This window comes from Mirounga angustirostris, unplaced genomic scaffold (assembly GCF_029215605.1).
Source record: "Mirounga angustirostris isolate CCGP_5_RB_7025 unplaced genomic scaffold, mMirAng1.0.hap1 SCAF_12, whole genome shotgun sequence".
Taxonomy (NCBI): Eukaryota; Metazoa; Chordata; class Mammalia; order Carnivora; family Phocidae; genus Mirounga; species Mirounga angustirostris.
The window spans coordinates 105,627,862-105,766,371 of record NW_026991720.1 but is presented as its reverse complement, the minus strand read 5'-3'; the positions used below and the strand labels follow the sequence as shown (position 1 = coordinate 105,766,371).

At 53.6% G+C, this 138,510-nt stretch overlaps 6 protein-coding genes and 1 long non-coding RNA gene across 19 annotated transcripts in view; 3 read left to right on the top strand and 4 right to left on the bottom strand.

Moving 5' to 3' along the window:
* The window catches only part of URGCP (upregulator of cell proliferation), a 66,297-nt gene extending 27,946 nt beyond the window's left edge, over positions 1 to 38,351 (bottom strand). For 2 of the 10 annotated variants that reach the window (XM_064575557.1, XM_064575560.1), the window contains exon 1: positions 37,168 to 38,171. Coding sequence is in view for 7 of the 10 variants with exons in the window: in XM_064575553.1 (XP_064431623.1) it covers positions 31,038 to 31,069 (32 nt within the window). In the remaining 3 variants the exon portion in view is untranslated. Of the gene's footprint in view, positions 1 to 30,708; positions 35,027 to 37,167; positions 38,173 to 38,195 lie in introns of those variants that run through there. The other 8 variants (XM_064575553.1, XM_064575552.1, XM_064575550.1 and 5 more) reach the window with 8 other exon arrangements.
* Positions 38,352 to 54,482: 16,131 nt separating this feature from the next.
* On the top strand, positions 54,483 to 66,132 carry DBNL (drebrin like). Of its 2 annotated transcripts, XM_045865012.3 has the most exons (13): positions 54,483 to 54,639; positions 58,816 to 58,871; positions 59,801 to 59,913; positions 60,470 to 60,544; positions 61,651 to 61,797; positions 62,440 to 62,517; positions 62,817 to 62,971; positions 63,059 to 63,104; positions 63,324 to 63,414; positions 63,987 to 64,082; positions 64,203 to 64,285; positions 64,595 to 64,691; positions 65,086 to 66,132. In XM_045865012.3, exons 1-13 carry the CDS (start codon positions 54,557 to 54,559, stop codon positions 65,223 to 65,225), a joined length of 1,260 nt encoding a protein of 419 aa, XP_045720968.2. In that variant the 5' UTR covers positions 54,483 to 54,556; the 3' UTR covers positions 65,226 to 66,132. The 2 variants fall into 2 exon arrangements, with proteins under 2 accessions (XP_045720968.2, XP_045720969.2); XM_045865013.3 differs by lacking the exons at positions 59,801 to 59,913; positions 60,470 to 60,544.
* A 732-nt stretch (positions 66,133 to 66,864) lies between these two features.
* PGAM2 (phosphoglycerate mutase 2) lies at positions 66,865 to 69,294 on the bottom strand. Its single transcript, XM_045865014.2, has 3 exons — positions 68,801 to 69,294; positions 68,505 to 68,685; positions 66,865 to 67,070 (listed from the first exon to the last, which is right to left on the bottom strand). Exons 1-3 carry the CDS (start codon positions 69,212 to 69,214, stop codon positions 66,904 to 66,906), a joined length of 762 nt encoding a protein of 253 aa, XP_045720970.1. The 5' UTR covers positions 69,215 to 69,294; the 3' UTR covers positions 66,865 to 66,903.
* Positions 69,295 to 76,540: 7,246 nt separating this feature from the next.
* Positions 76,541 to 90,091, bottom strand: POLM (DNA polymerase mu). Of its 2 annotated transcripts, XM_045865010.3 has the most exons (11): positions 89,670 to 90,086; positions 87,863 to 88,049; positions 87,086 to 87,184; positions 86,762 to 86,932; positions 85,564 to 85,635; positions 83,995 to 84,115; positions 82,762 to 82,894; positions 82,541 to 82,643; positions 82,188 to 82,418; positions 82,027 to 82,110; positions 76,541 to 81,892 (listed from the first exon to the last, which is right to left on the bottom strand). In XM_045865010.3, exons 1-11 carry the CDS (start codon positions 89,846 to 89,848, stop codon positions 81,806 to 81,808), a joined length of 1,467 nt encoding a protein of 488 aa, XP_045720966.2. In that variant the 5' UTR covers positions 89,849 to 90,086; the 3' UTR covers positions 76,541 to 81,805. The 2 variants fall into 2 exon arrangements, with proteins under 2 accessions (XP_045720966.2, XP_064431639.1); XM_064575569.1 differs by having other exon boundaries at positions 76,541 to 82,110; positions 89,670 to 90,091.
* A 13,752-nt stretch (positions 90,092 to 103,843) lies between these two features.
* On the top strand, positions 103,844 to 106,783 carry LOC123835775 (uncharacterized). Its single transcript, XR_010406644.1, has 3 exons — positions 103,844 to 103,979; positions 105,689 to 105,889; positions 106,410 to 106,783. It is a non-coding gene; the product is annotated as an uncharacterized LOC123835775 (long non-coding RNA).
* Positions 106,784 to 107,964: 1,181 nt separating this feature from the next.
* AEBP1 (AE binding protein 1) lies at positions 107,965 to 118,760 on the top strand. The gene is made up of 21 exons (XM_045865009.3): positions 107,965 to 108,657; positions 110,251 to 110,580; positions 111,107 to 111,169; positions 111,283 to 111,354; positions 111,503 to 111,637; positions 111,717 to 111,794; positions 112,500 to 112,577; positions 112,704 to 112,784; positions 112,894 to 112,947; positions 113,832 to 113,941; positions 114,021 to 114,160; positions 114,403 to 114,487; positions 114,588 to 114,732; positions 115,542 to 115,627; positions 115,950 to 116,073; positions 116,299 to 116,495; positions 116,606 to 116,785; positions 116,998 to 117,349; positions 117,426 to 117,565; positions 117,668 to 117,767; positions 117,931 to 118,760. Exons 1-21 carry the CDS (start codon positions 108,405 to 108,407, stop codon positions 118,563 to 118,565), a joined length of 3,438 nt encoding a protein of 1,145 aa, XP_045720965.2. The 5' UTR covers positions 107,965 to 108,404; the 3' UTR covers positions 118,566 to 118,760.
* A 128-nt stretch (positions 118,761 to 118,888) lies between these two features.
* On the bottom strand, positions 118,889 to 126,323 carry POLD2 (DNA polymerase delta 2, accessory subunit). Of its 2 annotated transcripts, none has more exons than XM_045865006.3 (11): positions 125,993 to 126,323; positions 124,971 to 125,241; positions 122,229 to 122,350; positions 121,925 to 122,048; positions 121,581 to 121,695; positions 121,221 to 121,419; positions 120,869 to 120,949; positions 120,568 to 120,725; positions 120,213 to 120,340; positions 119,689 to 119,790; positions 118,889 to 119,312 (listed from the first exon to the last, which is right to left on the bottom strand). In XM_045865006.3, exons 2-11 carry the CDS (start codon positions 125,188 to 125,190, stop codon positions 119,152 to 119,154), a joined length of 1,410 nt encoding a protein of 469 aa, XP_045720962.1. In that variant the 5' UTR covers positions 125,191 to 125,241; positions 125,993 to 126,323; the 3' UTR covers positions 118,889 to 119,151. The 2 variants fall into 2 exon arrangements, with proteins under 2 accessions (XP_045720962.1, XP_064431640.1); XM_064575570.1 differs by having other exon boundaries at positions 124,971 to 125,135; positions 125,993 to 126,322.
* Between the last annotated feature and the right edge of the window lie 12,187 nt (positions 126,324 to 138,510).

Genomic DNA, 138,510 nt, shown 5'->3' with positions numbered 1-138,510 from the left:
GTGGCTCAGTTGGTTAAGCGACTGCCTTCGGCTCGGGTCATGATCCTGGAGTCCCGGGATCGAGTCCCGCATCGGGCTCCCTGCTCGGCGGGGAGTCTGCTTCTCCCTCTGACCCTCCTCCCTCTCGTGCTCTCTGTCTCTCATTCTCTCTGTCTCAAATAAATAAATAAAAATCTTAAAATAAATAAATAAATGAGCTCTTGTAAGTGAAAACGCTTAACAAAAAGCTTTGGAAAATGTAAACCACTGTTGATCACATTTCTGTGTTATATTAGACATTACTGATAATTATTCTGTTTTTACCGCTAATAAGAGTAAGAGCAGGGCACCTGGGTGGCTCAGTTGGTTAAGCGACTGCCTTCGGCTCAGGTCGTGATCCTGGAGTCCCAGGATCGAGCCCCACATCGGGCTCCCTGCTCAGCGGGGGGTCTGCTTCCCCCTCTGCCCTCATCCCTCTCGTGCTCTCTCTCTCTCATTCTCTCTCTCAAGTAAATAAATAAAATCTTAAAAAAAAAAAAAAAAAAAGAGTAAGAGCAAAGCCAAGACAGGAGCCAGAAGACCTGGGTTGAACTCTGGGCTCCACCCATCAGGAACTCTGGATCTCGGCAAGAGAGAACCTTGTCAGGGCTGTCCTCTCCTCACCGGAAAAATGGGGTAAATAGGTCCCTTCCTCTGTCTGGGTGTTGAACGAGTTAATATTTGTAAAGTGAGTGATACATTGGCTGGTGCATGGTCTCTTCCTTCCTGAGAATCCATCCAATGTTTTGAGCATCTTTGTTCCCTTGGGTAAAATGCAAGGTCAAGAAATTCCTGCCTTAAGTTCAGAAGGTAATTAATGCTCTGTAAAGTTAGCTAAGTAAAGCCACAGGGGCTGTGAGACCCAGATTGGGAATAAATCCAAGAAGACCAGGGTTAGGAAGAGTTTGGGGAGGGGGTAACTGCTAAATGGCCTGGTTCAAGGCAGTAATGATTGCTACTGGAGTGAGGGAGGGCAGATAATTTTTTTAAAAATCAACTTAGTTGACTTTAAAATATATTTTAAAATAATAACTAAATATAAGTTCACTGAAATATTCTTCCTCAACATGAATTTTAGTGGGTATGTGCCATTTCACTGCCTAGTGGATGATCATGTTTTAACCAACCCCTACTGTTGGACATAAATACTGCTGCCAGTATTCATTATTATAAGAAATATGAACAACAAATATCCCCATCCATGATTATTTCATCCAGTACTCATCCATGATTCTTTCTTTTTTTTTTAAAGATTTCATTTATTTATTTGACAGAGAGAGACACAGTGAGAGAGGGAACACAAGCAGGGGGAGTGGGAGAGGGAGAAGCAGGCTTCCCGCTGAGCAGGGAGCCCAATGCGGGGCTCGATCCCAGGACCCTGGGATCATGACCTGAGCCGAAGGCAGACACCCAACGACTGAGCCACCCAGGCGCCCCCCATGATTATTTCCTTAAGCCAAGTTTCTAGGAGTTGAATTTCTAGGTCAGATGATATCAGCATTTTAAGTCTTTTCAGATACATATATAACACACACACACACATATACATACACTTACATATGCTATACATACATATAGACTCACACACACAGATTACTCTCCCAGCACACTTACAAACACCAACGATAGTGCCAGTTTCCCAAAACTTGTTCTATAAATTTAACAATTTCTTTTGTTGCCAATTTGGTAGGTTAAAAACCAGTATTTTGGCAAAATGGCAGACTAGGAAGTTCCAAGCTCTCATTTCCTCACAGAAAAGTAAACAAAACAACCTGAAACTGCCTGAACTAATTTTGTAGGGGCTCTAAACACCAAAGACTTACAGCAACCAAGCAAACACTCAAGCAAGAAAAACACATATTTAAAATTGCAGTAAGTTTTCTGGAGTTTTTACTTGCGTTGCCCCACCCCTTCTCCAGGGTAGCAGTGGTCTTGGCCTTGAGCAGGTAAGATCCTGCTTCCCAGTCCCCACATACTTACTGTCTTGGACAGGCCTTATTTGCATACAACCTTAGAAGAAATGGTAAAGGGAGTCCATCAGATTGAAACAACAGAATGCTAGACCAGAACTCACAGCAGGATGAAATTGTAAAGATCATAAAGATAAATATATGGGCAAATACAAAAACCAAAATTTTAATTTTGGTAGTAACTCCACTTTTTATTTTCAATAGGACTTAAAAGACAAATGCATACAAATAATTATGTTATAAATATATATTACTGGGGGGCACCTGGGTGGCTCAGTCAGTTGAGCATCTGCCTTTGGCTCAGGTCATGATCTAGGGGTCTTGGAATCGAGTCCCGGGTTGGGCTCCCTGCTCAGCGGGGAGTCTGCTTCTCCCTCTCCCCCTGCTGTGCACTCTCTCTCTGACAAATAAAATCTTTAAAAAAAATGTTACTGGGCACAGGGTATAAAAATGTGATTTGTGATATTAATAACTTGAAGGAGAAATGACTGTAAAGTGTAGAGTTTTTGTATGCAGCTGAGGTGTTCAAATCATTAAAATTAGACTTTTGTAACTTTAGGATATTATATGTAATCCCATGGTATCCACAAAGAAAATCTCTATAGAATATATAGAAGAATATATATTTGAAGGGAATCAAAACGTGTCATTACAAGAATTCAGCTGACCAGAAATAAGGCAGTAATAGAAGAGAGACAAAGCTCTAAGGCAATAATAATAATAATAATTTTTTAAAAAGGCAAAGTGGCAGTAGTAAATTCCTCCTTATCAGTAATTATTTCAAATGTGAATGGATGAAATTATCCAATCAAAAGGCAGAAACTGGCAGAATGGGTTTTAAAAAATAATCCAAATATATACTGTTTACAAGAGACTGACCTTGAGTCTAAAGACAGAAAAAGATTGGAAGTGAAAGGATGGTAAAAGATGTTCCGTGCAAACAGTAACCAAAAAAGCAGGGTAAGCTACTTAGATAAAATAGATTTTAGGTTAGAACTGTTATAAGAGATAAAGAAAGACATTATGTATTTTTAAAAATAGTCAATTCACCAAGACATAGCAATTATAAACATATATGCACCAAATAAAAAGCCCCAAAATATATGAAGCAAATATTCACAGAATTGAAGGGAAAACTAGTTCTATAATACTTGGATACTTCAATAGTCATTTTCTACAGTAGATAGAAAAACCAGGATGAAGATCAAGAAGGAAACAGAGAACCTGAACCATACTACAAATTGGTTGTGTCCAACAGACACATACAGGACACTGCACTTAATAGCAGCATAACACACATTCTTCTCAAGGGCACATGGACCATCCTCCAGAAGGGACCACATGTCAAGCCACAAAACAAGTCTTAATAAATTAAAAAAAGATTTCAATCATTAAAAATATCTTTTATTGGGCGCCTGGGTGGCTCAGTTGGTTAAGCCCCTGCCTTCGGCTCAGGTCATGATCCCAGGGTCCTGGGATCGAGTCCCTCATCGGACTCCCTGCTCAGCGGGAGCCTGCTTCTCCCTCTGACCCTCCCCCTTCTCGTGCTCTCTCTATCTCATTCTCTCTCTCAAATAAATAAATAAAATCTTTAAAAATATATATATCTTTTATTATCACAATAGAATGAAACTAGACATCAAAAATATAAAACAGGAAAATTGACAAATATGTGGAAATTAAGCAGCACACCATAAACAACTGATAAAGAATAAATCACAAGGAAAACTGGGAAATACCTCAACAACAATAAAAACATAGCAAAACATGTGATATAGCAAAAACAGTGCTAAGAGGGAATTGTACATATATAAATATCTGTTATAAAAGAAGAAAAATCTCAAATCAATAACCTAGCTCTATGCCTCAAGGGGAAAAAAAATGAAGAGCACACCAACCCAAAGCTAGCTACTAATAATTACTTATTAATAAGTAATAAAGACTAGAAAAGAGAAAAATAAAGAATAGAAAAATAGAGAAAAATCAATGAAATAAAAAGCTGACTCTTTGAAAAGATCAAAATTAACAAACTTTTAGCTAAACTCACAAAAAAAGGACAGAAGACATAAATCACCAAAACCAGAAATCTAAGTAAGGACATTACTACTGGTTTTACAGAAAAGAAAAAAAAAAAAGAATTAGAATACTACAAATGATTGTATACCAACAAATTGCATCACCTAAATGAAAAAAAACTGATTTCCTGGAAACACAATAGACTGAATAATGAAGAAATAGAAAATCTGAACAGATCTATAACTAGATATTGAAGTAGTAATCAAAAAACCTCCCAACAAGGAAAAGCATGGCTTCAATGGTGAATTCTACAAAACATTTAAATAGTAACAATCCTCTAACTCTTTGAAAAAATTAAAGAGCATGAGATCAACATTACTACCTGATACTAAAGCCAAGGACCCGACAAGAAAGCTACAGACCAATTTCCCTTATGAATATTGATACAAAAATCCTTGACAAAATACTAGCAAACATAATCTAGAAAAAAAACTATATACAATGACCAAGTGGGATTTATTCCTGGAATGCAAGGATGGTGCCACATAGGAAAATTGATCAGTGTAATATATTACATTAATACAAGGAAGAAAGAAAAAGTACATGATTATCTCAATGTATGCAGAAAAAGCATTTGACAAAATTCAACAACTTTCTTGACAAAAACACTCAAACCAGGAGTGGATGGAAACCTCTTCAACACAATGAAGGCCACATATAAAACCCCAGAGTTAACACCATACTCAATGGTGAAAGCCTACAAGTTTTCCCTAAAATTAGAAACAAGAAAAGGATGCTCACTTTTGCCACTTCTATTCAACACAGTACCGGAAGTCCTAGTCAAATCAATTAGGCAAGGAAAAGAAACAAAAGGCATCCAAACTGGAAGAGAAAAAGTAAAATTTTGTCTGTAGATGACATGATCATATATGTACAAAGTCCCAAAAATTCCACACCAAAAAAAAAAAGAAAAAATCAACAATAAAAACCCTGTAATACCTAATAGGTGAATTCAGCAAAGTTGCAAGTAAAAAATCAACATGCAAAAATCAGCTGTGATGATGGCAGCAGGCCATGCACCTGCAGACACCTGCAGCAGGCCTGCCCAAAGACCTCAGCAGCCATAGACCCATCAGCCAGCATACCCAGAATCTCTGACCACACTCTTTGGAGAGGTCTTTCCCTACTGAAACCAGCCAGTAAGAATTAGAAGAGGTAACTGCTTCTTCAAATGTACAGATACCAACACTAGGCTAGAAAAATCATGAATAATGACATCACAAAGAAACCTAATAAAGCTTAAGAAACAGAAACCCATGAACTACTTGACAAAGAACTCAAAATAATTTTCTTAAATAAGTTAAATGAGAGAAAAAAATAATTATCCCTGATGAACATAGATGATAAATCCTCAAAAAAATTCTAGCAAGCTGGATTAAACAGCACATTAAAAGTACCCCATGACTGGGGCGCCTGGGTGGCTCAGTTGGTTAAGCAACTGCCTTCGGCTCAGGTCCTGATCCCGGAGTTCCGGGATCGAGTCCCGCATCGGGCTTCCTGCTCCGCGGGGAGTCTGCTTCTCCTCCTGGCCCTCCCCCCTCTCATGCTCTCTCTCTCTATCTCATTCTCTCTCTCAAATAAATGAATAAAATCTTTAAAAAAAAAAAAAAGTACCCCATGACTGGGTAGAATTTATCCCTGGGGTGCAAGGATGGCTCAAATTATGCAAATCAATCACTGTGATACACCACATTAGCAGAATGAAGGATAAAAATCACATTATCATTGAAATAGATTCAGAAAAGCAGTTTACAAAACTCGAACACCCTTTCATGATAAAAACTCTCAACAAAATAGGTACACTAGGAATTTACCTTAATACAATAGAGGCTGTTTACAAGAAGCCCATAGTTAACATTATACTCAATGATGAAAAGCTAAAAGTTTACCCTCTAAAGTATGAAACAAGGCAAGAATGCCCACTCTTCTCCTATCCAACATTGTACTATAAGTCCTAGACAGGATAATTAAATAAGAAATAAATAAATAAATAAATAAAAGACATCCAAATCAGAAAGAAAGAAGTAAAATTATGTTTACAGAAGACATGATCTTCTATGTAGAAAGACTAAAGACTCCACACACACCTGTTAAAATAAATGGATTCAGTAAAGTTGCAGGATACAAAAATCCATATACAAAAATCAGTTGCATTTCTATACACAAACAATACATCCAAAGAGGAAATTAAGAAAACAGTCTCATTTACAATATCATCAAAAACAATAAAAGGGGCGCCTGGGTGGCTCAGTCATTAAGTATCTGCCTTCGGCTCAGGTCATGATCCCAGGGTCCTGGGATCAAGCCCCACATTGGGCTCCCTGCTCAGCGGGAAGCCTGCTTCTCCCTCTCCCACTCCCCCTGCTTGTGTTCCTGCTCTCACTATCTCTCTCTGTCAAATAAATAAATAAAATCTTAAAAAAAAAAAAAACGATAAAATACTTAGGAAATAACTAAGGAGTTAAGAGACCTGTACATAGAAATCTATAAAACAGTGATGAAAGAGATTAAAGAAGACACAAATGGAAGGACATTTCATGTTCATTGACTGAAAGAATTAATATTGTTAAAATTAATCATTCAAAGTGATCTACATTTTCAATACAATCCCCCCAAAATACTAATGGCATTCTTATGGAAGTAGAAAAAAATAATCCTAGAATTCATTTGGAACCACCACAGACCTTGAATGGCCAAAGCAATTTTGAGCAAGAACAGAGCTGGAAGCATCACACTTCCTAATTTCAAAATATATTAGACAGCTCCAGTAATCAGAACTGCATGATACTGGCATAAAAACAAATATACAGGGCACCTGGGTGGCTCAGTCGGTTAAGCGTCTGCCTTCGGTTCAGGTCATGATCTCAGGGACCTGGGATTGAGCAGCCAGTCTGCTTCTCCCTCTCCTCTGCCCCCACTCATGCTCTCTCTCCTATTTCTCTCTCAAATAAATAAACCTTTAAAAGCAAAAAACAAGGGGCACCTGGGTGGCTCAGTCAGTGAAGCGTCTGCCTTCAGCTCAGGTCATGATCTCAGGGTCCTGGGATAGAGTCCCGCATCGAGCTCCCTGATCAGCGGGAGCCTGCTTCTCCCTCTCCCCCCTGCTTGGGCTCTCTCTCTCACGATCTCTGTCACTATCTGTCTCTCTCTCGCAAATAAATAAATCAAATCTTTAAAAAAATAAAAACAAAAACAAATATACCGTAGTCCCCCCCCTTAGCCACGGTTTCAGTTACTTATGGTCAACTGCAGTCCGAAACCAGATGATCCTCCTTCTGACAATCAGAAGGTCAATAGTAGCCTAACGCTACATGTAATGCCTACACCATTCACCTCACTTCCTCTCACTTCACCTCATCACATGGGCATTTTATCACCTCACATCATCACGAGAGGAAGGGTGAGGGCAGTACAAGAAGATATTTTGAGGGCACCTGGGTGGCTCAGTTGGTTAAGCGACTGCCTTCAGCTCAGATCATGATCCTGGAGTCCCAGGATCGAGTCCTGCATCGGGCTCCCTGCTCGGCAGGGAGTCTGCTTCTCCCTCTGACCCTCCCCCCTCTCATGCTCTCTCTCTCTATCTCATTCTCTCTCTCAAATAAATAAATAAAATCTTTTAAAAAAAAGATATTTTGAGCAAAAGAAAGACCACAGTCACATCATTTTTATTATAGTATATTGTCATAATTTTTCTATTTTATTATTGGTTACTGATGTTAGTCTTTTATTGTGCCTAATTTAAAAATTAAACTTTATCATAGGAATGCACATAGAGGAAGCAAGAGAGTATGTATAGGGTTCAGTATTATTCCCATTTCAGGCATCCACTGGGGGTCTTGGAACATATCCCCCACTGACAAGGGGGGACTACCAATGGAACAGAATGGAGAGCCCAGGAGTAAGTCCATGCCTCTACAGTCAACCGATCTTAGAGAAGCATGCCAAGAACACTAAATGGGGAAAGGACAGTCTCTTCAAGCAATGTTGACGGGAAAACTGGATATCCACATGCAGAAGCATGAAATTAGATACTTATCTCACATCACACACAAACATCAACTCAAAATGGATAAAAGACATAATGCTAAAATCTGAGACTATAAAATTCTTAGAAGAAAACAGGGGAAAAGCTAAATGTTGCACTCTGCAATGAATTCTTGGGTAAGACACCAAAAGCAGAGGCAACAAAAGCAAAAAATAGACAAGTGGGTTATATCAAACTGAAAAACTACTGTCTAGCAAAGGAAACAATCAACTAAATGAAAAGACAACCTATGGAATGGAAGACATTATTGGCAAACCATAAATCTGATAAGAGATTAATACTTAAAATATAGAAGGAACTCCTTCAACTCAATAATAATTTCTTTTAAGAAAAACTGATTTAAAAATGGGCAAAGGACCTCAAGAGACATTTCTCAAAAGAAGACATAAAAATGGCCAACGGGTTGGGCGCCTGGGTGGCTCAGTTAGTTGAGCAACTGCCTTCGGCTCAGGTCGTGATCCTGGAGTCCCTGGATCGAGTCCCTCATTGGGCTCCCTGCTCAGCAGGGAGTCTGCTTCTCCCTCTGACCCTCCCCCCTCTCATGTGCTCTCTCTCATTCTCTCTCAAATAAATAAATAAAATCTTAAAAAAAAAAAGGCCAATGGGTATATGAAAAGGTGCTCAACATAACTAATCATCAGGGAAATGTGAATGAAAACCACAATCAGATATCACCTCACACCTGCCAGAATGGCCATTATCAGAAAGACAAGATACGTGTTGGTGAGGATGTTGAGAAACAGAATGCCTTGTACACTGATGGTGGGAATGCAAACTGGTGCAGCCACTGTGGAAAACAGTATGGCAGATCCTCAAAAAGCTAATCATAGAAATACCATGTGATCCAAAATCACACATCTGAGTATATACCCAAAAGTATTGCAGTCGGGATCTCAAAGAGATATCTGTACTCTGCTGTTCATTGCAGCATTATTCACGATAATCAAGATAGGGAAACAACCTAATTGTCCATCAAGGAATGAATGGATAGAGAAAAATGTGGTGTATAAATACAATAGAATATTGGTTAGCCTGTAAAAAGCAGAAAATCCTGACATTTGCAACAACATGGATGTACCTAGAGACCCTTATGCTAAGTGACATTAACCAGACAAAGGACAAATTCTGCATGATCCCACTTTTAGGAGAAATCTAAAATAGTAAAATTCAGAACCACAGCATGGAATAATGGTTACCAGGGGCTGGGAGGAGGGAAAAACAGAGAGGTGTTGGTTAGTCAAAGGGTACAAAGCTCTAGTTATGCAAAATGAGTAAGTTCTGGAGATCTAATGTACAACATAGGGCCTATAGTTAACAACACTGTATGGTATACTTAAAAATATGCTAAGAAGGTAGATCTTATGTTAAGTGGTCTTAAACACAAAAGAAAAAATACATATAATATGCAAATAAACAAAAATAATAATACATAAAGGGAGTGAGAAGAAACTTTTGGAGGTGATAGATGGGTTTATGGCCTTCATTGTGGTGATGTCTTCACAGGGATATTCTGATCTTCAAGCTCATCAAACTGTATACATTAGATATGTGGAGCTTTTTGAATTTCAGCCATACTCAATAAAGAGAATAAGAAAAGTCACTTGCATTTCCATTCACTAACAATAAGCAATATTAAAAAGAAATTAAGGAACCAATTCTACTTACATTAGCATCAAAAAGAAAAATATTTAGAAATAATGGGCATCTGGGTGGCTCAGTCAGTAAAGCAGCCAGCTCTTGATTCCAGCTCAGGTCGTGATCTCAGGGTGGTGAGACTGAGCCCCACAATCGGGCTCCACACTCAATGGGGAGTCTGCTTGAGATCCTCTCCATCTCCTTCTGCCCCTCCCCCTGCTCATGTGATCTCTCTCTAAAATGAGTAAATTTTTTTTAAATTTATATAAACTTACAGAAGATGTGACACTGAAAACTACAAAATAATGTTGAAAGAAATTAATGAAGATATAAATAAGTGGAAAGATATTCCATATTCACAGATTGGAAATCGTAATATTGTTAAGATGTCAATGCAACCCAAAGCAATTTACAGTTTCAATGGAATCACGATCAAAATCTCAAGATATTTTTTTACAGAATAGAAGTCATCCTAAAATTCATATGGAATCTCAAGAACACTGAATAACCAAAATACTCTTAAAAATAAAGAACAAAGTTGGATGACTCATACCTCCCAATTTCAAAACTAACTATAAAACTATAGTAATCAGGGCACCTGAGTGGCTCAGTCATTAAGCGTCTGCCTACGGCTCGGGTCATGATCCCAGGGTCCTGGGATTGAGTCCTGCATCAGGCTCTCTGCTCAGCGGGGAGCCTGCTTCTCCCTCTCCCACCCTCCCTGCTTGTATTCCCTCTCTCCCTGTCTCTCTCTCTCTCTGTCAAATAAATAAATAAAATCTTAAAAAAAAAAACTATAGTAATCAAAATAGTGTAGTACATAAAGACAGACATATAGACCAATGGAATAGAATATTGAGCCCAGAAATAAATTCTCACATACATGGTCCAACATATTTTTGACTCAATTGCTAAGACCAGTCTATGTGGAAAGGACAGTCTTTTCAAAAAATGGTGCTGAGAAAACTGCATATCCACGTACAGAAGACTGAAGTTGGACTCATACCTTACATCGTATACAAAAATTACTTGGGGGATGCCTTGGTGGCTCAGTTGGTTAAGTGTCTGACTTTGGCTCAGGTCATGATCCCAGGGTCCTGGAATTGAGCCCCGCATCAGGTTCTCTGTTCAGTGGGGAGCCGGCTTCTCCCTCTCCCTCTGCCTGCCGCTCTGCCTACTTGTGCTCTATCTCTGTCAAATAAATAAGGTCTTCAAAAAAAAATTACTCGGGGTGCCTGGATGGCACAGTCAGTTAAGTGTTTGACTCTCGGTTTCAGCTCAGGTTATAATCTCAGGGTGGCGGGATCAAGACCCGCCTCAGGCTTTGTACTCAGCATGGAGTATGCTTGAGACTCTCTTGTCCTCTCCCTCTGCCCCTCTCCCCTGCATGTGCGCTTTCTCTGTCTAAAATAAATAAATAAATCTTTTTAAAAAATTACTCAAAATTGGTCAAAGACCTAAGCATTAAAACAATAAAACTCTTGGGGGGAAAAAAAAAACACAGGGGAAAAGCTTCATGACATTGTATTTGGCAATGATTCTTTTGGATACGATACCAAAAGCACAGGCAACAAAAGAAAAAATTTGATCAATTGGACTGCATCAAAATTTAAAATGTCTTTTCTATCAAAGGACGTTATCAAAAGAATGAAAAGACAACCCACAGAATGGGAGAAGATATTTACAATTCATATACCTGATAAAGGGATTAATATCCAAAATACATAAGGAACCCCTACAACTCAGCCACAAAAATATCCAAACAACCCAATTCAAAAATGGGCAAAGGGCTTGAATAGACATTTCTCCAAGGAAGATATACTTATGCCAATGAAAATGTGCTCAACATCATTAGTCATTAAAGAAATGCAAATAAAAAACCACAGTGAGATACCACTTCCCACATACTAAAATGTCAATCACCAAACAGAAAATATCAAGTGTTGATGATGATGTGGAGAAATTGGGATCCTAGTACATTGTTGGTGGGAATGTAAGATGGTTCAACCACTGGGGAAAACAGTTTCACAGTTGCTAAAGATGCTAAACATAGAAATACCATGTGATCCAGCAATTCTGCTTCTGGGTATATATCCCAAAGAAGTGAAAGCAGGAACTCAAACAGATACTTGTACACCAAGGTTCACAGTAGTAGGTATTCACAATGGTGAAAAGGTGGAAACAATCCGAATGCCCATCAACAACTGAATGGATAAACAAAATATGGTATAGGGACGCCTGGGTGGCTCAGATAGTTAAGCATCTGCCTTCGGCTCAGGTCATGATCCCAGGGTCCTGGGATCGAGCCCCACATCAGGCTCTGTGCTCAGAGGGAAGCCTGCTTCTCCCTCTCCCTCTGCCTGCCTATCTGCCTACTTGTGATCTCTCTCTGTCAAATAAATACATAAAATCTTTAAAAAAAAAATATGGTATAAACATAAAATGGAACATTATTCATAAGAAGTGGAATTCTGACACACTACAACAAGATAAGCCTAGAAAACATGCTATGTGAAATAAGCCAGACACAAAAGAATATTCTGGGACTCCACTTATATGAGGAACCTAGAGGAGACAAACTAAGAAACAGATACAGAAAGTGAATTAGGGGTTACCAAGGGCTGGAGATGGGGCAATGGGGAGTTACTGCTTAGTAGTTAGAGTCTCTGGAACGATAAAGTTTTAGAAATAGTGATGTCATGGTTGGACAACATGGGAATGTAATGAATGCCACAGATTTGTACACTTAAAATGATTACCATGGTAAGTTTTATGTGTATATATTTTGCCAAGACAAAAAAAAAAATTGAAGAGAATCTATTTAGAAATCTCAGAAATTTTAAAAATATATTGTTGAAATAAAAGATCTGAAAGAGTGGATTTTAATTATCAGAAAATGCAGGCTATACACCTAGTTGGACCTTAATCCTAAAAACAATTAAAAACTCTGGATAATTATTTTAAAATTAAAATTATCTAATCAATTAGTAAGGAAACTGGGGATCCTCTGGTCAGGTCATAGAAGCAAAGAGGTGAGCCTAGAGAGCGATGACCGCTTCCCTCTCTTGGGGGCCTTCTTCAGACTAGACAACGTGCATTTGGGATTTCACAGCTGCAGGTGTTTGAGGAACAGAAAACAACCCTCAGGACCCATCCAAGGCAGGGGCTGTAAAAGAGCAGCCTCCATCCCTCGGGCTGGGACTCCAGAGGGTCATACCCATGGTTTTGACAGTGAAATAGAAATAACTGGCCTCCGCCCCAGAGAAGAGCTGAGTGTCTCCAATTTGGTTCACGAGAGGATTACCTCTGAGAATATGGAAACCACGAGTGGCCCTTACATAGCTGTGCAACCTGAATTAACACCACCTGGGTAATCTGAAAACCGAGAAGCAACTTTAGAGTGATCCTGGGTTGGGAGTGCTTCCAGAGCCTGGCAGACACAAACACAAATTTCCTCTGGAAGAATCTACATTTATCCTGGGTATCAGAGAATTTATGAAATAAAATACCAAGAAAAATGAAATGCCAAAGAAAAATTCCAAATAAATTTTGAGAGTCAAAAATAACACAAACAAGGCACCATGAATGAGAAAAAAAAAAAAATTGGAACAGACCTTAAAGAATTTCAGATAAATGGAATTATTAGACACAGACTTTACAGTAACTACGTTTAATACTTTAAAACAGATAAAAAATAACCTTGAAATATATACAAAAGAGGATGAGATTTGAAAAACAATCAAAATTTAAATAAAATAGAATTGAAATTATAAGTGTAATGGATGGGTTTAATAGCAAATTAGACACACTGAAACTAGTGAAATGGAAAATAGAACTGAAAAGATTCAGTAATGGGGGGGTGCCTGGGTGGCTCAGTTGGTTAAGCGACTGCCTTCGGCTCAGGTCATGATCCTGGAGTCCCGGGATTGAGTCCCGCATCGGGCTCCCTGCTCGGCAGGGAGTCTGCTTCTCCCTCTGACCCTCCTCCCTCTCATGCTCTCTGTCTCTCATTCTCTCTCTCTCAAATAAATAAATAAAATCTTAAAAAAAAAAAAAGATTCAGTAATGGAGCAAAAAGTCAAAGAGAAGGAAAATATGAAGAAGGGTTAAGAAACAGCAGATAAAGTCAGAAGGTCTAACATATATATAATTATGGACCCAGATGGGAAAAGAGGGAAAACGGAGAAGCAATATCTGAAAAGACAGTTACTAAGAATTTTCTAAAACTGGTGAAAGATACCACCTTACAGCTTCAAAGGGCTAAACAAATTAGCCCTAAACAAATTAGTTATGTAACACCTGGTTACATTAAAAGTGAAATGCATAAAACTAAGAGGATGTACTTTAGGCAAGAGGAAATTGGCAGATGGAAGATCTGGGCTGCATGAAGTAATAAAGAGCATAGAAAATAGAAATTTAAACAAAAATTGGCTTTAGAAACAATAATAGTGTATTGTGGGTTAAATTTTTAAAAAATTTATAGCAAGAGTTGTAGGAAAAGTAATGGTCTCCCAAAGATGCCCACATCCTAAGCCCCATCGCCTATGAATATGTCATGTCACATGGCAAAACAGCACAAATTCATCATCTTCCAGTTCTGTAGGTTAGAAGGTGTTGGCAAGGCTGTGCTTCTTGCCAAAGGCCCCTGGGGAAAATTCTGTTCCCTTACCTTTCCCAGTTTCTAGAGGTGGCCTGTTGATCTCATCTCATGGCCCCCTCCTCATTCTTCAAATCCAGCAACGTTGCATCTCCTGATCTTTTCCTCTGCCTCCTGTCTACCTTCATGGACCCTGGTAATGACATCGCCCCTTCCCCTAATCCAGATAACTGTTTCATATTAAAGTCAGCTGATTACCAACCTTAATTCCATCTGCAACCTTAATTTTTCTTTGCCATCATCCAGTACTTGAGAAACATACACACAAAAACCCATAAGCATAAAGAATAAATGAAAAAAAAAGAACTTGACCTAACATATACATATATAGAGAATATTACACTCAATATCTATAGAATATACATTCTTTCAAGTGCTCATGTAACACCCATCCCCCACCCCTTCCCCTCTGGGAACCATCAGGTTGTTCTCTATATAAAAGTCTATTTCCTTCAGAAAGAACTCAAATACATGGAGGCTAAAGAGTACCTTCTAAAGAATGAATGGGTCAACCAGGAAATTAAAGAAGAATTTAAAAAAATTCATGGAAACATATGAAAATGAAAACACAACTGTTCAAAATCTTTGGGATGCAGCAAAAGCAGTCATAAGAGGAAAGTATATAGCAATAGAAGCCTTTCTCAAGAAATAAGAAAGGTCTCAAATACACAACCTAACCCTACACCTAAAGGAGCTGGAGAAAGAACAGCAAATAAAGCCTAAACCCAGCAGAATAAGAGAAATAATAAAGATCAGAGCAGAAATCAATGAAATAGAAACCAAAAGAACAGTAGAACAGATCAACAAAACTAGGAGCTGGTTCTTTGAAAGAATTAACAAGACTGATAAATCCCTGGCCAGACTTACCAAAAAGAAAAGAGAAATGACCCAAATCAACAAAATCATGAATGAAAGAGGAGAGATCACAACCAACACCAAAGAAATACAAACAATTATAAGAACATATTATGAGCAACTCTATGCCAGGAAATTAGATAATCTGGAAGAAATGGATGCATTCCTAGAGATGTATCAACTACCAAAACTGACCCAGGAAGAAATAGAAAACCTGAACAGACCTATAACCACTAAGGAAATTGAAGCAGTCATCAAAAATCTCCCAACAAACAAAAGCCCAGGGCCAGATGGCTTCCCAGAGGAATTCTACCAAACATTTCAAGAAGAATTAATACCTATTCTTCTGAAACCATTCCAAAAAATAGAAATAGATGGAAAACTTCCAAACTCATTTTATGAGGCCACCATTACCTTGATCCTAAAACCAGACAAAGACCCCATCAAAAAGAATTACAGACCAATATCCTTGATGAACATGGATGCAAAAATTCTCGCCAAAATACTAGACAATAGGATCCAACAGTACATAAAAAGGATTATTCACCACGACCAAGTGGGATTTATCCCTGGGCTGCAAGGTTGGTTCAACATCCACAAATCAATCAATGTGATACAATACATTGATAAAAGAAAGAACAAGAACCATATGATCCTCTCAATCGATGCAGAAAAAGCATTTGACAAAGTACAGCATCCTTTCTTGATCAAAACTCTTCAGATTATAGAGATAGAGGGTACATACCTCAATATCATAAAAGCCATCTATGAAAAACCCACAACAAATATCATTCTCAATGGGGAAAAACTGAGAGCTTTCCCCCTAAGGTCAGGAACACAGCAGGGATGTCCACTATCACCACTGCTATTCAACATAGTACTAGAAGTCCTAGCCTCAGCAATCAGGCAACAAAAAGAAATAAAAGGCATCCAAATTGGCAAAGAAGAAGTCAAACTCTCACTCTTTGCAGATGGTATGATACTTTATGTGGAAAACCCAAAAGACTCCACCCCAAAACTGCTAAAACTCATACAGGAATTCAGTAAAGTGGCAGGATGTAAAATCAATGCACAGAAGTCAGTGGCATTCCTATACACCAACAAGACAGAAGAAAGAGAAATTAAGGAGTCGATCCCATTTACAATTGCACCCAAAACCGTAAGATACCTAGGAATAAATCTAACCAAAGAGGCAAAGAATCTGTACTCAGAAAACTATAAAATACTCATGAAAGAAATTGAGGAAGACACAAAGAAATGGAAAAACGCTCCATGCTCATGGATTGGAAGAACAAATATTGTGAAGATGTCAATGTTACCTAGAGCAATCTACACACTCAATGCAATCCCCATCAAAATACCATAAACTTTTTTCAAAGAAATGGAACAAATAATCCTAAAATTTGTATGGAACCAGAAAAGACCCCGAATAGCCAGAGGAATGTTGAAAAAGAAAAGCAAAGCTGGCAGCATCACAATTCCGGACTTCAAGCTCTATTACAAAGCTGTCATCATCCAGACAGTATGGTACTGGCACAAAAACAGACACATACATCAATGGAACAGAATAGAGAGCCCAGAAATGGGCCCTCAACTCTATGGTCAACTAATCTTTGACAAAGCAGGAAAGAATGTCCAATGGAAAAAAAAACAGTCTCTTCAACAAATGGTGTTGGGAAAATTGGACAGCCACATGCAGAAGAATGAAACTGGACCATTTCCTTACACCACACACAAATATAGACTCCAAATGGTTGAAAGACCTAAATGTGAGACAGGAATCCATCAAAATCCTAAAGGAGAACACAGGCCGCAACCTCTTCAACCTCAGCCGCAGCAACTTCTTCCTAGAAACATCGCCAAAGGCAAGGGAAGCAAGGGCAAAAATGAACTATTGGGACTTCATCAAGATAAAAAGCTGAGAGGGGGGAAAGATGGCGGAGGAGTAGGGGACCCTATTTCAACTGGTCCCCGGAACTGAGCTGGATATCTACCAGACCACTCTGAGCACCCACGAAACCAGCCTGAGATGTAAGAAGAGCTGGATCTCTACAAACAGAATATTGCAGGCGGTTGGTTGTTTGCTTGTTTGGTTTTTTTTAAAGATTTTATTTATTTGTCAGAGAGATAGCACAATCAGGGGGAGTGGCAGACAGAGGGAGAGGGAGAAGCAGGCTCCCCACTGAGCAGCGAGCCTGATGCGGGACTCGATCCCAGGACCCTGGGATCATGACCCGAGCCAAAGGCAGTCGCTTAACCAACTGAGCCACCCAGGCGCTCCGTAGGTGGTTGGTTTTGAGGTACGAAGCAGGGAGCCGTGATTCCGCAGGCAGGTATCTGAGGATAAATGGCAGCGGAGGGTGCCTGGCCGTGGGGATCCTACACCGCCGGTGAGTGACAGCCTCGCGTGCTGGGGACGGGGCACAGATTCGCAGACCAGTAGCGGTGGGGGAAGGACTTTAGGGCAGCCCCCGGGGGGGAAACCCGGAGTGGCGGGGTCACCTGCACAAATTGGGAGCGGCTGGCGGTTTTAGAAGCACAAAGGGCAGAGACGTGCCCTGGAGGCAGGACTGGGGGCGCTGCGGAGGGGCGCACAACCCAGGCCACTGCAGTTTATAGCAGCACGGACAGAAACGGAGACGGTGTGGCCTGGAGAGCTCACTGAAGAGCAGATTGCGATCTCTCTGCTCTGAGGCAGAGGGTCAGAAGTGGTCCCTTCTGCTCTGACTCGTAGAAGAGACGCGGAAAGCTGCCAGGGAAAGCTGCCAGAGAACAAAAGCCCCAAAAACTGATTCCCGCTGAGCCCATCCCCCCCACAGGGGGGAAGGGCAACTCCGCCCAAACAGGGTTGCCTGAGTAACAGCGTGGCAAGCCCCTCCCGCAGAAGACAGGCTGGGAAAACAAGAGGCCAGCAACCCTAAGGTCCCAAGAAAACAGGTGCATCTTGCTTGGGTTCTGGTCAATAATTTGGACTCTGTACGTTCCCTCAAACACCCATCAACAGAATGACTAGGAGGAGGAGCCCCCAAAATAGAAAAGACTCAGAGATTATGACTTATGCTGCAGATTTACAAATGGATGCAGATATAACCAAAATGTCAGAGATGGAATTCAGGCTAGCAATTGTGAAGACAATGGCTAGAATGGAGAAATCAATTAATGGCAACATAGAGTCTCTAAGGGCAGAAATGAAAGGTGAATTGGCAGAACTTAAAAATGCTATCAATGAGATCCAATCCAATCTAGATAATCTAACAGCTAGGGTAACTGAGGCAGAAGAACGAATAAGCGACCTGGAAGACAATATAATAGATAAAAAGGGAAAAGAGGAGGCCAGGGAAAAACAACTCAGAATCCATGAAAATAGAATCAGAGAAATAAGTGACACCATGAAGCATTCCAATGTCAGAATAATTGGAATCCTGGAGGGAGTGGAGAGAGACAGAAGACTAGAAGATGTATTTGAGCAAATCGTAGCTGAGAACTTCCCTAATCTGTGGAATGAAACAAACATTCGTGTCCTAGAGACAGAGAGGACCCCTCCCAAGATCAAGGAAAACAGGCCAACACCCCGGCATCTAACAGTAAAACTTGCAAATCTTAGAACCAAGGAAACCATCTTAAGGGCAGTTAGGGGGAAGAGATTCCTTACGTACAGAGGAAGGAACATCAGAATAATGTCAGACCTGGGGCGCCTGGGTGGCTCAGTCATTAAGTGTCTGCCTTCGGCTCAGGTCATGATCCCAGGGTCCTGGGATCAAGCCCTACATCGGGCTCCCTACTCCGCGGGAAGCCTGCTTCTCCCTCTCCCACTCCCCTGCTTGTGTTCCCTCTCTCGCTGTGTCTCTCTCTGTCAAATAAATAAATAAAATCTTAAAAAAAAAAAAAAAAGAAGAAGAAGAACGTCAGACCTATCCACAGAAACCTGGCAAGCCAGAAAGGCCTGGCAAGACATATTCAGAGTACTAAATGAGAAGAACATGCAGCCAAGAATACTTTATCTGGCAAGGCTTTCATTTAGAATGGATGGAGAGATGCAGAGCTTCCACGACCAGCAGAAACTGAAAGAGTCTGTGACCACTAAGCCGGACCTGCAAGAAATATTAAGGGGGGTTCTATAAAAGGAGAAAGACCCCAAGAGTGATATACAACAGAAATTTACAGGGACAATCTATAAAAACAAGGTCTTCACAGGCAACATGATGGCAATTAATTCATATTTTTCAATAATCACTCTCAACATGAATGGCCGAAATGCTCCCATAAAATGGCACAGGGTTGCAGATTGGATAAAAAGACAGGGCCCAACCATATGCCGCCTACAAGAGACTCATTTTGAACCTAAAGATACATCCAGACTGAAAGTGAAGGGATGGAGATCCATCTTCCATGCCAGCAGACATCAAAAGAAAGCTGGGGTAGCAATTCTTATATCAGACAAATTAGATTTTAAACAAAAGTCTGTAATTAGAGACACAGAAGGACACTATATCATTCTTAAAGGGTCTATCCAACAAGATCTAACAATTGCAAATATCTAGGCCCCCAACATGGGAGCAGCCATCTACATAAGCCAATTGTTAACCAAAATAAAGAGTCATATTGATAACAATACATTAATTGTAGGAGACCTCAATATTCCACTCTCAGCAATGGACAGATCATCTAAGCAGGAAATCAACAAGGAAACAAGAGCTTTGAATGATACATTGGACCAGATGGACCTCATAGATATTTACAGAACATTTCACCTTAAAACAACAGAATACTCATTCTTCTCGAGCACACATGGAACTTTCTCCAGAATAGACCACATACTGGGTCACAAATCAGGTCTCAACTGATACCAAAAGATTGAGATTATTCCCTGCATATTCTTAGACCACAATGCTTTAAAACTGGAACTCCATCACAAGAAAAAATTTGGCAGAAATTCAAACACTTGGAAGCTAAAGACCACTCTGCTCAAGAATGTTTGGGTCAACCAGGAAATCAAAGAAGAAATTAAACAATTCATGGAAATCAATGAGAACGAAAACACATCAGTCCAAAACCTATGGGATACTGCAAAGGCGGTCCTAAGGGGGAAATACATAGCCATCCAAGCCTCACTCAAAAAAATAGAAAAATCCCGAATTCACCAACTAACTCTACACCTTAAAGAACTAGAAAAAAAGCAACAAATGACGCCTAAGCCATGCATTAGAAGAGAAATAATTAAAATTAGAGCAGAAATCAATGAATTAGAAACCAGAAACACAGTAGTCAGATCAACGAAACTAGAAGTTGGTTCTTTGAAAGAATTAATAAGATCGATAAACCACTGGCCAGACTTATCCAAAAGAAAAGAGAAAGGACCCAAATTAATAAAATTATGAATGAAAGGGGAGAGATCACGACTAACACCAAGGAAATAGAAACAATTATTAGAAATTATTATCAACAACTATATGTCAATAAACTGAGCAATCTGGATGAAATGGAGGCCTTCCTGGAAACCTATATGCCAAGACTGAAACAGGAAGAAATTGACAACCTGAATAGGCCAATAACCAGTAACGAGATTGAAGCAGTGATCAAAAACCTCCCAAAAAACAAGAGTCCAGGGCCTGATGGATTCCCTGGGGAATTCTACCAAACATTCAAGGAAGAAATAATACCTATTCTACTGAAGCTGTTTCAAAAAATAGAAACAGAAGGAAAACTTCCAAACTCATTCTATGAGGCCAGCATTACCTTAATCCCCAAACCAGGCAAAGACCCCATCAAAAAGGAGAATTTCAGACTAATATCCCCGATGAACATGGATTCCAAAATCCTCAACAAAATCCTAGCTAATAGGATCCAACAATACATTAAAAGGATCATCCACCACGACCAAGTGGAATTTATCCTCGGGACGCAAGGGTGGTTCAACATTCGTAGATCCATCAGTGTGACAGAACACATTAATAGGAGGGAGAAGAACCATATGGTCCTCTCAATTGATGCAGAAAAAGCATTTGACAAAAGACAACATCCTTTCCTGATTAAAACTCTTCAGACTACAGGGATAGAGGGAACATTCCTCAAGTTCATAAAATCCATCTATGAAAAACCCACAGCGAATATCATCCTCAATGGGGAAAAGCTGAGAGCCTTTCCCTTAAGATCAGGAACACGTCAAGGATGCCCACTCTCGCCACTATTGTTCAACATAGTACTAGAAGTCCTAGCCACAACAGTCAGACAACAAAAAGAAATAAAAGGTATTCAAATTGGCAAAGATGAAGTCAAACTCTCTCTTTTTGCAGATGACATGATACTTTATGTGGAAAACCCAAAAGACTCCACCCCCAAATTACTAGAACTCATCCAGCAATTCAGTAAAGTGGCAGGATACAAAATCAATGCACAGAAATCAGTTGCTTTCTTATACACTAACAACGCAATGGTAGAAAGAGAAATTAGAGAAACGATTCCATTTACAATAGCACCAAAAACCATAAGATACCTCGGAATAAACCTAACCAAACAGGTAAAGGATCTATACTCTAGGAACTACAAAACACTCATGAAAGAAATTGAAGAAGACACAAAAAGATGGAAAAATATTCCATGCTCATGGATTGGAAGAATAAACATTGTTAAATGTCTCTGCTACCCAATGCCATCCCAATCAAAATTCCAATGACATTTTTCAAAGTGCTGGAACAAACAATCCTAAAATTTGTATGGAATCAGAAAAGACCCCGAATCGCCAAGGAAATGTCGAAAAAGAAAAACAAACCTGCGGCCATCACGTTCCCGATTTCAAGCTATATTACAAAGCTGTGATCACCAAGACAGCATGGTACTGGCACAAAAACAGACATATAGACCAATGGAACAGAATAGAGAACCCAGATATGGACCCTCAACTCTATGGTCAAATAATCTTTGACAAAGCAGGAAAAAATACGCAATGGAAAAAAGACAGTCTCTTCAATAAATGGTGCTGGGAAAATTGGACAGCCACATGCAGAAGAATGAAACTCGACCATTCTCTAACACCATTCACGAAGATAAACTCAAAGTGGATGAAAGACCTCAATGGGAGACAGAGGAGTCCATCAAAATCCTAGAGGAGAACATAGGCAGTAACCTCTTTGACATCACCCACAGCAACTTCTTTCAAGATACATCTCCAAAAGCTAGTGAAACAAAAGCAAAAATGAACTTTTGGGACTTCACCAAGATAAAAATCTTCTGCACAGCAAAGGAAACAGTCAACAAAACAAAGAGGCAACCCACAGAATGGGAGAAGATATTTGCAAATGACACTATAGATAAAGGGCTGGTATCCAAGATCTATAAAGAACTGCTCAAACTCAACACCCAAAAAACAAATAATCAAGTCAAAAAGTGGGCAGAAGATATGAAAAGACACTTCTCTGAAGAAGACATACAAATGGCTAACAGACACATGAAAAAATGTTCATCATCATTAGCCATCAGGGAAATCCAAATCAAAACCACATTGAGATACCACCTTACACCAGTCACAATGGCTAAAATTAACAAGTCAGAATGGCAAAAATGGACAGGGAAAGAAACAACAAATGTTGGAGAGGTTGTGGAGAAAGGGGAAACCTCTTACACTGTTGGTGGGAATGCAAGTTGGTACAGCCACTTTGGAAAACAGTGTGGAGGTGCCTCAAAAATTTAAAAATAGAGCTACCCTATGACCCAGCAATTGCACTCCTGGGTATTTACCCCAAAGATACAGATGTAGTGAAAAGAAGGGCCATATGCACCCCAATATTCATAGCAGCAATGTCCACAATAGCCAAACTGTGGAAAGAGCCGAGATGCCCTTCAACAGATGAATGGATAAAGAAGATGTGGTCCATATATACAATGGAATATTACTCAGCCATCAGAAAGGATAAATACCCAACTTTTACATCAATGTGGATGGGACTGGAGGAGATTATGCTAAGTGAAATAAGTCAAGCAGAGAAAGTCAATTATCATATGGTTTCACTTATTTGTGGTATATAAGGAATAGCATGGAGGACACTAGGAGAAGGAAGGGAAAATGGGTGGGAGGGGATTGGAGGGAGAGATGAACCATGAGAGACTATGGACTCTGAGAAACAAACAGGGTTTTAGAGGGGAGGGGGGAGGGGGGATTGGTTAGCCCGGTGATGGGTATTAAGGAGGGCACATACTGCATGGAGCACTGGGTGTTGTACGAAAAAAATGGATCATGGATCACCACATCAAAAACTAATGATGTATTGTATGGTGACTAACATAATAAAATTAAAAAAAAAAATTCGAAGTAAAAAAAAAAAAGATAAAAAGCTTTTGCACAGCAAAAGAAACAGTCAACAAAACCAAAAGCCAACGGACAGAATGGGAGAAGATATTTGCAAATGACATATCAGATAAAGGGCTAGTATCCAAAATCTATAAAGAACTTATTAAACTCAACACCCAAAGAACAAATGATCCAATCAAGAAATGGGCAGAAGACATGAACAGACATTTTTCCAAAGACATCCAAATGGCCAACAGACACATGAAAAAGTACTCAACATCGCTCGGCATCAGGGAAATCCAAATCAAAACCTCAATGAGATACCACCTCACACCAGTCAGAATGGCTAAAATTAACAAGTCAGGAAACGACAGATGTTGGTGGGGATGCGGAGAAAGGGGAACCCTCCTACACTGTTGGTGGGAACGCAAGCTGGTGCAGCCACTCTGGAAAACAGTATGGAGGTTCCTCAAAAAGTTGAAAATAGAGCTACCATACGATCCAGCAATTGCACTACTAAGTATTTACCCCAAAGATACAAATGTAGGGATCTGAAGGGGTATGTGCACCCGATGTTTATAGCAGCAATGTCCACAATAGCCAAACTGTGGAAAGAGCCAAGATGTCCACTGACAGATGAATGGATAAAGAAGATGTGGTATACACACACACACACACACACACACACACACTGGAATATTATGCAGCCATCAAAAGGAATGAAATCTTGCCATTTGCAACGACATGGATAGAACTGGAGGGTATTATGCTGAGCAAAATAAGTCAATCAGAGAAAGACATGTATCATATGACCTCACCTATATGAGGAATTCTTAATCTCAGGAAACAAACTGAGGGTTGTTGGAGTGGTGGGAGGTGGGAGGGATGGGGTGGCTGGGTGATAGACATTGGGGAGGGTGTGTGCTATGGTGAGTGCTGTGAATTGTTTAAGACTGTTGAATCACAGACCTGTACCTCTGAAACAAATAATACATTATATGTTGAAGAAAGGAAGAAGAAGAAAGGAAGAAAAAGGAAGAAGAAGAAAGATGAAAGAAGAAGAAAGAAGAAAGAAGAAAGAAGGAAGAAGAAGAAGAAGAAGAAGAAGAAGAAGAAGAAGAAGAAGAAGAAGAAGAAGAAGAAGAAAGCAGGAGGGGAAGAAGAAAGCAGGAGGGGAAGAATAAAGGGGGGGTTATCAGAGGGGGAGACGAACCGTGAGAGACTATGGACTCTTGAGAAACAAATCGCGGGTTCTAGAGGGGAGGAGGGTGGGGGGATGGGTTGGGCTGGTGATGGGTATTGAGGAGGGCGCATACTGCATGGAGCACTGGGTGTTATACACAAACAATGAATCATGGAACACTATATCAAAAACAAATGATGTAATGTATGGTGATTAACATAATAATAAAAAAGTCTTTCTTGATTTTTTTCTTATTTTTTTGTTTCTTAAATTCCACATATGAGTGAAATCATATGGCATTTGTCTTTCTCTGACTTATTTCAATAAAGGGTGAGTATCCAAAATATACAAAGAACTTACACAACTCAACACCCAAAAAACAAATAATCCAATTTTTAAAATGGGCAGAAGACACAAACAGACATTTCTTCAAAGAAAATAGACCAATGGCCAACAGACACACGAAATGATGCTCATCATCACTTATCATCAAAGATGTACAGGTTTATTTCTGAGCTATTCTATTCCATTGGTCTATACATCTATCATATACCAACACCACACCATTTTGACTACTGTAGCTTTGTAGTAGGTTTTGAAATCAGGAACTATGAGTCCTCCAGGTTTGATCTTTTTCAAGATTGCCTCAGCTATTCACTATCCCTTGAGATTCCATATCAATTTTAGAATGGACTGAAAAATAAAAGTCACCGGGATTTTGATAGGGAGTGCACTGAATATGTAGATCACTTTGGGTAATACATCTTAACGATAGTGTCCTCCAGTCCACAAACATGGGATAGGTTTTCATTTATTTATGTCTTCATTTCTTTCAGCAATGTTCTGAAATTTTCATTGTATAAGTCTTTCATCTCCTTGGTTAATTCTTAAATATTTCATTCTTTTATTATACTATTATAAATAGAATTGCTTTTATTTATTTATGTATTATTTATTTATTTATAGAGAGACAGTGCACAAGTGGAGGGACAGAGGGAGAGGGAGAGAAAGAATCCCAAGCAGGCTCCATGCCCAGTACAGAGCCCGACACAGGGCTCCATCTCATGACCCCTGAGATCATGACCTGAACCCAAATCAAGAGATGGATGCTCAACTGACTGAGCCACCGGGCACCCCAAGAATTGCTTTCATAATTTCCTTTTCAGTTTGCTCATTGTTAGTGTATGGAATTGCAACTGGTTTCTGTATTAACTGTATTCTGTATTAACATAGTATCCTGCTACTAAGCTGAATTCATTTATTAAATAGTTTGGTAGCATCTTCAGAATCTTCATATAAGATCATATCATCTGCAAACAGAGATTTTACTTTTTCCTTTCCACTTCGGATGCCTTTTATTTCTTTTTCTTGCCTAGCTGCTCTAGCTAGAACTTCTATTACTATGTTGTATAGAAGTAGTGAAAGTGAGCATCCTTGCCTTATTCCTGATCTTAAAGTTTTCAGTCTTTCACCATTGAGTGTTGTTTGCTGTGTTTTTCATGTACATTGGTCTGTCGTTTTCTTTTCTTGTAGTTTTTGTCTGGCGTAAGCCAGACTCATAGAATGAGTTACAAAGTGTACTCTTCAATTTTTTGAAAATGTTTGAAAAGGTATTCTTCTTTAGATATTTGGTAGAATTCACTAGTGAAATCAGCAGGACCAGCACTTTTCTTTGTTGGGAGATTTTTGTTATTGCTGACTCAATCTCCTTATTAATAAGAAGTCTATTCAGGGGCGCCTGGGTGGCTCAGTTGGTTAAGAAGTCTATTCAGATTGTCTATTTCTTCATGATTTAGTCTTGGTAGGTTTTGTGCTTCTAGAAATTTGTCCATTTCATCTAGATTATTCAATTTTTCACATACAATTGTTCATGTACTCTCATTTTTTATTTCTGTAGAATCAATAGTAATGTCCCCACTTTCATTTCTGATTTTAGTAATTTGAGACTTCCTTTTCTCTTAGTCCATTCAGCTAAAGATTTGTCAATTATGTTATTTCAAAGAACTAACTTTTGGTTTCATTGATTTTCTCTGCCATTTTTCTACACTCTAGTTCATTATCTCTGCTCTAATCTTTATTCTTTCCTTTTGCTAGCTGTGGCTTTAGCATATTCTTTCTCTAGTTCCTCAAGTTGTAAAGCTTTGTTGCTGTTTTGAGATCTTTCTTGTTTCTAATGTAGACATTTATAGCTATAAATTTCCCCCTTAGCACCACTTTCAATGTAACCCATGAGTTTTGTATGTTGTTTTTGTTTTCATTTGTCTAAGTATTTTCAAATTTCCCTTGTGATTTCCTCTTCAATCTGTTGGTTGTTTAAAAGTGTGGGGTTTTTTTCTTGTTGTTTTTAAGATTTTATTTGAGAGAAAGCGAGAGAGCACAAACAGGGGGAGTGGCAGGCAGAGGGAGAAGCAGGCTCCCCACTGGCACGGAGCTGGATGTGGGACTCAATCCCAGGACCCCAGGATCATGACCTGAGCTGAAGGCAGGCGCTCAACGGACTGAGCCACCCAGGCGTCCCTAAAAGTGTGTTTTATATTGCCCTTCCCCACCCCGTTCATCCCTTCATTTTTTGCTGTGTGTGTGTGTGTGTGTGTGGTGGGGAACCAGGCATTAAAGATTAAGGTATTCAAAAACACCTGCATATACAGGGAAAATTAGAAAATGATTGTGCATGCCCAAGGAAAAAAGACAAGAAGATTTAAGATTTAAATCTACACCTTGGGCTGATCCTGGGCACAGAATGAGTATAACAATAAAAAATAAACAAAAATAACAAAAAACAGCAAACCCTGGGGAAGGGAAAGAATCTGATTTTCAGAGTTATCACATTATTAGATTCAAATGTCCAGTGTTCGACAAAATATCACAAGGCAAAGAGACAGGAAAAGTATTACTCATCTGCAGATAATCCCTGATGATCACTTGTTTGTGACAATTGTCTTCTCTCTTGCTGCTTCCAAGGTTTGCCCTTTTTCTTTGGCTTTTGAAAGTCTGATTATAATGTATCTTAGAGTGGGTCTTTTTGAGTTCATCTTAGTTGGAGTTTGTTGAGCTTCTTGGATGCTTATATTCATGTTTTTCTTCAAATCTGGGAAGCTTTCATCCATCATTTCATTAAATATTCTCTCTACCTCTTTCTTCTTCTTTGAGAGTCCCACAGTGCAAATATTGGTGCTTTTGGAGGTTTCCCATAGACATCCAGATTGTGTTTGCTATTTTTCATCTTTCTCTATTCCTGAACCTCAATAATTTCCATTGTCTTTTCTTAAAGTACTGCTTTATGTTCTGCCAGCTCAAATCTGCTTTTGATTCCTTGTGATTTTTTTAAAAAGATTTTATTTATTTATTTGACAGAAAGAGACACAATGAGAGAGGAACCACAAGCAGAGGGAGTGGGAGAGGGAGAAGCAGGCTTCCCGCTGAGCAGGGAGCCTGATGTGGGACTCGATCCCAGGACCCTGGGATCATGACTTGAGCCAAAGGCAGACGCTTAACGACTGAGCCACCCAGGCGCCCCCTTGTGATTTTTTTTATTTCAGTTGTACGTTTCAGCTCCAGAATTTCATTTTCGTTTCTTTTTAGATTTTCCATCTCTTAATTGATACTTGCATTTTGTTCACATTGTTTCCTTGACTTTCTCTACATCTTCCTTTAGTTCTTTTAGCATCTTTAAGAACATTATTTTAAGGTCTTTGCCTAATTTATCTGCCAATAAGTCATTTTCAGGAATAAATTCTGTTGTATTTTTTTTTCCTTTGAATGAGTAAGTATCCTGTAAGACACTTGAGCCAGATTGGGAAGGTGCAATAATGGCTCTCTGCCTCTTTGCACCTCTATGTTCAGAAGCAGCAATCAGTGATCAGATGAAAGATCCCTGATATTTGGAGGGCAGAATCCTTCTTGATTGCTTGGCTCCCACAAGCTGTGTGCAAGTTGGTCCAGGAACGGCTGCCTGCCAAGTGGCTGGGGGTTGGCAATGGGTAGCTATTACCATCCTAGAACTGAAACCAAGTAAAATTTCCTATCCAAACCTTCCCCTGAAAGTTGCAAGCCTTCAACAGATTCCAGAGTTCCAAAATAGTTACATCAGATGATTCTGCCAGTACAATTGTTGTCCAGGCAGAGAAACAGATTCCTGACGCTTTTGACTCCACCATCTTCCTAGAATCCTCTTTAGTCTTTTGGTGGTGGTGGTGGTGGTGGTGGTGTTTTCAAGAAACAATTTCAAAAACTTGCTTTTCTATTCTATATTTTGTTCATCTCTGATCTTTACTATTTCTCTCCTTCTGCTAGCTTTGGGTTTAATTTCTCCACTTCTGAAGGACAGTTTTGGTGGATATAGGATTTTTGACTTACAAGTTTTTGTTGTTGTTGTTGTTTTTCCTTTCACCACTTTGAATATGCTAACCCACTGACTTCTGGCCTCCAAAGTTTCAGGTGAGGAATCTGGTGATAGTCTTATTGAACATCCTTTTTATGTAATGAGTCACTTCTCTCTTGCTGCTTTCAAGATTCTGTTTTTGTTTTCAACAATTTATGTTTGTCAATATTATCTATTTTTTTCAAAGAACTATCTTATTTTCTCCACTGTTTTTATCTTTTCAATTTCATTGATTCTCTTGTCTCCTTCCTTTTGCACCTCCAGGTTATCTTGCTCTTCCTTTTATAGGATCTTAAGTTGAAAGGTTAGATTATTTTCCTGAGACTTTCCCTCTTTCTAATGTAAGAATTTGGAGCTATAAAATTTCCTGTTAGTACTACATTCACTACATCCCACGTATTTTGGTATATTTTGCTTTCATTTTCATTCAGTCCAATATGCTTTTTTTTATTATCCTTTAAAACTTCTTTAACTCATAAATTATTTAGCAAATTGTTCTTTATTTTCTAACTGTTCCAAGATTTTCCTGTTATCTTTCTGTTACTGATTTCTAGTTGATTCCATTGTGGTTGAGAACACACACAGTATGATTTCAATTATTTTAAATATGTTGAAGCTTGTTTTATGGTCCTATTGTGATAAATGGTCTATCTTGGTAAACTGTCCATGAAGACTTGAAACGAATGCCTATTTTGCTATTGCTGTATTGTGTGTGTTGGACCCTGTTGATTGACAGTACCATTGAGTTGTTATGTATCGTTGCTGATTTTCTGGGTACTTCAATATATTGTTGGAAGAGGGGTAGTGATGTCTCCAATATAATCATGGATTTGTCTATTTCTCCTCCCAGTTCTATATTTGCTTTACATATTTTGCAGCTCCATTGTTTAGTGCATACAAATTTAGGATTGCTATGTCTTGATAGCCTGACCCTTTTTATCATTATGAAATGCTCCTCTCTGTCCCTGTAATTTTCTTTGCTCTGGAATCTACCTGGCAATACTACTGCTCCCTTTTGATTACTGTCTGCATTGCATATCTTTTTCCATCTTTTTATTTGCAGCCTACCTATACCATTACTTTTGAACTGAGTTTTCTTGTGGGGACTATATATTTTTATCCACTCTGTCCCTCTCTTGTAATAGGCATATTCTGATATTTACATTTAATGTAATTATTGATATACTAGGACTTCAGTGGGGTTTTTGTTTCATTTTGTTTCTTTCCTCTGTTCATCAGTCTGTTTTCTTTTTCTGCCTTCCTTGTACCTTTTGTCAGAATTCCATTTTTTCTATCAATAGTGCTTTTGAATTTATCTCTTTGAATAGACATTTAGCAATTGCTCTCTAGGTTTTTTATTACACATACATAACTTTTCACAGCACTCTGGTGTCAACATTTTACCAGTTCAAGTGAAATGTAAAAACATTACAATCCTTTAAGATCTTTTATCCTGTGTCATTTATAATACAGTTGTCCTAAAGATTCCCCCTGCATGCTTTGAGATCCATATCAGACAATGTTACAATTTTTGCCTCAACCATTAAATTTAATTTAGAAAACTCAACAAGAGAAAAAAAAAAAATCTCATCGTGTTAACTTACATATTTACTCTTTCTACTGTTCTATATCCCTTCCTGATGTTTCAAGATTCCTTCTTTTATCATTTCCTTTCAAACTGAAGAAACTCCTTTAGCTTTTTTTTCTTTTTCTTTTCTTTTTTTTTTTTTTTGAATGGGCAGATCTTCTGGTGACAAATCCTCTTAGTTTTCCTTCATCAGAGAATGTCTTGATTTCCATTTTATTCCAGAAGAATATTTTCACTGTATAGAGAATTCTGAGTTACATTTGTAAACAACAGAGATTTATTTCTCACAGTTCCAGGTTGTTGGCCTCCTCTGACATCACACAAGCACAAGAAGGAAGACCCCACCTTATTACAGCTAAGTGAAGATGAAAGTCCATCACCCTGGCTGCAAGAATGTGATGGTTAATTTTTATGTCAACTTGACTGGGCCACAAAATGCCCAGGTAGCTGGTTAAAGATTATTTCTGAATGCATCTGTAAGGGTGTTTCCAGAAGAGATTAGCCTTTGAATTGATGGGACTGAATAAAACAGATGATCCTCCCCAATGTGGATGGTAATATCCAATCTGTTGAGGGCCTAAACAGAACAAAAAAAGTGGAGGAAAGTTAAATTGGCTCTCTGCCTAAATGCTTGAACTAAGACATCAATCTTCCGCACTCAGTGCTCCTGGTTCTCAGGCCTTCAGACACAGACTGGAATCCACAGCATTAGTTCTCCAGTACTCAGCCTTCAAACCACACCACCAGCTCTCCTGGGTCTCCAGTTTGTACAGAGCCAATCATGGGATTTCTCAGCCCCCATAATCCCATAAGCCAGTATCTTATAATAAATATATCTCCCTTTTCCCACCCCAACCCCTAGTTTCTCTAGAGAACACCAATACAGAGGGTAAGGAATACCTTGTAACTGCTCCCCATGTGGCCTTCACTGTGAGCGAGAAAAGGTATCATCACTGTGGGGGGGCACGACAATCCCATCTCCTCTGGGCCTTCTCTGACATCACCCCAGCAAGGATGGAGGATTGCCTCTTTACAACATGGCTATCATAAAAGTCTAGGCTCCCCACTTAACCTTTGCTAATGCGGATGGGGCCCCATTTTGTTCCATGGTGTTTGAATATAGTAAAGCAGTTACTGCTTATAATTTTTCTGTCTTGCTAAGTTGCCCCATTCCTGGTCCTTGGGTGAAAGAGAACAGGCTTCTGTTGGGGCTCCTCCCCTTCCCAACTCCCGTTGGTATTTCCAGGTTGTTGGCTTCTCCAGCACCAAATCCAGGATATATTAAGCAAAAAGAGAACTCACTGTCATGTCATTTTCAGATCCCAAGATTCCTTCCCAAGTCTCCCATCTTCTCTCCACACTTCAGAGTTTCCTCATGGTTTGATAAAGCCCAATAGATGGATTTTTTTCTTGTATAGCTCATGCCTAAGTTATAGTTAAAATATCTTTGTTAAACCCACGGTTACAAAGATTTTGTTTTTTTTCTAGAAGTTTTATAGTTCTAATTTAATTTAACAATTAGGTCTATGATCCATTTTTATGTGAGGCAAGGTTGAGGTTATTTTTTCTGCATCTATCTAATTGTTCCAGAGCCATTCTCCATAGAATTGCTCTGGCGTCCATCTTAGTCCATTCCGGTTGCTATAACAGAATACCATAGACTGGGGAGCTTACAAACAACAAAGAGGCTGGGAAGACCCAGATCAAGGCACAAGCAGATTTAGTATCTGGTAGGGCCCACTTCCTAATTTATAGATGACTGTGTTTTTTTTCCTGTGTCCTCACATGACAGAAGGGACAAAGGAACTCCCTAGGGTTTCTTTTTTATAAGGACACTAATCCCATTCATTAGGGCTCTGCTCTCATTACCTAATTAATTGAAAAGTACCCCACCTCCTAATACCATCACCTTAGAGATTAGGATTTAACATATGACATTTAGGTGGACACATTCAGTTTATGGCAGCACCTTTTTGAAAATCAACATGTGGGTTTATTTCTGTACTGTCTTCTTTTTTCATTTTCATATTTCATTTTTTCTATTCTTTCATTATTTCAGGATAACTTGGCTATCTTTATGCCAACATATCTTCTTCATTGTATAGCTTCATAATATATCTTATAATCATATAGCTTGAGTCCTCCCACTTTGTTTTTCTTCAAAGTTGGTCTGCCCATTCTGAGTCCTCAGTGTGTCCACATAAATGTTAGAATCAATTTGCAAACTTCTACCAAAAAAGCCTGCTGGGATTTTTAAAAGATTTTATTTACTTGAGAGAGAGCATGAGCAGGAGGAGGAGGAGGGGAAGAAGCAGACTCCCCACTGAGCAGGGAGCCTGACGTGGGGCTCTATCCCAGGACTCTGAGATCATGACTGAGCCACCCAGGAGCCCCAGCTGGGATTTTTATTTTGATTACATTGAAAATACTAATTCAGGAAGAACAGATATCTTTTTTTTTTTTTAAGATTTTTATTTATTTATTTGACAGAGAGAGAGATAGCAAGAGCAGGAACACAAGCAGGGGGAGTGGGAGAGGGGGAAGCAGGCTTCCCGCGGAGCAGTGAGCCCGATGCGGGGCTCGATCCCAGGATCCCGGGATTATGACCTGAGCTGAAGGCAGACGCTTAACGACTGAGCCACCCAGGCGCCCAGGAAGAACAGATATCTTAACAACATTGAGTCTTCCAATCCATGAACACAGCCTCTCTTGCCATTACTTTGATCTTTAATTTCTCTGAGCAATGTTTGGTAGTTTTCAGTGTAAAGGTGTTCCGTATCTTTTCTCAAGTTCATTCAGAAGCATTTAATATTTTTCATAGTACCGTATATGGCATTAAAATGTTTTTTCAATTTCTGATTGTTGCTAGCACACAGAAATATAATTAATGTCTGTAGATGACTTTGCATCTGTAACAGCTGAAGTGTTAATAGTTCCAGAAGCTTTTTGTAATCTCCCTCAGATTTTGTGTACAGACAAGCATGTCGTCTGTGAATAAAAACATTTTTACTTCTTTCCACCGTCTGCATTTTATTTCTTTTCCTTGCTTTATAGATATGGCTAGAACATCCAGTACAACATTGGATAGTAGTGAGCTTATAAGATGATCTTGGGGAGTACTGGACTGAGGGCCTTAGTTTTTCACTAGCTGTTGCCAAAAGGCCTCTCTCAGTTCCTTGGCACAGGGGCCGGTCCATAGGACAGCTCACAATATGGTAGCTGGCTTCCATCAGAGCAAGGAAGTGAGGGAGCAAGGAAGCAAGAGAAGGAGACAGCAAGAGAGATTGCCCAAGATGGAAGCCAGTCTTTTTCTTACCCGAATCTCAGAAATGACATCCCATCACCTTTTCTATTCATTAGAAACATCACTAAATCCAGCCCACACTCAAGGAGAGGAGATTACACAAGGGGGCCTGAATACCAGGAGGTAGGAATTACACAAGGGGGCCATCTTAGAGGCTCCCTACAACAAGCTCTCAATGGCCAAATCGGGGACAATTTGAGCCACATAATAAATGATGACACTAATGGATTAAAACCAATAGAATAAAAATCCATGAGCCCATACTGATATAAACAAAACAACTGAAAAAATAAATTAAAAACTGGGGAGAGGAGGGGTGCCTGGTTGGCTGTCAGTGGAGCATACGACTCTGGATCTCAGGGTGGTGAGTTTGAGCCCCATGCTGGGTGTAGAGATTACTTAAAAAAGTAAAACATAAAAATAATAATAAACAAACAAATAAATAATAAAATGGGGAGAAAAGACAGCTCTTCCTTACAGCAGAATTCCATTTAATAAATGTAGAAAGAGGGGCGCCTGGGTGGCTCAGTCAGTTGAGCATCTGCCTTTGGCTCAGGTCATGATCCTGGAGTCCTGGGATCAAGCCCCACATCAGGCTCCCTGCTTCTCCCTCTGCCCCTCACTCCACTTGTGCTCTCTTGCGCACACTCTCTCTCTCTCTCAAATAAATAAAATCTAAAAATATATATATAATAAAAATAAATGTATAAAGAGAACTAGAAATAAAAGCATAGGTAAACACCACAGTAATAATTGCTGTAGGCAAGACTGTAACCTAAAACTAGTGGGTGAGAGTGTGGTAAATAAACTTCCACATAGTCTCAGCATTTCTCCCCACAAGCTATCTGTTAATTTAAAAAGAAAAAAAAAAATTAACTTTACAATTAAAATATCAACCTAACAAACTGATCAGACTTAATTAGTAATAAAACTTATCAATGTCATGTACCCTCTGATATGATGCACTGAGGACACGGCGTCACTTCTGTAATAGTCTTGCCAAAAACGCATAACCTGAATCTCATCAATCAGAAAATCCAAATTGAGGGGCGCCTGGGTAGCTCAGTTGGTTAAGCGTCTGCCTTCGGCTCAGGTCATGATCCCAGGGTCCTGGGATCGAGCCCCGCATCGGGTTCCCTGCTCAGTGGGGAAGCCTGCTTCTCCCTCTCCCACTCCCCCTGCTTGTGTTCCCTCTCTCACTGTGTCTCTCTCTGTCAAATAAATAAATAAAATCTTTTTTAAAAAAGTCCAAATTGAAGGACATTCTACAAAATAACTTTCCCATACTTTCCAAAAATGACAAGGTCATCAAAGGCAAAAAGAGACTAGAATTTCTGCAGAAGGCTAAGAGGATAAACAAATGCAACATGGCATTTTTTTATCCTATCACACAATAATTGGACAATTGATGAAATGTGAATGAAGTCTGTAAATTAGCTAATAGTTTTGTATAGATGTTAGTTTTCTGGATTAGCTAATTGTATTAGTTACGTAATATGCTGACATTAGGGTAAGCTGGGTGAGTAAACAAGAACTATGTATTGTTGTTGTTATTATATTTTAAACAGCTTTACAGGCATACAATTCATCACCCACATACATATAATTTACACACATTTTAGCAATCACTCTCTATCCCCCCCCCCCAGCCCTAGGCAACCACTAATCCACTTTCTGTCTCTACAGAGCTGCCTATTCTGGACAATTGATATGTGGCATCATACAGTATGCATGCAGCCTCTTGTGAATGGTCTCTCATTTACCATATTTCCAAGCTTCATCCATTGTTGTGTCTTGAATTGTGTCCCCCCCAAAAGATGAAGTCCTAACCCCCAGTCTCTCTGAATGTGACTTATTTGAAAATTGGGTGTCTGCAGATGGCAAGGTATGATGAGGTCATTAGGGTGGGCCCCAAACTCACGGACTCCTTATAAAAAGGAGAAATTTGGACACACAGACACAGAGAGGTACGACAATGTCAAGACACAGGGAGAACACCATCTGCAGGCCAAGAACGCCTGAGGTTACCAGAAGCTAGATGAGAGGCACAGCCCTCGCAGCCCTAAGAAGGAACCAACCCTGCCGATACCTTGATTTTGGACTTCTAGCCTCCAAAACTGTGAACCAAAAAGTTCTGTTCAGCTGCCCAGTTTGTGGTGCTTAGTCACAGCAACCCCAGCACCTAATATATCCACGTTGCAGCATATATCAGTACTTCATTCCTTTTTACTGCCCGAAGTATTCCACTGAGTGGATACATCACATTTTGTTTACCCCTTCTGGCTAGTATGAATAATGCTACTATAAACATTTGTGTACAAGTTTCTGTGCGGGCATTAATTATTTCCTTCAATTCCTCCTGGGTATACACCTAAGAACGGAACTGCTAGGCCATATAATTCTATGTTTAACTCCTTAAGGAACTGACAAACTGTCTTCCAAAGCAATAGCACCGGCTGACATTCCTGCCAGGATTATATGAGGGTTCCAACTTCTCCACGTCCTCTCCAACATTTGTTACTGTCTGTCCTTCTGACTGGAGCCATCCTAGAGGGTGTGAGGCGCCATCTCATTGTGGCTGCAGTTCTGCATTTCTCTCACAGCTAAGGACACCGAGCTTTTCTGCTGTATGTGCTTACTGGCCATTTCTTTATCTTCTTTGAGGAAATGTGTATTCAAATCAGTTTTTAATTAGTCTGCCTTTTTTATTGAGTTGTAAGAGCTCTTATGTATTCTGAATACCAGACCCTTTTCAAACATACGATTTGCAAGTATTTTCTCATTCTGCGGGTTGTCTTTTTGCTTCCTGATGGTGCTAGTTGCAACCCCAAAGTTTTAAATTTTTATGAAGTCCAATTTATCAAATTTTAAATCTTTTCCTATATTTGCAGCACTTCTGTACATCGAAAATCATACGGAAGACTGGGTACCAAATAAACAAAGATCAAAATAAAGAGATGATGTACAAAATAGACAGCGGTCAAGATAAAAAACTATGTACAAATTTTTGTGAAGAAGTCTAAACTACTACGCACTAAATTACCAACAGGAAGTAGAAATGGATTGTTTCCATTTGCTGTTCAACACAAGTCTTTCTTTTTTCCAATTGTACAACTGATGCAAGGCCTCTCTGGCAGTTTCGGAATCGAGCGAGCTCACCAGCAAACTCACCATCCAGAGAGCCATCGTTGTCATGGAGGGTTCCGTTCTTACACAAATGTATGGCTGTTTATAAACCCTTGGGGTCGTTTGTTCCACAGGAGGAGAGCCGCGTAACAGCTTAGGGACTAAGAACTCTGTACGCAGGGGCAGCAAGGAGAGGCGCTCGGGCAGGGCTGCTCCGTGGCTTCGGAAGTGCAGTGATGGCTCCGCTTCAGGGCAGGGAGGGCTCTCCGGGCCGAAGGCGGCCTGGAGTACGGAAGGGCATGGGGCGGGCACGGGGCGGGCACGGGCGCAGGGACGGAAAGCCTCGACCGTCAGCCGGGCGGGACCACGAGGAACCTCGGATGACAATGACGCACTGCTCGCGGGCCGCGGCGCGTCCCCGCAGGGCGCTGGGCAAGGGCGCATCTTGGTGATTTACACGTTATTGGGGAGGCGGCTCAGGAACGCAAGAACTGCGGGCCGCGGATACGCCAGCAACACTCTGTACTCTGGGGACGCACACGCGGGTGACCCCGTGTCCTGCTGGACTGGGTGACGCCTTCGTGCCGGGGCCAGGACACCGCCCGTCCCCTCGCTCAAAACCAGGCTTAGGGCGCCCGGCGGCGCGGCCGCAGAGCGCGCGACTCTCGAGCCCGGCGGGGCGTGCGAGCCCACCCGCGTGCGGACAGGACGTAAAGCAGGCGAGTCCCAGGAACACACCCAAACCGCCCGGAGCGAGGCGGGAAGGACTCTCCCCGCCCGCGCGCACACCAGGGCCCGCACATTCCCGCCTCCGCGCCCGAGGCCTGGCCCTCCGCGCCCTCTCGTGCCTCAGACGTGGGCCGCAGCCCTCGCACCGCGCCCGCCGCGCCGGGGCTCCGGGCGCCGACCGCGCTCCCGCGGGACTCGGGCCGGGAAGGAGGGCGAAGCCCGGGGCCGCCGGGTTCAGGCCGCGGCTGCGAGCGCGGGCGGAGCAGCCACGTCCCCCGAGGCGCACGGCCGCGGCGCGCGCGCACCTTCGCCCGCACGGGACACGCGCGGGCGGCGGTACTTACAGAACCACGGCCGCCTCGGGAGCGAGCCCAGCGGGCGGACACAGGCCACGGCCGCTCCGCGCCGGCCCCACAGTGCCCCGCGGCGCGCACGCGCAGAAGCCGCTCCGCAGGCGGCGTGCAAGGCGGCGACTGACAACGGCGAGGAACCCAGGCGGAACAACGGCCGCGCGGCCTTAAAAGGGCACCGCGAGGCACCGGCGTCACGTGGGGCTTGCGTCGCGCGGGGCGGGGCCTGAGGGCGGGGTCCGATGCGCGGAGGGGCGGGGCCAGATGGGGCTGGGCGGGGCCAGATGGGCGGCGGGGCGGGTCCTGATGGACAGGGTCGGAGCGTGTCCTGGTGGGCGGGGTCCGACGAGCGGAGGGGCGGGGTCAGACGGGAGGGGCGGGGTCAGATGGGCGGCGGGGCGGGTCCTGATGGACAGGTTCGGAGCGTGTCCTGGTGGGCGGGGTCCGACGAGCGGAGGGGCGGGGTCAGACGGGAGGGGCGGGGTCAGATGGGCGGCGGGCGGGTCCTGATGGACAGGGTCGGAGCGTGTCCTGGTGGGCGGGGTCCGACGAGCGGAGGGGCGGGGTCCGACGGGGAGGGGCGGGTCCTGATGGACAGGGTCGGAGCGTGTCCTGGTGGGCGGGGTCCGACGAGCGGAGGGGCGGGGTCCGACGGGGAGGGGCGGGTCCTGATGGACAGGTTCGGAGCGTGTCCTGGTGGGCGGGGTCCGACGAGCGGAGGGGCGGGGTCAGATGGGCGGCGGGCGGGTCCTGATGGACAGGGTCGGAGCGTGTCCTGGTGGGCGGGGTCCGACGAGCGGAGGGGCGGGGTCCGACGGGGAGGGGCGGGGTCAGATGGGCGGTGGGGCGGGTCCTGATGGACAGGGTCGGAGCGTGTCCTGGTGGGCGGGGTCCGACGAGCGGAGGGGCGGGGTCAGACGGGGAGGGGCGGGGTCAGATGGGCGGCGGGGCGGGTCCTGATGGACAGGTTCAGAGCGTGTCCTGGTAGGCGGCGGGAGCGCGTTCTGTGAGCGGGGGGGCGGAGCCCAGGGAAGGGGCGGGTCCTGGTGGGCGGGGTCGGAGGGCAATGGGGCGGGACCTCTCTGGCTGCTGGCTTGCGGAGCCTGCCTGCGTTTCTGCCCGGGATCCCGGACCGCGACACGGCGGGAGTCCCTGGGCAAGGAGCGCTTGCCCTGGTCGGGGTGTCTGCAGGGCTGGCGGAGGAGTCGAGATTGGAGCTGGGGCCTAAGAAGTGGGAATTCTGCCGGTGGAGGAAGGGACACGGACGCTCTCGGCCACAGGGAGCCCGCGTGGCTGGGCGTGGGGCGGGGAGAGTTCGGGAGTGGGGTGAGGCTAGCGGGTGGCCGTGGCCGGGATGGCCGTGGGTTGCCAGCACTGGCCTTCGGGGCCATGGTGGGATCGCAGTCTTATCCCGCAGGTAACCGGGAGTCCCCGCGGATTGGCTAGAATCGGGAGGTGTACAACAGGAGAATTCCCAGTTCCGCCGCCTCATCATTGGTTGTCTAGCGTATCCGCTACCAGTCCTTCCTCTACTTTAAAAAATAATAATTGTACTGTATTTTGTATCCTACTTTTTCTCACCGCATTAAACGTGGCCATTCTCGATATTGTGAAATAGTATTCATAACTAAGGTTTAATGTTAACATTGCATAAATGACCATTACCTGTAGTAACTAAAGGAGGCCTTCATCACGTCGCATCCCCACAAGGCCAGCTCGGGTGGCTCCCTTTAGTGATTCCTCTCAGGCAAGTTCTCGCCCGCCCTATGACTTCAGTTCCCTGTATCTGTGGTTCCCACCTCATCCTCCCGGTCCAGATTGGTTCCTCCCAGTTCCCCCTTTACAGATCTCATCAGCCTTCATGTTCCAAACTGTAGGACACTGCTTATCTGCCTGACCCTGTTCCCTGCCCTCCAAACTTCTGTTTCCACACTTAGGCAATGACACTGCCATCCACCCAGGTGCCCACCTGGAGCCCCTGCCTCACTTACTTTCACCCCACGCCCTTCCTCAAGTCCTGTCCATCCTGTCCTGTCCTCCAAGTCCTGCTCCTGCCTTGGTGTCTGTCCCACAGTCACTAACTTGAGCCAAGTCTTTGCTGGATGTTCACAGCACCTTCCATGCCCCCTCCCACTCCCACCACATTGTGGCCACAGGTGTCTTTTCGTAATAGATCGCAGCATGTGATTCACCTGCTTCCAAGTCCTAGGATGACAGAAGACCCCTTTTAGAGAATACTTGGCCAAAGGCATTCCTTTTTGGAGAACTATTTATAAAACATGAGTCATACCCTTAGAGCCCTGTAATTCCATCTATGGTAATCAGACCTAGGCTCACTGCACAACGATGCGACACTCATTAAGGCATTATTTACTTTAGGAGGAATTTAGAATATCAGTGGCAGCTAACGCATAGTGAGTGCTTGGTATATGCCAGGTACTTGCTAAACATGTATCATCTCATTTAACTTTCTATACAAACGTGTGGGACACGAAGGCTGGGAATGGTTAGGGCCTTGACTGAAGTCCCACTGTAAGTGACGTGCTCTGTCCCAGGTCCCCGGGACACCCACACCCATGTGTTTAGTCACTATAGGTAAGGGGCCCTCGTGATGAAGGGTCCTGCCCCTGGTTTAACGGTGTGCTGTCATTACCTTGAAATTCTTAATAATGGCAAGAGACCTTACATTTTCATTCAGCAAGTTATGTAGCAAGTCCTAGAAGAAACGACACAACTGTAGAAAATGCTAACCTGAAAAGCATGTTAAGAAGGTACCTCTGGGACAAGGCAGGAAGCCGGAATGACTAGTGACAGAGACCCCACTGCCCTTGCTCACAGAAGTGGAGGCCACAGGACTTTGGGGGCGACTCTGGGCTCCTGCTCTGCTTCTGGGAGATTCTCTGGACTGTCCAGCTCTGGGCCCCATGGCCCACCGGAGACACAGTGGCTTCCAGAAATTCTCAGAAAGCCCAGCAAATATATTTTTTCCTTCACCTCCTTGTTATAATTCAGTCACCTGCTCACTCTTGAACCAGTGACTAGCAAGGGGTCTGGCTACTCTTAGACCTGTTGCTGAGGGTGAATTTGCCTCTCGTGAGGGACCAAACTGAACAGGAGTTCTGCGGGAAGGAGGAAGGGGAGTGGGTACCAGCAGCAGCGTGAGGCCAGAGTCAAGAGAGTAACCTCCAGTAGCTGCCCCCTCCCATCCCAACCCACAGCCCTTGCCAACCAACTTTGTAAAAACTTTTTCCAAAAAGTTAAATATTTGTAGATGAACTTTCACATCATTGATAAAATGTCACTTCCATTAAAAAAGAATGCACAGGGGCGCCTGGGTGGCTCAGTCGGTTAAGCATCTGCCTTCGGCTCAGGTCATGGTCCCAGGGTCCTGGGATCGAGCCCCACATCGGGCTACCTGCTCAGCAGGATGCCTGCTTCTCCCTCTCCCACTCCCCCTGCTTGTGTTCCCTCTCTCGCTGTCTCTCTCTCTGTCAAATAAATAAATAAAATCTTAAAAAAATAAAAATAAAAAAAATAAACAAGAATGCACATTTAAAAAAAAATCTGAATACGTGTCAATGTAACATTTCTAAATGTCTTTAATAGGGACAGAGATTTATGTGGCAGCATTAGGTTAATGTTTATATGATAATTATTGATAATGAATGACAATTTTTTTTTCCTTTTAGGCAATTCATGTCCTTGAGAGAAAATTTGGAAAATTCCTGAACATGCAATTTAATTTTAATTTTTTTTAATTTTATTCATTTATTTGACGGAGAGAGTGAGCAAGCACAGCAGGGGGAGCAGCACGCAGAGGGAGCAGCAGGCTTCCCGCTGAGCAGGGAGCCCGATACAGAGCTCGATCCCAGGACCCTGGGATCATGACCTGAGCCGAAGGCAGACACTTCACTGACTGAGTCACCCAGGAGCCCCTGAAAATGCAATTGAAAAAACTTCATCGATAGTGCCACAAGGTAACTGTGGCTAACACTTCAACAGACTCCTTTCCGGTCTCTGCCATGCATGTGTGTTTCTGACTGTTGTAGTCACATGGTACACCAAACTTCATATTCTGCCTTTTCCACTCGTTTTTCCTTAATGTCATGACATTTTCTCCTGTGATTCTGTAGTCTTTAGAAACTATAATTTTGGGGGGCACCTGGATGGCACAGTCCGTTAAGTGTCTAACTCTTGGCTTCCACTCCAGTCGTGATCTCATGGTTTCGGGACTGATCCCCAACTGGGGCTGTGCTCTCAGCACAGAGTCATCTTAAGACTCTCCTTCCCCCTTCTGCCCTTACTCCTCACCCCGCGCATGCGTGCGCTCGCTCTCTCTCTCTCAAATACGTAAATCTTTTAAAAAAGAAACTATACTTTCTTTTTTTATTTTAGGTTTTATTTATTTAAGTAACCTTTACCCCCAACATGGGATTTGAACTCATGACCCCAAGATCAAGAGCCACACACTCCTCCCACTGAGCCAGCCAGGTACCCCTAGAAACTATAATTTTCAATGACTGCATAATACTTGATTCATCTTTTCAAAATCTTTAGTCAACTTTTTTCCAATCTTTAGAGAACTTGGAAGTCCAAGGAAGTATATCTCTGGGATGCTTCTTAAAATCATCGTCAGCCAGGCAACAGTTGTGACTCAGTTGTCACCATCTGTATGCATGAGCCAGTCACGACAGCGACTATTGAGTTAAGTTCATAGTTGGTGCATTGAGTTTAATTGCTTTAAAAAAGTCTTCAGAAAGATACTGTGGTTTAGCACTAAGAAGAAAAGCTTGTGAGGACACAGACATAGAAACAGAACTGCAGGGAATACATTTTATGTTAGTGGAGAGAATATTTGTTGTTGGAGGAAGGACTGCAATCCCCTGTCTCCATGCCACCAAACGCTCCGTGGACCCCAGAAAGAAAGGTACCACCGACCCCTCAAATCAGTGAGGCTGGGTCCCCTGTACTTGCTGAGGTTTGTGCAGAGAGATTGCATATTGCAGGGATTTGCAGAATGGGCATCCATGGTGGAAATAATAGTGAAGGACTCTAAGAATCTGCACATCACATTGCCCGGGAGGCATAGACCATGACTGACAAGACATCGGTGACCCTGGGTGAGCTCTGCACTCTAAACAGTTAGAGCCAATGTATTTATTTCACAACTTGTTCCTTTTTTTCCTTTTTTTTTTTTTTTTGCATGCGTGAGTAATACTTGATTTTAAAAATAATATAAACAGCCTATGCCCAAGAGCTTAAAAGTGTTCTTTCAATAAATAATTTTAGGAGCGCCTGGGTGGCTCAGTTGGTTAAACATCTGCCTTCGGCTCAGGTCATGATCTCAGAGTCCTGGGATCGAGTCCCGCATCGAGCACCCTGCTCAGCAGGGAGTCTGCTTGTCTCTACCCCTACCCCACTCTTCTCACTCTCTCTCAAATAAATAGAATCTAAAAAAAGAATAATTTTTTAAATTTTTTTTAAAGATTTTATTTATTTATTTGACAGAGAGAGACACAGCGAGAGAGGGAACACAAGCAGGGGGAGTGGGAGAGGGAGAAGCAGGTTTCCCACTGAGCAGGGAGCCCGATGCGGGGCTCGATCCCAGGACCCCGGGATCATGACCAGAGCCGAAGGCAGACGCTTAACGACTGAGCTACCCAGGCACCCCCCAAAATAATAATTTTTTAAAGATTTATTTATTTATTTATTTGACAGAGAGAGACACAGCGAGAGAGGGAACACAAGCAGAGGGAGAGGGAGAAGCAGGCCGTCCACAGAGCAGGGAGCCCGATGCGGGGCTCAATCCCAGGACCCTGAGATCACGACCCGAGCCAAAGGCAGACGCCCAGTGACCGAGCCACCCAGGCACCCGTAAAAAAATAATAATTTTAAAATAAAATTAAAAGTCTCATGCGTAAAGAAAGCATTCGGTCTTAATTTAATTGCCAGTATGTCTTCTTTCTTAGTTGCACATAAGATGAAATTATATGTTACGTGGGATGGCATCTTGGACCCAATGAAACACACACTCAAGGATTGAGTGTGTCGGATGGTTTGCTTCACTGTTTCCCTTGGGTGATACTCTGTGCTTTAGCCCTTCCCTGTTTGGGGGCTTGTTTTTATCTTTGTTATGTATAACAATAATTACGACACAATTTCACCCTGTATGGTCCTTTACAATTAATCAAATAGTCTATATATGTATATATATATATGTATGTGTTTGTATGTATCTGTACATATATGTGTTTGTATGTACATGTATATTGAGTAGGTAATACATTCCCACGGGTTCAAAATTCAGAAAGTACCAAGGGGTCTCCAGGGAGAGTCGCATCCACGCCTGTGCCCCATGTGGCGGGCGACCCACATTAGCGGCGTCCTCCGCAGTCCTGCATACCTTCTCCACACTCCCCAGCCCTCCCTTTACAGCCCTGATGACAGCATCCTTGATTCCACACTTGTGTACGTCATCCAAAGCCCAGAATGCACAGCCACACGACAGTGCTGGCCAGGTGGCAGGCAAGTGTTGTCCTTAACGACGCATCAGATAATTATGCGGAGGCCCAGAGCCATCATGGTGATGTTCCCAGTCGTAGAGCTGGGGCTCAGACCTGGGTCTTCCAACCAACCGCCTTCGATAAGCTCAGAAATGCGATACACGAGCAGACCAGTTTCCTTGAAATGCCTTCGAAACTCCTTGGTGTTGGTTGGAGTGTCCCAGCGGAGACCACTTCTGGCCTTTCGGGGAATGTTCCGTCTTAGTGTCCATTCACCACCCCACTGAAGAGGGACGTGTGTTCTCGGGGCAGGGAACGGCCGGTGCCGTGGAGAAAACTAGTGGGCCGGGGGCATCAGGGAATCAGCGGGTACAGCCAGCTTCTCCCGCCCCCATGGCTGCCACGGCCTCTCCAGGACTTGTCCTAACGGACCTTGCATCAGGGAGCTCACTCGTTCACGCAGCATTGCCGAGGACACAAGCAAGCCCCTGGGAGCCCCAGTGAGAAGGAAAGAAACTGCCCTGCGGAAGTGTCTGGAGCCACACTGCCCCTCTGAGTGTGTCCTCCGGTGCCCTCACATGACCTTAGTTCCCCAAGTTCACCACTACCATGACGACTGTGCCACTTCCTGAGTGCTGGCCGCGAGTAAGCCATCTAGACCCACAGGATACTGAGAACTGACCAGTGGAGTCGTGGTGGGTGCTTGAAAACCAGCCTCTGGGGTGAGGCGTGGCCCTGACTCTCGTGCTTGCCGGCTTCTGTGGTGCGAATATTCACCACAGCCAACTATACCTGGGGGGGAGGCGTGGGAGAAGCCCAGGACGGCCAGAAAGGCTGGGGTTACTCGCATGGTCAGCACACCCAGAGACATGAGGCGGGATCAGGAGGGTCTTTGTGGGTGAGCTCAGTTTCAGGCTGAATTCAGGCAAGGAAGAATGGAATCAGCCAGGCTCGTGCATGAGGCCCACACCCTGGGGTCTACCGTCCCCCCAGAAGACTGACTCAGATGTCCTCAGTCCCCCCCTCCGAGCTCCGGGACGTGCCGCACACCGCACGGTGGGGAGGGCACCAGGGGAGGAAGAGACTGACAGACACACGGCAGCCCTGTCCTTAGGCGAGCACTCTGTGACCTTGGACAAGTTACTGTCCTTCTTAGCGAGAGGGGGGTCCCCTGGAACCGGGCAGCAGAGGTGCTGGAATGTGGGGGAAGACAGTGGCTTCCAGCAGAGCAGAGAACGAGGCCCTAGAGCCACCTGTCTGGCGCTGGGACATCAAGCAGGACAATTCAGATGGGTGTTGAAGGGGAGACTGGCTCTGTCAGTGGGGGGCTCCCCAGACCCAGGCCAACCTGGCGGTCTCCCGGCTGCAGCCGACCCACCTAGTCTTTTCTCCCCAGCGCACGTATCCTCAGCTGCCTGCTCTGTGACCTCAGCCCCAACGGTCCTCTCCTGCCAGAGACAGCAGGCAGAGAAAAGTGGCTGTCCTGTCTGGGTTGCCCCTGGGACCCCACCCCCAGCTGCTGCCTCTGGATGAACCAGGTTCCTGCAGAGCGTGCCCTCTCGGCAGGGACTCCCGTCCCTCTCAGCAACGTATCCTCTGACTCTGAGGAGGGAGAAGGTGGTAGAAGCTGGCCACCCTCCTGGGCAGCTCATCAGCCGCGGCAACTAAACCCAAAACTATGACTGCCCAGCGTGCCTGGAGGCCAGCAGTCAATGGTCAACCAAGAATGAACTCAGGAGAATGACAGCAAGACAATCCTGGATGAAATTCTCAGGATTCTAGTGTAAGACAAGGCAGTGTTTGCTCAGATGCACAAGGGTGAGGCCAAGGCCAGTCGAGGCAGGAAACACCGCTGTGGTCAGTTTGCGGACGGAGGCTCAGAACTCAGCTGGGTGCTGTTGCTTTGCCGACAGACCCTTCCTGCCAACACTCTGTTTAAACACCAATCACCAGACCCAGGATTGAAGAATTACAGCCCATCTGGCCAGGGACAACACCGTGCGCGGTACCATGGGGACACGTTTGTGGCTGGTGATGCAGGTGCAGGGAGGGACCCACCTCCACCGTGTGGTCACTTCTAGCGTGGACAGCACAGCAAGGGCGCAGGCACCAGGGGCAGGGGCCCTGGGAGCCAAGGGGCATCTCAGCGGATGGGGCCTGGGACCAGGGGGGATCACTGGGTCTTTCAAAGAACATCTCCAGGGAGTCTCTTGGTTTATAACTTCTCTTCTGTCTGGAGAGCTTAAAATGCAATGTGGTTTTTCCAGCTTACGTTTTTCTTGAAAACTTTATAGATCTGATTATTTCCCTCACTGAGCTTTCCTGAATGACAGTGATTTTAATGGACTAGATCTTAAACTGTATGTATTTATTCAACACTGATTATGAGATTTTAGACCTACCAAAAATGATTTTCTTCACTGCCTCCTCTGACTACACATATCTCTTACTTACACCCTCGCGGCACCAGATCTTGTTCCAATCAGGAGGGTAAATGTCCACGCTCGCTGGCCCTGCCCTGGGTGGCGTGGACACTCCATCCACCAGGCTCCAAAGCCTGTGCCCTGGAATCTGCATGCCGGACAGCCTGGACCTGGCCGAGTAGTCTCGGCCTCTCTCCCCGACCCCATGCACCCATGCTGAAAGCAGGAGAAGGGAAGGGAGAAGGTCAGTCACAGAATCACCTCCCAGGGCAGCGAGTCACAGGGAATGACCAGGAATCCCAGGTCCTGGAGTCACCTGAACTGTGACCTGCTGTCCTTTATTTCCCTTGCTCGTCTGCCCCAGGTGTTCGACAAGAAGCAGCAGCATCTCCTCTGCATTGGGTACATTCTCCACTCTGCACGGGAAGGACGTGAACATTTTAAGTGAGGGCGTCACCCCCTCTGCCTTTTCCTTTTGGGTACAATGGACTAATGGGAGCACGGGTACACGCTATGTACTTGCCTCCGAGGTTTTACCAGGATGTTGTTCAAGAGGAGCTGGCCACCGGGGTGCCTGGCTGGCTCAGTCAGTAGAGCATGTGACTCTTGATCTCAGGGTCATGAGTTCAAGCCCCACGTTGGCCATGAAGCCTGTTTAAAAAGAGAGACAGAGACGCTGGCCATCAGAGGCCATGCCGTGTGATGCTGAGCCACTCTCAGCCACTTTGCCTTGGACAGTATCGCTTCCTGATGCCAAATCAGCAGACGCAGTATGATCTGCAGCCTTCCTGGCTTTGCAGGAATCAGTTCCTCCACCTGACCCCCCACCCATCTCCTGGGGGGGTGGGGACAGTGCCTTGTGCGTCCCCTTTCCAGTCTCGCTCAGGGTGGCATCCCTTACCACTGTGCCACACAGGAGCATTAGCCTAGCCCCCCCCCCTTTTTTAAGATTATTTATTTATTTGAGAGCAGAGTGTGTGAGAACACGAGTGGGGGTGGAGGGCAGAGGCAGAGGGAGAAGCAGGCTCCCCGCTGAGCTGGGAGTCCGATACAGGACTCGATCCCAGGACCCCGAGATCGTGACCTGAGCCGAAGGCAGACACTTCACCGACTTTTAGAACTCAGCGCTATCTGGGTGTCCAGGGCAGACTAGGCAGGCTCGCCTCCCAGCCCATCTGCTGCAAACCTTGTCCTGAGAAGGCTCAGCTCAGCCTGTGAGCCCCCTGGGAATTGGGAACAGTAAAAGTCTGCAACCAAAGGCCAGATGGGGCCTTTACAGGCCTGCAGAGGTTGGAAGGAAGCCTCCAGACCTTGGACCTGGGGATCAGCAAAAAGTGACCACAGGAGGTTGGTTTGCTCCAGAAACTCCCAAATTATAGCACAAGTTCATTGCTGAAGTTTCCGGTGAGATTACTGGGGTCAGTCACGCCACCACTTCCTTAGCAAAACAGGCAGCAGTCTGCGCCTGGTCTGATCCCTTCGTGGGGGTCCCCACTGAGGATCCTCCATTACCATAAGGCTACTGTTTGGATTCCAGGGGCCCCATTCCCTGCCTCACCGTGGTGAGGACTGCCGTTGACATTTCTGTCTTTTTGCTATCCCTTTGGTCTTTGCCTAAACAAGATGATACATCCTAACAGATGGGGAGAATGCCATCATCACCAGATCCCCTGGGAAGTTTATTAGCAGGCGGCTCTGCCCCTCCCGATGGTGGCCACCTCGGACCTTGCAGCCAAACATCACAAAGGCCAGGAAGGTGGGGCAGATTCATATTTCAGAGACAAATCAGAGGCTCAGAAAGGTAAAATCTAGGCCCAAGTTGGTATTGAGACCGTGGGTGCCATGCTGAGCCTTTTAAGCATTACAGCTTATGACCCCCTTTCTGAGTCCAGGGAAAATTTCCGCAAGCCTGTGCTCTGTGCTGGAGAGATGGAGCAGAGAGTGAAGCCAGCCCTTAGGGCCCACACTGTGCATTATCACTCACGCTGTGCAAGCCCAAGGTCTGCTCTGTACCTGCCAGACCCCTCAGACAGGTCCCCGTGGTGCTGCTCTGCAGGCCTGTCTCTGCACGTCCCCTGGACTCTCTCCCCCAGGAACTCACCTGCTGGCTGTGCCTTCCAGGGCTCAGATCAGCCCCAAGAACACCGTGGTGCCATCCACTCCTGTATCAATCATGTTCAGATGCCATGTTTCCAAGACAAGTCCCAGGTCAGCAAGGGGAGAGCAGATCCAAAAACCTAACTGTGAGGGGTGATGTGTTATTCTTCTCTGTGGACCGGAGAGCTCGGGAAGATGCATGATCTTAAGCAACTGATCCACCACGGACAGATGACTATTAACTCTGGCCAGAGGTGGCTGGGTTTGCTGGATGGTGCTGAGATCTTGGTCCTTTGTCAGGCTCTGGGAAGACCCAGGAGTTCCAAGAATATGGCACAGGGTCAAAATCCTCTGACAAGGGATTAAAATGCTGGGACACAGATGTCCAGCAGTCCGAGCAGCTCACTGCCGAGCGTTATGTCCCTGCTGTGGGATTCCACACCACCTCACTGAAAATGTGCAAGGACGGGCAGGTTTCTGTCTCTGCAATTCAAGAGCAAGCCTCTTTAGGGGCCAGGGAGCTGCTTGGGGGACTTGTCTGCAGATCTCTCAGCCTGAGGTCTGTCCCTGGTACCCAGAGGGAAGTGGTGCTGAGAAGGAGCCTCAAGGTCACCATGGGCCCTCACCCCCACCCCTTCCTGTGCCTCTGCTTCTTCGCTGGCCCTTCTCACTGTGACACACGCTTCCTCCCCCAGCAGTGCTGGTCCTCTGAGCCATGGAGGCTGTGGCTGCCATTCCCCACGACAGCAGTCTGGTGCCCTGTCATTGCTGTCTGCTGGTAAGGGAGGAAGTAGCTAATGCTCTCCCTGGCCGCCCTGCTGGCCTCATCATGCCCATCACACCAGTTTCTCCCTGCTGACAGATTTTATTAGTAACAAAAATCAAACAGCTGGGGCGCCTGGGTGTCTCAGTCGTTAAGCGTCTACCTTCTGCCTCAGATCCCAGGGTCCTGGGATGGAGCCCTGCATCAGGCTCCCTGCTCAGCGAGAAGCCTGCTTCTCCCTCTCCCACTCCCTCTGCTGTGTTCCCTCTCTGTTGTGTCTCTGTCAAATAAATACAATCTTTAAAAAAAAAAATCAAACAGCTATAGAGAATCTGTAAAAACCCTATCAGACCAGAGAGCAACTTCTCGAGTTCCCTGAAAAATGTCTCCTTCCTTCCCTGCCCTCCACACTGCTCCCAGATCCCCACTCAACACCCTTCAGAGAGGCCCACCGGCTACCCGCCACAGAGCTGTTTCCAGACTCGGGGGCTGGGCCGGGCTCCGCTCTGGGAGGTGATGATAGGGTTGCCCCGTCAGAACCTGCCTCTCACCCCTGCTGCACTCCCCTGCCTCCCCCCACCCCATGACAACAGCACCTGGGGCTGCTCACGGGGGAAGGTTGTTACTGCTGGCTAGCCATCCTAATCACTTTCTAACAATATTGGGAGGCTTTATCCGAGCATTGAGTGAACACTTAGAGTGTGCAAATTGTGGAAGGGAGGGAAAGGGAATTAGAAACAGAAAGCATGAAGTGGCTGTCTTCTGATAGCCCACCAGGGAGACCACCCACAGGGTGGAGAAACCCTCGGAAGGGTATTAGTGCCCTTATGAGCGAGACCCCACAAGCTCCATCACCCCTTTCTCCAGGTGAGGACACAGCAAAAGACAGGCATCTATCAGCTTGAGAGCAGACTCTCCCCAGACACCGAATCTACTGGCCCCTTCATCCTGGACTTCCAGCCTCCAGAACCCTGAAAAATACATTTCCATTGTTTATCAGCCTCCCAGTCTGTGGTGGTCTCTTCGAGAAGCGTACATGGACAGAAACACTGTCTTGGGGTGCCTGGGTGGCTCAGTTGTTAAGGTGACCTACCTTCGGCTCAGGTCATGATCCCGGGGTCCTGGGATCGAGCCCCGCATCGGGCTCCCTGCTCTGTGGGAGGCCTGCTTCTCCCTCTCTCACTCCCCCTGCTTGTGTTCCCTCTCTCGCTGTGTCTCTCTCTGTCAAATAAATAAAATCTTAAAAAAAAAAAAGAAAAAAGAAACACTGTCTTGCTGGGCTTGTCAGGTCCTTCCTTTTCTTTGTTTTTAATTCAATATATTGTTTCTCTTAAAATCGTGTCTACACGGTGTTACTATATGTCTTACAAGGAGATAATGTGTATTTTTGGACTGAAGTGACCTACAGTGTGATACTCTCTTTAGGCGCACAACAGAGGGATTGGACAATGCATGACTCAGTGCTCACCGCACTAAGTGCAGTGACCACCCGTCACCGCGCAAGGTGACTATAGACAACACTGTTGGCTGTACTTTTCATCAACTTTCCCTCTGCTGTACTTTTCATCCCTGTGACTTATTTTATGACTGGAAATCTGTGCCCAGTAATCCCCTTCACCTATTTCGCCCACCCCTCCACCCCCTTCCCTCTGGCAACCACCAGTTTGTTCTCTGTTTTGTTGGTTGATTCATACTGTATTCTAGATTCCACATATGAACAAAATCATACGGTATTTGTCTTTGTCTGACTCACTGCACCCTCTAGGTCTATCCATCTGGTTGCAAATGGCAGGATTTCCTTCTTTTTTACGACAGAGTAGTAGTGGTCTTTTTCTCAATGCTGTTAGTTCTTCCTACGTGGTAGTGCCTGAGGGAGTCAGCTGACAAGATCCTCCCTCCATACTTGGGTCCGGATGCCTTTAGCACATGGTCAACCACCCTCAGAATGTGGAAGACACTGGCTCTGGGTCTGGTTTTGCACCCTAGATCTATCATCTGAACCCACCAGGAGTCAGGCAGCTCTGTGTTTACCCTCGCGCAAGAAGACCACAGAGGGAAGTCAGTTAAGGGGAAGACAGCGGAGTCCTAGGGTCACCTCTGAGGACATCTCACGCTCTCAGACTGAGGAGCAGCTGACCAAAAAGGGTGATGGCTTTGAGGAAACAGGAACGCAGACAAGCTGCAGTTGGAGGGACAGGCATGGAAGCGTCTAGACAGCAACCAGAGGGACCTCTTTAAAATATCACCAGATCACACTGCTCTGTTTTTTGCCTCAGATTTTGTTACACCTAGAACAAAGTGAAAAGTCCTTCCCTGACCCACAGGGTCCTCCAGGACCCAGCTTCCCTCCCTCCCCTTTTCCCTGTGCTCCATCATCAGCCCATCATTAGGCTGCCTCCCACTTCAGAGCCCCAACACATCTTGTTCCCTCTGCCCAGAGCATGTCTTCCCAGATATCTCCCACAGCTGTGCTCCCCACCCCATATCCAGTCTCTGCTCCAGTGTTACCTCTCCAGAGAGGCCTTTCCTAGCCTGTCAAGTGGAAATAGACTCCACACCCTAGAGCAGAAAGCAGAATCCTGCCACCCCCACCTTCCCACACCAGGGACCCCTACTTAAGAGCCTTCTCTAAATGGAACCCGGGTCTCTCTGCTTTCCCCTCATCCATGCGGATGCACCTGGTTACCACACTGAGCTGATCTATTCCCAGAACAAAGAGACCTGCCTCTTTGGCACAGCCTGATTCAGGCAAGGTGGGTTCTCCCCAAGTTGACTGAAATGTTGAAAAGTGCTCCCAGACCTCTTAGGGGTCCAGGGACCTGAGGCTGGGGCCTGGCAGCCAGGTGAACAAAGACACCGGTAACCAGGAGGTGTTTAAATAGAAAACATTCCCAGAGAAAGAAGAAAAAACAAAGATGCCCTGTGACAAGAAGGCTGAAGAACAGTAAGACTGAGGGCTGAACCTCTCTGAATATGGAGAAGAAAGTCGCCTGAGGGGGTCTGAGGGAGAAACAAGGACAGAGAAGTTACTGAAGAAAAAAAAGACATGATGGGCACTAAGGAGGGCACCTGATGTGATGAGCCCTGAGTGTTATACGCGACTGATGAATCATTGAACGCCACATCTGAAACTGGTGATGTACTATGTCGGCTAATTGAATTCAAATCAAAAAGGAAAAAGGAAAAAAAAGATAAGAAATTGCGAGAGCTGGGAGGCCTCCAGTTGCTGGACCTCACTTTTCTGATGCAAACACAGCAGCGAAGTCAGAGTGGAGAACGGGAAACCTGCACCTTGCATAAGGGAAGACGCAGGAAGGACGGGGAGGGGGCTGTGTGCAGGCAGAAGCTGCTGAAGGGAAGCAGGGTTTGCTCAGGCCCTAAGACTTCCGCGGGTTGGGAGAAGGTAGCTGCCCTGCCATCAGAGGATGTCGGGGCTTCTGCTGAGACCAACATCAACGACGTCCAGAAGTGCAAGTGGACATAACCTGTGAACAATGTTTGCGCCCAAATGGAGTCGACAAGCCTTTATCTGCACAATCAGACCCCAACAGCTAAGATTATGGTAGCTCATTTGGCAGCAAGCAAGTCCTGAGCGAACTGCCACGAGGCCATGTAGTCTTTTTTTTAAGATTTTATTTTATTTGATAGAGAGACAGCGAGAGAGGGAACACAGGCAGCAGGAGTGGGAGAGGGAGAAGCAGGCTTCCCGCTGAGCAGGGAGCCCAATGCGGGGCTCGATCGCAGGACCACAGGATCATGACCTGAGCTGAAGGCAGGCGCTTAATGACTGAGCCCCCAGGCGCCCCGAAATTTTTCTTTTTTTTTTTTAAGATTTTCTTTATTTATTTGACAGCGAGAGAGTGAGCACAAGCAGGGGGAGCGGGAGAGGGAGAAGCAGGCTCCTGGCCGAGCAGGGAGCCCGACGCGGGGCTCGATCCCAGGACCCCGGGATCGTGACCCGAGCCGAAGCCAGACGCTCAACGACTGAGCCACCCAGGCGCCCCGCCATGTAGTCTTTCCATAACCCGCTTCGGGGACTTTTCGGTGACGTCGCTGCAGAAACGTGAGCGCAGGCTCCCCGGAGCGCACAGGATCAGCTCGGGGCCGCGCTTCTGAAATCCCAGAGACTCGCGCGCCTGTGCTGGGGCCGTGTGTGTGCAGGGCGGGGAGCGGGGCCCCCCGCGCCGCCCCGTCCTCCACGAACCGAGGGGCAACGCCGGCGAGGCCCAGGAGGCTCGGCACAGCTCCGGGCGGGCTGGGGCTGCTGCGGCCCGCACGTAGCGTTCCTTTCGCTCGTGCACGCCTCAGTCACACATCGGGCGCACGTCGGAAGGCCCCGCAGAGGCCGTCACGAGCCCAGGAGTCTCAGAGCAGCGCGCTGACTGCGACAGGAGAGGAGACAAACGCACGCGGCTACCAGGGACCCCGCCCTCCCCTCCGGCCCGCCCGCCCTCGCTTCCGCTTCCGGCCGCGGGTGGGCGGGGCTTTTCCGGCCGCGGGTGGGCGGGGCTTCCGGCCGCGGGTGGGCGGGGCCGGAAGCGGCGGCGGCGGCGGTCTCAGGGGCCGGTCATGGCTGCGAACCTGAGTCGGAACGGGCCGGCGCTGCAGGAAGCCTACGTGCGGGTGGTCGCCGAGAAGTCCCCGACTGACTGGTGGGCGCCGCGCCGGGCGGGCCGGGGGGCGGGCCGGGGCGGGAGGGGGCTCCCGGGGCGCCCGCGAGCCGCCGTCCCCGGCGCCGTCCCCAGCCGCCCCGCCGAGCGCGAGGGGCCCGCCCCCCCGCCGGCCTCCATGTTGGATTGTGCGGCGCGCTGGGCGGGCGCCTCGCCAGGTTCTCGTTCCCTGCCGGCGCTGGCCCGCAGCAGGCGGCTCCCCGCAGCCGTCCCTGACCGCGCGGAGGCCGTGCGCGGGGTCTTCCCGGCGCTGCGTTCGGGGAGGGGCCTCTGAGCGCCCCGGGCCCGCCTGCGAACGGGGCCCTGCCCCCCGGGCGGCGGAGCAGGAGGTCGGGTCGGGGGTTTGGTGTCTGGGTTCCCGGGAGTGTGGGCTTCAGAGCCTCCGTCTCTCCGAGAGTAGCCCTCCCTGCGGGAGGCGAGTGACGCCGCGATGCCGGCCGCCTAGTTGGACAGAGGCCCCGACACCCTCCCCTGGGCCGTCAGCGTGGGTTCCCCTCGCGCCCTCGGCGGGGCTCTCGGGCTCCGGGAGCCAGGTCTCGAGCCTCCGGGATGGCCCGGGCAGCCCGCGCAGCCCGCGCGCAGGCCCGGCCCTGCGCTTGCTTCGGCTGTCCGCACTGGCCAGCTCTGCGCGCTGCAGGCCTAAGAAGGATGCCGAGTACGGCGAGCCCGGGTGACCGGCTGTGGGGAGCCTCTTCCCGAGGCCCGGGCCGGCCCCCCGCCGGGTGACTGCCGCTGTGCCTGGCCGGTCTCCGCGCGCCGGCTCCCTGCGGCCTTCGTGCCGTGTCCGGTTGCGCCCTGAGGATGTGCGCCGGGCCTTTTGGCGAAGAGCTTCGGAGCCCTGCTGCCTGGGTGCGCAGACCCCTCTCGGGCCTGGGACACGTTGACCCAGACGGGACTTGTTGCGGGGGAACCCAGCAGCTCCTCTGTTGGGAACCCAGCCGAGTACTTGGGAAGGGGGTCTGCCAACCAGCGGAATTTCCCTACCTTCTCTTTCTCATAGTGCTTTGGGAAGTTCACTCACGCCTCAGGCACTTCTTTTTCTGAGCGTTTCTAGATGTCAGCTCCCCACCCCGCCTCCCTCCTGTTCCCAGGGGGCCGTGACACCTCTTCTGTTACTCCAGAGCCACGCTGAGCGCCCCGTTTCACATCCACCGCGGCCACCTGCCTTTGAGCTGGCAGCGTCTCCGCCCCTTTCCAGTCCTGCTCAGTTGGGCTGTTGCTGTTTTATGCGCTCTCGAGTATCTGGTGTGGCCCTTTCCGATGTACCTGCGAGACTGCTGGGCCTCCTGCCTTCCTTCAGGTCTCTTCACTCTCAGGGACCATGTCCCACAGCCCAGCTGGCAGCTCAGGCCTCCCGTGCTCCTAGCTTTGCCTCGGGCTTCTTCTCAGAGCTATGCTCCCACCCTGGTCTGAAACTTACCCGGCCCAGCTTCCCTCTGTCCCTCGTGAGGGTGCTGAGCCTCGAGCCCACCCGTCTGGCAGCACTCCAGATCACACCGCCCAGTGGCATGACCCCCGCTTTCTGCTCTCCCTGTCACAGCCATTAGGCGTCTCAACAGATAATGTGTGGCGGGTCCCCACTCCTTAGCGGAACAAGTATCTAGACCATGTCACTCCTGTGCTTACACTTCAGCGGCTTCCTGTTTCACATTAAAGCCCAGACATCTCACCTCTGCTGCAAGGCCCTGTGTGGCTGGCTCCGGACCCCCTCCCGCCACCCCTCCCACTTGCCACACTGTTTGCCACCACGGTGGCCTTCTTTCTCTTCCTCAAACTGGCGAGCTGCTTCCTCCTCAGAGCCCTTGCTCTTGCTGCTTCCCCATTCTAGAGCACCTTCCACATCGTCCCAGGGGGCTCCCCAAACTTCTCAGCTCGGACACTGCATTCTTGGAGAAGCCTTCCTCGACTCCTGGCTCCTTGTGTGACTTTCCCCAGACACGTGCCAGACACCTTCACTGGTTTTCCTGGCACCGTTCTCTGCACCAGAGGGCTGGGCCCTGCCTCTGTCCCCAGAACAGTCAGCAGTCAGCGCCCGGATGCACAGTGACCTGAGCAGGGTACCGAAGGTGTGGTAGAGGGTGCCAGCAAGAGGAGGTGGTCTCCGCTTTGGTGGGTCATGAAAGGTTTCCCAGGCAGAGTGGGTGGCGTCGGGCTGGGCCCTGAAGCCAGGTGGGGCGGGGAGCAAGTGTATCAGCTCTCCACCACGGGTCTTTGTCCCGGTTCCCAGATTGTTCTAGATTGAGGCACGTTTGTTTACCTCCAGCACCCACTTCACTACCTGACCGGACATTGGTGTGTGTCGCTGTGTTTCTTTTTTTGTTTCCCATTAGAAAGTAAGTTCCATGGTCAGGGCCTCTGGGGATTTATTGGAAGTTTCATGCCTGTGAGCAGCAAGGAGCAGCTTCTCAGTAGGTGTGTTTGGAAGAGATTAATGAGTTACAAGGCGCTCATGCGCCACACTCCATGAGCTGTGCCCAGGCCAGCACACCTCTCTTCCACGGTGATTTGAAAGAAGGATGGGAGTCCGTTGAAAGTGGGAATGAGCCTCTGAGCTGGGAACATTCACGAAGGTGGCTTAGGCTGGAGCCCTGGGTGGAGGGGAGTGGAGTTGGAGGGCAGGTGGCAGGCATGGAGCTTGGCTCTTACGAGCTGCCGGGTCCCTTCTTGGAAGCAATCTCTGCTCCCTGCTGCTTGTCTAGTGTCCCCGTCTTCTGCAGCCAGGGCTTGGTGGCTTCGAGATGTAAGGGCGGCTTTCCCCCGGGAGGAGGGCTGGCCAGGACCCTGGCCACCAGAATCTGCACGTCCACCAACTCCCACGTCTTATCCCTGTTTGTCTGCATGTTCCTTTTAGTGTCTCTCCTCAGAGACCTGTCCCCTCATGCCAACCAGACCCTCGGGGCCTGGGTCTCCTTTCTTCAGACTTTCTCAGGCTAGGCAGTTCTGCCCGGTGGCTTTAGCAAGGCTGTGGGGAAGCCGAGTGGAGGCTGATTTGGTTCCTGTCAGATTCGGGGTTTTTTGGGGGGTTGGTTTTTGGTTTTTTGTTTTTTGTTTTCAGATTTTATTTTTAAGTGATCTCTACACCCAGTGTGGGGCTCGAACCCACAACCCCGAGATCAAGAGTTGCACACTCCACCGAGTGAGCCAGCCAGGCGTCCTGGTTCCTGTCCCACTCCTACCCCGCAGCCCCTAGCTGGCCCTCCTTGGCAGCCTGTGCTCAGAGCATGGGGGATGGCCCGCTAGTTCGGGTTCTGCCTTTGACTTGCTATCTGCTGGGTCAGCACCCCTACCCTGTGGTCTGCCAGCACTGCCCGGAGCTGAACTGCGGCAGAGTTGGTGTTGATGGTTGGGCTCCATGTGGACTGTGGATAAGCCATATCTTCCAGAATGTTCTCCATGCTTAACCTCTGTTCTGGTCAAGGGACTTCCCATGCCCCAGGTGTGATAAAATTTGCCGTATTTCCTCAACTCCTCTGGGGCTCCAGTTCACAAGCGTGAATCTTTCCCAGAGTTCTTAGGAATAATTAGTCTCACAGGAAAAGAAAGGGGCAGCCCAGGGTCACCTATGGAAAGTTATGGCTCCTCCAGAAAGAGAACTTTGCCTAACCAAGGAGTCTGTCCTGTGAGAAGCCTGACTTCATGCTGAGTCATGGCCCGTGTGGCTTCTGGGTTTTCCAGAAGAGTCCCAAGCCCAGAGAGACCTGCTCCACCAACTCCTCAGGCTTTCAGAAGACAGAGCCGACCTGCACGAGGGCGTTGGCGGCCTTCCCAGCTGCCTAACGTGCACACTCGGCTTCCTGCTCCTCCTGGGGTGCTTTGGGTTCAGGAAGGTGCAGAAAATTGCCTTTATGAAACCTTCCAGCTCTGGGGCGCCTGGCGGGCTCAGTGAGTAGAGCATGCGACTCTTGATCTCAGGGTGGTGGGTTCCAGCCCCACGTTGGACGTGGAGCCTACTTAAAATCAAACAAACTTCACAGCTTAGTGTTCTCAAAGTAGACGGAGGCTCCCCTTCATAGGTTTGTCCCTCAGGAGAAGCCGCCCTGCAGAGCCCCTGCCTCGCAGGTCAGAGTGGGGCCCACGCTCCGCTCGTGGTTAGTGCGGGAGGGCAGCCGACCCCCAGAACGCAGGTCACAGAGCTAACATGTTTGTGTTTTGTTTCAGGGCTCTCTTTACCTATGAGGGTAACAGCAATGACATCCGTGTGGCCGGCACTGGGGGTGAGTACGACCCGGTGAGGCCGGGGGTTGGGGGGCATCAGGAGGCAGGTGTGGGGGAGGGGAGAGCATGGCAGCCGTCACTGCTCCCTGGCGGCCGGCATCTCAGCCATCACAGCGAACGGAAGGTGTCCCTGCGTGACCCTCCCCACAGTCGCGTCAGAGTTGGGGAGCCACACACCGCCTTGTTACTCAGCGAACACTCGGCAGTGCCTTCTCCGCTTGCCATAGAGTAGTTCCGGCAGCCTGTTCTAGAAAGCCGTTCCCTCGTCTTTTTAGGAGGATCGCAGGTGGCCGTGGCGTCCTGCGCCCTGCGGTGCCTGAGGCACCACCCCCAGGGCCGCTCACGGGGCTCTGTTGTGAATGCCCGGAGTGGGGGCTCGGGCCTGCCCCTACACTCCCCGCAGCCTGGGAGGGTGTGGGGGTGCTGATAAGAAGCACAGCCTCCGTGTCGGGACAGTGGCTGAGGAGGGCCTGCTCCCGCGCCCCCGTCACTCCCCCGTCTCTACGGGGAGGGTCTGGGAGCTGAGCCCAAGCGTGGCTGCAGGACAGTCCCACCTGCTCGGGCCCTTTGTGGGGTCCAGGCAGGCTGTTGCGGACACGGCCCATTTGGAAGCCTGGTGCCTAATTGGTAGCAGAAGTGGCATTTTTTATTTCCGGAACTCCCCGTGGATTTCATAGGAATGGTTTTTAAACTGGGGTGTGTAAACCATCACCTGAGGTCCTGTCACAGATGCACATCCTGGGGCTCCGCCCGCCCCCCAGCTCCTGTAAGTCCGCTTAATGGGAGCAGGACCGGGAGTCTGAATCTAATGCAGGCGGCCCTGACAACCCTGGTTCAGAGGCAGGTTGGGTTTCCCTTGCTGTGGGCGCTGTGCGGGGCCGGCCACAGGTGCCGGGCCCGCTGACCCTCCACCCCATGCCTGCTGCAGAGGGGGGCCTGGAGGAGATGGTGGAGGAGCTCAACAGCGGGAAGGTGATGTACGCCTTCTGCAGGGTAAAGGACCCCAACTCCGGCCTGCCCAAGTTTGTCCTCATCAACTGGGTACGTGGAACGGGGGGGCCCTGAGTTCTCATCTGGGTGTGACCCAGCAAAACTGCCTTTCCTTCTTTCCTTCTTTGCCTTCTGCGATTGGAGCGGAGGAGGATTTGCCTTCAGGGCAGCTCAGAGACGGTGAATGAACAGAAGAGTGGGAGAAGTCCTTGTGGACCCAAGGACAGTGGGGGCCTTGCCAGCCCAGAATCCCACCCTCCTCCCCCAAGCCCAGAATTGTTCCTACAAAATCGAGGATAGAGGACAGTCGCAGGACACCCTTGCTTTTGTCCCCCTTCAGAGTGGTCCTGAGGGAGCAGAGGGCCTGGAGAAGGCTCAGAGAGCATGGGACCCCTGGGTAGGACTGGGAAGTTCCGAGCCCTCCCCCCTCCCCCCGCTCCCAGCGGAAGCTGGTGGTCATCCTGCCTCAAGAACCTCCTTGACTTGGAGGTGCGGGGCTCGCTTTGTCCTCCACTTTGGGGTCGCGGTTTTCCCTCTGCTGGGCCCCCAGGGAGGGCAGCGGCTTTGCGGGTTTTGGGGGGGTCACACTGGGTGTGTTGTGTTGCAGACGGGCGAGGGTGTGAACGATGTGCGGAAGGGAGCGTGCGCCAACCACGTCAGCACCATGGCCAGCTTCCTGAAGGTGAGGCTGCCCCCTGAGGGCCTCCCAAGGTGCCTGGGTGTGGGTGAGCAGCAGTGGCAGAGCTGGAAGTGTGCCCACACCCCGATGCTCTCCCTGGACTCGAGGGCGTGACCAGAGGCTGCTGCCCAGGAGGCCACGCTGTGGCCAGAGCCACCAGCAGGCTGGCCTCCGCGGGAGGAAGGATGGATGACTGTCCGTTTCGAGCCCAGGGAGGATCATCTGCAGCTGGTCCTGGGACAAGGCTAGGCCCGGGCTTCTGTTGGTTTTGTGAGGGTTTATTCGGCCGTGTTGTCAGGATCTGGAGGAGAGGGAGAGTTGCGTGTGCCCAGCCACCTCAGCGTGCCTGGTCCCTTACGCGTTCCTTTCCAGCCCACCTTTGCGTGGATTAACATCAGTCCTCAGAGTGGAACCTCGTTTAGGTCCAAAAGCATTTGCGGTTTGCTTGTCAGGTCACTTTGCGTGTCTTTGGTTACTGGCAAAGAGACTCGGGACTTTGATTTCTAGTGTGCCAACACTTCTGCAGATAAGCCTCAGTTTCTCCATGTGAGAGCTGAAAGAGGATCCCGAGCTCATTGGGTGTTACCTGACAGGTCACGGGTCTGACTTCTGAAGAAGAAATTGGTGGCTGGGGCACCTGGCTGGCTCAGTGGGAGGAGCACCGACTCTCGATCTCAGGGTTGTGAGTTCAAGCCCCGGGTTGGGTGTAGAGATACTTGAATAAATAAGACTTAAGAAATTTTAAAGGAAGAGGAAGAAGAAATCGGTAACTTGCTTTTTGTAGAAAATATGTTTCCAGATCCTTTGTAAAGTTCGCTTTCATGAATCAGAAAGGGGCTCTCCGGTGCCTGGGCCTGCGGCAGGGGGTGTCCGGCACCTCGGAACAGGCCGTAGGCAGGGCCACAGAGCGCAGAGACCGCGTGCCCATGCTGGGACAAGTGCAGCGTGTTTGCCTCAAGGCGGTTTGTTGGCCTTGAGGAGAGTGAGCCTGGTTCCCAGCGGGGTGTCCTGACCTCAGCCTTGGGCAGCAGTTGTCCACATCGTGCACACTGAGGTGTGCATCCTGTCCTGTCCTGGAGTTGCAGTATCTAAGTGCTGTTCCGCCGCAGGGGGCCCACGTGACCATCAACGCACGGGCCGAGGAGGACGTGGAGCCCGAATGCATCATGCAGAAGGTGGCCAGAGCCTCGGGTGCCAACTATGCCTTCCACAAGGAGAGCAGCCGTTTCCAGGACACGGGCCCCCAGGCCCCAGTGGTGAGTGCTGCCTGGGCCCGAGGGTGGCAGGCCAGGAGCCAGCAGACGGGCTGGTTTCTCCCTCGTGGGGCTGGGCTCCTGCCTGCCTGGCTCCTGGTCCCTGAGCCAGATCACGGTGCAGATGGTGACCCCGGACCGGACGGAAGCCGGAGCTGCCCCCTGGTGGGGCAGGCGCTAGTGGGCCTGAGGAGCAGCTCTCTACCCTGCCTGGGGGTTCCACTGGCCGTTCTGGAGCCTCTTACAGCCCAGGGACAGTCCAGTCACGAGGCCACGGCACCAGCGTGTCCTGCACAGTCCCGGATGGTGGGCTCCATGGAGGAACTTGAGGTGGTGGATGGGCAGGCCCCTCCCAGTCAGGGGCAGACACGAGACCTCCCAGTTATGGGGAGCCCAGTTCCCCGAGGCACGGCTGGGGTCTGTGGAGATTTCTCTGGGCACTGCCACGGTGGTCAGCTGTCTGAGGCTGGTGGACGGGCTTCCATCCGCAGGGGCCTGGTGCAGCCAGAGACCCCCTCGGCATTGCCCGGCGGTTTCCAGGGCCCTTGGGCCGTCTTGCTGCTTGCTGGGCGCTGTCCCCACGGTTTTTGCTGGTGTCCTGCGCTCCCGAGGGCGGCCCCGTAGCGGATCCTCTGTTCTCCGCAGGGCTCTGTGTACCAGAAGACCAACGCCATATCTGAGATCAAAAGGGTTGGCAAAGACAGCTTCTGGGCCAAAGCAGAGGTGAGTGCTGCCAGGCGCATCGAGCACAGCTGCCCCTCACAGAGATTGGGTGGGCCAGGTGCCATGGAGCCTTGCGCGCCGTTGCTCGGTTTTTCTCCCCATAAACTCACGGGGGTGCGTGTGTTCTCGTACGCGCCTGTGCTTGAGTGGAGGCCGAGCGGGGTTGGGCCGCAAGGCTGGTGGGCGGTCCCTCCTGGCCGCTGCACGGATGCCCGGGGGGCTCCGGGGCTTTAGGGCAGGCCCAGCTGGCCCGCCCTGCGGGTGCTGAGTGGGGCAGGCGGGCCCGGCTGTCCCTGCAGAAGGAGGAGGAGAACCGCAGGCTGGAGGAGAAGCGGCGGGCGGAGGAGGAGCGGCAGCGGCTGGAGGAGGAGCGCCGGGAGCGGGAGCTGCGGGAGGCCGCCCGCCGCGAGCAGCACTATCGGGAGGAGCCGGGCGGTGAGGCCGGACCCCAGAGGTGAGGCCCCAGAGTTAAGGTGGAGGGAGGGTGCCAAGTGGGCCGCGGCTGGGCTGCAGCTCCCTCCTCCCTCTGCCCTCCCGGCAGGAAGAGTGAGCAGCAGGAAGTACTTCCAAGGAGCAGAGAGGAGCAGGTGAGACTGGGGTGCTCCCCCCACCCCCCCCCGAGAGGGTCTGTTGCAATAATGCTGGGGGGGTGTTCCTGCTGTGCCAGGGGGAGGGTCCTGCAGCCAGCTGGAGGTGGCAGGGGAGAGGACAGTGAAGGGCAGAAGTGGCTGGCGTGGGCCTCAGCCCGGTCCTGGACGAGGCCCGTGAGCCCCTCCTCACTGCCGGGTCCACGCGCACCCCTCCAGGAGCCCATCAGCCAGACAGCACATCCGCGCGAGATTTTTAAGCAGAAGGAGAGGGCCGTGTCCACCACATCCATCTCTAGCCCCCAGCCAGGTGAGTCTTCCCGCTGGGTCTAGCCACGAGGCAGGGGCAGGCTGAGGGGAGCCCGGGGTCCCAGTGTGGGGTCCCCAGAGGGAGCGACAGATGTGTCAGAAGGTGACAGAGGTGAGTGAGCAAGGAGAGCGTGTGCATTTAAGAGTGGCTTCTGGGAGGGGAGCCTGGGCCGCAGGTGTCCCTTTCCTGCCCGTGGCCTCAGCCTGCAGAGACCTGGAAAAGAAGGGCCACGTGTGGCTTCAGAAGGGAGACCCTCCAGCCCGGCCCCATTAACCCGTGGTGCAGCTTGCACGTGGTGGCTGGGCCCCGCAGCCTCCGTCACTCAGCTCTCTGGCCCCCAAGGACGCCGGACAGCAGCACCGTCAGCTCCCCCACGCTGGGGGGCTGCTCGAAGCGTTCTATGTGTGATGTGTTTCTGCAGCGCCTGTGTCCCCCGTTCCCCTCCGCCTCCGTCTGTGTGACAGCCCCTGTCCTGGGGCAGGTCCACCGTCCAGGCAGTGCAGGGTACAGAAACAGTGGACACGGCTCGTCTTCCCCTCGTCCAGCGCTGGTGTGTTTACCTTTGTTTGCAGGCAAGCTGAGGAGCCCCTTCCTGCAGAACCAGCTCACCCAGCCAGAGACCCAGCGCAGCACAGAGCCCACCCAGGCCTCCTCGAGGCCCAGGGCAGGCAAGGCGCTTGGCCACCCCGCGGGGGGGAGGCGGTGCTGGGGGTGGGAGAGCGGGAGGGAGAAGGAGGGTGTCCGCTCCCCTTACCGGGGCTCAGGGCGGGCTGCGCCGTCCCGTGCAGATACCCGTGAGGAGCCAGTGGCCGGTGCTCCGCTGTGTCCAGCGCAGGCAGAAGAGGAGGCTGTGTACGAGGAGCCCCCGACGGTGGGTCCCCTGCGGCAGGGCGCGGCTGTGAAGGGGCCATGTGCCCAGAGACACCCTCCTCGTGCCAGTCGTGGGATGCCCGACTCCCGACGGCTCGCTGCATGTGGAGTCTCGTTTACCGTTGGAGCAGGCCCGTGGAATACGTGGTCTGGCACTCCTCTGCCCCGCGGGAGGCCCGGGGTGGGGGGACATCGTGGGGGCAGTGGCATGGCCGCAGCCCCTGCCCTCTGTGTGCTGTGCCCCTCCCCCCAAGCCTGGTGTGAGCCCATAACGAGGACCCCGGATTTCTGTTCTCTCCACGCGGGTCAGGCGCAGCAGCAGGATGCCGGCTCTGAGCCCGCGGACCACTACCCGGGGCTGGGCGGTAAAGGGCTCTGTGCCCGGGCCCTGTACGACTACCAGGCAGGTAATGTGCGGTGGCCCGGCCACTCAGGCTGCAGGGCCCCACGTCAGGAGGCGGGCTTCAGGGCTCCCTTGGTGGGGGGACGGAAGGGTGAGGGCACGATGGGGTGGACGCCCTGCACAGCCCAGGCCTTCCCGTGCACTCCGGGCAGCGTCTGTGGGCAGGAACCCCAGTTGCCAGCGTTGTGCTAGAGCCCGAAAGTGTGACCAGAGGGGTGGGCGGACCTGCACGCCGGGCCCCCGGTGGCCTGGCTGCAGGCTCAGGGAGCAGGCTGCTGTGCGGAAGTGGGGGGCCCAGGGTCAGGTTGTGCTGGAAAGTGTGTCGGGGGCGGGGGGTGGGCGTTGGCTGCTGGAGTGGTGTCGGGAAAGGCCCCCAGCTTCAGTGCCGCCTCCCGCAGCTGACGACACGGAGATCTCCTTCGACCCCGAGAACCTCATCACGGGCATCGAGGTGATCGACGAGGGCTGGTGGCGTGGCTACGGGCCAGACGGCCACTTTGGCATGTTTCCTGCCAACTACGTGGAGCTCATTGAGTGAGGACCCTCCGCTGCTGGCTGCGCCGAGGCCGTCCTTCCCCTCCCCGCCCACACGTGCTTTCCTCACTGCCGGGGACGTGGCATCCGTGGTGCAAGAGCCCCACGGCACTCCTCCGGGAATGGGACCCCCCAAAGAAGACAAGCCCTTGGGCTCCCTCAGACTGGGGTGCTCAGCCTGTCACCCTAGATGCAGCAATACCCCGTGATTCCCCAACGTGCTCCGGCAGCTGCCGGCCCTCCCAGCCAGCCTGGCCTTTGGCCCCCACAGGGGACGTGGAGCCAAGCCCTGCTTGGCCGGCCCCTCCGTGGCCTCTGCCGGAGGAGGGTGGCGCTGCCCCACCAGGCGGTCTGAGCCGCGGCCTTTGCCTTTTTTTCCCTTTCCTCCTGGCTCTAAAGGGTGGTGGCTCCAGCTGGTAGTGGTCCTCGGGAACGGTGACCTTGGCGTTTAGGACCAAAATCTGAGTGGGTCGTGACGGTTTGGGCAGCAGTAGGTCCCCTTTCTGGATCCCGCCCTGTGCTCTCAGTCCCCTGTCCCTCTGCCTGGGCTGCGGACTGTGGGCAGTGGGCACAGGGATGACCGAGCCCCCGTCTGAGCGTATGGTCAGCAAACCCGTGTCCTTCGGAGTGGAGCGCCCTGTTCCGCCGGCCCTGGTGTGTGCTCCACCGGATTCTGGTTCTGGAAGAGGGACCGGAGCGGCCGCTCCCTGCTCTCTCACCCTGCCTATCCCGGCCCACCCGTGTCTGCTTTCAGAGAGAGAACTTGCCGTGTTGTGGCCTGAATGCCCCCGTGTGGAAACCGGCCCCTTCCCGGGTATGCGTGGGCGGTGTGTGCAGGTGCGTGCGCGCACACACACCCCCAGACCTCGGGCGGCCGTGGGCCCTGGAGGGGCATAAACGTAAAGATGTGACTCGAGTCGTCTGTTGCATGTCCGCGTTCTGGGAGGGGCTGAGGGCCGCCCGCCTGCCCGCGCCGGGTGTGCGTGGAGTGTGAAGTGAGGTGCCTGGAGCCCACCGCGTGCCGGGGCTCGCGGTTCCTCTTGTGCTCTGGCAGGTGCCAGGTAGCAGCAGCCTGGCGTGGCGGCTGCACCAAGGAGACCGCTGGCCCCGGGTGGTGGCAGATGGCCCCTCTTGTCCCCTGGGCTGCGAAGGCAGGCCTCGCCAGCCCTGATTCTCTGCCCCCGAGCTGCGGAAGATCCCGGAGTCCCCTGTTGCAGGCTCTGAGGCCAGCGGTGGGCTTGACCTCAGATGTGGGGACGCCCGGGGTGTGGGGCTCGGTACCACCTCACCTTGCCCACCCTGGGGCTGCAGGGACGGCAGAGGACAGCCCATCTGAGGGAAGCGGCCATGAAGTGGTGTCCTCGCTGCAGTCCCTGCTCACTGGGGAGAGCTGGGTCACCCCAGGCACCCCGATTCTAGAGCGAGGTTACCAGGGGGTGGTTCGGTTCCTGGCGTCACCATAGGGGGCCTGTTAGGAGTTACCTGATAGCCCAGCTTGGGGACGAGACTCCTGCCCTTGGTTCCTGGGGCCCTCTCACCTAATGGGGGTGGGCAGCAGGGGCCGCATGCCCTGGGGCAGGGTTCGTGGAACCCCTAGCTCAAGGACTCGGAGCCGGGCATGCCGGGCCACGCTGGACTCGAGGTGGTAGGTGGAGGTGCCTTTATTGCCAGAAGCCCACCCTTCACTTGGCCTTGCCCTGGGCGGCCACAGCCTCCATGGCCTTCCTCACGGTTTCCTCATCACCCAGGAACCGCATGGGCTTGGTGGGCTTCAGCGCCTGGTCCAGCTCGTACACGATGGGGATCCCCGTGGGCAGGTTCAGCTCCATGATGGCCTGGTCCGACATCCCTGGACCGGGGGAACGGGGTCCTTAGTCCCCTCGGCCAGTGCGCCAGGCAGCTTCCCGCCCTCACGTTCAGCAGGCCCTGTGACCTTTATGGGCCACAGAGCCGGGCCAGCCAGGCAGCAGCCCACCCCCCCCCGCCCACAGCGAGCCCCCCGCACAGATGCCCCTGGAGAAGGTCAAGCCGGTAGTGAGAGACCGAGTGGCCTGCAGAAATAGCCGTGGCAAACCGGGACCTTGTGCCCCCAACCAGGAACCACTGGGACCTGGGGCCACGCCATTGGGTCTTTTCGGTTTGGTTTCTAGAGCGTTCTAAATTCTAGCCATCAGGAGCAGGGGTGCTCCTGACAATTGGGGGTGGAGGGACAGCGAGAAGGGCTTCCTGTGACCAGGGTGGAGGGGAGGCTCTGTGGGTGGAAAGGGAAGGTTTCCCAGGGAAACCTGACCCTGCCGGCCTTCGCAGCCCCTGGCCTGGAATAGCAGCTCGACCTTTGCAGCTCCGACACCCCCCTCCCCCCCCAGCCAGTTCTCCAGGCAGTGGGAGACTGCAGTGACGCTGGCCTCCGTGCTTCTCTCCCAGATCCGGCCCCTGGAAGGGAGGGGCACAAGGTGGTCTTGGGGAGGGTGGACGGGGGCTGGGCAGGCCTAGGGGGCCCGCCTGTCTGTGTTCTGGCCAGCTACCCACTGACCCCCAGAGCGGGGGGTTTGGGGCTCCCCACCTACCGGCCTTCTTCCCCTTTCCACAGTCCCGAGAAGCTTGAAGGCCGTTGGAGGCTCAGACTCCCAAGGATCTGTATGTCTAAGGGAGCCCGGTGGAGATGCACGCCCCGAGCTCCTTAGTGGGAACCCAGCTACAGGCCGGGGTCGAGGACTGCTCCACCCTAGCACCCTCTTAACTGGTCTTACCTTTTCCTTGCGTGGGTGTGAGCTGGGGTCCCCTGCCCTGGGCCTCATGAGGCCCCCCCCGCCCGACCCCGGAGAGGGTGGTTGAGACCCAGCGAGTGGTGTGACTTGACCAGGGCCACACAGCAAATGGATCTGGAGCCAGACGGCCCTGCCTTGACCCCGGGCGGCCTTGGGCACGGCCTTCCCATCTTTCCCAGGTTTGTGGCCAGGAAGCCAGGCCAGCCCCAGGCCTCTGGACCCCGGGTCGGAGCAGCAGATGTTTCCACCCACATCCTCCAGAAGGAAGCTCGTATGTAATGTCCCAGTACATAAACAAGTGAAACAAAAATTTTACAAAGTGGGTTTTTTAAGTGGTTTCTCAGTCCTCCCAGTTCAGTTTGAACTCTGACCCTGAGTGTTCATGTGTGCAGAGCTGCCTGGGCAGGGGCCTTGTAGCTGAGATGAGCATTTGGGGGTCAACCGGTTCAAGGGCATGTGCCCCGTCCGCCCCCCAACCTGCCTCCGCCCACACCCCCTGCAAGGATGGGCCTCACCTTCCAGGTGCTTGACGATGCCCCGCAGGCTGTTCCCGTGGGCCGCGATGAGCACTCTCTTGCCAGCCTTGATCTGGGGGGCGATCTCCTCGTCCCAGAAGGGCAGGGCCCGGGCGATGGTGTCCTTGAGGCTCTCGCAGGTGGGCAGCTCCCCGGGCTTCAGGCCTGCGTATCGCCGCTCCTGGGGGCGTCCACACTGCTGTTCCCTCCCCAGGAAGTCAGCCCCCGCCCCCCGCCCGGGCTGCCATCCCCAAGGCCCTGCCCCTAGACCCTCCCCTGATGCCCCAACAGCCCACCTTGCTGATGGAGTTGTTGTAGGGGTGCTTCTCATCCATGGGGGGCGGCGGGATGTCGAAGGAGCGCCTCCAGATCTTCACCTGCTCCTCCCCGTGCTTGGCGGCCGTCTCGGCCTTGTTGAGGCCCGTGAGGCCGCCGTAGTGCCTCTCGTTGAGGCGCCAGGTGCGCACCACGGGCAGCCACATCTGGTCCGTGCCATCCAGGATGGTCCAGAGGGTGCGGATGGCTCGCTTCAGCACCGACGTGTAGCAGATGTCGAAGTCCATCTTGGCGTCCTTGATGGCCTGAGCGCCCCTCTTGGCCTCCTGGGCCCCCTTCTCGCTCAGCTCTGCGTCGAACCAGCCACAGAAGCGGTTCTCCTGGTTCCAGGTGCTCTCGCCATGCCGGACCATCACGAGGCGGTGGGTGGACATGGTGGTGCTGGGGACCGCGGCGGGCTGCGGACGGGGACCGCGGCCTCCCAGGTGCACCCAGTTTTATAACAGTCTGTCCCCAGCCCCCACCCTGGCCAACTGCCAGTCAGCATTCCAGGCGGGACGGGCGGCGGCAGGTGGCCAGTAGCAAAGCTTGGGGGAGGGCAGGCCCAGAGCCGGCCTTAAAATAGCCCCAGCAGCCACCAGCGCCTGGGCCGGGTGGGGCTGCGCGCAGGACCGGGCATGAAGGGCAGGAGTCTGAGACATGCCTGAGAGGTGGGGCTGCCAGGGGCAGCACGGATCTCCGAGCACGACTCCTCTGTCCGGCAGGAGGGCTGATGCTGTGGCCTCAGGCAAGAGGCACATGCCCAGGCCCTTTCTGCTGGTCCTTGTCCACACAACTGGGGGCGAGCCTGCATTCCCCTAAGGGAGCTGGCCTGTGTGAAGGGGAGCCCAGGGGTGTGTGCACGCAGGCGCCTGTGTCTGCCCACGTACACATGCATGTGTGCACCCGTGTGCGGGCACATGCATGAGTGGTGTGTTACGTGTATACACGCGTGTCCGTGTCTGTCACTTGTTGCATGTGCATATGCGCATGCCTGTGAGCTGCCAGGAGGTTCCCCCAGGGGCTCTGCTCTGCTCAGCGGGGCGTGAGGGCTGCATGGGGGCTTCCCTCCCCCGCTCCCTCTGCCCTGCCCGCAGGGCGAGTCCTAAGGGAGCCTGTGGCCCATGGCCAGGCTGGGAGGGACCGTGACGTCACCTCTGCTAATCCCCTCAAGGGACAGAAGGGAGTGAAAGGTCAGGTCGCTGTGGGCAGGGTCAGGGGAGAGGGTGGGGGCCGTAGCCCTGCGGCAGGCGGTCCGGACCTGCAGGAGAGGGCACGAGGCGGTAGGGTGGGCAGGGGCCTGGGCTGAGCCGGGCAGAGCTGTTTCCAAGACAACCGGGGGAGATGGAGGGGTTGGGCCAGAGGGGAGCCGAGGATGCTGCCACACTGTCCCACCCAAGCCAGGCTTGCCCCTCCCCACTGAAACCACCTTTCAAAGAAAGAGAAATCCAAGAGTCATGCCCCCCAGAGGTACTGGTTGTTGGGTTCATGCCCAGCTCAGCAGGAGCACCCACAAGTGGGCCGAGGTTGAAGCTGGGGGACCAGACCTCTGCATTCAGATTTGGGGGGACAGGCTCCCCTACACCTCCTCCCACCCCACTGCCCTAGCGACCACACCCTTACCCTCTCAGGCTCCTGAAAATGGAACAGGGTGGGCGGGAGGCCAGCAGAGGGGTCAGCTACTACACTGAGACCTGGACCTGAGTGTGCGAAGCCCTGACCTCTCTCCCTCCAGCCTTGCTATCCACCCAGGGGACAGCCTCCCAGCTCTGGGTCCCTAAGATGGGGGCTCCACACCCCAAGGCCACCCTCCTAGCAGCGCCACACGTAGGCCTTGCTGCTCCAGCTCTGCCCTTGTTAGAGCCACATCTCCTATATAAGGTCTACTTTTTGTTCCCTTGGCCACTAACCAGGCCCTGGGGGCCCAGCAGACAGCCAGGCAGGAAGCTCCTGTTCAGTGGGGGACAAGATACAAGCAACTCAACAAGCTCTTCTCTTTCATCCCAGCTAGCAGGAACGAGTAAAAGGGGATAGGGAGAAATGGGAGAGCAGAAGGGGGCAGAGACGGCCCCTTGGAGGTGCAGCAGAAAGCCAAGGACTCGCCAGGACGAGTTCTGGGGGAGAGCACTCCAGCCAGAGGGGCGGCAAAGAGCCAGTCCCTGGGTAGAGGGGCAGAGGGCACAAGGGGCTGGGCTCTGCGTCCTGATGCAGATCCCTGGAGAGCTTGAAGCATGACTTCACGAATTTTATCTTATTTTGTTTTTAAGATTTCATTTATTTGACAGAGAGAGAGAGAGAGCACGAGCAGGGCAGAGGGAGGAGAAACAGGCTCCCCACTGAGCAGGGAGGCCGACGTGGGGCTCGATCCGAGGACCCTGGGATCATGACCTGAGCTGAAGGCAGACGCTTAACGACTGAGCCACCAGGTGCCCTGATGATGTAGACATTCTAACGCTATTAATTCTTCCAAGCCATGAGCATGGAATATCTTTCCACCTATGTGTGTCTTCAGTTTCTTTCATCAGTATCTTAGTTTTCAGTGTACAGATCTTTCAACCCCTTGGTTAAGTTTATTCCTAGGTATTCTGTTATTTTTTGGTGACATTATACATGGCATGGTTTTCTTAATTTCTCTGAAAGTTCATTGTCAGCACGTAGCAACACAACTGATTTTTTTATATTGATTTTGCCTCCTGCAACTTTATTGAATTCATTTATTAGTTCTAACAGGCTTTTTGTGGACCCTTTAATGTGTTCCATGTATAAGATCATGTCATCTCCAAATAGAGACAGTTTTACTTCTTCCTTTCCAATTTGGATGCCTTTTATTTCCTTTTCTTGTCCCATTGCTGTGGCTAAGACTTCTAGTACTACGTCAAATAGAAGCAGTGAGAGTGGGCATTCTTGTCTTGTTCCTGACCTTAAAGGAAAAGCTTTTCACTGTTGAGTATGATTAAAGGTAGGCTTATCATACATGGCCTTTACTATGTTGAGGTATGTTCCTTCTGTACCCACTTTGAGGGTTTTTTAATCCTAAATGGATGTTGAATTTTGTCAGATCCTTTTTCTGCCTTTATTGAGATGATCATATGACTTTTATCCTTCATTTTGTTAATGTGGTGTATCATATTGATTTGTGGATGTTGAGTCATCCTTGCATTCCTAGAATAAATCCCACTCAATTGATCCTTTTAGTGCATTGCTAAGTTCAGTTTGCTAGTATTTTGTTGAGGATTTTTGCATATGTGTTCGTCAAGGAGAGTGACCTGTAATTTTTCTTTCCTGGTGGTGTTTTTGTCTGGTTTTGGTATCAGGGTAAAGCTGACTTTATAAGTTCTGAAGTGTTCCCTCCTCTTCTGTTTTGGAAGAGCTGGAGAAGAACTGGTGCTAATTTTTCTTTAAATGTTCGGTAGGATCACCAGTGAAGCCATCTGGTCCTGCACTTTTCTTTGTTGGGGGGTTTTTGATTATTTATTCAATCTCCTTATTAGTTACAGAGCAGTTCAGATTTTCTGTTCCTTCATGACTCAGTCTTGGTAGGTTGTGTATTTCTAAGAATTTACCCGTTTCTTCTAGATTATCCAATTTGCTGGCATTTGTTGTCCCTTATGATCCTTTGTGTGGTATTAGTTGTAATGCCTTTTCTTTCATTTAAAATAGTCCCCTTCTTTATTAGTAAAAGTAGCTAAAGGTATGTCTATTTTGTTTATCTTAAAAAAAAAACAAACAGCTCTTAGGGGTGCCTGGGTGGCTCCGTCAGTTAAGCGTCTGCCTTCAGCTCAGGTCATGGTCTCAGGGTCCTGGGATCGAGCCCTGAATCAAGCTCCCTACTCAGGGGGAGTCTACTTCTCCCTCTGCCTGCCCCTCCCCCTGCTCGTTCTCTCTAATAAAATCTTTTTTTTTTAAGATTTTATTTATTTATTTGACAGACAGAGACACAGAGAGAGAGGGAACACAAACAGGGGGAGCGGGAGAGGGAGAAGCAGGCTTCCCGCGGAGGAGGGAGCCCGATGTGGGGCTCGATCCCAGGACCCTGAGACCATGACCTGAGCCAAAGGCAGGTGCTTAACTGACTGAGCCACCCAGACACACACACCCCCCCCCTTTAATATTTCTTATAAGGCTGGTCTAGTGATGAACTCCATCATCTTTTACTTTTCTGGAAAATTCTTTATCTCTCCTTCAATCCTGAAGGACAGCTTTGCCAGGTACCATTATTCTTGGCTGGCAGGGTTTTTTGTTTTTTTTTTTCTTTTATCTTTCTGCACTTTGAAAATATCATGACATTCCCATGTGGCCTGCAAAGTTTCTGCTGAAAAAATCTGCTGATAGTCTTATGGGGGTGGGGGTTCCCATGTAAAAAGGTGTTTTTCTCTTACTGCTTTTAATAGTCTCTCCTTGTCATTAACTTTTGACAACTTAATTAAAATGTGTCTTGGTCTGGGTTTCTTTGAATTCATCTTATTTGGAACTCTATGGGCTTCCTGGTTCAGATAGCCAGTTCTTTCCCCAGGTTAGGGGAGTTTTCAGCCAATATTTCTTTGAGTAAGCTTCATTCTCTTTCCTCTTTTTGGGATCCTATAATGCACATTTTGGCCTCCTTGGATAGTGTCCCATAAGCCGCTTAAGGTATCTTCTTTCTCACTTTTTTCTTTTTGCTCCTCTGATGAGTTCCACTGTACTATCTTCAAGTCCGCTTTATGTAGTCTGTAGCCGAACCCTTCTGTTGAATCTCAGTTCAATTTCTGTATTCTTCATCTCTGTGGTTTATGTTTGGTATTTTCTTTTAGTTTCCACGTCTTTGTTGAAATTCTCATTTGTTCATGCATAATTCTCCTGAGCTCGGTGGGCATCTTTATGACCATTATTTTGAACTCTTTATCAGGTAAGTCACTAACCTCCATTTCATGAAGGTCTGTTTCTGGAGTTTTGCTCTTTTGTTTGGAACATATTCCTCTGTTCATTTTCCTGGACTCTCTGTGTTGGTTTCTGTGTCTTTGATAAAACAGCCGCCTCTCTGAATCTTGATGGAGTGGTCTCATGAAGGGGGTGAACCCTATCATTCAGCCCAGCCCACACTCTTGGTTCGCTCAAACCTCTGTGATTGCCCAAGCCACTTCTTTCTTCTTAGTGGCTCCCAGTGGTTGAAAGTGTGCCAAGGCCCATTAGTGTCCCAAAGAGGAGGCTCAGCCATAGATGTGTGCTAAATTAGAAGCCTGACCCTCAGGCAGCAGCCTTCGAAGTAAGCAAAGTCCTCGTTCATGCAAAGCCCGGGAGATAGGATTTCAGTGTGCATACTCTGTGCTGAGCCCTGGGCAGATAGCTGTTTAAGAATGGCGTCTTTCTTTGAACAGTCCTGGGGGGCCCTGCAAATGCAAGCCCCACTGGCCACCAGAAATAGGTGATCAAGGGGCATGGCTCTGGATGGCAGCTGACAAAGCCAGGGCAGCAAGAGGCGCACAAGCTCCTTCCAGGGAGACACCGGTGACCCGGTTTGCTGTGGGTGTTTTCATGTTTGCCCGATATGTAGCAATTGTTCAACTAGTTTCTGGATTTCTTTTTAGAGGGAACTGCTTCTCTGTACCTGTGGATTTGGTGTATCCAGGAGAAGGAAGTGAGTTCGGGAGCCTCCCAGATCACTAGTTTAGACCTGAACTTGGGCCTGGGAAATGCCAAGGGTATCACAGAAGGGCCTAGAAGTTGCAAGGTGCGGCAGCCACGTGTCTCTGGAAGCCAACCCTCAGTCCTGACTGTAGGGAAGGAAGTCTTGGTAGGTGCGGAAAAGACACTCCACATCAGTCACCATCAGGGAACTGAAAATCAAAACCATAATGAGATATCACTTCATACCTGTTAAAATGGCCATCACCAAAAAGACAAAAGATGACAAGTGTTGCTGAGATTATCCACAACCCCTGTGCACTGTGGTGAGAATGCCAACGGGTGCAGTCACTCTGGAAAACAGTATGGAGTTTCCTCAAAAAAACTAAAAATATAGAACTACCATATGATCCAGCAATCTTACTTCTGAGCATGTAGCTGAAGGAAATGAGAACAGAATCTCAAAGAGGTATCGGCACCCCCATGTTCCCTGTAGCATTCTTGACAGACAAGATGTAGAAATCTAAGCTGAGTGTCCATCGATGGATGAATGGATAAAGATGTGATACACACATATCGTCATATATATATACATATATGTCTAATACACACACGCAATGAAATATTCAGTCATGAGAAGGAAAATCCTGCCATTTGCCACAACACAATTACACAATTCACAGCGCTCACCATAGCACATATCCTCCCCAAAGTCTATCACCCAGCCGCCCCATCCCTCCCACCCCCCACCACTCAAGCAACCCTCAGTTTGTTTCCTGAGATTAAGAGTCTCTTATGGTTTGTCTCCGTCTCCGGTTACATCTTGTTTCATTTTCCCCTCCCTTCCTGTATCATCCTCTGTCTTCTCAAATTCCTCATATCAGTGATATCATATGATACTTGTCCTTCTCTGAATGACGTATTTCGCTCAGCAAAATACCCTCTAGTTCCATCCACGTCGTTGCAAATGGCAAGATTTCATTTTTTCAATGGCTGCCTAATATTCCATTGTATATATGGACCACATCTTCTTTATCCATTCATCTGTCAATGGATATCTAGGCTCCTTCCATAGTTTGGCTATTGTGGACAGTGCTGCTATAAACATTGGGGTGCAGGTGCCCCTTCAGATCACTACATCTGTATCTTTGGGGTAAATAACCAGCAGTGCAATTGCTGGGTTGTATGGTAGCTCTATTTTCAACTTTTTGAGGAACCTCCATACTGTTTTCCAGAGTGGCTGCACCAGCTTGCATTCCCACCAACAGTGCAGGAGGGTTCTATATGGGGATCTTTAAAAAAAAAGAAAAAGAAAAAGGTCCAATCCATAAAAAACAGTAGAAAAGTGATTGTCAGGAGCTGGGGGTGGGGGAAATAGGGAGAGGTCTGTAAAATGAATAAAGCCTAAGGATCTAATGTAAAGCATGGTGATTACAGCTGAGAACCCCGTATTGTAGAATTGAAATGAGTGCAGACACATCATGATGAGATGTAGGAAAACTAAAGACCAAGGAAAAAATTCTAAAATCAGCCAGAGGAAAATGATTCACTTCATGTAGGGAGCAATTCTTTGCAAGGCTCTGGGTTTCTCACCGGAAACCAAGCAGGCCAGAAGGAAGCAGAACAATATTTTTAAACTGTTGAAATGCAAGAACTGGGGCGCCTGGATGGCTCAGTCGTTAAGCGTCTGCTTTCGGCTCAGGTCATCATCCCAGGGTCCTGGGATCGAGTCCCGCATTGGGCTCTCTGCTTAGCAGAGAGTCTGCTTCTCCCTCTGACCCTCCCCCGTCTTGTGCGCTCTCTCTCTCATTCTCTCAAATAAATAAATAAAATCTTTAAAAATAAATAAATAAATCTTTTTTTAAATGGGGGAAAAAATACCCCATATGTAGTGAAAATCAGTACTGGGAAACCTCCCAGAGACCGCGTTGGAAGCTCCGGCAGGGGGCGCTCGCAGCCCTCCCAGGGGTCCATCGCTGACCCGACAGGAAGAGCCCGCCCTGCCCTCACCTGGATGGGACCTTGCCGGAGGCTGTGACCCCCGCAGGAGGGACAGACGCTTCGCTCCTCTGGGGCCACAGCTCTGCCGCCGAGAAGCCTCCACCCGCCCCCCAGCTTCCTCCAACGCACTTTGAGTTCATAACAGCTCCTCCCAATTCACCCCTTTTCTCCCTCGTTCCCCAGACTTGCCTAGGGTTTTGCCCAGCTTGTTTGTCCAGGACTGAAATTCTCTTTTATTCCTGAATACACCCATCTGTTCCTGGTGAAATAACTGGCAGTTTTTATTAAGTTTAGCTATATACGTATGTATGTATAGCTACCCTTAAGATATATATATACACACACACACATATAAAATATAAACTTAATATATATAGCTACATATACATTATAAATTTATAATTTGTCTTCTAACACTGTCTGCTGGGGGTTCCAATGTATGCAGAGGGAATCAGACTACAACATGAAGGGTAAAGGGACCTGTAGGCTGGTAGCATTCTCCATTCCACACAAAGTGGCAAAATATTAATTCTAAGTAGGCTATGAAAAGTGTGTATATAATTTCTAGAACCACTAAATATTTTTCTTTAAAGATTTTATTTGAGAGAGGGAGAAAGCACGCACAAGCAGGGGGTCGGGGCAGAGGGAGAAGCAGGCTCCTTACTGAGCAGGGAGCCTGATGTGGGACTCGATCCCAGGACCCTGGGACCATGACCTGAGCCGAGGGCAGATGCTTCACCGACTGAGTCACCCAGGTGCCCCCATCAATATTATATATACAAAGAAATATAGTCAGGAAGAGAGCAGCAGGGCAGGAAAGAAGAAACAGAGAACAACTGTTTGCCTAACCCCAAACCATGCAATAGTCTCATTAAACGGGAAGGGCCTGGCCTCGGACATGGGCACTCTCTGCACAGCAACTAAAGGAAATGAGGCTGTTTCTACTCTTGAACTCTACTCCTCACACCACCGCTAACACTCATGCTGTGAATTTTCCCCACCAAGCACTTCTCCACCAAGGAGAACTGGGGGTCCTACCGTCTAACTCAGCTCTAACACCATCTCCCTGGAGACTGCATCGACCCCATGGGGGAAGGGCTCAGTCCCCCAAAACTGCCCCCGCTTCAGAAGCCAATTGCAAGCCCCAGGTGCTCACCTGTACTTCCGACAGATTGGCTATCGATTGGGCTTCCCACATGCCCCCCTTTGGGTTTGATAATTTTCTAGAACAACTCCCCCCCAGAACGCAGGGAAACTCTTTCATTACCAGTTTATTATACAATAAAGAATATGATAAAAGATATGTACAAACAGATGACAAGGTGCATAGGGTGAGGTCTTGAAGGCTCCTGAGTGTAGCAGCTTCTGCTCCTCAACCTTGTGGAGCTGGGGTGCATCACCCTGTGATGCAGGACGTGTTCACCAACCCAGAAGCTCCCCGAACCTGTACTTTAGGGATTTTCATGGCATCACTGATTATGAACGATCTCCAGTGCCTCTCCCCTTCCTGGAGGATGGGGCTGGGCTTCTAATCACGGCCTGATCTTTCTGGTGCCCAGCCCCATCCCAAAGCCATCCCAGAGCCCACCGAGTGAGTGCCTCACTGGGAAAAAGACATTCCTTTCACCCAAGACATTTCATGGGATTTAGGAGCTCTGGCCAGGAGGTGGACAGGAAGACCAAAATATGGATTTCTGTATTTTTAAAGAAGATTTTATTTATTTATTGAGAGAGAGAGCAAGCATGAGCAGGGAGGAGGAGAAGCAGGCTCCCCAGCGGATTGAGCTTGACACAGGGCTCAATCCCAGGACCCTGAGCCGAAATCAAGAGTTGGACGCCCAACTGACTGAGCCTCCCAGATGCCCTTATGCATTTCTTTTTTTTTTTTTTATTTGAGAGAGCGAGAGAGAGAGATCATGAGCAGGGGGGAGGAGTAGAGGGAGAGGCAGACTCCCTGCTGAGCAGGGAGCCCGATGCGGGACTCGATCCCAGGATCCTGGGATCATGACCTGAGCGGAAGGCAGATGCTTAACGACTGAGCCACCCAGGCGCCCGCCCTTATGCATTTCTTATTGTATCACAATATCACAGCCAAACACATTGAATTAAAGACAACTTATAGTTTGGACTTTTAAAAGTCACCCAATTCCATGCTGGCTTCGAGGAACTTGCCCTGAATATAATAATGCACATTGGTTAAAGTGAACAGTAACCTCGTGTTCCATGGTATCAATCACCCTGATACCATCACTCATCAAAGACAGCAGAGACAGCTGCAGAGAGGATCTGTTACATACAAACTTCAGCACAGAATCTAGCAACAAATAAAATGGATTCTACACCATGCAGTTTATGTCGGGAGGTTTAAATCTGAAAGCCAATTAATACACCCTATCAGTAGAATGTTTTGTTTTTTGACAAAAATGACACATGATCATCTCAATGAATGAAAAAAAAAAAGCATTTGACAAAATCCAACACCCCTTCCTGATAAAAATACTCAGAAAACCAGGAATAAAACTGAACTTCCTTCATCTGATAAAGGGCACCTACAGACGCCGGACCCCTAACATCATCTTAATGGGGAAACGCTGAACCCAAGACTGGGCGCGAACAAAGAGGCCCACGTCCACCCGCGGAGCCCCAGAGGCTCCGGCCAGACCAGTGAGGCCACACAAGCAAATAACAGGGGACCTGAAATTGTTCCCAGTCACAGACAGGAGGGCTGTTTATGTGGACGGACAGACAGAACCACCAGGAATCTAAACTAATAGTGAGTTCTGTCAGGTTTCTGGATACATCTATGCATGAGAATAGGTGGGTTTGAGTGCTCACAATGAACAAATGGAAACTGAAACAATCTGTAACAGCTCCAAGGGAAAGAGAGCATTAGGCATAAACCTAACAGAGCAGGGGCTGGGTCTCTATGTTGAAAAACCAGAAAACACTGATGGAAGGAATCAAAGACAAGCAACTTCGTGCCGAGACATCCTGTGTTCACGAATCCCCAAGTATTCCTTCGTAGACAGACAAGCTGATTCTAAAATCTATACGGAAAGTCAAAAGAAGAGCAGGCAAAACAATCTGGAAAGAATAAAATTAGAGGAGTCACACCAGCTGATCTAGGCATTCCCCTCCAATTCAGGTTAGTCGAGTTAGGAGGGTGTTTTTGAAGCGATGGGCAGAGAGAGAGATGGAACAGAAGAGAACCCAGAAACAGCCCTGCACAAAAATGGCCAACGGATGTCTCAGGAAGGTTCGAGGACAATCCGGGAGCGAAAAGACGGCCTTGTCGACAGATGGTGCTGGAACCACGGGCCTCCTCCCGCAGATACCGAATCGTCAGCCTAAACCTCATACTTAAAATTCACTCAGAATGAATCCTACATCTCCATGTAAACTGTACGCTCTGCAAGAAAACAGAGACAGCGTTTATTGTAATTCGGAGTCAGAGACATGACCCAGAAGCGTGAGAGGAAAGAAAAAAGGTGCACGGACAGACTGGCGAACCAGACTTCCTAAAAGGTCAAACTCTGCTCTGAGAAGCGCCCTTGGAAGAAATGCACACACACCCTACACACAGACGGTTACAGAGAGCAGGGCACCCACACGCAGGGCGGAGACAGCGATGGCACCGCGGGGAAACAGTGCTCGGCCCTGCAGACGGCGGGGGCGCGTGCAAACCGAGCGCCGGGCTCCCGGGACGCTTGTCCATGCGGCGGTCCTTGGAAAGTGGCCCACCCTCACCCCGTAAGCCCTGGAGACCCCGGGTCTCACCGTGTGCCCCGAGAAAGGAGAGCCTGTGTTCACACGGACACGCGTCGTCCAAGTCTGCAGCGGTTCTCTTCGTGGTCACCAGAGCCTGGACGCAAGTTCTCGACAGGTGGACGCGTCGACGCCGGATGATGCCCCGCGGTGGCAGGGGGAACGACGGGCACCCGGAGGGCTGTCGGAGGCCCCACGCGGAGGGGCCAGTCTCGGAAGCTTACACGGAGTGGGCCTGCACGCACAGCACGTTCTGCAGAAGGAGAACCGCAGGGACCGGGAAGCGCCAGGAGAGCCCGTGGGTGCGACAGGCGAGCGGCGGTGGGGGGACGACGGGCCAGCGCGGGGTCGTCGGGCCAGCGCGGGGTCGTCCTGCTGCGGAGCAGACACACTGAGCAAACACAACCTCCCTGAGAAGAGTCTGGGGGCCGGAGAGGGGCTCGGATGGAGCCCCAGCTTGGGAAGAAGCCTGCCCTGCCGCCGGGCACCACCCGGCCCCCCGCTTCCTCCATCGGACCCGCAGAGCAGCCCCGCCCAGCCCCCTCCTCCTGGTCCCGGCCTGATCGCAGTCCCTCCGCCATTCCCAAATGAACCCATTTTGCTGGTACAATAACTGGCTGCTTTATTTGCAAGGTTGGCCTGGTGGAGGTGGGCGCGACTACACACGTTACAATTCGTAAAACCCTATGCCAAAACGAGTCAACGTCACTGCAAGTTCCTTTGAAAAGTATTTTTTATTGCAGAGAGCGGTCAGGGGCGTCCTCACCTGACAGAGACCTGTGAGTCTGGACAGTGTTCCAGGTGGACGGTCCAGCAGCGAAGGCACTGGAGCCGAAGCAGAGGACACCGCGTGGCCAGTGCCCCTCCGTGAGACGCTGGGACCCCCACCGGCCCCGCGGGCGTCCGCGGCTCGGTCAGAGCAGTGGGAGCGGAGAGGAGGCCAGCGGTCAGGGGGACGCAGGAATGCCAGGCCCCTGGGGGCCACAGTGAGGACTCTGGAATTACTGAACAGGGTGGGGGGCTGTGGGGCGCAGGGAGCAAGGGCGGGGACGCTACGTGGCTGTTAAAGGCCTTCTGAGAACAGAGCTTGAAGAACAAAGGCAGAGACCGGAGACTGGACGCCTGTTTGGAAGGTGGGGGCCAGCACCGGAAGTTCTCCCCCCACCCCAGCTCCTGCCTCTGCACCGGCCCTCTCCAGATGCTGGCCGCCCTTTAGCGCCTGGTGGCACACTCCTGGCGGGAAGGAGCTCCAGGCCTCCACCCCCCATCTCGGAGCCCTGGGACACCGCCATCCACCACCTCAGGCCGTGCAAGCACCCCACCACGGAGACGGGGCTGTTCACATCCACACTGGCCCAGGGGCACCCCGCCACGGTGCCCCCAACCATCACCCCATAGCTGATGGGGGCCAGGTGCCCCGCACTCCCCATCACAGTAGCGCATTCAGAACACAGAGCTTGGTTTGGTGCACGGTGTCATTTCATTAGATCCTGGACTGGAGGGTGGGTAGGGCTCCGGGCCGGGGGTCGGGAGGGGCGAGGACCTGGGGCCACAGTGCATCCTCTCCCTGGAGCCCACAGGGCTGGCTCGCCAGAGTGGGGTGGGGCCGGCAGGCAGGCTCAGGCATTTCTCTGCTCTGGGGGAAGGTACTCAAGGCCCAGGTGCCTGAATATGTCTTCCTCGGAGGCCGCGTGGAAAAGCATCTTCTGCAACAGGAGTGGGGGTGTTAAGGCCTGGGGGCTGCCCCCGACGGCGCTGGCTTCCTGGAGAAGGGCGTAGGGAGGGGTCGGGAGGGGCAGCGGGTTCCTCCCCCAGGCAACCCCCCGCCCAGCAACACTACCTGCTCCGGGTCAAACAGCCCATGGCTGTTCAGCCACAGCCCTCTCTCCTTCCGGCTGAAGCGGCGCAGCTCCCGCTGGAAATGCTGGGGAGAGCGAGGTCGTGGCAGGGCCGCTGATCCCCCCCACAGCCCCAGGCCCGGCCCCCACAGCCGGCGCCTACCTTAGAGCCAGTCCAGCCTAGCAGGGCGAAGGGGAGCTGGCTGTTGGGGACAGCCACCAGGTCCACCCGCACGGCCCTCCTCTGGGCGCCCCCCACCACGGCCCCTGGGGGTTGTGGTAGGCAGAAAATGCAGAAAGCAATCTCGAAGGCATCCATGGTGTGGCTCCCCCGGGTCGGGTGGGCGGCGTCCTCAGGGCGGCCGCGGTGGTGTTGGTGGTACAGGACAAGCCCCTGCGGGCAGAGCAGGCGTGGTGGGCCACCGCGGGGCGGGGCGGGGCCGGGGGCAGGAGCCAGAGTCCCGGCAGTCCTCCCCGCCGTCCCCCCAGCCCAGGCAGGCAGCCCGAGCCCCTCACCTGCTTCTCCAGGCGGCCCATCACGCTGGGCAGCAGCCCGGCCTCCCGGCCCTCCTGGGGGTGGCTGACCAGCAAGTCCACGTCGTGGCCCTGCAACTTCCCCCTGAGGGGGCGCCGTCTGACTCTGGGGGCCACACGGCGCTGTGGCTGCTCCCAGGTCCCGCCAGTGAGGGAGGGCCCACCCCAGGGGCCTTCCCTGGAGGGCCAGCAGACCCCCTCACCTCCGGAAGCCGCCCACCAGCGTCACGGTGGCCCCGGGCAGGACGCACGCCACAGCGGCCTCCACCACCTGCTGCAGGGCCTCCGCCTCCGGCCGCCGGACCGGGGCGCTCAGGTCGTGGTAGTGCCGGAGTCCTGCGGAAGCACGGTCTCCTGACCTTCCCAGCCCCACCGGCTCGTGCTCTCCGCTGTCCCCTCCTCCCTCTGAAGCAGAGGAGACCGCAGATCCGCAGGCAGCGGCATGGAAGGGCTAGCAGAACTACTGTCTGTGCCATCAGGCTGCGGGTGTGGGTGCGGTCATGACGCAGACTACCCCTTTGAAGGCCTCGGTTCTCCCCTCCATAAAACGGGCCGGAAGCGGATAGGGACATGAAGGAGGTGGCTCTGCCGCTCAGGAACCCCTTCACCGGAGCCCTGGCCCAGCCCCGCACCTGCGGGGGGACCGCTGCCTCCCGCACAGTCAGGAGAGGTTTCAGAGGGGGAGCGGCGGCGCTTGGGCGCGCAGGCTCTCGGTAGGCGGTTCCTGACCGCGGCACGGGGACCCGTGGCTGACAGCACCTCCTGTTCCCTCAGACATGTGACTTCATGGGTCGCACCACCTGCGGACCCCCGCAGGGCCTCCCCTCCCCCAGTCCGAGGGAAGATGTTCAAAGGCGCGGTGGGTGCCAGGCTGCGGAACCACTCTGGCGGGGCCCCCAACCGCGGCCACGCGGGGAGGCCAGTCTAACACCTGCTACCCACTGGCCTCACACGGAGCAGCTCCCAGACAGCGGAACGGAGGCTCAGCGAAGGTAAAGTCTCAGGGCCATGGTCACCTACCTAGTACGTGGCCAAGACAGGACTCCAGCCCAGGCCTGACACACTCAAGCTCCCGTTCGTTCCACTGCACGGGGCCCCCTGCCATGAGCAGGCCCTGTCCTGAGCCTCTCCTGCCCCACAGGTCCCCATGCCATCTGCCAGTGCGCCAGGACACCAGCCCCACGCTGCCAAGCTGTGCGCAGGGCACGGGCCTCCCCTTCCCGGTCCACCCGGGAGGCGTGAACGTCACCCCATCACTGTTCGCTGCGGAAGGGCTCCAGCAGATCCAGACAGAGGCCGGCCTGCCCCTGGGGCCTCTGTGCACCGACCCCGCGCCCTGCCGTCCAGGCAGCCCCCCGGCACGTGCCGCGTCTGGTCAGTGCTGAGGGCTCCGTGGTGTGGGGGGGCCCGGGGCCCCGTCCTTCTCAGAGGCTCACCTGCTCTCTGCTGCTGGGTCAGCCTCTGGGGCTGCTTGTGGAGGCTGTCCAGGGTCCGCAGCCCGTCCCGGTACCACCGGTCAGCAGTCTTGACCCCAACCCCGAAGATCCCAGTGAAAAGCTGTTTGGGGGACGAGCACGGCGTGGTCAGGAGCGAAGTCCTGACAGAAGATGCAGATGGCCACCACCGTCCGCGAGGGCCCTGCTGTCCCGGGCCGCCCCGTGGCCGCTCACAGCTGCCCGGTTCAAGCAGGCCGCCCGAGGCCACGTGGTGCGCACACAGGCAGGATTCAAACCCCAAGGCCGGCCTGTGCGGGGGACGGCCCGGACAGACCCCAGGGTACCTCCCTCTGAGGGCCTCGACCCCCTGCTCCGGGCAAGTCTCTCCCCAGAGCACGTGCAGCTCCGGCCTGTGAGTCCAGCACCGCACACCAGTCACCCCACAGCCTCCTGTCCACTGGGAACCACGCCGCCCCCACCTAATAGCAGCTGGGGTTTCGCACCGGGGTTCTTCTCCTTAGCAAACCAGAGGGTTGTTCTAGAGGAGCTGCAGCGTGGGAGCCAACCTCCCGTCGGGGGCGGCCGGCCCCACACGGGTCTCCCACACGGGGCGGGGGGGCCAGCCCCCGGCCCCAGCAAGTCACTCTTTCCTCCCCGACCAAGCTGTTGGTCCGAGGTAGGCACCCGCTCCAGCCATTTTTGGAAGCGAAACAGAATGTCAGGCATGTGCGGTGCTGGAGGCTGTAACCCACGGACGGGGAGCCTTCCGTGGCTGGGTCTCAGCTGGCGAGGGGGCCAGCGCACAGAAAGGAGGAGGACCCTGGTGGCACTCGGGTCCCCGAGCCCTGCTTCCTCTGGCTCCAGCCCTGCCCATCTTGGGCTATGCTGGCCATCCTTCCCTCGGTCCCCGGAACGAAGAGCCTGGGTCCTGACAGAAAAAGTGCTCAGAACAGCCCAACCATGTTGTTTCGACAATGAACTTCTAATCGTTGACCCACCTCTCTGCTGGCCTGGGCACCTACCTGGGACCCTCCATCCTTCACCCGTGGCTCCTCTCCCTCTCTGAAGCGCCCCCTTGGCCCTCACCACCGACGGCCCACCCTGCCAGGGAAGCCCCCCGCCCCCAACAGGTCGCTGATGGGACAGGCGTCTGAGCCGCGGGATGGAGGCAGCCACCAGAGCTCTGGGGCGTCAGATCGGGGGCGGTAGGAACAGGGGAAGGTGCGCTGTGGACACAGGCAGGGCGACAAGCAGGGCTCGAGATCATAAAGAGGGAGGAAGTTACGTTTTGTCCAGTACGCTCTGTTTAAGATGCCGGGGGACACAACACAGTGGAGAATATTCCACTGATGGTGCTGAGTGGATCTACAAACCCCCCTGTGCTACACGCTTCTCCTCGCCCCACTGTTTGGCTGCCTCACGCATCTCCGGTGTCAGCTCGCGGCCACCTCCTCAGCAAGACCTTCTCTGATCCCCGGGCGCCCCTGCTCGCCTCCCGTCCGTGGCTGGCACCGGGCTGCCAGCCGGGGGAGGGCTCCGAGCCCCTGCTGGGGTCCGCCCTGCATGTACCTTCATGGTGTGGTATCGCTCTGACAGCCGGACCCTCTCCACCTCCTCACACACCCCATGTTCCAGCAGCTCCTAGGGGACCAAGCAGAAGGCTCAGCCTGACTGGACACAAGGTCTGGGGCCCGAGGACCAGGCGGAACCCCAACACTCAGCAGGGCAGCTTCGTCCGATCAGCACCCAGGGGCGCTTGGAAATAGAGACCACGCCCGGGGAGGCACCAACACGTCTGGCCTCACGGTCCTCAGCCCAGGGAACACGGGCCACCTCTCAGACAATGACAAGTCCCAGAATATGGAAACTGTGGCTTTTCCAAACACGGGTGACGTATTATTAACGGGACTTTGCTTAAAAGCTTGAGTTCAGGGCGCCTGGGTGGCTCAGTTGGTTAAGCGACTGCCTTCGGCTCAGGTCATGATCCTGGAGTCCCTGGATCGAGTCCCGCATCGGGCTCCCTGGAGTCCCGGGATCGAGTCCCGCATCGGGCTCCCTGGAGTCCCGGGATCGAGTCCCGCATCGGGCTCCCTGCTCGGCGGGGAGTCTGCTTCTCCCTCTGACCCTCCCTCTCTCATGTGCTCTCTCTTTCTCTCTCAAATAAATAAATAAAATCTTAAAAAAAAAAAAAAGAAAGAAAAGAAATCCTCAGTGTGGGGGCGCCTGGGTGGCTCAGTTGGTTAAGCGACTGCCTTCGGCTCAGGTCATGATCCTGGAGTCCCGGGATCGAGTCCCGCATCGGGCTCCCTGCTCGGCGGGGAGTCTGCTTCTCCCTCTGACCCTCCTCCCTCTCATGCTCTCTGTCTCTCTCTCAAATAAAAAAAAAAATCTTTAAAAAAAAAGCTTGAGTTCAAAAGTATGTTTGGTCCCCACATAGTCTCCCAGTGGCAAGTGAACCCCTTAGGTGGGACACTTAACATGGTATGTGAAGCACCTAACATTCTGGGTCCTTATGTACTTTGTATTTTAAAAAGAAATGCTCCAAGTCTGGGGTTCCCGTCCACCATCCCAGACAGCGGGGCCGATGCCAACGATCCACACGGCGTGGCCCCCATTCACAGACGAGGAATCCGAGCAGAGGGTGGCTCGCCCTGGCCCTGAAGCCAGCCTCCAGGGCTGCACCGAGCCCCTGACCCCCCCGCGCTCACGATCCCCAGGCCACCTCACCCACCGGCCTGCACTCACGACTCCACCCGGGAGTACCTACCTGGACGACCCTGCAGGAGTGTTCTCCAAAGTGGGGCAGCCCCTGCAGCTGGCTCAGGGCCGTGACCCGGCTCGGAAGGGCCTTGAGCACCGCGGCTGCTCTACGGAAGGAGAGGAAGCGGCCCTCTCTGCCCTCAAAGCCTGCGGCCTCCGCTAGCACCTCTAGAGCCTCCTGCAAGGAGAGGCCCTTGGAGAGGGGGCACGGTGCCTGACTCCGCACCCTCCAGCTCCCACCCACCTGTCCCCAGGCTGGGAGGGCAGGGTGGCAGGGCTGCCGGCAACAGGCCCGGCCCCACCCCAGGGAGGCTGGGAACCCACGGCTCACCGAGAGGCCAGTGTTGTGGTGTGTGAGCGGCGTGGGGCGCTGGCAGGCATAGGGCGGCATCCTCACTGGGCTGGGCAGCTCCTTCCTGGGCATAGCCACCTGGGGGCGGGAAACACAGAGGCCACTTGGAGGCTGAGGGCTGGCAGGGCCCAGCAGCCCCCAGAGCCCTGCCCCTGACAAGAAGAGCGGGAGTGGAGCAGGCTGAGGAGAGGCTCCTCACCCAGAGCATCAGCAGGCCCAGCACCCACGGACCCTCAGGGAGGACCATTCCTGTCGCTGCACATGATGCGTGTGCTCTACCTCCCGCAACCGTCTCAATTGCGTGGGCTGGCAGTGCCTGTCATGCCCACCTTGCAGACAGGGACACCGGCTCGTGGCCCACAGGCAGGGCTGACCTTGGGAAGCCCGACCCTGAGCCCACATCTGCATCCCCCCAGGAAGCACTGAATGGGGGCAGAAGCCACAGACCCACAGCACCGTGAGGACAGCTTCCTGCTGGTCCTTGGGTCATCTCACCAGGAGTTCCTGTCTCACTACTTGCGCACGAAAGGCCTGAAGATGCTAGAAATAAGTGCACCTCAAGAGCTCATACCAATGAGAGCAGAAGCCAGGATGGCCTGGCCTCCAAGGGCCCCCGGGGGTCTGCGCTGAGCCCCACTGCCCCCCCCCCCCGCATCTGTAGGCACCGTGGTGCTCCTGACAGGCCAGCTGTGCCCTCCGGGCCAGAGCCCGCACCGGGCATTCTCCGCGGGCCCCACGCCAGGCCACCCAGCTCACCTCCAGGCGGTGCCGCTGCTCCACGGGCAGGGGCTGCCCAGCTGCCATGCTTTCTGTGAACCAGCTTATGTCCAGCAGCGCTGGGCGGGTGCCTCCTTGGGGCGAGGCCGCTGCCGCCCTGCCCCCGTGCCAGCAGCTGGCCTCCTCCGCTGAGGTCTGTTCCATCACCACATGCGTCACCTCAGAGCTGGAGAGAGGGGGCGGAGCTCACGTCCAGAGGTCCCTCCTGCCTTGCTCGGTGCCTCCAGGCCTTTGCTTCCTGTCCCCTCTGCCTGGTGAGCACCCATTCATTCTTCCATGCCACCTCCTCAGAAAGCCCCTTCTCGAAGAGGAACACGTCTGTCACCCCAGCACCCGCAGAGCTGCAGCCCAGCCCACGTCTCTGTCAACTCGTCTGCCCTCCTCTCCCCCCTCCAGCCTCTGAGAATGGAGGTCCTTAGAGGGCAGAACCAGAGGCTCTTTGTCTGCCAGACTGCTTGGGTGTGAACCCCAGCTCTGGCACACACTTGCTGGGTGGCCTTGGGCATCTCACTTAACTTCCCTGTCCCCTGATTTCTTCCTCTTTATTTATTTTTTATTATTATTATTTTTAAAGATTTTATTTATTTGACAGAGAGAGACACAGTCAGAGAGGGAACACAAGCAGGGGGAGTGGGAGAGGGAGAAGCAGGCTCCCCGCCGAGCAGGGAGCCTGATGTGGGGCTCGATCCCAGGACCCTGGGATGATGACCTGAGCCGAAGGCAGACGCTTAAGGACTGAGCCACCCAGGCGCCCCTGATTTCTTCCTCTTTAAAGCAGGTAACAACCTATCTACTGCGTCGGGTTGTTACACAGATTAAACAAACTCATAAGCAAAAGGCTTAGAGGCTTAGACAGCACCCAGCACACTAAACTCCTCTCTGCGTGGGTCTAACCACTGGGAATGGTTAAATTACTTAAACAAACAAACAAACAAAAAAGCTGCTGGGGGACTGGCCCCTGGTTTGCTTGCTCTTCCAACCTTAAACCTACTGGAACCCATTTCCTTAACCTCAGCAGTGTCTCTGTAGCCCATAATTTTTGCTGATCTGGGAGTCTCACTCAAGTCACTGTCTCAGCCCAGAGGGGAGGCGTCACTTTGGCTAATAGGGCAAGATGAACTCACCGAGGGCACAAGGCCCTCAGCCAGTGATATCCTTAACCACCCCACAGCGCCCTATAGCTCTTTACAGAGCCCCTGGCATACGTTCTCTCCTTGTCCTACAGAACACTCCTGGCCCTGACTGCTAGCACCCTTTTATACAAGAGGATATTGAGAGAAAAGCCACATGAGCATGAAATGCCAGGGCTAACTTGGAATCCAAAACCTCAGGTGCCCCTCCCCTGCCAGGTGAATCGTTTTAGATGTCAATATCCTCAGCTGAAAAGAAATACTGCTTGTGAGTGTGGCCGGTAACTTGCAAAGTTCTGAGCAGGGGCATTTTGTGCTTAGGCGCTCACGCCACGCAGCAGTGTCGTCGGGGCGTGACGGCATGGCGATCCCACACACGCGTCCCTCGGTCCCCTACGGGCGCAGCACCCGCCCCGCGCCCCTCGTGCAGGCGCCCCCCCAACCATGAAGGGGCCCCGGGCAGGAGCCCCGGCAGGTGACTCCCTGAAGGCGTCCCACGCAGAAACCCCAGGGCAGGTGACCCCCCGGCAGGAGCCCCCACACAGGTGCCCCCCCGCCAAGGCGCCCCGAACAGGAGCCCCGGTCAGGTGCCACCCCCCCAAAGCGCCGCGGGCAAGGGCCCCACCCCGGGCCGCAAGTTCTCCACGACCGCGCACCTGTAGGCGTCCAGGACTCTGAAGCCCTTGGAGACCGCCAGGCGCGTGAGGAAGGCCCGGCGGCTGCGGCCCATGCGCGGCTCCGCCAAGTAGATGGCGACGCCCGGGAAGCGCGGCGGGGAGGAGGAGGCACGGCCGTCGGGGGACCGGACCCGCGCCCGTCGCTGCTTCGGGAGCATCCCCTCTGGCCGCGGGCCGGCGCCGGAAAAAGGCGCGCGCAAATCGGAAAAAAGGCGGCGGAAGCAGGCTGGAAGAGGAAGCGGCACCTGGCGGTCAGTGCGAGCAGGCCCCGCCCCATGCAAATTAGGCCGCTCGGAGCCGTCCGGGGCTCCCACCGGACTGAGTTTGCGCCTCAGGCCCCTTCTCCATGCAAATAGCACCAGAGGACACGCCCTTTATGTAAATAACTCGCAGAGCGAACTGGAACAGCGCCGGCGTGGGGGGCGAGGCCGGGGAGAACGAGAGCGGGGCGGGGGTGGGGCCAAGTGAGCGCGGAGGCGGGGCGGAGTGATGGGGGCGGGGCGGGGGAGCGCGGGGGCGGGGCGGAGTGATGGGGGCGGGGCGGCGCGGAGCGGCGCGGGGCGGGGGCCCGGCGGGAGGGTCCGGTGCGAATGGGGTGTGGGGACACGGCGGGGCGGGGGCGAGGCCGGGGAGAACGAGAGCGGGGCGGGGGTGGGGCCAAGTGAGCGCGGAGGCGGGGCGGAGTGATGGGGACGGGGCGGGGGAGCGCTGGGGGCGGGGCGGGGGCCCGGCGGGAGGGTCCGATGCGAATGGGGTGTGGGGGACACGGCGGGGCGGGGGCGGGACCAAGTGAGCGCGGAGGCGGGGCGGAGTGATGGGGACGGGGCGGGGGAGCGCGGGGGTGGGGCGGGAGAGCGCTGGGGGCGGGGCGGAGTGATGGGGGCGGGGCGGGGAGCGCGGGGGCGGGGCGGAGTGATGGGGGCGGGGCGGGAGAGCGCTGGGGGCGGGGCGGCGCGGCGCGGGGCGGGGCCCGGCGGGAGGGTCCGGTGCGAATGGGGTGTGGGGGACACGGCGGGGCGGGGGCGGGGGCGGGGCCGGGGAGCGCGGCGCGCGCGGGACCCGCCTTGTGTGGGGGACCAGCAGGGGAGCCGGGGCAGGGGCCCTGGGGGTGGGGAGAGCGGGGCGGGGGTCCGGGGGCGAGGGGGCGGGGCGTGGGGGGCGGTGTGGAGAGCGCGGCTGGGGCAGGACGCGGGGGGTCTGGGGGGACCGGCGGCGCGGGGGAGGGGCGGGGGCGGGACGTGCCGGGGGTGGGGAGGGGGCGGACGCGTGAGGCTGGAACGTGCTGGTCGAGGGGCTTCAAAGCCCGGAAGGTGTTCCGTCCAGCGGCGTTGGTACCATTGGCCGGCCATTTGGAAAAATAGAAAGTGGCTTTCTCGGTCCCTCCTTAAGGCCAAAATGAAATCCAGATGCATAAAACATCCAAATCTAAAAAGCAAACAAAAAGGGTCCTGGAAAGTCGACGAATGTCTATCACGATAAACCTGGAGAAGGGGAAGAAAAAGAATAGTAAACTTGATCCATATTCAAATTGAAAATGCGACAAGAATTAAAAGGCAGACGGGGGGGGGAGTGTGTGTGATGTATTTTGAAATTGTCTAATTCCTGTAATTGTGAAACTGTCCACAGATAAATAAGAAAAAGTCAATGATCTAATGAAAAACTGGCAAGAACACTGGTAGGAATTTCACAGAAGAATCCTACTGTAAACTTGAACCAGATCGCCTGACCTGCGCACCTGTCAGGTGTGAGGGAGTCAGCAATCTGTAGGAAGGACTTTTTGGAAGCCGATTTGGTAACCATATCCAACAAAATGAAAACAAAAATCACACCCAGCCATTCCTTTCCAACACTGGGATTGTTTTGATTGTCTAGATCAGTTTGGGAAAGTGGACATCTTGACAGTATGGAGTATTCCTCTCCTTTTCAGGCACTACGTGTTGCATTCCTTCTGCTGCAGCTGGTTTAGCCCAGGCTCAGATGAACAGGTGCAGCAGGCCAGGTGTAACCCTGTTCCCACCCCTGTCCTTGATCTTCTCTTCCTGGAGGCCTCCTGTCACAGCTGGTGGGCGCAGGGCTGAGGGAGGCAGGTGCCTCAGCCAGGCCTCGTTTGCTTCCCTCTTAATGTCCTCTGTCTCTGGCCAGGGCAGCTGGGGACTCTCCCAGAGGCAGAGGCAACTTCTAATGACCCATCACATCAGCATGCTTGAAATGCTGGGTGGCTTGCAAAACTGAGGAACATGGGGCTTTCTGCAGGCCCAGGGAGGTTCTGTGAGGGGGAGTCGGAGCCCCATGCCCACTGAGTGGAGGCCTGGGCACCAGGGGGCAAGGCCACAGCACTGCTGGGCGGGTGCTCTCTCCGTCACTCCCTAGACCATTAGGTCACCGTCTGGCCCACTGGGAAGTAGAAGCCTTAGGCCTCTTCTTCCACTAAACCTGCTTTGGGGTTCCCAGACACCCCAGTCCCCATGCTGAGACCACCCCGCAAAGAGTCGGAGAGGCTACACCGATGGCCTCTTGCCTGGGTCCTTGCAACTGCCCTGGGGGCTGCATGCCTCCCCCCTGCTCTGCGCTGGAGCTTTCTCACACTGTGGTGTGGATTAGCCTTGCCCAGATATGTGAGTTTGCATTTTTCCAAGATGAACGCCATCTAGCTATTTCCTGTTTCCATTTCCAGCTCAGAGAGGTCCTTGGGGGTGATCTTGCAGTCCTCGTGACCTGCACAAAACCTCCCTGCGGACCACCTTCTCAAAAGTTCCCTTTGGTGCTCTTTGCCCCTGCCCTTGGCCTGTGGGGCCAGGACTCCGCCCTGGCTCTGGGGTCTACCCCTGCTCTGGGTTTCTGTCTTTTCGGGCTGCTTGCCGACAACATTCCGGAGGGCACGTGGTCAGGCTGCTGATGCTGCTGGCCCCGTGGCTCTGGCCACTGGCCCTGGGCCTCCCTGAGCTTTCCCTCCAGGCCACTGTGGGTGTGGGTACCTGCTGTGTCAGTCAGCTCAGGCCATCACAAAATACCACACTGGAAGCTTGAGTGACAGACATTTCTCACAGTCTGGAGGCCAGAAGGCCATCGTCAAGGTGCAGGCAGGTAGACTTTGTTCCGAGGCCTCCTCTCCTGGCTCCCGGGGCTGGTTGGTGATCTGTGGAGAGAGACAGCGAGAGAGAGATCTCTGCCTCACCACCTGCCGCTAATCCCATTGAATCAGGACCCTACCCTTATGACCCCGCTTAACCGTATTACTTCTTAAAAGCCCTATCTCCAAATACAGTCACACTGGGGGTTAGGGTTGCAACGTATGAATTTGAAGGATGGCAGGAGACACGATTCAGCCCGTAGCACCTGGCATTTTCAGGTCCCCAACAAACCGAGCGGCTTAACACGACAGGAATTTATTCTCTCCCGGTTCTGGAGGCCAGAGTTCTAAGATCAACGGGTGAGCAAGGCCATGGTTCCTCTGGAGGCTCCAGGGAGGACTCTTCCTGCTTCTTCCAGCTTCCAGGGGGGCTCCTGGCAGGCCTAGGCTGGTGGCTGCCTCGCCCTGTCCCTTCCTCTTTTCTTACGAAGGCCCCATTCATTGGGTTTAAGGGCCACCCTAATCCAGGATGACCTCATCTTGAAATTTCTTATCTTTTTATTTTTTTTAAGATTTTATTTGTTTATTTGAGAGAGAGAAGGAGAGAATGAGCAAGAGACCATGAGCAGGGGGAGCAGCAGAGGCAGAGGGAGAAGCAGACTGCGCAGGGCAGGGAGCCCAATGCGGGACTTGATCCCAGGACCCTGAGATCAGGACCTGAGCGAAAGGCAGACGCTTAACCCACTGAGCCACCCGGGCGCCCCTTGAAATTTCCTATCTTGATGACATCTGCAAAGACCCTTATTCCATTATAAGGTCACATTCTGAGGTTCCAGGTGGACATGAGTTGGGGCACCACCATTCACCCTGCCACCCTACTGTGCAGCTCTGACCTGGGCTCAGCTCTGGACTCTGCTAATGGGCTCTGTGGCCAGCCTTCCCTGATCTGCAAAGATCTATCAGACCCACAGGATTTCGTTTCTGACAAGAATAGATGTGCTAATGTTAGGGGCTGCAGCTTGCCAAGGGCCTGGAAGGTGATATAACACAGACATGCTTTACTATTGGGAAACCATACTGCCTTTTGAGGAGGAGGTGGGCTGCTGATTGGATGGTGTCTTGGCCCATATGGGCAGCTACAATAAATACTGGTGCTGGTGGCCAAACCGCAGAGATTTACTTCTCACAGTTCAGGAGGCTGGAACTGCAGATTCCGTGTTGGGGAGAGTTGCACATGGCTCGCTGTGTCCCCACGGGATGCAAGGGTGAGACATGGCACCTCTTTCACAAGGGCCCTGCTCCCCTCCGGGAGGGCTCCACCCTCATGACCCAATTACATCTCAAAGCCCACTTCCTAAATCCAGCACCCTGGGTGTTTATACAAACAGGCTCTGTATAAAAAAGAGGCCCCGGGTGTGTGTGTGTGTCAGGATCTGGAGTGGAGAGTCGGGGCCAGGGGGTGAAGGACAGCCCCTGACCCCCCTCGCCACGGAGCTTGGCCTGAGAGCGAAGGATAGAGGCATGTCATTCACCTGAGCTCTTTGGGTCCATTTGGCCAACCCCTGTGTGGTTGCCAGTAGGGGGGACCTAAGGGGTCCCAAGGCCTATGAGAAGAGGGATGTTCGCTGACCCAAACTCCATCCCGAATTGGCAAAATTGTCCACTCTTCCCACCACAATTTATCCCCTTTGTATCACGACAGAATCCCCACTATGTTCTTGAACGAACGAGACTGCACATCAGTACCGGGGTTGGAAGCTCCGGCAGGGGGCGCTCGCAGCCTTCCCAGGGGTCCATCGCTGACCTGACAGGAAGAGCCCACCCTGCCCTCACCTGGACGGGACCTTGCCGGAGGCTGTGACCCCCGCAGGAGGGACAGACGCTTCCCTTGTCCGGGGCCACAGCCCCGCCACCCAGCTTCCTTTATTTAGGTATTTTCCCATTTACTACTGTTATCCTTGAAATAAAACACAGATATGATGACGGGGAGTTCCAGTTCATTGGCTTCAGGGACAGCCCTGGGCTGCTGTAAGTTTGGCAGAATGGCCAAGGTTGCCCTGGATTGCGGCCCACAGGGTGGAGGGTCTTGAGAAGTCAGACAGGGAGGCAGCAGGTTGCCCAGGGTGTGGGGCAGGTCAAGGTCAGAGTCCACCCTTCCCCAGAAGAAGACTGGCAGTGGAGCTGCAGCCCAGGGGGGCGTCCAGGTCAGGGCCCCGTGCGGTTAGAAAGGAGTGGAGTCTCGGTGCCACAGCCCTGGTGTCCTCATCGGTACACTGCTGACGTTTACGGAAGCTCCTGGAGGCCGAGTGCTGTGCTACTTATTTTTTACATTGCATTTCTGTTCTCAGTGGTGTGGAATTGGTCCTGCTGTCATGTTCCCATCTTACAGATGGAGAAACTGAGGCTTGGAGCTGAGGTGCTGTTTCCAAGGTCACAGAGGCACAGCTATGACTGAGCACTGGCCTTTGACTTCTGAGGCACCGTCTCAGCAAAATCATGCTGTGCGCCACGCTCTGGTCTGAGCACGGAGGGTGCAGGGTACTAGACACACAGAAATCTCTGCCTTCGTTGCATTTTAGTGGAAGTAAGAGGGACAATGATGAAGTGACGGCAGGTACTGTGCCAGATGCCAGATGGTGTGGTGGGGATCGGCAGCATGGCTGCATGGAGCCCTCCCACCTGCTCGCCCTTTCCCAGCGTGGCCTGGATGCTCTCTCCCTGGCAGGAGGCAGGGTCTAGTCCCCTCTGATTCGGGGCTGGCCCTGGGACTTGCTCTGACCAACAGAACGCAGCAGGAGTGACACTGTGGGACCTCTGGGTTTCGTCTGAAGACGGCTTGCGGCTTCCGTGTCTTCCTGCTTGGAAGACAGCTGCCATGGAAAGGAGCGTGGGCTGGCGGGCTGGCCCTGGAGCGACGAGAGGCCAGGGGACCAGAGGACGGAGTGTGCCTCCAGCTTGCTGCTGACCACCCTCGCACACGGGACTCTAGCTGATGCGACATGGAGAATTATCACTGCTGCTATAAGCCGCTCAGCTCCGGGGCCGCTCGTTACACAGCATCAGGTAGCTGGAACAATGGTGAGGAGCACTGAGTGCCGCAGACCGAACCCGAGGTGGAGAGGCAGAGGGAGGCTGTGTGTGTGTGTGTGTGTGGCCAGAGTAGGGGAGGGGGCTGCAATCCTAGGTGAGGAGGGCCCACGACGGCTCACTGAACGGAGGATGTCTGAGCAGTGACCTCGCGGAGCTCCAGGTGAGGGGTCTCGTGGGGCCGGGAAAAGCAAGGACCTGTGTGGCCAGCACAGAGTGAGCAGGGGAGGGTCAGAAAGTGAGGCCCTCTGGCCGCATGAAGGTCTTTGACTTACCCAGAGTCAGAGGAGAGGCTTTGAGCGGGGGGCCGGACATGACCCTGCTTAGCTTCCACAAGCCCCTGATGCTGTCCAGAGAGCAGCTCGGGGCAAGGGTGAAGGCCAGGAGACCCTTCTGAGAGGCCAGCTGGAAGGCGCCAGACAGGGGCGAGGTGTGTGAGTAGAGCTGACAAGAGCCCTCAGCGGGTTGGGTCTGGCTGTCAGAGAGGAGGGAGGACCCGCTCCAGGTGCAGAAAGGCTGGGTAGCCGAGTCCTAAGGAGCTCGGGAGTGGGGCTTCAGACTGGTCCTTGGAACCCCACGGAAACCAAAGGAGGAGGACAGAATTGGGCCAGCACCTCGGCCTGGGCGGCCTGGGCGCATCTGCAGCTACGGTAAGGGAGCTAGGAGGTCCCCTCAGAGGGAGGACAGATGCAGGCCATGTGCAGACACAGGGCTCCTCCATAATGGAGGAGGGGGACTGTCCCCAGGGCCTGGGGAGACCTGGCAAGGTGGTGTCCTAGAAACCTGGGGTGAGGATTGAGGGTGTGAGGGGGGCTGGGCGCCGGACCCCACGGCCCCTCTGGTGGGGAGTGGGGTTGGGCCTGCCCTCACCTCCTGCAGACGCCCTTCCTCCCCCACCCTCTTCAGAGTGCATAACCCGCCTGTGTCCTGATTAGTAACGGGGAGTGATCAGATGTCTTCCCGCAGGGCCACTGACACAAGGATCAGAGCTATTGATCACAGCACAGTGGCTTCATTTGGATCCCAATTCAAACAAACCCGCTGCAGAAAGTAGAATGCATGGGGCAGCTGGAGACGTGTGCATGCCGATTGATGGTAGCTCTGAATGCTACGGGAATTGCGGTCAAGACTGATCGTAGGTTATGTTAAGGAGAGAGAGGCGGAGGCCGTCCTTTCTTTTAGAAATGCACAACAAACTGTCTCCTGGTGAAGTCATATGATGTCTGGGATTTGCTTCCAATGATGCCGAGTAGAGGGAAGGGTGGGACAAAGAAGAAACAAGACAGGCCGTGAACTGATAACTTAGGTGCTGGTGATGGGCAGGAAGTCTTCACTGGTGCATATGTTTGAGGCTTTAATAATAAAACATTTTTTAAGCATGTGCACGCACACATAATGAGATCAGCGCTCTCTGCCCGGTGCTGTCCTAAGCTCTTCACATGTGTCAGCTCATCCATGCCCAGCACATTCCCGTCACTGGATGACCTCCATGCCCCCTCCCCTGTTGCCGGGGAGGAGACGGAGACACAGAGAGCTCAAATAAGTTGCCTGCCGTTTGCATGGCTAGTGAACTGCAGTGTTGGGGTCTTGTCCTGGAAAAACACTCCTGGGTCTCCTTGACTCTCACGCGACTTCTGACACCCACCCTGGACAATTCTCCAACACTGGCTGGCTGTCCTACAGTTCCTACAGGTTAAGGGCTCAGCCACCACCCCACTCCAGATGGCAACCTCAAGTCTAGGAGCTTCTGTGCTCTGACTGGCTGGCTGGAGATTGGGGATCCCCTCTGATCATGTATTAGCCCGGCTCACAGGACTCAGGAAAACAGTTTACCTACTAGATTACTTGTCACAGAGGATGGTAAGGGATAGGAATGAAGGCTAGATGAAGAGACACACAGGGCAGGGTCCAGAAGGGTACTGACCCAGTCGATTCTGGCCCCACGGAGCTGGAGACCACCGCGGGAAGCTCTTCAAACCCTGTACTGTAGGGATTTTATAGAGGCTTCCTCATGGGAGGCAGCATCCATCATCAAGCCAATCTCCAAGCCCCTCTCCCTTCCCAGGAGGATGGGGGTGAGGTGGAATGCTCCAGGCTCCTAATCATGGCTTGATCTTTCTGGTGACCACCACCCCTCCTGAAACCATCCTGGAACCCACCCAGAGTCACCTCGTTAGAGCGAAAGACACTCCCTTCACCCAGGAAATTCCGAGAGATTTAGGAACTCTGTTCTGGGATGGGATCAAGGACTGTGTGTTAGAACAAGAGATGCTCCAGGTGCTCTTGTTGCTTGGGAAATTCCAAGGGTTTCAGGAGCTCCGTGTCAGGAATGGGGATGGAGACTGATGTATGTATTTTCTATTATTTCAGGGATGGGACCCAGGGAGCCTGGCTCCATCACAGACCTCCCAGCCTATGTGCTTCCTAGAAGCAGGGGATGATGATGTAAAAACTGTTACTTGTTCTCTCTGGGAGGTGGGATGCATTCGATACAACTTAACCATAATCACATTGTTATTTTGCCTATTTTCTGATTTTTCTACAATGAGCTTGCACAATAAACAGAGTGTTCAACAGACCCACAGACAGCAGCCCTGAGGGGTTTGGCAGGTGGGGGCACTGAGCCCGCTGGGGTGCAGGGGTAAGGTGGGAGTGGGCAGGCAGGGGCACCACCCCTGTTTCTGATGACCCCCAGCTGGCAGGATTGCAGACCCAGCGCATGGTTGGCGGGACCCCTGACGTCCAGCCCGGCCACAGACACTGAGGGCCCTGCCAGCCCCACGAACACTCATCTGGGGAAGTGGCATCTCAAGGGGGGAGGGTAGGGCCAAGTGGCCATTGCTGCCTCACATCTGAACCTTACATCATACCTGAATGGGGTAGAGGCACTTCTCCCCACACCCCCCTGGGGGAGTCTGACCTTCCTCTCACCCATCAGTCACCCCCAAATCGACACTGCCCGGTTCATGCCCCTGGGTTCAGGAATGTGTGACCAGCGGTCTGCAGGGCATGCCCCACCCTGTTTTACCCATCCCCTCCTCTGGAAATTCTCCTCCTGTGGGCCCCCCTCAGACCCCCACCCACCTGTTACAACCAGTGGCCTGGCTGGCCCCTCCCCCACCATCTGCTGAGCCCAGGTTTTGCGGGCGCTGCCCCAGTATCGTCCCCAGCCTGGCATCCTTGCACCCCGCAGTCCTTCTAGTCTCTGTGACTCCACTCAGCTGCAGGAAGTCCCTCTGCCCACGGGATAGAACCCCAGTTCTAGTCGGCTTCCTGCAGACCCACACAGGCCTCACATTGCCCCTAACCCCTGTCCACACTGTCCCCGTCCTTCCACAATCCTTTCAGCTGCTCCCCTCCAGCAGGGTTTTCTGGACCTTGGCAGGTGCATGCCCCTCTCCAGGACACCATCCCTTCCCTGCAGGGACTTGCCTGGCCCAGCGCACTGACTCCTCCCTCCAGGAGCCCTGTGCTGGTAACAAAGCCCTGGCTGGGCCTCCTGCTCGCCCCTCAGCCTGCTGGGCAATGGCATCTGTCTCCTCCTGCGTGGGCTCAGGGTGACAGTGCCACTCATAGAGCCAGTCTATGAATGCTTTTGACTGAGCAAGTCATCCTGGCACAAAATGCATACAACTTGACTTTGGCTGCCCTTGGCAAGCACTTCTTACCAGGAGATGCCCCTGTGCCCATGGTGAGCCCGTGCAGCCTGGGGTTGGCCTGGCTTGGCTTACACAATCCCACAGGAGTCCCTGAGGGCTGGCCTTGGACACACATGGGGTGGTGGTCCCCCCAGACTTCCATGTCTTTGGGGTTCTAGACGCTGAGTCTGACTCCCCTTCTTTGGGGACAGTGTGTGTACACAGGACTATGAGCTCCTCGTGAGCTCCAGCACTGACCACACTCCTGTCGTCACACGGTTCCAGCCGACGCTACTCTCTGGCTCACGGGACCCTATGAAGGTATCTGTCCCATGTTCAGACACTTAACAGATGTTTACTCAGGGCCTTGTGTGCCGGGCTGTCCTCTAAACAGGCGGGATGCAGTAGTAAACATCACGGCGGTGGAGAAAGGTAGTAAATGCACGAGTAAGTGTCAGACCCTGCTGAGTGACCAACCACCTAGCTCAGCAGATGGAAGCAATCACATTTATTAGCTCACATGCCTGCCAACTCTCCAGGCTGTTCTGCCTGTCTGAGCCCGGCTTGGCTGGCCTCCCTGGTCGCCCTCATGGTCCCCCTGGCAGGATGTCGGTCCCCCCAGGGCCTCAGCCTGCCCCTGTGGTCTGTTCTCCAGCGGGCCAGCCCCGGTTTGCCCTCATAGTTCTGGAAGGTTGGGGGGACAGGGAGCAGGATGCTGCAAGCGCTTCTTCAAGCCTCTCCTTGAGCCAGGTCTGTTCCTGTCCCGCTGGCCAGAGCAGCCACGTGGCCAAGCCTATAGTCAAGGGGGGAGGGGCCTACAAAGTCACAGGATGAGGGCGAAGGGCATCTGCACAGGCAGGCCACTTAATACCCTCAGGATGGCCCCATGGGTCAATATGTCAGCTAGCAACTGGGGGCGTGGGTGGGCTGTTTTGGGGCACACGGGGGAGGGCTGAAGTTCTATGCAGGGCAGTGTGGGGAGCCTCAGTGAGAGGGGCTCTTTGGGTAAAGGACAGAAAGTAGTGATGTCAGCAGAAGGAACAGCAAATGCGTCCCCAAGACAGGACACATATTAGTCTGGGTGGGCCCGGGGGGGATTTCTCAGTGACTAACGCAGTATCTTGCTCCCCAGATTCCCTGTGGATGGGCTGTGCAAGCAGGCTTGTCACCCCCAGGGCCACAGGGCACCTCCATGTGGCCACAGCCCACCTCAGGGCGCGAGAGTGTCATAGGTGGGGGTGCCGGGGCACATGATCTTTGTAAGGCTGGCATCCAGGTTCCTGAGAAGACGAGCTGGGGCCTGCTCAACCCTCAGGTCCTCTCGTGGCCCCCGGGGAGGTGGCCCGGTGCAGCCCCGTGTGGTGTGCATGCAGCCAGCCCTCTGGCTGAGGCAGACGGGAACGAGGGGTAGGCTGGCGTCCAGTCACCCGGTCCCAGCCTTCCCTGGGACCTGTAGTGAGCTGAAGTTCCGGGGTGTGGCGGGGCCTGGGGGGGACAGGGAAGGCTGGGCTGCAGAGGAGAGCAGAGGCCCTGTCCCACCAGGTGTCCGTGGGATGGCCCGTCCAGGCTCGGCTGCTGTGGAGGAGGTACTGGCCAGGGTTCTCCAGAGCAACGGAACCCACAGGGTATATGTATGTGTATCACTATAAACAGAAGTGTATGTATATAATACATATGCAGATACAGAGATGTAGAGAGTGGGAAAGGGGGGAAGGGAGACAGAGATTCATCTCGCTCTCATGCACGTTTGGCTCGCTGGGGAGGACTGTCAGCTTTTTCCAGCACACGGGTGCGGCTCAGCAAACCTGTTCTGGAAACGCCACACGGACACACCCAGAAGTAACATTTTACCAGCACCAGGGCGTCCCCAGCCCAGTCGGACACACACAGTGAGCAAGCACAGCAAGGTCCTGTTCTTTTTTTTTTTTTTTCCGTCCTGTTCTTTGCAGCCAAGTGACCCTGAGTGACGGTGGTCAGTCGCTCCCCAGCACCGCCTGCGCCAGGAGACATTCAATCCTGGAGCATCTTACATAGGAAAAGGAGGACCGAGCATATTTTAATTGGCATTTTCCTGATTTTTAATGAGGTCAACAGTTGGTAAGTATTTACTGGCCACTTAGGCTTGTACTTGTGTGACTTGCCGGATTCTGTGTCATCACTCGCTTTAAAAAACGGGAACAAAGATTGGTTTAAAAATGTAAAGAATTTGGGACGCCTGGGTGGCTCAGTCAGTTAAGCGTCTGCCTTTGGCTCAGGTCATGATCCCAGGGTCCTGGGATCGAGCCCCGCATTGGGCTCCCTACTCTGCGGGGAGCCTGCTTCTCCCTCTGCCTCTGCCTCTCCCTCTCTCTGTCTCTCATGAATAAATAAATAAAATCTTAAAAAAAGAAATGTAAAGAATTTTATCGAACAGCTTCCTTTTATCAAAGACACTGTTTTTTAGGCACACCTTTCTAGATTTATCGGAGGCAGTCCTTGTGCCCTTGGGACCTCTTGTTGGAGGGGAGAAACAGAGGCTCAGAGAGCCGCTCTGGGGTCACAGTGCACCCCTAAAATGCTCTCTCTGTTTGGGGGTGTAGGTCCTTCCCTAGCGTTTCATTTGCCCTTTCATTTAAACTTCAGTATGTTTTGAAAAGAAAGCTAAAACTTTTATCCAGCCGAAGTTCTTAATACTTCTTCTGCAGTTCCTGCTGAGAACCTTCTCCCAAGAGGAACCCAAACTCAGACCCCTGTTTCCCTTGAAGACCGGGATGGCTCCTCTTTTAACAGCTGTATCTTCAACCCATTGGGAGTTCATCTGGGCGAGGATGGGCACCAGGATCCACATTCTGTTTCCCGGCAGACGCTGTCTGGAACCCTTCCCCTGGGACGCGCCACTGGCTGGCCGTTGTCCGTCCACCGACACAGACTCTCCCAGGGCACTGGAAGCCTGCCCCCCGCCAGCCGGCAGCACCCCTGTGGCTGCGGTGACCCCCGTCTCCCCGAGGGGCTGGGTTCTGTGGTGAGTGGAAGGAATCCGGCGGAACTCTGCTCACTCAGCAGAGCAGGCCTGGTGAGCTGGGCGGGGACACCGGACTGTGGAAAATCACATGTCAGAAACCCAAGGAAATTGTTCTGCCAGTTGTGTGGATGACTAGACACTGTCTGGGAGACCCGAGGCCCCCGAGCAGCCTGACCCCCCTGTTAACATCCAGACTGTGGGCAAGGGGGCATTTCTAGGGGCCGATCCCAAGAGGGAGGAGCAGAAGGGTGGGATGGGCCCGGGGTCTTCTCTCCCTTGCTCCCTGGAGACAGACCCAGGACTCCAGGAGACGGAGAGGAGCTGGGACATGATCCCAGGCCTGCCGTCCAGAGCCTGGGCTTTCCAGGCCTTCCAGTGAGAGCATCCCCACACGTGGGCTGGCTGGCCAGGCCGTGGAGGAAGGCCCTTCCGAAGGCCCCACTGGGCCATCTCAGTACTGAGGCTTCGCTCCCCTCACGGCCCAGCCTTGGTATGTGAGCTGCCTCCCCTGAGGCCCCAGGAGCCTAGGAGGGTGTCCTCGGGGCCTCCCGGCTCTGCCATTCCTGCCTGTCCCTGTTCCCGGGCCCGGTGGCTACCCCAGCCAGACCGTGGGTATGCGGTGCTGTTGGGGGGTCAATGTCCCCCCTCTGCCCAGGCCGAGAGCAGGATGTCCCGTGGTGACACTAGGGCCTCAGCAGGAGGGGCTGGTGTCACTACGGCCCCCTGGCCCGGGGCCGGAGGCTGTGGAGCCCAGATGGAAAGAACATTCAGTCTGGCTCCGGAGTCCCTGCCTGGCCCTTCCCCGTCGGTGACACGCTGTGACCTGAACACATCACTTCTCCCGGAGCGGCTGCTTTCTCGCTTGAGAATGGGGAGAGATGGGGGGCGCCTGGGTGGCTCAGTCGGTTAGGCGACTGCCTTCAGCTCCGGTCATGATCCCGGAGTCCTGGGATCAAGTCCCGCATCCGGCTCCCTGCTCGGTGGGAAGCCTGCCTCTCTCTTTCCTACTCCCCCTGCTTGTGTTCCCTCTCTCGCTGTGCCTCTACCTCTCTCTGTCAAATAAATAAATGAAATCTTAAAAAAAAAAAAAAAAAAAAGAATGGGGAGAGATGTGGCCTGCTGGACAAGTATGAATCACTCTCCCGTCTGCCATCCACGTCCAGGTCCAGAGACTTGGGTACCTGACCAGGGGGAGTCCAGGCCTGGGGCGGCTCGAGTCTCCCCCACTGAGATCCCCCCTGCCTTTTCCCCCACAGGCCAGGACTCTGTCTCCCCGCGGTCGTTGCCCTCCCCTTGCCCTCTGTCCGCGGATGGTCCAGTCACTGACTGCCGGTGCCCTCCAGCCTGACGGTCTCCAGAGGAAGGCTGCCTCCAGGCCTGCTGGCTCTCTGGGCCATGCTTAGGCTGGCAGCTGGTTGACAGCTCCAGGAGCCAGTGAGCCAGTCCGGAGCCACGGCCACAGAGGCAGGCACAAATTGCCTGGGGGCCCAAAGGTGCGGGGGCAGGCACCAGGGTGGGGGCGCTGTGGGCTGGAGACCAGGAGGTGGAGGCAATGAGACTGTGGACGTTGCAGTCGCAACCACATGGGGGGATGCGGTCTCCTGCTGGGGTGGCCTGGGGACATCTTTTGGCCCAGAGCTCAGCTCTTCCCCAGAAGGGCCAGTAGAGGGCCTCCTCCCTGCCTCCCCCCCAGGCCTCCCAACCCCCACCCCATGGCCCCCCACCAGCATTCTCCAGTGCTTCCGGTGACCACATTTGGAAAGCAGGAACCCTGAGGTCTGGTGGGTGGAGGGAACAGGGCCAAGGTGGGGGGGGGGGGAATGACCCTCACACTTCCCAAGGCCCAAACCAGGCTGCAGATACTAACCCTGCTCCTCAGGCTGTTTCCCTTGGGGCAGGGGCCCCAGGGGTCCTGAGCCACCCTCCTCTTACAGACTAAGTCGACGGAATTATTCGAGGTCACAGTTCTAAGACTGACTTCTGGGATGGTGGGAGGAGGGGGTAAATCTCCTCTCCCTCCTGCCCCAGGCCCATCCTGGGGTCTCCTCACCGCAAGGAGTAGAGCTGCCTCCTCTGAAGGCCAGCCGGAGCTAAAACAAAGCCTCCGTTCCTTGCCCAACCCACAGCATCTTCCCTCCGCGTCCCTGTGGGATGGGCCCCAGCAGACTGGAAAGAGGGTGGGTTCCATTCCTTCCCATTCTTCTCCACCTCCTCACCCCTTCCGATGTGGGAGCTCCTGGCTCCCCCACCGCCCCCTGCTGGGGGCAAGGGGCATTACTGAAATGGGCAACGTGGCCTTGGTGCCCCCCACCTGGCAGCTTTGCCTGCATGTCCCCTGGCCCTCCACGGCGGCCTGCAGGGCTCTGCCCTGGCCCATTCCTCCAAGATGGGGCTGCTGCTAACCTCTGAGGGTCCCCGCTCCTGACCGTGGGTGGGGAGAGCCCCTCCAGCTCTCTCTCCCGAGGACTGACCATCGGCCCACAGGTTCTCCCGGGAACTCTCTTTCCTCTCTCTGGAGGCACCTAGAGTGGGCCTACCAGGCTGAGAGATCAGTCTCCCTCTCCCTGGCAAGCCCGGTCCTGCTGTGGCCCGTTGGGCAGATCCTTCCGGGGAGCGAGGGGAAGGCCCTGGCTTCTCTCAGGAAGTTGGAGGTGGGGCTGCAGAGGCCAGGGGGTCCAGCAGACCCCCACTAGCTCCCAAGAGCCCTTGGACATGCACACCGACACCCCCCTCCCGCCCAGCAGGAGGCACTGGGCCCTGAAAGGGTGAATGGCAGCCACAGAAGGCCGCGAGCCTCCCACTCCCCTGGACCTGCTTTGGGCTGCCCTTGGGGAGTCTGGTTAGTTGCCGTGCTCCTCAGCAGACAGGGATCCCCTAACAGGCCCTGTGGCTGCCTCCCTGCCCCCAGGCAGAACCTGGGCCCAGCTCTAGGACTTTCCAGGGTGCACGTCTGAAAGTGAAGTGGGGTCCCAGCCCCACCCACGGAGCAGGGGTTCCTGGCCCGGCCTGGACAGCAGTCACCCTGCTCTCCACCTGCTCGGACACTTAGGGGCAGAGAGCCCCCAGCTCCCCGCCCCCACCCCCTGCCCAGCTCCCTGTGAGGCTTTTGCTCATGTTCCCATTGGTGACTCACTGTGGCTGAGGAAAAGTTTCTTTCTATTCCTTTCTAATTTTTTTTTACGGTTTCTATTTTCCCTGGCAGAGGATGTTGGGCCCAAATCTGATCCATGTGTGAGCCAGCTGAACTCAGGAGCGTTCCCAGGGAAGTGACGTTCCACAGCACCCCCGCATCCCCCCAGCCTTGAGCCTCCCTGCTTGACACACTCAACTGGGGGCCACAGAGCAAATTCCAAGACAGAGTTTCAAGAATGATGATTCAGAGGCTCACAGAGGACATTTATGGGTAAGAGCTTGCTTCATCTCTATGGCCAGGACCAGCCTGGGGACACATGACAGGGCGAGTACAGTGCAGGGAGCAGGAGGCCTGGCTGGGGGCAAGGGGTGGGTGGTGCTCTGAGAGCTCAGGTGGGCGGCCGTGGTCTCTGGGGGGGAGACGGCAAGGGCTGGGCGCTGGCATGTTCTCACTGCTGACACCGTGCCGGGCACAGCACATGCTCTATCTGCAGCTGAGGCTGGGGAGCAGGGGGGTCACTTGCTGCCCTCAGATGGCCGGGAGGCCAGAGCTGGGGTGGGACCCTCGGGACCAGCTCCCAACACAGTCCCACTGCCTTTTTAAGCATGGACAAGGGTGAGCCGGTGAGAAACAAAGGAAGGGCCTTGAACAGAAGGGGTACAGAGCCTCCCTGGGTCCTGTTCCCAGGCCGGGGGCTGAGCCAGCAGCCCCGACAGTGTCCCTCGGGCTGGCCGTGGCTTTGTGAAGAGGCCCAGGGGCTTCCTGACCTGCTCCTTCTCTTTCCCTTTAGTCCAAGGTCCAAACTGCCTGTGGACCTTCCCAGGGGCTCCTGTGTTTTCCCAGCTACTTCACGGGGCCAAACCCTCACAGACAACCTTGGCTCAGGGCTGACTGCTGCTCAACTTGACCCATGGAATCCAGCTGTGCTCTTTCTCGCTTCCTCATTCCTTCTGCTCTGGGAGCTCCAGCCTCAGGTGTGAGGCCCATTTGGGACCAGCTGACATTTACCCTTCAAGGAGCCTATGGAAACACACGTATCCTAGCTCTCTATGCCAGCACCCGTGGCAGACATTACTAATCTATTCTGGATTCTCTGATCTATGCTGGCACCCATACAGATATTATTGATTAATCCTGAGATTCTCTGACTACCCAATATATGTGCCCCCAGGTGCATGCAGTGGCTGGAGCTACTGTAAACAGTCTTTAAAAAACCAGGTTCTGGTAAGAGGAACGAGAGAAGTGGCTGTCCGTGTTGGGATCTAAGCTGGTGGGAAAGCCGTGCATCTGCAGAGGTGAGACAGTGCCCACTACAGGAAACAGAAGAAACTCTAGGGGAGGGGACGAGCCCCAGATAATAGCATCTCCTGCCTCAGTGTCCAGTGACTGTCCACAGGGCACATCCCAGCACACAGCTCAGTTGGGTTAAAGGCACACAAAGTCTCTCCCCAGCTGGGTCCTCGGGGGCAGTGTCTGGTCTACTTTGCCTTTGTGGCCCCCATATCTTCCACATGGAGCTGGGCTCACAGGCACTGCCCGCAAATCTTCCCTTGAGCAGACCTGGCTTGACCTGAGGCTGTACCATTTGCCGGAGAGGCCAGAGAGATGGGCTTCGCCCATCCAGGTGTAGGGGCAGGCAAGAAACTCTTCACCTTGCACGGAAATCATTGTGTGAGTGCTGAGTCCCATTCCTGTGAATTATACACAGATTTAATACAATGGGAAAGGAATCTCCTCCCTCCCTGCTCCGTCTCTGCCCCCTTCCGAACTTGCCCTTGTCTGCCAGGACCTGGGGGAGGGGGGCGTTACATAGGGACTCCCAGCCCCAACAGAGCAGCTGGCCTGCCCTGAGGGCAGGTTTACCCCTGCCTGCCACTAGAGAGTGAGTTCCCGAAGAGCTGTCCCTCACCGGGAGCCAGCACAGGGCCCACAGACCGGGAAATCAGTTGGACGTCCGCAGGAAAGCCAGTTGACAGTTCACAGAGTTGCCAGCCCAAGCCTCCAGAGAGAGGCAAGGATGGGTTGGCCAGGGGTGTTCACCGCCTGGCAGGAGCCCTGAGATGGGGAGGGTCTCGGAGGCCAGAGGCCGCAGCTGGGCTCTGCCGTCAGGGCTCCCAACCCCCTCCATTGGTCTGGGTGGCATCTCGCCTCCCGGTCCCAGCCGACTCGAGCGCGGTGCTGCAGACCCATTATGGGGGGGGGCGGCATTGGACCCCTCGGACCTGCGCCCTCAAGACCCCCCTCCCCCCCACGCAGGTCCTCCGTCCTAGGCGCAGGCCTCAGGCCGTGGACGCCGGCCGGCCCCAGTTACCGCTTCGGAAAGTGCCAAGCGCGCGGCGCCGGGACAGATCGCCGCCGCCGCCGCCCCCCCCGCCCCGCCCCCGCAGCCCCTCCGTCCACGCCCGGCTCCTCCTCCTCCTCCTCCTTCCCCAGGGGTGGGGGCAGCCGGCTCCGGAAGCCCTGGCGCCCCCGCCCCGGCCGCCACTGGAGCTTTGGAGAGGCGGTGCGCGCGGGAGTGCGCCACGCGGGGCCGGAGCTCCCAGCCGCCACCAGCGCCGCAGAGGCCCCCCGGCCACCCCGGAGCCCCCACTCTCCCCTGAGCCATTGCCCGGCCCGGAGCCCTCTCGCCCCACCCCGGATCCTCGCGCCCGCTCCCACCCGGAGCCCTCCGCCGCCCCCGGCGCCCCCGCCCACGCGGGACCCCTCTGCCGCCCCTCCCCAGAGTCCCCGCCCCTCGCCACCCCGGGGGCCCCCCGCGCCCCTGCCCCCCGCGCAAGCCCCGGCCATGGCGGCCGGGCGCGGGGCGCCCCTGCTCGGCTGTCTCCTGGTGCTCCTGGCGCTGTGCCCCGGGGGGCGCCCGCAGACGGTGCTGACCGACGACGAGATCGAGGAGTTCCTCGAGGGTTTCCTGTGGGAGTTGGAGCCTGAGACCCGGGAGGACGACCTGGAGGCGTCGCCGCCCCCCGAGCCCACCCTGCGCGCCCGCAAAGCCCAGACGGGGGGCAAGCCGGGGGCGCGCCCGGGGGTAGCCAAAGAGGGTAAGATCCCCAGGGGCGTGCCTGGGGGGGTGGCCCGCCGTGCGATGGGGGACCTCGGGGCGCCCCACCTCTCAGGTGACAATGGCAGGCCCTGGCAAGGGTTTGGCTGCTGTCCAGTCTGCTCTGTGAGGCACAGGAGAGCCCAGATGTCTGGCAGGACCCTGCGCCACGCAGAGGTCGGTCCTGGCTTGTGGCCCTCTGTGCACCGAGGCACATCCGCGGTTTGGGCCCTCCCGTCCCTCACCCCCAGCCCCCCAGAAGGACGAGCATTGAGCCACCTGGGGACTTGGCTGCCTCTCCCCAGGTCTGTCCTGTGAGCTGCTCTCGTGTCCTCATGGGGCACACCGTGGCTGTGCCCACGCCACCCCCAGAGTCCCAGCCTCAGCCCTTCCTTGGGAGGGCTCCCCAGCACCCTCCTGCCTGGCCTCCTGTTCCAAGAGCACAGAGGCAGGTGAGGGGGCTGCCGCCGGGAGCAGTGAGCAGCGCCCTTTCCGTGGCCGTGGATTCACTGTGGTGGTGCATCGCAGGGCACGGGGCCCAGGACTTCTTACATAATATTGTCAATAAACCTCAGCTGTTTATGGTGACTTTCTGGAGGGGGGCAAGGGTCCTGTTGATCTCTCTCTCCCAGGAGACTCCAAAGCACCATCCATCATTCCTGAGGTCAGCAGCCCCTCCCCTGTGTCCTCTTCTAGATCTTTCCTGGCTCCTTCCCCACCCCTTGGGAGGCGGATCCTAGGACCCAACATGGCCTCCCCCGCCAACCTCTACTCCCCGTTCCAGGCTTACTGTCCTGGCCTCCTGGATGCCTCTGTGGCAGCCCTGTTTCTCCTGGCTGTGTGCATTCTGTAAATTTTTCTGTGTTTAGGCCTCCGGCCATCACCCCCATCACATTCTGCCTCGCACTTGCTCAGGGGCCTGGAGGACTCCCACAGACTGCCCCGTGCCCTGCTCCCGCTTCCTCCCCCAGACTCTGAGAGGGCTGAGCAGCTGCGGTGCCTGTCTGTCCCCCCACCCCCCATGTGGCCCCAGGACCCGCTCTTGGTTAGAGCTGCCAACCCACCCCAGACCCCTTACTTCCCGAAACGGACATGAGTGACCTTTTTCTTGCTCTGCAGGGAGCTTCAGGGAGGCCCCAGGCCCAGGCCCTTGACTTTGGGTGGCAGTTGGTGGGGATGAGACCTCCTTCCCCTTTAGACTGGGCATTCCCCCACGCCTGGATGGCTCAGTCACCTCTCTGCCCCTTCGGTGCCCTGCACAGTATAACGCTCCCTGATCAGCTGAGCGGACACGTGGGGAAGAGGATGATGAGGGGCCTCTGTTGAGTTTTGGCGGGTGGGAGGGTGAGGGCCTGCTCCCTGGGCCAAGCTGTGGTGTTGGTGGCAGAGAGCTGCCAACAGAAAGCCTGGGTTCCAATCCCAGCTCTTCCAAGAGGGCAAGTGACTTCACCTCTCGGTTTCCCAATCCAAGAAACACAGGGCCAGCAAGAACCAGTGAGAGCCGCTATTCCCGGGTTGTGGGCACCTTGGGGTGGCCGCGTGAGATATAGAGTGACATCCCCATTGATTTGACTTTAGTCTGCATTTGTGACAGCACCTTTGGAAAAGGCCAAAGACAAAGGGAAGAAAGGGAAGAAGGACAAAGGTCCCAAGGCAACCAAGCAGCCCCTGGAGGGGTCCCTCAGGCCACCCAAGAAACCCAAGGAGAAGCCACCCAAGGCCACCAAGAAACCCAAGGAGAAGCCACCCAAGGCCACCAAGAAGCCCAAGGAGAAACCACCCAAGGCCACCAAGAAGCCCAAGGAGAAACCACCCAAGGCCACCAAGAGGCCCTTGGCTGGGAAGAGGCCCCCCACCGAAACCCCGTGGTGGCCACGGCCCCTGCCTCCCAGCCCCAGCCCCGAGGAGCTGCCTCGCGGGGGAGGTGTGTGCAGGCTGTCTTGGGGTTGTGGGGCTCTGACCTGCTAGGCTACTGGGAGGGAGAGGGGGTCCCCAGGCCTCTGCTTCCTGCAGATAGATCCTGAGGGCCACGCAGACAGGGTGGGCTCTGGAGCCTCGTTGTCAGGAACGTAGCCATTTGGTTGGAGTTCCCTTGGGGCAGCTGCCTCGCCTGGGCAGGGGGTGCTTGGCAGCCTCGTGGTTAGGGTTTGCTCTCCAGTGTCCTGGATCTGTCCCCTGGCCCCCACCTGGATCCCTCCTCCTGTGTATTGTTGGGCCCTGAGTCTTTGGGGTGCCCTCCTGCTGGGGCCTAGGCTCCCCAGAAAGCCCTCCAGCTCTCAGGCCCCAGGAGATACCAGCAGGGTGCTGAAGGCCAGAGCAGTCCAGGCCTCCTGGGAGTGAGCTCAAGCTTTGGGAGCTGTCGGCAGGGCCTAGGTCTTGTGGGGGCTCCCGATACAACCAGTGGTCAGGGCGGGCTTCCCATCCACCGGCTTGTGGGGTTTGTGTTGCAGGCGGGGCCCTCCCAAGTCCTTGGCTGGGTCCAGGAGGAGAAACTGATTCGGAGCGCCAGTCTGGTGAGTGGGCGATATCCCCCCGGCCGTGGGGGACCTGCTGCCTTGGCTGGCTGAGCCGGGGTAGGGGCATCAGTGAGTGTCTTCAACAAGCCAGCCATGAGCATTTCCCCCAGAGCCAGAAGAGGAGACCGAACCACCCACCCTGGACTACAATGACCAGATAGAGAGGGAGGACTATGAGGACTGTGAGTAGGCTCCCCCTGCCCTTGTCTGGACCCGGACCCCCGACCCCGGGGTCCACTGATGGTTGGCCCACCCATAGGCCCTGCCCTCCCAGCCCCTCTCCCCTTGAGGGGGGCCTTGGACTGGCTCAGAGCCCGCCATCCCCCTCAGTTGAGTACATCCGACGTCAGAAGCAGCCTCGGCCACCCCCCAGCAGGAGGAGGCCCGAGCGGCCCTGGCCGAAGCCCCCAGAGGAGAAGGCCGAGCCGTCCGGGCCTGGGCTGGAGGCCCCTGAGGAGAGGATCGGTAGGATGGGGACCGCTGGGGGAGGGAGGGGTGCCAGGCACGGGGGCTCTGGGCCCACCCCTGCCTCCCACCTCCACAGAGCCTCCTCCGAAGCCGCTGCCGCCCCCCCTGCCTCCCGACTATGGAGATGGCTATGTGATCCCCCACTATGACGACAGTGAGCGCCTGGGCCCGGCCCGCCACACCCCTGCTTCCGCTGCTTTGCAGGGAGTTGCCTTGCCAGCGCCCCTCCGTGCCCACATGGACTCGCAGCCCTGGTCTGATCTCCTCCCTCGGGCTGTTCCCTCCCGAACGCTAGTGGGCTGCAGTCTCCGTCCCCTGCTCCCGCTCTATCTGCCCTCACCCGCGCAGGACCCCAGCTCCTTCTGGGCAGCCACTGTCCTCTCCCTCTTGTGCCTGTGTCCACGGGGCCCGAGCAGGTTCCTGCCCTTTCCCTGCCCCCAGGTTCCCACCAATCCTTCCCACTGACCCTTGGCCCCAGCTCAGCCCTCACTCAAGACCACCCCCTCCCGGCCACAGGCGTCAGGTGTCACTCAAGGTGTGTCCTGTGTGTGCCCCATTCCCTGCCCAGACTCCATGGCCCACCTTTCCCAAGGCCACGGCCTCCCAGGTCAGGCTGTTGACTTCCCGGGCTCGGGCTCATCCTGCCTGCGCCTAGGTGGCCTCCCCTCCAGGAGCCCCTCCCTCCTCATCCCTGCCTACCTGGATTCTTAAGCCCTGCCCTGACCCCACCTCCTCCTCCTGCACTTCCTCCTGGCCAGTCCTGCCGGCCAGGCTCCTGTGGATCCAGGAGCTCTGGCTCACAGAGGGGGCCCTGGGGGCAGCATCTGGGCCACCTCAGCAGGGCTCTGCCTCCCCACAGTGGACTATTACTTCGGGCCTCCCAGACCCAGGAAACCCCACACTGAGCTGGAGACAGATGAAGAGAAGGAGGACCTGAGTGAGTGGAACCAAGCTGTTCCCCCCTCCCCCGGCCTGACCCCCAGTGCAGGCCTGACCCCTGACCCCCTTGCCCCCTGAAGCCCAGGGCTAAGGTGACAGGCTGCTTCTACTTTCCACTGTTCAGAGAAACCCAAAAAGGAGGACAGCCCCAAAGAGGAGGAGACAGATGACAAGTGGACTGTGGAGAAGGACAAGGACCACAAAGGTGTGTGTCTGGGGGCTGGACCCACACAGCCGGGATCCCTGTGTGAGAGCAAGTGCGTTCCTGAGGCTCCCGGACCCTCTGCACCATTTCCTCCTGTTGTTGCCTCCAGGGCCCCGGAAGGGTGAGGAGCTGGAGGAGGAGTGGGCTCCGACAGAGAAAGTCAGTGAGTAAGGGGCCCGGGGGTTGCAGGGGCTGGGGCATGTGGGGGCTGGTGTATGTGGGGGGCTGGTGTATGTGGAGGCTGGGGTTTGAGGGGACTGGGGAGTGGGTGTGGGGGCTGGGGTGTGTGGGGCTGGGGTACGTGTGGGAGCTGGGGTGTGTGGGGAGCTGGGGTATGTGTGGGGGGTTGGGGTATGTGTGGGGCTGGTGTATATGGGGGATGGGGGATGGTGGGGGATGAGGTGGGGGGCTGGGGTGTATGGGGGCTGGGGTGTGTGGGGCTGGGGTATTTGTGGGAGCTGGGGTGTGGGGGGCTGGGGTATGTGTGGGGCTGATGTATATGGGGGATGGGGGATGGTGGGGGATGAGGTGGGGGGCTGGGGTGTGTGGGGGCTGGGGTCCATGCAGTGGAAGCAGGATAAGGGTGCCAGGCAGATAATCTAGAGCCACATGTGGGTCCCAAACCTGGAAATCCTGATGATGCTCCAGGCCTCCAGAACCCTTTCTCACCCTTAAATTCTTGGGACCCAGAAGGGACAGGTCCTGGGGTATCTCTGCCCTGGGATTAACCCCAGGGAACAGAACTCACAGCACAAGGCAGGTGTGCAGATGGCCCTGATGCAGATGGTGCCCATAGGGGCTGAGCTCTGGGGCGGCTGTGCCCTGTAGTTTCATGTGAGCCCCGTGGCCCTTTGGGGCTGGAGTCATCCGCCCATTCTCCAGATGAGGAAGCTAAGTCCCAGGGAGGGGAAGACAGGCTGGGGGCACAGGTGCTCTTACTCATGCCCCCCGATGTGGGCTCGAGTGGGCTCTGGGCTCCTCGTTCTGGATTTCATGGAGGGAATGCCAGAGCCAGTGGGCCACCAGCCTTGGGTGCCATGTCTCTAGAGTGTCCCCCCATCGGGATGGAGTCCCACCGTATCGAGGACAACCAGATCCGGGCCTCGTCCATGCTGCGGCATGGCCTGGGGGCACAGCGAGGCAGGCTCAACATGCAGGTGGGTGTTGGAATGAGTCCATCTTGCAACTGGGCAGGGGGCTCTGCCACCTGCTCATCCTCCGCACCGCCCCCAACAGGCCGGGGCCACCGAGGATGACTACTATGATGGGGCATGGTGCGCTGAGGATGATGCTCAGAGACAGTGGATCGAGGTAGACACCAGAAGGACCACCAAGTTCACAGGCATCATCACCCAGGGCCGTGACTCCAGCATCCAGTACGTCGGCCAGACTCAGGCACCTAGCGAGGGGTGGATGGCTCCGGGCACAGGACTGCGTCACATGCAGGACGTGCCACCCCCAATCCTCGTGGATGAGCAGATCACCCACCCGTGGCATGTAGCAGGCGTGGGAGCCGCTCCTGCTGCCCGGGACGAGCCCCACACACCCCTGCCAACTCCTGAGTGCCCGGGACCTGGGCAGGGAGAGCAGCCTGCCCTGACCGCCGTTTGCTCCCCAGTGATGACTTCGTGACCTCCTTCTTCGTGGGCTTCAGCAACGACAGCCAGACGTGGACGATGTTCACCAACGGCTACGAGGAAATGGTGGGGGCCCCTGAGCTCGCGGCTCTGCCCCGGCGTCGGGGCTGGGGGTGGGCTCTTGAGGCAGGGGTGGGGGGCTGTTCTGAGGCCGGCCTCTCCCCAGACCTTCCATGGGAACGTGGACAAGGACACGCCCGTGCTGAGCGAGCTCCCGGAGCCAGTGGTGGCCCGCTTCATCCGCGTCTACCCACTCACCTGGAATGGCAGCCTGTGCATGCGCCTGGAGGTGCTAGGGTGTCCCGTGTCTCGTGAGTGCAGGGGGCTGCTGGGCAGCCGGCGGGGGGCAGGGGCTGGCTGGGGGGGTGGTGTGGCTGGAGGGAGGGGTGGCTGGCCGGGATGGGGGGGCCTGGCCACGGGGAGGGGCTGGCCGGGGGTGGGGCTGGCTGAAGGGGTGTCTGGCCGGAGGGGTGGCTGGCCGGGGAGGGGGCTGGCCGGGAAGGGGAGGGGCTGGCCTGGGGGGAGGGGTGGGGGGGCTGGCCGGCGGGGGGGGGAGGAGCTGGTGGGGGGGGCCCTGGCCGGGGAGGGGGGCTGACCGGGAAGGGGGGGCTGGCCGGGGCGGGGGGGGAGGAGCCGGCCGGGGGAAGGCTGGCCGGGGAGGGGGGCTGGCCGGGAAGGGGGGAGCTGGCTGGGGGGAGGGGCTGGCGGGGGGAGGGGCTGGGGGGTCTGGCCGGCGGGGGGGGGAGGAGCTGGCGGCGGGGGGGCCTGGCCGGGGAGGGGGGCTGGCCGGGAAGGGGAGGGGCTGGCCTGGGGGGAGGGCCTGGCGGGGGGAGGGGCTGGCGGGAGGGGGTGGCTGGCGGGGAGGAGCTGGCGGGGGGGTGGCTGGCCGGGAAGGGGGGAGCTGGCTGGGGGGAGGGGCTGGCCTCGGAGGGGAGGGCTGGCCCGGGGGGAGGGGCTGGTGGGAGGGGGCTGGCCGGAGGGGTGGCTGGCGGGGGCCCGGGGCTGGCCGGGGGGAGGAGCTGGCGGGGGGGGCGCTGGCCGGGAAGGGGAAGGGCTGGCCGGGGTGGGGGCGTGGCTGGCAGGTGGACAGCTCAGGGCCCCGCCCGCCCGCCTTCGGCAGCTGTCCACAGTTACTACGCACAGAACGACGTGGTGACCACTGACAACCTGGACTTCCGGCACCACAGCTACAAGGACATGCGCCAGGTAGGGCGCTTGTCCCTGGGCCGTGGAGGCCTGTCCGGAGGCTGGGGTCAGGGCTCACGGGGAAGCTTGTGTTCAGGGCTCCCATCCCAGACCCAGCCTGCCTGAGAGGGAGGTTGGCCGGCCGTCGCCTCAGGGAAGGGAAACCTCTCTCTCTGGTGCTGGTACCCGAGAGGGGCTGGGTCGCCTGCTGGGGCCTCTCCTACCACAGACGCCTTCCCCATGGAACAGACCAGGGTGCTGGGAGAGGCCTGGCACTCCCTGCATCGAGGGCTGCCTCCATGGGCGGCGGGTTGTGTAATTCAGTGTCCTCTGCCGCGCCCAGCTGATGAAGGTGGTGAATGAGGAGTGCCCCACTATCACCCGCACATACAGCTTGGGAAAGAGCTCACGCGGGCTCAAGATCTATGCCATGGAGATCTCGGACAACCCCGGGGATCACGAGCTGGGTGAGGGCCCCATAGCCCCCTGGAAGCCTGCCCTCCCTGGCATGGGTTTGAGCAAGGCCCTGGCATTGCAGCTGGTCCCTGTGCCTGTCTCAGGAGCCTCTCTGGGGGTCCTAGTCTGCCTCGCTGGGCCCCACAAGCCTCAGCGGCCCCCATTCCCCCGGGTGTGAGCCAGCGTGGGTCCTTCCTCCGGGGCCCGGGTGGTTGCTGAGGCTCCTGCCCTTGCAGGGGAACCCGAGTTCCGATACACAGCTGGGATTCACGGCAACGAGGTGCTGGGCAGAGAGCTGCTACTGCTTTTTATGCAGTACTTGTGTCGCGAGTACCGGGACGGGAACCCGCGCGTGCGCAGCCTGGTGCAGGACACGCGCATCCACCTGGTGCCCTCGCTGAACCCCGACGGCTACGAGGTGGCAGCGCAGACGGTGGGTGGGGGGAGTGGAGGGGTGGGGGGTGGACGCTGGGCTGGCGGGTGGGAGAGGGGGAGCGGGGCCGGGCCAGGGCAGGTTGACGCCAACCCCACTGGTTCCTCCAGGGCTCCGAGTTTGGGAACTGGGCGATGGGGCTGTGGACTGAGGAGGGTTTCGACATCTACGAAGACTTCCCAGATCTCAACTCTGTGCTCTGGGGAGCAGAGGAGAGGAAATGGGTCCCCTACCGGGTCCCCAACAATAACCTGCCGATTCCTGAACGCTATCTCTCCCCAGATGCCACGGTGAGGCAGCAGCCTGCTAGCAGGCCTGGGGGAGCGGCCTGGACCCTGGGGTCCTGTCTGGACTTGGGGGTGGGCGGGCGGGTGACTGAGGCTAGGCGCTGAGCCTGGTGAGGCTTGGGGGCACAGAGGGGGCATGAGTACGGGGGGGGCGGTCCACAAGGAGGGCGATGGTGGAGGCTGTGGCTCAGAGCTCACGCAGTGGCCGTCCCCAGGTGTCCACGGAGGTCCGAGCCATCATTGCCTGGATGGAGAAGAACCCCTTCGTGCTGGGGGCCAACCTGAATGGCGGCGAGCGGCTCGTGTCCTACCCCTACGACATGGCCCGAACGCCCACCCAGGAGCAGCTGCTGGCCGCGGCCATGGCGGCGGCCCGGGGAGAAGACGAGGACGAGTTTTCTGAGGCCCAGGAGACCCCGGACCACGCCATCTTCCGCTGGCTGGCCATCTCCTTCGCCTCTGCCCACCTCACCATGACGGAGCCGTACCGGGGCGGGTGCCAAGCTCAGGACTACACCAGCGGCAGGGGCATCGTCAACGGGGCCAAGTGGAAGCCCCGGTCTGGGAGTAAGTCTGCCTGGGAGGGGCCGGGGGCGCTGTCTGGGGGTCCGGGGTGACTGCGGCTCTGTCTGCCCCTGCACAGCCATCAACGACTTCAGTTACCTGCACACCAATTGCCTGGAGCTCTCCATTTACCTGGGCTGCGACAAGTTCCCCCACGAGAGCGAGCTGCCCCGAGAGTGGGAGAACAACAAGGAGGCTCTGCTCACCTTCATGGAGCAGGTGGGGGCGGGGGCGCAGGGCTGGGGCCCCGGGGGAACTCACAGCAGCTGCGCCACGCGGCGGGGCCTGCCTGGGGACACCCGGCCTCGCCTCCCTCTGCAGGTTCACCGTGGCATCAAGGGGGTTGTGACGGACGAGCAGGGCATCCCTATCGCCAATGCCACCATCTCCGTGAGCGGCATTAACCACGGTGTGAAGACAGGTACCTTGCGTGCGCCCGGCCGCCCCTCCTGGCTGAGGGGCGGAGCCAGATCTGTGCGAGGTCTTGGCCAGACGCACCCCCCAGAGGGTCCAGCCGAGGCAGAGGGAGGGCTGGCGGCTGGGAGGGGGCGTCTTGGGCGGCAGCACCCGGCCTCCCTCTGCAGCGAGCGGGGGTGACTACTGGCGCATCCTGAATCCGGGTGAGTACCGCGTGACGGCCCACGCCGAGGGCTACACCCCGAGTGCCAAGACCTGCAACGTGGATTACGACATCGGGGCCACCCAGTGCAACTTCATCCTGGCCCGCTCCAACTGGAAGCGCATCCGCGAGATCATGGCCATGAACGGGAACCGGCCCATCCCGCGCATCGACCCCTCGCGCCCCATGACCCCCCGGCAGCGGCACCTGCAGCGGCGCCGCCTGCAGCACCGTCTGCGCATGCGCGAGCAGATGCGGCTGCGGCGCCTCAACGCCACGGCCACCGCGGGCCCCGGCAGCCCCGCGACGCGGGCGCCCCCCACCGCCACGCTGCCCGCCGCCCCCACCCTGCCCCCCGCCCCCACCCCCAGCGCCGGCCGGGGGCCCGGGCACTCGGCGCCCGCGGCCACCGCGGCGGGCTGGGAGGAGTCGGAGACGGAGACGGAGACCTACACGGAGGTGGTGACGGAGTTTGGGACGGAGTTTGGGACACAGCTGGGGCCCGAGGAGGACCAGGAGGAGGAGGTGGTGGTGGTCATGGCCCCAGAGTTCCCTTTCACCACAGCCGAGACCTACACAGTGAACTTCGGGGACTTCTGAGCCCCGAGCCAGCTCAGTGGCCACCAGCACGCGGGAGCCCCCTGCCCTCGGTGTAGCCCGGCCCGGAGGGGCCACGCACAGAGCGACACCGAGGCGCCAGGCTGTGCAGGCAAGCTCCTGCCTGCCTCCGACGGCCCGGCGCGCACACTCCTCAGCCATCTGCCCGTCAGCCGCACCAATAAAGCAAGCTCATGGCAGACGTGTGGCTGAGCACTTGGGGACGGGGAGGAGGGAGAGCGGCATGCCACGCGAGCGGCCCCGGCCCGCGTCAGCTCTGCCTGGGAGCTCAATACCAGCACACCGGTCAGGCTTTTTTAAAAAAGGTTTTATTTATTTCAGAGAGAGAGAGAGAGAGAGCGCAGGGGGAGGGGCAGAGGGAGAGAGAATCTCAAGCAGACTCCGCGCCCAGCACAGAGCCCAACATGGGGCTCAATCTCACGACCCTGAGATCACGACCTGAGCCGAAATCGAGAGTCAGATGCTCAATGGACTGAGCCACCAGGCGCCCCGATCAGGCTTTTACTATAAAGCAAATGCTGCTGCAGGGTCAGTGTTGCACAGAACGGATAGCTGGGGTTTCTGTCAATCAGGGGCCCAGACCCAAGCCCCCCAGGTCCTCGTCCTCTGCCCCAAAGCCCGAGAAGCTGATGGGCTGGCAGGCCAGGCTACGCAGATTCACAAGGCAGGCGGTCTGTGTGGTGCTGAAGTCGGGGACGGCCACCAACAGCACCCTCTGGTCCTCTGGGCCTGCAAAGAAGCCACACAGGCACCCCCCCCCCCCACTTAGGTTCTGGGTGGACCCTGGCTCCAAGGGAAGTCACCAGAAGCAAACAGGATTTCCCCATCAGCCCCGTGGGAGTGGTGGCCACAGAAGCTCCGGAAGGGCCGAGGGCAGCATGAAGGTCAAAGGCTAAGGCCCCGCTGACCAGAGGTGGGTGCTGAGCCTCTGCACAGGTGTGGACCGATCAGCCCCCTGCCCAGACATGCTCAGTCAGCTGGCCACTAGGCCGGCCACCTACCCCACGGGGCTTGGAGACTCCAGAGAGGTCTCTGTAAGCCCCGTCCCCAGGACAGAGTCCCTTGTGACAGCCCAGACCCGGGTCCCCCGGAACACAAGACTCACCTAGGAAGATTTTAGAGCCAAACTTGGGGGTGTTCCCGCAAAAGTAGATGTGAGGGCACTCCGGGAAGATGAATGGGTCGGTCTTATAGAAAGGGTAGCAACCTGGAGAAAGCCCACAGCGGCTGGGGCTTCTCAGTTCCGCAAGGCACACGGTCAGGGCGCGGCGCCCTACCCCTGCCCCTCACACGTGCTCTGGCTATGCTGGTAGCAGCCCTGCCTGCTGTGACACGGCCCCACGGCCCTGGGGTCAGGTCAGTGTGCCCTGCTGGGTGGGCACTGTGGCAGGGCGCCGGGCTCTGCCCAGCCGGAGCTCCCAATATGCTCCCCGACAAAGGGCCTTGGCTGTAGACAGAGCTAAGACTCCAGAGGAGGTTCCAGAACTATGTCAAGCTTTTGGGTTTTCCCTTAGGTCATGGCAGGACTGGTGAGTGCCAATCCAGGCTGCAAACCCTCTGGGCATCAAGGCCCCGGATTAGGACTCCCTTGGCCCTCTGGCGCCACCCCACGTGGCTGAGTCCCGTTACCTAGCGTGTCAGGGGCTGTGGGGCTGATGTGACGGACGCGCAGGGTCCACTCCAGGATCTCCAAGTGATCCTCCATGCTACTGTACCGGAAAATGTCACTCACATTTTGTCCTGATGTCCCCAGGAATCTGCAAGGCAAGGCTCAGCTGATCCCCACCCTGGGGGGGCCACTGCCGGTCCTCCCACAGGAGCCAGCCCAGAGCTCACCAGGCACTCATGGTGGGTGTTCCAAGCTGACTCTGAGAAGGAGCCCAGATCCAGTGGGCCCTCTGCAGCCCTGGACCCAACCCTCCCCTCTCAGTGCCACTGAGCACAAGGCCAGGGATCAGACAGGGGTGTGGCTGCAGCTGGCTACCTGACTCCATCGATGGTGGCTTGGTAGGGATTGGTGACCAGCTGGAGGGTGGAGTAGGCAGTGGCCAGTGGGAACATGCAGGGGTGCAGGGGTTGCTGGGGGAGCGTGTAGTTGGTTGGGTCAAATTCGCCTGGCATCACGTCCACGGGTACCGACGCCTGGAGGGCACAGGGGCAGGGGAGCTTGCAGGGCCCGGTGCCCTCCAGATCCCCCTTCCTCCCATTCCCTGGCCCGCCTTCCGGTGCCCGCTGCTGCTTGGCAGACTCCAATCTCATCATCGGCCAGCCCCCAGCTCGCTCACGCTCAGCTGCAGGAGGATCTCATCCAGCATTTTGACCGCCTCCACGCTGGCTGCCTGGGTTTTCTTGGTTAAGTACTTGGCCTGGGGATAGAAGTCCGTAGGCTGTCAGGCCCCAAGGCAGGCTCAGAGCAAAGGGACACTTTGAGCCCCGGCCGGACGGCAGAGAGCGGAGCCCCACTGCACGGGGATGGTAGGAGTTCTGTGCCACGGCCCCCACCGCCCTCAGAAAGCAGGGCCGGAGCAGAGACCCCAGCAGCGCTACGGGGCACTGGCCACCAGACACTCGAGACCCCGCCTCTCCCTGGGGAAGGAGGGGCTCGAAAGAGGGCGGGTGGGCGGGCGGGGGCCATACCTTGTTGATGGAATCTCTGCTCTGGGTGTTGTAGCTCAGGAGGTTCCCAGCGAGGATGACCCGGGACACGTGGGCGGCGCTGCACTGCTCCCCCTCGTCCCCCAGCTGCCCTGTCACCACGTCCACCAGCAGCTGGGTGCCCAGCAGGCTCTCGCCCCCGCCTCCACCCAGGCCCAGACCAGACACCAGCAGCACAAACCTGCAGGAGAAGTCGGGGTCCTCCTGGGTGCCGAGAAAGCAGGTGTCCCCCCGCTGCCCCCACCCGGCCACTGGCGGAGCTCTGCCCCGGTCACAGGTGAGCAGGGGACATGGAGCCCAGCAACTGTGACTCCCCGGGGCCGCTGGGCGCCTGCTCCTCACCTGTCTGTGTCAAGGGGGGGTGCGGGCTTCTGAGGAGCCAGCTCTGCAAAGCAGTGGTCCTCCACCAGGAACTTCCCGCTGTCTCTCACAGAGCCGAGCACGGCCAGCACTGTCCCTGGGGAAGCAGCAGTGTCAGGCTGCAGGAGGGAGGCCTGAGAGGCTGCCATCTCCTTTCAGGCACCCCCAAAGCAGAACCAGCCAGTTCTCTTCTGCCTCACTTAGGACTCGGGGCCAAGGGTCTGCTTCCTGCCTCCCTGGGCCTCACACACTGCCCGACCCTGCACCCACCGCTCTGGGGATGTAGGGAGGCAGCAGCTCCAGGCACGGGCCGCCCCGCCCCCCACCTGTGACCAGCTTTGATGCGTCAATGCTGCCTTCTAGTTTGATGCGCTGCAGTTCGTCTTCCAAGATCAGCTCGTCATCGGGGTGGATGTACTTGCTCCGAGGAGGCTGGGGGAGCAGGTTGTGCTGGAAGACGGAGACTGGGGGGAGTCTTGGGGCCAGAGGCTGGGTCCTAAGGCTCCCAGGCCCCATCAGCAAGATGGCACTGCAGCCCCCAGCCCCCCGGGGACAGAGGCCCAGCTCTGATTCCCTGGGCATACGGCTGGTGGTCCCATCGGTGCCCCCAAGGCAGCGTGCCGGCCTCACCTCTTCGCTGATCTCCCGGAGGATGGAGGGCTGGAGCGGCATGGCCTTGAAGAGGGTCCCCACCACACAGCACTTCTCCCCAGGCTGCAGCTCACACAGCTTCTTTACCTGGACTCCATCACCTGGGCATAACGGGCACGAGCTCAGGGACCCAGCGGCCTCCCCCCCACCCCGGGACAGGGCACAGGCCTCCCCGCGCACCGCAGCTCATGGGCTGGGCCTCTGGGGGGAAGGAGAACATCAAGTACAGGGACCCCCCCAACTCGAGCAGACTCGGTGCCAGGAGGATAGAGGGATGTGGTCGGGCCCTTGCATCCGAGGTCCTTGTAAGAAAGGCAGACACGCAGAGACAGGGGCGCGGGCAGCCGCCAGAACCTGGGAGAGCCGAGGAAAATGTGCTCCTGGCCGGCCGACACCTGCATTCAGACCTCTGGTCTCCAGAACGGACAGAGAATACGGTTCTGGCGTATTAAGCTGCTCGGTTTGTGACTTTATTGTCTCTGACAGCAAAGAACAACCAGGAAACCGATAGAGTATTATGTCACTTACACCGAAATCGTAACACTCACTCTTAGAAAGAAGTACCCTGCCCTAAAAACCGGAGAGTGGCGCGGTGTGCAGGGCTCACCCAGGCAGACCAGAGGAAGGAGCACAAGTCCCAGAAGGCCTGTGGGTTTGTCAGTAAAGAGCCGGAGCCTGAGAAAAATGCTGCCAGGACCTGATGGGATAATGGGGCCGCAGGACCAGCCCCTTCCAGAGCCCAGCTGCCCCTTCTGCCCTGGAATAACCGAGAACATTCCACAGATATACACCCTGGGAAGTGGAGGCTAGTAGTTCAAAACGAGATAAGGAGGGCGCCAGCAGCAGGGAGAAATGCCAGGCACCCAGGGAAACAGCAGACTCCAGAGCTGAGCCCCCTCTCAACCCCTGGGGGCCGTGCCGAGCACTGGCCGTGAAACTCATCCGCGCCTGCCCACCCGCAGGGTAGACGCTACTGCCCCACCACATGCTGAGGCAGCAGAGGCACAGAGAGGTTAAGTGGCACGCCCAAGGTTGCACAGCTGGGATCTACCGTGCACACCCAAGCACCAGGCAGAACCACACATCCCTGCGTCGAGGGCAGGACATCTGTCCAGCTGGACGGCGAGCAGACATCGGGCCAGGCACCAGCATCGAGTGCACAGCACGGCCCATCCTCCCCCTCACCAAGCTTACGACCCAGAGGGTGAGAGACGACAGTAGTCAACAAGGGGTCAGCCACTGTGACAAGTGCCACGGACACATGGGAGCCGAGGCAGAAGGTAGGAGAAAGCCCCGGTGGCTGACGTGGCCTCTCGAAGCACGTGACATTTAAGCTGAGGTCATGAGGGAAGACGGGGAAAGAGCGTGCCAGGCGAAGGGAATGCCAGCAAGAAAAGGCTTCGCGTGTTCAGGGAGCTCAAGAGAGAGACACACGAGTCCCAAGGCTGAACTCTGGTCGGAAAGCCTGGCCACGCAGGGAATCCACTCGCAGGCGTCCCGGGAGAGGCCAGCATCCACCGCCAGGCCGGCGAGCAGACAGCGGTGCCGCCGTCCACCGCCCAGCCGAGGCTGCATTCATTAGAGGCCACCTTCTGACCTCCTGACCCGTCTGCGAGCAGACCGAGGGCTGTGTTTCTGTCACTGCAAAGATGTCAGTCAGCAGCGGTGGTGACTGCAGGAGAAACCCGCACCAGAGCGGTGCTGTCGTAAAGGACCTAAACGGAGGCAGTGACACGGGGCCCGAGGAGGGGGTCCCCAAGAGCTTCAAGGAAAGCGAGGAAAGGCCACTGGGAGCCACAGGAAGGAGACCCCATTACGTGGCAGAGGACACACGAACAGCACTAGGGACCCGAGACATCCCTAACAGATCTGATGGTCTAGTTCTCCTTGTTGCTCGTAATGAAACCAGAGTCGATCCCGTCGGCTCGGTGGGACGGGCCTGAGCGCCACTGCTCCCCGCAGCAGAGACCGGAGCTGGGACCACGAAGGCCGGGGATGGATGGCTAGGACACAGTCCCACCTGTAAACGTTTCAGATGAACTGAAAGCGGCCCGGCCCGGAAAGCCACTCTGATCCACGGTAAGACTGAGGAATGCGGCCCCGCCCGAAAGCTGAAGCTGTTCGCCACTAGGAATAATGTAACTGCAGGACAGGTCGCAGACCAAGTGGGGAAGAAAGAAGATGCGCCCTGCCCAGGCCCCTGGGTTAGGAAAGACAGAAGAGCCCACGGGACAGGAGATTCACGCCCAATCAGCACGGAGGGCGCAGACTCACAGGGAGCCCCCCTGAGGGGGGAGGTGCGTCTTCACGGACCTGGGCTCCCAGTGCCAGGTACCTGGTCTGCCGCACTGAGACACAGGATGGCCACACGTGGGCAAACAAGCACATAACCTGCACTCCAGGCGGGGAACATCCCTACACCAGAGAGATGATCACTGCTCCCACCAGAATGAAGCCCCACCCCAACCCAGCCTCTGAACTAAACCTCCCCTTAAAGCCACCTGTTCCTTAATTTAACCCTCGTAACTACCTGAAGAAGCTGAGGCACAGAGGTTGGCTTTCCCAAGATAACCGGGAAATGGGGTAAACTAAAGAAGGTTCCAGCTGTACCTGGTCGCTCATATGACATTTCTAACGTCCCTCCCCCCCCCCCCCCCCCCCCCCGCCCCAGTCCCTTCTGGGCTGGTGGGGAGGAAGCACTTCCCGAAACACATCACTTACCCCAGTGCTGCTCGGCCCGGCTCACCAGGAAGGGCCTCATTTGGAGGAGGCGGGTCGCATAAATGTGGGCGTACTGCCGACTGAAGTTGCGCTCCCCGAGCCTGAAGGGCTGGGAGGAGTTGGTGTACGTGGACACGGGCACCCGGGCAAAGGTGGCATTGCTGGCTGATGGTGGGGAGAGGAGAGTGTGGGCCCTCTGGGCAGCCTGCTCCGAAAACATGGCTGTGCTACACGTGTGCAGACCCCTGTGCTCAGGCCCAGGAGGCGGTCACTGTGAAAACACAGATGCAGCCTTGCAGCCCCTGCCCAGCCCACGGCTTTCCCGCCGTGTCTCCCCTACACCTGCCGGCGTGGGAGGAGGATGGCACAGCTGCAGCCCACCCCAGACATGGTTCAGACAGCACCTCACCGCTGCTGGATCCCAGCGGGTCGCCATGTCATGCTCCTCCAAAGACGGAGGCAAGGAAAGCTGGGGAATGCTGCTCTCAGCTGAGGATCTCCTAAACCCTCTCCGAACCATGCATCCGTTGCCTGCCTCACACCTCTACCTGGACAACTACCTGGCTCTCAAGTCCCACATGCCATCTGCCCCCAGCACCCGCCCCATCTCAGGTACGAAGCCAGCCTTACATAAGCGACCAGAAAATAATACGCCTATTTTAAACAAAAATGAAACAAAATCTACACCAGCCACTCCTCTGCTGAACAGGCTCCCCATTTCCGTGACTGAAACCCCAAGTCCCTACAACGGCCTGAGATCTGCCCCAGCTCTTCTCCCGGGTTCCTGCCCGCACGTTGCAGACTCGCTGGCCCCCCATTCCCCGCTCTTTGCTCACACCTCACTGTCAACCCTGCCTGGCGCTTCTACGTCTCCCACTCTGATTTCCGTGGCATTGACTAGGAACCTATTGTGAGTTTACGGCCCGCCCCCGGTGGCTGGGACACGGCTCCCGGACTGCAGCGGCCCGGGCCGCCACCGGACGGTCGGCAGCGCGCCGCTCAGTCTCTCCTCTTCCGTGTACCTTTTCAGCGCGGCCGCCAGGCGCTTGGACCCTGGTTCCGCCGCACGGCTCTGGGCCACGGCGGAACCTGAACTAACTTCCGGCCCGAACGTGCGGAGCCGGGCCGCGGCCCCGGAAGGAGCCCCGCCGGCCCCGGCCCGCGCTCTGGCTTCGGCTCGGCGCGTGCAGCACGGAGCCTGCGAGACGCCGCCCAGCCCGCCGCCACGCGCGGACAGCGGAGGGAGCCCCAGCCCTGGCGCCGCCGCCGCCACGCGGGTCCCGGGACGCAGGACCTCAGCCACCGAGCCCCGCGCCGCCAGTCTCCCTCCGCCTCCCGCCAATCCACGCGCGCCCACGCCCACCTCCGCGCTCCGCCTCTCGCCCGTGTCCGCCCATCACCGCCTCGACCAATCGACGAGCTGCCCGCTCCGTCCATCACCGCGGGGCCCGCCCGCCGCCGCGCCCCTCCTCCCGCCAATCCGCGCGCGTCGCCCCGCCCGCCTCCTCTCACTGAATCCCGCCAATCTGCGCGCGCCGCCCCGCCCACCCCCGCGCCCCGCCTCCCGCGCGGCACACCCCGCCCGCCTCCGCCTCCAGCCAATCCGCGAGCGCCCCGCCTCTGGACGCGCCCCGGGTTTCCCGGACTACGCGGGGCCCGCGGGGGCCGTGGGACTCGCGCGCTTGCGGGTGTCGAGGCGCGTGCCTGAGGTCAGGCCGCGGAGGGCCGGGCCCGGGACTGGGATCCCGGACGGCGGAGCCGCGCTTAGGAGTAGGGTCCGTGTCAGGGACGCGGACGGGGTGTGGCCCAGCCTCCACCGGCGCCTCCCGCATCCTCCATGCGCGCCGCCCCCGCTGCGGAGTGCGCTCTCCCGCGCAGGCTCTGAGGCCCCGAGCCCCGAGGCGAGCCCAGGCGCCCTCGCAGCCGGGGGGGGGGGGGGCCTGTCGCACGCGCGGCGCGTCATTTCGCGCGCGCCGCTTCCGGTGCTGGGCCGCGTCTCCACGACGACGGGGGTCGTGACGTCGGTGGCAGCCGAGAGCTTGGGGGCCGGGGGCGCCTCGGGCGGGCCAGTGCGTCTCCGGCTCCCGCAGCCCCATGAGGACGCGGCAGGCGGCGGGCGGCCCCGGGGCGGGCGGAGCCGCAGGGACCCCGCCGTCTGTCCGGGGGGGGGTGTGCGTGCCGGGGTCCCCCGCTCGCCCCCCGCCGCCGCCGCCGCCGCTGCGCCCTGGACGGAGGACATTCCGGGGACCGTGCCGTCGCGACCGTGCAGGGCCGGCCCGCAGCCCTTCCCCTCCCTGCCGTCCGGCTGCCCGCCACCTGCAAGTGCGGACTGCGCACGGCAGGAGACGAACCCCGATGTGTTCTCTCCACCTGAAACCCAAGATGTTCCTAAATGTGTAGATGACCGGAGGGCTCGGGGCTCCCGCAGGCCTTGCGGCTTTACGGGGTGGGGCTCCTTAGAATAAGTGCGTTTCCAGGAAGGCCGGGGCTGGGCGGACCCGAGTGGCAGGGAGAGGGCCGTTCGTGATGCTCACTAACGTGTTTTTCTTTCTCGTGGTAAAATCTGTACGACGTAAGACGTACCATTTGAACCATCCCGAGGTACACAGCTTGGTGGCCCTCAGTGCATTCGGTGTTGTGCAGCCATCCCCACCGTCGTCTCTCCATCTGTCCACGCTGAAGCTGCACCTGTTACACCGCCCCCCCCCCCCCAGCGCCTGTCAATCCCAGGCTTCCTTCTGTCTCTGTGCATTTGCCTGTTCCAGGTACCTCGCAGAAGGGGAAGCATACAGTATTTGTTTCTTTGTATCTGGTTTATTTCACTTAATATCGTCAAGGTACATCCAAACTGTACCACGTGTCAGAACTTACTTCTTTTTTAGGAGCCAGTAATACCTCATTGTTCATACGTACCACATCTGTGTATCTATTCAGTCCATCAGTGGAGGTTTAGCTTGTTTCCATCTTGAGGCTATCATGAATAATGCTGCTTTTTTTTTTTTTTAAAGATTTTATTTATTTATTTGAGAGAGAGAGAATGAGAGAGAGAGCACGAGAGGGGTGAGGGTCAGAGGGAGAAGCAGACTCCCCGCCGAGCAGGGAGCCCGATGCGGGACTCGATCCCGGGACTCCAGGATCATGACCTGAGCCGAAGGCAGTCGCTTAACCAACTGAGCCACCCAGGCGCCCAATAATGCTGCTTTGAATGTGGGTGTCGAGGCCTCGGTTTCAGATCTTTGGGGTATATACCTAGAAGTGGAATTGTGGGGCAAATGGTAAGTCCATGGTTAATTTTCTGAGGAGCAGCCACGCTTGCCCTCAGCAGCTGCACCGTTTAACATTCCCACCAACAGTGCAGAAGGCTTTCAGTTTCTCCACATCCTCTCCAACACTTGGTCTTCTCCGGTTTTTTGATAGTGGCCGTCCTAATGGGTGTGAGGTGCCGCCTCAGTTGGTTTTTATTTTCATTTCCCTGGTAATTAGTGATGTTGGACATCTTTTCATGTGCTTGTTGGCCATCTGTGTATCTTTGAAGAAATTCTCATTCAAGTTCTGTGCCCGTGTTTTAATTGGGTTATGTTTTTGTTTTTTTAATTCTAGGAGTGCTTTATATATTCCAGATATCAATCCCTTGTCAGATATGCAATTTGCAGATGTTTTCTTCCATTCCATGGGTTGCATTTTACTCTGTTGACACTGTCCTGTGATGCACACAGTTTTCATTTTGATGAAATCCAATCATACTCTGTTCTTTTTTGGCCTCCTGTGCCTTTGGTGTCATATCCAAAAAGCCACTGCCAAATCCAATGTCGTAAAGTTTGCCCCTTGTGGTTTCTTCTTCTCAGAGTTTTATAGTTGTAGCTCTTAGGTGTAGGTCTTTGATCCCTGTAGGATTAATTTTTGTATATGGCCTTGGGTGTAAGGGTTTAACCTCATTTTTTTTGCATGTAGATATCCAGTTTTCCCAATGCCATGTTTTGGAAAGACTGTCCTTTTCTCATTGAATAGTCTTGACATCCTTGTCAAAAAATCATTTGACCACACATGCAAAAGTTTATTTATGGGCTGTCTGTTACACTGGCCTGTATGTCTGTCTTTATGCCAGTACCACAGTGTTTTGATTATTGCAGCTTTGTTGTAGATTTTGAAATCAGAAAGTGTGAGTCCAGTCTTCCCACTTTGTTCTTTTTTAGGATTCGGGGTCCCTTGAGATTCCACGTAAATCTTAGGAAGGATTTTTTTCCATTTCTGCAAAAAAAATACCATTAGGGTTTTGATAGGGATTGCATTTAATCTGTAGATCACTTTGAGTAGTACTGACACCTTAACAATATTAAATCTTCCAATCCATGAACATGGAATGTCTTTCCAGTTATGTCTTTAGTTGTTGCTTTTTTCCTTCAGCTGAGACAGCAGAAGAGATGATTTATTGTACACGTGTTACATTCGGCCCCAAATGAAAACAGATTTAGTCCTGAAAGTCACAGGTCCAGGGCAAAGGACCAAAAGGGACTGTTTTGGTATGAACAAGGTGGGCCTCTGAAAGGTGGTCATTGCAGTCAGATGGTGATGGATGTCCTAGATTCATTGACTCAAGCTCTAGAAAGTTGGCGTGCGGTCCACTGATTGGTACCAGCGTCCCTGGCCTCTGGCTTTCCTTGTTTCCACTCCTGTGGCTTCCATGGGTGCACAAGCTAGCAGTTTACTTGGACCTTGGCCTCCTCTTTCTTCTTTTTCTTCTCATACTGAGCGTTTGCCTCTTCCTCCACTTGGCTGGCATGGCGTGGAGGTTTTCAAGAAGATGGTGCTGAGGCTGAGAGAGCCTCTATTGTTTTCAGCAATGCATTTTCGTTTTCAGTGCACAAGTGTTTTGCATCCTTGGTTATGCTAATTCCTAAGTATTTTATTCTTTTTGATGCTATGTAAATGGATTTTTAAATTTTCATTTTCAGATTGTTTATTGTTAGTGTATAGAAATGCACCTGATTTTTGTATGTTGATTTTTTGTGTATCTTGCAACCTACTATGCTGAATTCATTTATTAATTCTCATGTGTGTGTGTGTGTTTGTCTTTAGTGGAATTATTAGGGTTTTCTACATATAAGATCATGTAATATGCAAGAAGAGCATTTTATTTCTTCCTTTCCGATTTGGAAGCCTTTTATTTCCTTTTCTTGCCTACTTGCTCTGGCTAGGATTTCCAGTTCTATGTTGGTGAAAGCAGGCATCTTCATCTTCTTGATTTTAGAGGAAAAGCTTTAACTCTTTTACCATTGAGTTTGATGTTGGCTGTGGGTTTTCCATATCTGTATTTTAGTATCCAAGGTACTTTTCTTCTACTCTTAGTTTGTTGACTGTGGGTTTTTTTTTCTTCACATGAAAGGATGTTGAATTTTGTCAAATACTTTTTCTGCATCAATTGTGGTCTTTTTTTTTTTTTCTGTTAATGTGGTGTATTACAGTGATTGGTTTTCATATATCCAACCATTCTTGCATTTCAGAAATAAATCCCACTTGATGGATTTCTGAACCATTTGGTGGAATTACAAACCAAGGTTACAGTAAGACTAGCTGAGCTGGAAGGACACACTCCTCTGTGTTTCTCCTTTATCCCACATTCACAATACTTCTGACATAAAATGTGTGGGTTTTCCACACATTAAGCAATTCTCTGTGACACCAGCTGAGTGTCCCATAAGGCACTTCAATTCTGACATCATCTACCTGGGGTTACTGTCAGATCTCACAAGGAAGGGCTCAGACCCACAAGACCGCCCCCACCTCAGCTGCCAATCTCAAGTTCCAGCTGTAACCTTTACTTCTGACCAAAGAGCTATAAATCAGAGTTCCCACAACCCTGAACCTTGGGTTTCATAATTTGCTAGAATGGCTCATAGAACTCAGGGAAACACTTAAGTCTACCATTTTATCATCCAAAAGAATATGGCAAAGGAAACAGATGAACAGCCAAATGAAGAGATATGTAGAATGAAGTCAGGAAAGATCATGAGCCTCAGGAGCTTGAAGTTGTGAAGTTGGCCTGTGTCACCCTCCTGGTACGTGAATATACTCATTGACCTCAAAGCTCTCCCAACCCCATATGTTAGGGATTTTTATGGCGACTTTATCCCGTAGTCATGATCAATCATTAGCTCACTCTCTAGCCCCACTCCCCGTCTCAGAGGTTGGGGGTGGGCAGGGCTGAACACTCTATGCTCCTAATCATGGCCTGATCTTTCTGGTGACCAGCCCTCCCCCTAAAGCCATCTAGGAGCCCACTCAGAATCCCCTTATTAGAACAAAAGACATTCCTTTCACCCGGGAAATTCCAAGAGTTTTAGGAACTCTGTGTCAGGAACTGGCATCCCGAGGCCAAATAGTAGAACAAAATATGATCCCGGTGCTCTCATTACTCAGGAAATTACAAGGATTTTAGGAGCTCTGTGTGAGCAGTCAGGGGCAGAAACCAACATATATATTCTCTGTTATTTCACACTAGCTTTTATAATTGTCCATGTATTTTTACCTTTACTGGAAATTTATTTCTTCCTTTGGCTTTGAGTTACCGTCCAGTGTCCTTTCATTTTCTACCCAAAGGACTTCCTTGAGCATCTCTTGCAGGGAAGACCTAGTGAAGAACTCTCAGCTTTTGTTTATCTGGGAATGTCTTCATTTTCCCCTCATTTTTGAAGGACAGTTTTCCAGAGGTAAGATTCTCAACTGACAGTTTTTTTTTTTTTTTCTTTTAGCACATGAATGTATCAGCCCACTACCTTCTGGCCTCCAAGGTTTCTGCACCAGATGGCGTGCAGGGCGCTTTCTTTCGATGCATCCCCTGAATCCAAGGGTCTGTCCCCTGGAGTGTGTCCACACAAGGCTGGGTAGCAGATCCTGATAAGGGTCTTTCCAGGGAGGTTGAAGAGTCTTTCTAGAGGTGTCTCTTCCAACAAACGAGATCTCCAGGTTGCAAGGTGTGGTGCTCCACGTCACTGTGTCCCAGGGACGCACTGAACGGTGCTCCCCCAAAGCAGGACTATTTTAATCCGAGTAGTTAGGCCTTTACCATATTAAACATAGCTCCTTTTTTATCAACTGTGGGTCAGAGGACGTGTGTAAGTGTGTACTGGATGCCCCGTGACTGCCTCGAAGTGTGAGAATCTGTGAGCTCCCAAGGGGGTGGACCCGAGATGTAGAGGCCCACAGCCATGCTCTATGAGGCCAAGGTATTTGGAAGGTCTTTACGAGTTTTGCCACTTGAGACCTAACAGTGCTGTTAGCGTTGATTAACCCTGAGGACTGAGACCGGTATGCGCAGTGGAAGTATTGTAGAGTCAGTCAGACTGCTCGGGCTTGCCTGTGGGTTCCCAGAGAACCAGAAAGTGTGAGAGGGGCTCCCTAGGTTGGGGATAATCTTTTCTAACAGAATTTTATTTATTTATTTATTTATTTTATTTTATTTTTTTTTAAAGATTTTATTTATTTATTTGAGACAGAGAGAATGAGAGACAGAGAGCATGAGAGGGAGGAGGGGCAGAGGGAGAAGCAGACTCCCTGCCAAGCAGGAAGCCCGATGCGGGACTCGATCCCAGGACTCCAGGATCATGACCTGAGCCGAAGGCAGTCGCTCAACCAACTGAGCCACCCAGGCGCCCCTATTTATTTATTTTTTTAAAGATTTTATTTATTTGACACACAGAGAGAGACAGCAAGAGAGGGAACACAGGCAGGGGGAGCGGGAGAGGGAGAAGCAGGCTCCTGGCTGAGCAGGGAGCCCGATGTGGGGCTCGATCCCGGCACTCCGGGATTATGACCTGAGCCGAAGGCAGATGCTTAACGACTGAGCCACCCAGGTGCCCCTCTAACAGAATTTTAACCACAGAAGAGGTGTTGGCCTATCTACAAGAGGAAGCTTTGGTCCAGCGAGAAAGCAAAGGAAACGTGACTAACACATATTGATATCCATGAGATGGGAAAGCTGTATGAGGCTCATTCATATGAACTGGTTTCTCTGGATTTATACTTTGGGCAGCTGGGACAAACGAGGAAGGCACTTGTGGCCTTATTCATATTTGCACACCGATGTCGTTTCATGAATGCTACCATTTTGTCAGTAGGCCAATGGTTTAATGCATGTACAGTGGTAAGTAGTGGGAATTGTAGAGTTTCTGGTAGGGCCAGGTTGTTATTTGGCCTAAACCAGAGTTCTCTATGGATCCAAAAATTATTAGATTTCCAATATTGTTTTTCCTTTCTTGGGACCAGTTGTTGGGCCTCTCTTGTCAGTTTTTCCAAATTATCATTTGGGAGGATGTCTCTTTGGACCGCAACAGAGATTTGGCTTGAGAGCAGTGTTTCTGGCAGAAATATCAGTGGGGTGGTTTACTCCAGCCTCCAGGGAGTCAAGTCTGGGATGCCCGGGAACCTTAATGTCAGCCAGAGCAGCAGAAGTGTGGTAGCTAATGAGCTTTGGACACAGGAGCCTTTTTTCTTTCCCCCAACCCCCCCCCCCCCAATGCAGGGCTTGAACCCACAACCCTGAGATCAAAACCTGAGCTGAGATCAAGAGTCAGACCCTCAACCGACTGAGCCACCAGGCTCCCCCAGAGGAACCATTTTTAATCTTACCCCATTGGAGGTAAGGACGCCTTGAAGTTTCCATAATGTTCCAGAGTCCTGAGCCCAGAGGCATGCCAGCCATCAGTATAAATGTCTGCAGCCTTGCGCTTGGCCAAGCGCAAGCTCAGGTGGGAATGCCGGGCTGGAGTAGCCAATGGTTCTTCTCCGTGACTTCGGGAAGAAGTTGCAGTAGCACGATACTGACCGTTTTCATCCTTTAAATAAGAACCACCAGCAAATCCTCAAGCACCTGCCTTGGTTGGAGGAGTTTTCTGTCAGTTGTCACAGGGATTCAACATTAAGCAGCTGTGAAGGGTTTCATCTGGATCCAGATGTCCTTGTTTCAGGATCAGATGCTCTAGGCATCAAAACCGAGTCTGAGCAAACTACACTTTTTCTTTGGAGACTGTAGGTCCCTTTCAGGCCAAACGTTTTGACAGGGGGAGGCTGCCTTCCTGTGAAGAGGTCCAAGCAGGGAGCAGAAGAGCAAGTCATCTACACATTGTAACCAAGTCGAGGCTGCGGGAAACTGTGTGTCATCCGAATCAGCCTTTGAAGGACCCTCCGTGTCACCCTGGGGCATGACTGCCCAGCTATCCTGCTGTTCTTCCCAAGTGGAGGCAGAAAGACACTGGCTGTCCTTACCGAGTGGAGTACTATCCATGCACCCCATAGGTCAATTACGCGGAAACTTTGCTTTCAGTGGGAACGCGTGGGAGTTAGGAACAACAGGGTCCTGAGGGGTAACGACGTTACTTACCGCTCAGAGGTCCTGGCCATTGGGTTCCCTCCCAGGTAAAGTAGGGCTATGACTAGTACAGGGGATCGTGAGGCCCTGAGCCTCAAAATTCTGTATCCTGGGCTGGATGCCCCGAAGGGCTTCTTTATTTATAGGGCATTGGTTAATTCTAGGGAGAGGTTTGGAGGGATCTATCTGAATCTTGTTGGGAGGTGCACTGTGCATTTTATCAATAGCAGTTGAGGATTTTGCCCAGAAAGAGGCTGGTAGCTGATCCAACAGGAATAAATGATCGGTGTCCCCAGACTCAGCTGTGGTCCCGCCAGAGACCGCAAACAAAAGACATCAGAGGGTCATTTAATTCCGCTGGTTGGCTATTCTGATCGCTGCTGTCAGATTCCGGAATTATCTTCGCCTTCGGGGAGAAAGAAATTCTGGCACGATACTTCTCTAGGGAATCTCAACCCCGTAAACGAGTAGGGGCAGAGGGATTGAGGAGAAAAGAGTGAGTACCTCTCAAAGGGAATAGGTTCAGAGGCGGGAACCTGTTGAGATTGGTTGGAGACCCCCACTACTTGGACCGGTTTGGTGCTCTGAGGGGCTGCTTTGCAGCCGAGGGCTGGGCCCTGAGAACATAGGTCCTGTGTCACCAAGGACAGAGAGAGATTCACTCCCAATTTGGAGAGGGGTTTCTCCAAGCCAGTTAGGAGTCAGGATTGGGAGGAGGTCTCTGTGTCCCTCTGGGAGCAATGGCCACCGCCGTCCCGTCACCTGTGGCCCAGCGCAGGGTCCCCATCTCCTGAGCGGGCCCCAGCAAAGGGGGCTGTGGGTGGAGGAACTCGAGGTGGTCCAGACCAGTAAGCCCTGGCATGGGCCAGCGGGACGGGGCAGCAGCTGGCTGCACTGGGGAGAGGGGCGCAGGAAGGGAGGAGGAGGAAGCAGGGGAGTGAGGAGGGGGCCCGGGGAGAGGGATGGTGGAGGTGTTGCTGACGCCAAGCAGGGCAGGCCAGGGTGACTAAGTTCTATTTTGGGGCGGTGTGGCTATGTCAGCAGCATAGCTCTGTGGGGCCGGTCCCCAGATGGCGAGGAGGGCCGGCAGCAGGCGGGAGGTCAGAGGCTGTTCCAGGCCCTGGGGCGCAGTGGGATGGGGGCGGAGGGGAGAGGAATTGGCAGGCGTCTCTCCTCCCTGCAGCCACCCCCTAAGGGGCAGGGCGCAGACCGCCTCGGGCAGCAGGCTCTGTGGACCCACAGAGTCCACAAAGGCTCCTGGTCTCAGCTTCCAGAAGTCTAGAGATTCATAATGCCACCCTGTTCATTCACTACATATCCCCCCCAAGCACCTGCCGCGTGCCAGGTGTGGTGCTAGAGGTGGACACATCCCTGTCCCCACGTCGCTTTTGGGAAGCCAGGATGACCTATGTCAGGCTGGGCCGGCACGCCCTGGGTGCCGAGCGGCCCAGACCTGACTCGGGAGGTGGCTTCCTGGGGAGGAGGTGCCCGTATTGGGGCCTGAAGCCAGGGAGGCCAGAGGCTGGATGGAGGCTCGGGCGCCGCGGCCCTGGCTGCCATCGGGACTGTTCTAGCACCTTCTGGCCTAGCCCCCTCCAGCCTGGGCCCTCCATCAGAGGCCCTGGTCCCAGTAAGTCTCTGATCAAAACCCATATGGGTCTGGGGTGTCCGTGAGTGGTGACCCGGTTGGAACTGGCCTCAATGCCTGTAATGGAAGGTCAAAACGAATAGAAACTCAGTTTGGGGTTACTACTTCACAAGGTCGGGTGATGTCTGTCTTCAGCAGGACATAGCATAAACTGGTGTGTGTCGCTCATCTTTGGCGTGTAACAAGCCGCCCCATGTCTTCCTGACTACAACAGTTTCTCATTTCTCACGGCGTGCAGGCAGCCCCTGTCTCTTCTTGCCCAAGTGTGCACGTGGCCATGGGACTGGGGTCCCTGTCCCAAGTGTCCAGCCTCAGCTGGGAGGGTTGCGGGCCATGCCTGTCCCTCTCGTGAGCTTTTATCCTGGGCTTGGTCTCAGTGTGGTGGCCTCTGGCTTCCCAGATGTGAGGGTGGAACCACCAAGCTGCTCGAGGCTGACAAGCCCCCAGCCAGCCTGGGTTCCTGGGCAGACACAGGCTGGGCCTTCCGACTGGAGCAGATCCACAGAAACTTGACTCGCCGGACCCTGTAACTACCGTGTGACTTCCCTCGGCTGGCGTGTGGACACTGTCTGTGGCTTCCAGGGGACCTGCCACCTGGAGGCTCTTGAGACCAGCACCTTTGTCTCTGGCCTTGCCTCTCCGCCCCTTTGTGCTAGGAAATGGTCGGGTCCGCTGAGCAGACAGCACCCCAAGACAGTCTGGGCTGCCATGCCAGCCCATCCCCTGGTACATCCGCACGTCCCTCCATCTGTGCATCTGGTCAGAAACATGAAATCCAGGGTGGCGGTGGCCCCTGCCCCGTGGCCATGCCCCGTGGTCCTGAACTAGAACTAGTGTCACAGGGACCTACTCTGGCTGTGAGGAGGCTGGGAGGGCACGCTGGGTGCCGTCAAGAGCTGAGTCATGCGGGTGTCTTCGTTTTCAACCCCTGGGGACCCAGTGCATCGGTGGGCTGGTTGATGCTCCGCGAGAGGGGCACCCACACCCACCTGGCTCTGTGTGGCCGTGGATAAGTCACTCGACCATGTGGTGCCTCGGTTTATCTGTGAGGTGGGGGGGTGGTGGTCAGACCGCATTGGTTAGGACCAGGCTCTGCTCTAAGCACAAGAAACCCCCAATCACAGGGCTTCGGTCATACAGAAGCTAGTTTCTCTTTATGTTAGGGATGAACGGGAGATCCAGGTGCGGCGCAGTGCCCCCAGCTGTCCCGGGCCGGCGGGGGGGTCCCCACGGCCGTGGGGATCACGTGCCAGCCATGTTCCAGGGAGGCAGGGGGAGGAGGGCACACGAGATTCCTCACACCCTGTCCTGAACTTTATCTGTGGCGTGAATGCTGGAGCAAGATTGTGTGCTCGCCAGTTCTGGGGGCACGGGGGTAGGGCCCGGGCTGGGGGCTGAGGGGTCCCAGGAGAAAATCAGGAACCCCCTGGCCACCCCTCCAGCAAGCCTGCGGCTCTGGGGGATGGAGCTGCAGGCCCAGCTGGTGAGGCAGTCAGAACAGAATCTGCCAACGCAGAAAACCTCTCCACAAAAGTCACTGAATAAGGATTAAACCAGAGCTCGGTGCTCGTCACCCCCGTCACCGGCAGCCGCCCCATCCGCAGGGTTCTCCAGGGAGGGCACCGGCCACGCACGGGACCTGGCTTTGCTCATTGCCTTTTTCTGGGGGAAAACCACACTTGTCCCCTCTTTAGGGCCAGAAGTAGGCTTGCCGGAGTCCCTGTGCGTGAGGCTCCTACGCTCCCAGGAAACTGGGAACTCAGAGAGGTGGCTCCCGGCTGCTCGGGGGTCTAACTGGGTTGTACAACTGGCCAGAGGCTTCTTTAGCTGTCAAAGAGATGGACGCAAAAAGAGGTAGGGAAAGAACTTACATGTTTTCTAAAGAGAATGTGTTAAGAAAAGGGAGGAGAAAATCTGTTCCTTTTTTCTGCACCTGGGAGTATTAACGTTGTCTTATTTCTCATGTGCATTTGCCTGTGCAGGCATCCCTGCCCACCACTACTCAGAGCCCAGGTGAGGGGGCTCCGGGCCTTCCTGAACAAAAACGTTTGGGGAGCGGGGCGTCTCTCGAGAGCCTGCATTTCCAACCAGCCCCCCCCCGTGAGGTCTGAGCTGCTGCTGGGGACGTCAGCGTTTGCATCTAGGCCCTGCCGAGTGTTGGGGGAGATGGGACGGTGTTTCTGTTGCAGCCCCTCGAATGTGAGCCCCTGGCAAAGGAGGAGGAAGGGGCCAGAGCTGTCGGAAGTTCTCCCAGAGAGCCCTGGGAGATTCTGGACATGGTCCCAGTGAAGGCAAGAGGCTGGGAGACCTCCCCTGAGTGGGCTGTGGGTGAAGTGAGGCGAGGGCACCACAGGACCAGGAGCCCCACTGCCTTGCCTGGGTGGGGGGGTCCTCACAGCAGCGAGGCTTCCAGGGCTCCTAGGAAAACAGGAAGTCGGGGATTTGGATGCCCCTTGAGGAAGCACAGGTGGCTACAGACCCTGAGTCTCCCAGCTCAGGGGTGTGTCCAACACCTCGGGTGTCGTGTC

Excerpts from the sequence above, each read along its gene's own strand:
- DBNL (XM_045865012.3), top strand. The coding sequence starts at position 54,557 with ATGGCTGCGAACCTGAGTCGGAACGGGCCGGCGCTGCAGGAAGCCTAC. Across the intron at positions 63,105-63,323 it reads CAAGGAGCAGAGAGGAGCAG|GAGCCCATCAGCCAGACAGC; the intron begins GTGAGACTGGGG and ends GCACCCCTCCAG. Across the intron at positions 64,286-64,594 it reads TGTACGAGGAGCCCCCGACG|GCGCAGCAGCAGGATGCCGG; the intron begins GTGGGTCCCCTG and ends CACGCGGGTCAG.
- AEBP1 (XM_045865009.3), top strand. The coding sequence starts at position 108,405 with ATGGCGGCCGGGCGCGGGGCGCCCCTGCTCGGCTGTCTCCTGGTGCTC. Across the intron at positions 112,578-112,703 it reads TGAAGAGAAGGAGGACCTGA|AGAAACCCAAAAAGGAGGAC; the intron begins GTGAGTGGAACC and ends TCCACTGTTCAG. Across the intron at positions 112,948-113,831 it reads GGCTCCGACAGAGAAAGTCA|AGTGTCCCCCCATCGGGATG; the intron begins GTGAGTAAGGGG and ends CCATGTCTCTAG.
- POLM (XM_064575569.1), bottom strand. The coding sequence starts at position 89,848 with ATGCTCCCGAAGCAGCGACGGGCGCGGGTCCGGTCCCCCGACGGCCGT. Across the intron at positions 87,185-87,862 it reads AGCAGCGGCACCGCCTGGAG|GTGGCTATGCCCAGGAAGGA; the intron begins GTGAGCTGGGTG and ends TCCCGCCCCCAG. Across the intron at positions 82,111-82,187 it reads TAGGCTGGACTGGCTCTAAG|CATTTCCAGCGGGAGCTGCG; the intron begins GTAGGCGCCGGC and ends CGCTCTCCCCAG.
- PGAM2 (XM_045865014.2), bottom strand. The coding sequence starts at position 69,214 with ATGTCCACCCACCGCCTCGTGATGGTCCGGCATGGCGAGAGCACCTGG. Across the intron at positions 68,686-68,800 it reads ACAACAACTCCATCAGCAAG|GAGCGGCGATACGCAGGCCT; the intron begins GTGGGCTGTTGG and ends GGACGCCCCCAG. Across the intron at positions 67,071-68,504 it reads CATCGTCAAGCACCTGGAAG|GGATGTCGGACCAGGCCATC; the intron begins GTGAGGCCCATC and ends CCCCCGGTCCAG.
- POLD2 (XM_045865006.3), bottom strand. The coding sequence starts at position 125,190 with ATGTTTTCGGAGCAGGCTGCCCAGAGGGCCCACACTCTCCTCTCCCCA. Across the intron at positions 122,049-122,228 it reads TCCGGGAGATCAGCGAAGAG|CACAACCTGCTCCCCCAGCC; the intron begins GTGAGGCCGGCA and ends TCCGTCTTCCAG. Across the intron at positions 119,791-120,212 it reads CACAGCCCCTGACACGCTAG|GTTGCTACCCTTTCTATAAG; the intron begins GTAACGGGACTC and ends GGCTTTCTCCAG.